The sequence below is a fragment of the Apteryx mantelli genome, chromosome 2, assembly GCF_036417845.1.
Source record: "Apteryx mantelli isolate bAptMan1 chromosome 2, bAptMan1.hap1, whole genome shotgun sequence".
Lineage (NCBI taxonomy): Eukaryota > Metazoa > Chordata > Aves > Apterygiformes > Apterygidae > Apteryx > Apteryx mantelli.
This window is the reverse complement of record NC_089979.1, coordinates 112,592,164-112,734,249: the sequence shown is the minus strand read 5'-3', so window position 1 is coordinate 112,734,249 and position 142,086 is coordinate 112,592,164. Positions and strand designations below refer to the sequence as shown.

The 142,086-nt window shown below is 40.0% G+C and overlaps 3 protein-coding genes and 1 long non-coding RNA gene across 10 annotated transcripts; 3 read left to right on the top strand and 1 right to left on the bottom strand.

Moving 5' to 3' along the window:
• Window positions 1–58,732: 58,732 nt before the first annotated feature.
• On the top strand, window positions 58,733–64,351 carry YAE1 (YAE1 maturation factor of ABCE1). Of its 5 annotated transcripts, none has more exons than XM_067291237.1 (4): window positions 58,733–58,817; window positions 60,899–61,036; window positions 62,741–62,862; window positions 63,284–64,351. In XM_067291237.1, the coding sequence occupies exons 2-4, from the start codon at window positions 60,920–60,922 to the stop codon at window positions 63,708–63,710; spliced, it is 666 nt and encodes a 221-aa protein (XP_067147338.1). In that variant the 5' UTR covers window positions 58,733–58,817; window positions 60,899–60,919; the 3' UTR covers window positions 63,711–64,351. The 5 variants fall into 5 exon arrangements, with proteins under 5 accessions (XP_067147338.1, XP_013811189.1, XP_067147337.1 ...); XM_013955735.1 differs by having other exon boundaries at window positions 58,791–58,817; window positions 60,723–61,036; XM_067291236.1 differs by having other exon boundaries at window positions 58,798–58,807; window positions 60,723–61,036.
• Window positions 64,352–64,396: 45 nt separating this feature from the next.
• LOC106495283 (mediator of RNA polymerase II transcription subunit 1-like) lies at window positions 64,397–81,008 on the bottom strand. Its single transcript, XM_067291238.1, is given in 18 exon segments — window positions 64,397–65,901; window positions 67,072–67,180; window positions 67,619–67,714; window positions 68,059–68,254; window positions 70,039–70,151; window positions 70,534–70,658; window positions 71,428–71,536; window positions 72,132–72,155; window positions 72,158–72,196; window positions 73,039–73,109; window positions 74,309–74,383; window positions 74,483–74,554; window positions 76,929–76,957; window positions 78,054–78,186; window positions 78,626–78,680; window positions 79,039–79,123; window positions 80,240–80,343; window positions 80,915–81,008. Coding segments are annotated over 18 exon segments (1,863 nt in total). The 5' UTR covers window positions 80,976–81,008; the 3' UTR covers window positions 64,397–65,534.
• An 8,680-nt stretch (window positions 81,009–89,688) lies between these two features.
• Window positions 89,689–122,521, top strand: RALA (RAS like proto-oncogene A). 3 transcript variants are annotated; one of them, XM_067291235.1, is made up of 6 exons: window positions 89,713–89,786; window positions 91,102–91,124; window positions 112,659–112,813; window positions 113,702–113,910; window positions 117,628–117,802; window positions 120,567–122,521. In XM_067291235.1, the coding sequence occupies exons 3-6, from the start codon at window positions 112,700–112,702 to the stop codon at window positions 120,687–120,689; spliced, it is 621 nt and encodes a 206-aa protein (XP_067147336.1). In that variant the 5' UTR covers window positions 89,713–89,786; window positions 91,102–91,124; window positions 112,659–112,699; the 3' UTR covers window positions 120,690–122,521. The 3 variants fall into 3 exon arrangements, with proteins under 3 accessions (XP_067147335.1, XP_067147336.1, XP_013811175.1); XM_013955721.2 differs by lacking the exons at window positions 89,713–89,786; window positions 91,102–91,124 and adding exons at window positions 104,152–104,220; window positions 106,968–107,085; XM_067291234.1 differs by lacking the exon at window positions 91,102–91,124 and having other exon boundaries at window positions 89,689–89,786.
• A 3,767-nt stretch (window positions 122,522–126,288) lies between these two features.
• LOC136991398 (uncharacterized) lies at window positions 126,289–128,014 on the top strand. Its single transcript, XR_010883597.1, has 2 exons — window positions 126,289–127,284; window positions 127,378–128,014. It is a non-coding gene; the product is annotated as an uncharacterized lncRNA (long non-coding RNA).
• Window positions 128,015–142,086: the final 14,072 nt, after the last annotated feature.

Genomic DNA, 142,086 nt, shown 5'->3' with positions numbered 1-142,086 from the left:
GTACTCCAGGCTGGGCTCACATCCAGTGAATGCATTTTAGGCTTTAAATTTCAGCAGGATATGTATAAGGATATTTTCAGTATTGCTTTTATGAGGAGGAGAGTGAAAATTGTTATTGACTCTTTTCCGAGTGTTGACATATAAATATCTGCTGGGGAAAAAATCTCAGTAACCACAGGTAAATTTTGTGAGGGGAGAAAAAAGAAACGTTACCCAAGCTGTGCATGTGAAGTGAATGAAGTGAGGGAGAATCTCACAGCACAACATCTACCCCTCTGGGTTTTCTTTTTTACTCTCTGTCCATAGATACTATCTATGGATACATCTATGTCGCCTGTACCTAACAGAGCTAAATTTCTGGCCACAATTCAATTTATGTAACAATCGGGAGACCACCCAGAAGTTAGCAGGGAAGACAGACAGTATTTGGAAGTGGGCACTCCTGACATCCTACCCGTGTCTCCAGTACACTGCCACTTGTCCAGTCGTTAATGCCCATGACATGATTACCTGTTCAGCTGCCCTTGAAACCTCATGCCTCCCCCCATCATTGACAGCCTGGGAACATAGCAGTCAGCCACTCTTTGCCTAGAAACTAAATTTCCCATTCTCCGAGGAACTGCTCTAAATTTTGCAAAGAAAAATTCCCCAGGAAGAAAAGTTAACCAAACAGTATATGAAAGATGCTAAATGTTTAAAAATACACTAGCCACAGTTATATAAGCTCTTTCGAGAGTGTTCCAAAGTATATATCAGAAGGATATAACTAGGACAGTGAAAATGTAAAATAAATATAAATTGCCAGCTTGGAAGAAAAAATGATGTTCATCCCACAGTCTTAAAACCATTCATGTGCAGTGATTTTTTTTTTAACAGTTTTCTAATTTTGTATTATGGTTTGTAAATTATTTATAAAGTGTTGTAATGCTTCTTATATTAATTTTTTTATAAACAAATTTTTGCTATGAGGCATAAATGGTGCCTAAACAGATTCTTAGGAAGATAAATTATGTGTGAATCATACATCTTTTGGGGCCATAAATATTTTGTTTTATTTTGCTACTGGCAACATTTCTGGTTTCCATTTGTAAACAGATTTCATGTATTGATTTCATTTGAATACCTTTTAATTTTGCATGTGACTAAAAGATAGATTGCTACCAGCAAATGAAACAAAAGTCTCTTCAATCATATGTGAAGGTATAATGGTTTTCCAATTTATTGATCACTGAATTTTTTTAAATATATATATATATATATATATAAAAAATATTATTTGACTAATGAACCAAGGGTTCACTTACTATTCTGATTTTGTCTTTTTATGTTTTTCACTAAAAAGCTATTTTGGACAGTTGAAGAAATCAAATGCATTCAAATGGTTCCAGTTTCTTCACATTACTACCACAAAAAAAATTAAAAAAAAAAAAGAACAAGAAAGCAAAAAGGAGCTAGGAAGGAACAAGTAGAGGCGTATCAAAGAACTCAAGCTATAACCAAAAAGAAATATGTAAAATGCCTTTGCTCGTCTTCTCAATGCTGGACCAAAGCTCAATGTATGTAGGTATATGCACATTGTATAGATATGGCTAAATGTTGCTGACAATCTTGCAATACTAAACTGTTACTATTTAAAAAAAAAAGAAATACAAAAATAAAACTGTTCATCAGTGTTTTACCTCAGCACTCTACTTGTACCCAGTTATTGACCAACATTCAAATAAGAAGATAAGAGAGGAAATTGATTTCCATGTCAATGTTTGACTGTAAAATCTGTTTGGATAACATTTTGTAATGAGCTTTTTGTCATGTGGTTTGCTTGTTTCCAACTTGAGATTATGTGGGGCACATTTGTTTATTTATTGTTAAAAAGTGATATTATTATTATTATTATTACTATTATTATTATTTTTGTCCTATGTGCTATAATCTACAGAATGGTCACCAGGGTCACTTATGAAGCACTGCAAAGAGATCTGTTTTTCCATGCATGGAGCATGCAGCGGGAAAGATGGCAGTACAAAATGGACTGTATTGTGTTGTTAAAAAAATGCTAATAATTACAAAGGGAGTTGGTGTGGTGGACTTGTGACCAAGAAACAAACTGGATATTTAAAAGCTCCTTACTACTCTGACTTTGAAACCAAAGCTGATTTATCTGCACAGGTTGCTTAACATGAAAAAAATAAAAAATATAAAAAAACTGACAAAAACTGTACTTAATCTAGAGCAATATCTGTATGGTCAGTAAAGCTGCACTTTGTGTATTTCTTAACAGCTTCAGATCTGTCACTTTTAATTTGTACCATAAAAAATAAAGAATTGTTTGACATGAAAAATAAGCTCCTTTCATGTGTTTGTCTTAAATCTCATGCATTATTCACATGATCAGAGCTCATGTAATTTCACATCAGTTCAATACAAAAATAGTTAAATGCTAGAAAGAAAGAAAGAAAGAGAAAGAAAGAAAAGAAAGAAAGAATCTGTGTGCACCACTGAACATCACTTTATCTGCAAAACTAAGCACTGTCTCTGTATCCAAAGTGGGCATGTCCATTGGTGATACCTTATTTTCTCTACAGATATGCAGAGTAGAGGAACTGCCTAAGGATTATCGAGGAGTCACTCAGGTGAGCGTGTATTATTCTCTAGGTGAAGGGAAGCGAAACACATATGGACGTTAAGGCCAGAACCAATGAATTCCCCATTGCTTCCACAGCTCCCACAGCAAAGCCAGGTAAGTGAAGGAGAAAGAGTGTGATAGTGAACTTGGTTCACCATTTCTATCTCAGAAGATTTCTTTTGTACTTTTGCATAGATCAAAAGGTTCATTCCTCATTTTTTGCTGGGATTATGATATGATTAGGTAGCAGAAATGCCTTTTGTTCAGGCCGTTTGAGTTGAGTCACGTTGCAGTCTGTCTAAATAGGTGATTCTGAAAAATTGACATGTTTTGAGAAATTAATTCAGTTTTCTCATGAACTTGTTTTGGAAAAAACATCTAGAAAAAAAGCTCTGATAATAGAACATTTTGCATGAGACTTGGGAACAAAACTTTTGCAAAGTCTTTTTCCTTTGATTTTGTTAAATATTGTTTTATATTTCCAATACAACATTTTGAATAATCAAAAAAATCCACAAATTATTTCATTTGCCCAGAAAATATGAGGAGAAGCTGGGATTTTCCTTTACCTGGAATTTTAATTTTTTTTGCTTTCCCTTTGGTCTTGGAAATTTTTCCAGAGTGGACTTCCCCTTTTGCATGCATTTCTACTGCATCTTATGAGATTTATTAGAAAGACAACAGAGAAAATTAACTTCTTGTAGCCACAATGGTCCAGGCACCATAAGCAGGGCAAGGTTGGTAGAGGTAAAGCCTTTTGTTAGACCAGCTAGTATACTTCAAAAAAGTAGATAAGCTTTCAAGTACAGATACCCTTCCTTGGTCTGAACCAAAAGCAGCTGAACTAAAAGCTACACAGGAGAGAAGGAGGAGTGAGAAGACACTGGGGTATCCTGGTGATTTGAAGTCATATCTTAATATTATCTAACGTGCCATTTGTGCGTATCATAGGCTAAACCATAACACAGCCGCTTCACCCAGGGAGTAGGTGGCTGGGGAGTGCGAAAACCACTAGGAGGCACATCTTGGGCTCGGGCACTCTTCACAGCTGCCCGCTGGAAGATACCCGCTCCGTCGCATCCCTGCTCTCCTGCCCTGCAGGATAGCCTGTCATACTAGAAACCTGTGGGGGTCTCAAAATTACACTGGCTCCTCCAGGTGTGCTGTCTCCATGCCATGTTCACCCGTGCAGCGCTGCCTCCTGTCACGTTTCAGGCCCACATAATTGATCTGCTTCCATGTTAGGAGGAGGTAGAGAATGGCCCTTCATGCTTTCATAGCAGCTACTCAAGTCTGGACACATATACTTTCATTTGACAATGATAAAGCAGCAGCCAAACATAGGTTAGAGGCTTATTTTCTCCCACCCAGTTTAAAAATGCTGAACTTTCTCACTGGATATATTATAGGTACTTTAGCTGCCTCATACGCATGTAACCCTACCTCGCCATTATTTAAATAACCTGGATCTATTTTGTCACAAGAAATGGCAAGTTTGCAAATTGAATTGAATATGTTTCAATTGATCACTGAAAGTTCAAAATAAATCATACCTTAAAGCCAATGAAAGTTGACTACAAGACCTCACATCCCCAATATGACTACTTAAAAAACAAATTTCTAGAGTCTGGCTATGATGGTTCTTCAAAGCTCTCTAAGGGCAACATTAAGGACAAAGAGCTTTAGAAGCACAATTCCTTCCATGGCTTCTCCTTTGCACTTCTTGCAAAAAAAAAAAAAAAAAAAGTGGTATTTTTGATAAACTGTAAGCTCTGCTTGTGCCCCCTCCCTTAAGACATGTAATGGAAGGAAAGCTGGAATGAAGCTCAGAGAATTACACCAGCAAGACGTGCTCTTGCATGGCCTGTTCCCCTCTGCAGTCACTTTAGGACCAGTCACAGTATTAGCAGGGCTTTGGTAAGCAAAGATTTCCTTCTGCTGACTTAAACTTCAATTAAATAAGCACTCCACAAGCAAAACAAACTTATCAAGAGTGAAGATTCTCTTGGGGTTTGCTTGTGTTTTTTAATCAGGGAATTCATTTTTTCTATAAACAAGATTGTTATGCCAGTAGTCTCAGTATGAATCACTGCCATATCAGATCATAACGTTCTTGAAAATAATTGAGGATTAAGGAGTTTGGAGTTTTTCTGTTCTCTCTCCCTTTGCTCTACAGACTTACAGCTCTCTTTTTTTCTCGTTCACAGTCCTTTACTGTTGCATTGTGCCATGTTATGCACAAGAGTGGTCAGGAGTGAGCAGAGAGTCACTGGGGAGCTCACCAGCAGTGACCATGTATTTTAATTCAGACACCAGTTGCCCCAATTTCTTCTGAAATGCCAGCGGCAACCTTGTGTAATTCACCAAAGCAGTTGCAAGGTAGGCATGCAGAGACCTAACAGCTCATGTAATACCAAGTCTTTCATTTTTGTGTGTTTGTGAGGACACTGAACTCATTATTATCACCCCATGAGTGCTGGTGTCAAGGCAGAATGCCAGCTGACTTCTCCCGTTTCAGCCACAGCCCAAGAGCACGGAGTGGGTGGCTTTTGGCTCAGGCCACAAACACATACCAAAGCACAAGGGGCAGCAATAAATGGCTTTGGCAGTACTAAAACTACGTTAGGGACTATATGAGCGGGCCAGGCCTAAAAGAACATGGGAGTTTTCCCCTGTGGAGCAGCAGCTTTAGACTGTGGCATGCCCTCCACTGGAGCAACATCAGCAAACAACTTGTCAGGTCAGGACTTGCTTTCTTCCGTTCAGATGCCATAGACTGCTGATGTTCAGCTAATCACCTCCTGGCTTTCAACTAACAAAAAGCCATGCCTCATCCAGCCTGGCCATCAATACAATCAACAAAAAGACTTTCAAGCTTGTATGTTTGCTCTCAGTTATGGTCCCATGATGGTCCCTCAAATGGTTCCAGGATGCTGAAGGTCTTAGAAGATAGTGAACAAAACACAGACCTTGCGCACCTCTGAATCGTGTGACAATTTGCCATTGATTCTGGGGGAGCCGGGATTTCCACAGCAGCAGTGGAGCTCCCTTGCTACAGTGTGTAACCTCTGCACTCCCTCCACTTTTTCTTTTTATAATTATTTAAAGAATTTGCACTGACATTTAGTCATTCCTCCTAGTTTTTAATGCTATTAACTTCAAACATCTCATGTTCTCTTGCACTGTTGACACATTTTTCTCTGAAATTTATAAATAGAAACTCATCTGTTACCTATCAACTGTAATGAAAAAAAGACAAAGCTATGAAGATCCTTTAATTTCTTTTCATGAAGAAGGCACTCTTGTGGTTTTTATCATTTTGTCTCCGTCTTTTTGACAATTTCAGTTCAATTGTGTCTTCTTGAAGAGAGGAGCATAAAACTATCCCTGAAATTGTCCCTAAAATTCATCCATGTTAAGTTATCTGAAGAGGTTATTTCTTGAATACTGACCACTATTTTCAGTTACTAGTTGTGGAAACTAAAGAGACTGATCTTGCAAGTGCATAAAGTAATAACTTTATTCGCCCAACTAGTGTTATTGATGTTTTGGTGCTACCTTCATAGATACATTTAGTGACACGTGCAAGTCTTCACAGGATTGGACCTACCCTCAGCATTTGTGGATCAAAACTCACATTTGTCATTTTTTTCTAGCTCATCCATCAGTAAATCTTGATGTGTGCTTTATTGTTTTTGAAACACAAACAACTCAGAGAGGGCTGTATCTCAACAAGAAAGTATGTGCATATTCCTTCTAAGGTCAATACAGCTACTGTTTCTGGCACAGCAGACAGCTGCCCAAAACACATGCTGCTGAAGGTAATTCGAGGGGGGTGCATTGGTGAAACCAAGAAACATGCAAAAGCAGGAGCTGGTGAATATTTAAAAGATGCTCACTAACGTTCCACTGCATTTTTAATTGCACATTCCTCATTCTGAAGGTACCCTAGCAAATACATATATTGACTACTAGTAAGGAGAAATTAGAGTAGCACCATTATGGGCCTGCTGTAGACTTAATCCCAAGCCTTTGCACCAGCACCCAGCTCTGAGCATTATCAGCCAATCTGGGGACCAAAACACATCGAGTGGTCTGTACAGCCAAAGAAGCTCAAAGAGCATGGGCCAAAAATCCACACAAGCATATGCGCTTTATATGTCGTGATATCTTCAGAGAAATTACTCAAAAGGTAATACTTATTAAAGCCACAATTGGCAGTCATTTGTTAGGAAAAGAAAAGGCAAAACTGACAGAAGATGTCTCTTCCTAAGATGTGTTACAACAGCTGTACACTGTAATAAAAGCCTATCAATCGCTTGGTATCAGCTGAGCATACACTCACAGTACATAAAGCTTGTGAGGAGTCTTTATTACTTATAACATACTCTCTTCTGCTGTGGTTAAAGGTGTGATATCAAAAGCAGGTCCTACGGCCCCAGACATTCACTGAAAATGAGAATATGACAAGTTACATTTATGTCTGGAAATGGCTTTAATTTCATGCCTGCCCTTCCTACACAAGTTAACGTTTTCTTAAAAAGTTAAATGCTGAGACTAAGACAATTTTACTGGAGTAATAGAAATAATTTTCCTAAAACAAATTTAAATACTCTTCAATATTCAATCATTCACTCTTTTTACATGGTAGGAAGATAATGTACATTTTCAAAGACTTGCATAGCATAGAGGGGGGTTTTTTGATCGTGCACAGCTTGATTTTTGCTATTCTGATTATATCAATACATACAATAATTCTGTGATAGTTATGATCTTTTTAAAGTGAATGTGCCTATATACAAAGCCATCATCCCCAGCCTAATTCATTCATCTACAATCATGCCTCAGGTACATCATCAGTTCTGCATGTATTTAAATGTTTACATAGCCATGTTAGCTTGCTATCATGAAAAAAAACAACAACATTGTGTGCCTGTTCTCATCATCTACCTAGGTTTCATACAATCTTACCCTCAATACTTTAAAACATTGGCCAATTTCAAACTAATCTAATAGAGGAGTAGAAACCTCAAATATAAGTTCCTACATGTTTAGTGAAAATAGACTAGAGAAGAAAGAAGCAGATTAGAATCCCAGGTGAGAGAAAGGCTGCAGTAAGCTCAACCCTTATTCAACACCAGAAAATCCACATGGGACTGGGAGAAAAAAAGTCCTTCTAAAATCCCCAACTGTGGGAAAAAATTCACACTGAGCTATCAGCCGCCAGGAGATGCACATGCTAGGAAACCAGATTTCATTAGTTCTGGCGCTCACAGTTCTGCATATTTGTCACGTGAATTATAAGCACAGCCACAAATGCCTCAGAGCTGGTGTACCAGCGAGGACCAGTGGGCCGTCTGGTCTCACATCCTTCCTTTCACAAAGCCTGCTGCTAACTGCTTCAGAGGAATAAATCTTGCAGGGGTAAATTTAAATTACAGTAAGTGGGCACAAATCTTTTCCCAGCACAACATGTAGGCCTTTGTTTTCCTTAAAACTGTTCCTTATTGTGCAACGGTACTGTGTTCAAAAGGGATCAGTCTGTCACTTCCACCAACTTTCCATTTGTCGGTGAGACCTAATTCAGTAGTTATAATCATAATTTGGGGAGAAATTTCTCTAGCTGAAAAAAACTATTCCATTGCTATTGCACTGGGAAGGTGATTAAAAGGGTGACCAGTAGCCTCCCAGCAGAAACTGTTTATGAGGTATTGTATTAGAAAGTGTGTTTTTCTGGCATGGGTTTAAATCAGAAAAAATAGGTTACTAGTGAACACGGGAGTGAAATCAACAAAACAACTTTTCATTCATTAATTTTACGAAATCTGCAATAGGTTTGAGGCCATTTCTGGTCACTACTGTCAGCAAGAAGCTGGAAGCACTGGAAGCACTGGAAGCAATCTATTTTAGTTGGGTTAAATGTTCAAAAGTATGAAGTTATAGGGTTACTTTAATTTGCTTGGTTGCTTAGCTGCTTGAGTGTTGATTCCAAAACTGAACAGGATTTGGACATTTAATTTCAATACTTTCCTTGTCTTCTAATGCTGATGTGTTTCCAAAGAAGCTCTGAAGCTCACTGCCTGCAGCACATGCGCTGTAAAATGAGTTAGAGGAGGCCAACAAAGTCCACATCCAGTTCAATTTATAAGGATAAAGGTTGATCATGCTTGGCAGTAAGGCTTATTGCTCTCTCCAGAAGCCACCCATCCAAACAGGAAAATACAAGCCCTACCACAGGGCACTGCGCTAGCGAAACGTACTGCAAGGGTAGTTGAAATCCCCACCAGCTTTCCAGGCAGCTCTCTGCTCTGGGGGTGCATCTTCATGAGCTGTCTAGTAATAAACCCTGTGGTTGGGCTGTGAACACCTGCAATGCAGCTCTTGAAGTGGAAGGATATTCCAACATTATAACAGCAGTTCATATGCCACTATAGGAGATACAAATAAGGAAGCAAACTCATTTCTCAGCCACAAACACTGAGGAGCTTGGAAGCACTGGGGAACTGATCTTCCAGGCTCCAAAATGGAAAAAATCTAATATACATTGATGAACTAACAGGTTTAGCTAGGGAACAGTGCTGATTAGGCTAAAACACAGTTCTGGAGATCTTTTCTTTCGTGAGTGGATGAGGTTATTTTAAGTGTCACCCAGATTATTGTATTCAATGTACTTTTTTTCCCCTATGCTTTGTTGATCCTAGTGATTTTTCTTCAGGATCTTCAGCGTCTCAGCCACTACTTTCCTTTGCCTTTGATGTTAACGGTGCAACCTAACTGGAGTCAAAGACTGTGAATATATCTGGCAGATGCAATTTACAGTCTTCCCCAACACCCTGGTCCCCAGATCAACTAAGCAACAAGTTTCAGAAGATGATGATCCATATATTTGTCTTGGTGTAGGCAAACCTGTGCTCTGCTATTCCCATTTCTCATTACTATCCCAAAGTGCCAAAGACTGCTACCTTTTCAAATCTTCCAGCAGATATACACTCCTGTTTTCATTCACTAACTCATTTCAGTTGCAGTGACTTCAGCAAACACTTAGTATTCTGAATTTTTAAGCTAACCCACCTCACTATCACTGAAACAGGTTGGAGAGCAATCTCACAAGCCACTCTACAGGCACTTTAGAGGAAAAGGAGCAAAAAGAACAGAATGAAGAAAAAGCTGGCGACAGAAATATCATCAATGAGCACAGCTGGATCCAAACTCTCTCCCCATCCCACCTTCCCCCCTCAAAAAAGAAACTCAACCTTTTCGCCACCTCAGAGTTTCAGCATGTCTTTTAGGGAGAATCACAACATCTACAACTGTGCTTTGAATTTCCTGCTCTCTTATATCCTCCCAGTAATATCTTTTTTTTGGCAACATGAAGAGCATGCCGTATCTGTTCTGAAGAAGGAGAATCATTTGTTTGACAACTGACTTGCCAGAAATACCTGTACTTCTGTTAATGAACCTCAAAGACTGTTTCCTTTGAATAAAGAATTCTATGAGAAAAAAGAACTGAAATGTCCTATTGTTTCATATCAATATTGTAGCAGTTTGCCCTTTTTCTTCATTAATCTTTATCATTATGACATGACCAAATCCCATCTTTGCCTCTCAATTGCACAAGTTCTAACTTAAGCTGCCATTCTGGTGAAGAAGAAAAACTAAAATCCATTCATTCTACCTCATAAGGCAAGGTGGCTCTAGACATGAGTGTGTCTGAGTAGAAATCCAATTGTTGACCATCTGGTACCCATCCTGGGAGGACATTTATTGCATATGTAAGGTATCAGATTGGTAGAAAATTAAGATCTATCTTTCTCCATAAGGTGGTGCAGTACATAGAGCAAGTGAGAAAAACAGATCAGGCTACATACCTCAACATAGTCCTTGTCCTTCCTCTTGAGACTCATGACAAAGTTCAAGTTACTATCAAATGTAAAAAGGGTTTTCCTGTTATGGATATCACTCTGCTTTGAACCTGATTTGTCATCAACAGTTCACCTCACATAGGACACCAAATGGTGTCCCTTATGTGAAAACAACATGTAAACTAATATTTAATAATTGATAATGAAATGGAGGAAAACCAGTGACCTTGGCAGGAACCATTCTTCATCTTATTAGCAATCGCCAGAGCCAGCCAGCCAGCCTCCTTAAATCATTTCCTGAATGTGCTGCATTTCTTGATTTTATGCTCCTGTGGCATCTAACCATGAACATCACATTTCTGATGTTCACTGTCTTGCAGTCTAAATCCAGCAGACTTAGCTCCTCCTACCAGCAAAGGCCTCTTTGTCTATTTTTCCTACTTACAGATACACACTTCTCTAAACTTTTCCACAAAATCTAACTGTAGAAATATTTGTGGGTTCAATAATTTTATTGATCTTGGTAGCCTCAGGTTGCATAGTGCCTGAGCACAACTGGAGTTTATGGACTGCTGGCATGAGGTATATATTTCAGAGTTCTCTTTAGGAGCTAGAGGAAAAATGAAGGCCATATTTTTCCTTTTGCAGGTTTTATGGTGGATAGAAGTACATTGTAGACAATGATTACCCAGTATGTTGTGCAAAAATCATTGCCAGGGACCAAAAATCGCCTCCTATACAGTATTCTTGGCAGTGCAACAAACATTCTACACCAGTCTTTTTATAAGTAGTATTAATCTTCCCTGCTGGAGTTGGCCACTGTTAATGCACTGTCGTGGTAAGACTATATGTTTCAGCCATTCAGAAGTCCTCCCATTTTAAAAAAACTTTTTTCAAATATCTTCCACTTGAATCAGTTACATCTACACTTCCTTTCTGTCTCTTCTAGAAACTTAACAGGACAGTTCAGCCTTTTAGAAGGGATGCTAGATTAACCACATTTACCATGTATGTATGTGTATATATTCACACAAACACAGATGATCATATATGATAACCAGTATAACCCAGAAAGTGAAATGCACATATAAAATAACTATATAGAAGTCTTACAACTTTTTTTCAAAATGTTTTCTTATACATGCTCCTGGAAGAAAATTCACTGACTTTCATTGGTTTGGGGTGGGGAGGGAGGGGAATCTGCAGGGAGGAAGGGGGTTAAATGTATATCTATATTTTATATACATACAAATATATACATACAAATATGCCATAGATGCAGCTACAGACACATAAAACTTTTCAGATGTGGCCATTGTAGCTAAATCTGAATCCATTGCTGAACTAATGATTGACCCACTTAATCTTTTTTAAAAGACATGCCTTGCTATGTTATTTTTGGCTTTGGTTGCATTTTAAAGCACTCGCCCCTAAATCATAACTCAGGAGGTTCCAGGCTGCAGCAGAAGTCAGTATTCACCAGCCTCCCGAACAAGAGCTGCCTGTTCCTTGAAATAAACCTTCCCAACAATTTTTCTTAATGTGTTTGTGTATTTTAAGGGCTCAGCAGCAACAGCAGCAGTAGGGGAACAGGTCAAGTATTTTTGATGATTTCATTCCTTACACCACACAACTAATTATTTTAGACGGTTTTTTTTTTTTTCATCTTTTCATTCTGCACAAATATGGATTGATTTTTTTTTTCTTCTGCCATTGCCTGCAGCAAAGTGAAATGCACACATAAAATAACCATATAAAAGTCTTACAACTTTTTTCAAAGTGTTTTCTTATACATCCTCCTGGAAGAAATTTCACAGGCATTTGTTATTGAGGGGGGGATTTGCAGGGAGGAAGGGGGTTAGAATATTTATACATCTGCCTAGCTTTGGAACAGATTTAAAATAATAAAATCTCTTATGAGGAGCTGCAAGGAAGGGAGCAAGCAGGAGAAGGGAGTGAGGAGAGAATTTGGATTCTGTAAGATTAGACTATAAGCAGTGTCAATGGCAGTAAACAATAAACAAGACTTGAATGAAAACTGGAAAAAAATATCTTAGTATGTGTGTTGAAGTTCATTCATGAATTTTGATTAGTGACCTTTCTCTGTTTGTTTTCTGAAGACATTTGTGGGTTTGAGCTGTAGTGCCATCTTTATTGTCCAAGTCTAAAACTCAAATAACCGCTGACGCTAAGTTTCTAGTGGCACTGTCTCCACTGCTTACTTTAAAGGATGTTACGTAAAGCACACGTGAGGTAAAAAGAAGAATTGCCTTGCTGGGGTGTAAAGGAAACTAGCTCCGTATTCAGACTGCAGACTCAGAAGGGTTCTGATTTCCTCTCAGATGCAATGGAAGAGTCTGGCTCGCTGGTGGATAGCAAGTTTTATGTTGTGAAATGGAGGAAATTCAAACATAAATTATCCTGTCAAGATAGCCTGTCACTACTGGAAATTACTGGAAGCAATCTGTACTAATGTTGAATGATATAGGCTGTTGGTTATTTTCCACTGCCCAATACAATCTAAAGCAATAGAGCTATTTACATGAAAGTATGTAAATTACTTAATTTAACTCTAGGAGCACTGACACTTTCCACCTGAACAACCACCTGGCAGGTTGTAAGAATATATCCCCAGCCTCCAAAGCATTAAAACTTTCTTTGTGTTTACTTTCTAACCAGCCACCCACCCAGAAGAGCCCTGAGGGATCTGCTCCCCTATTGCTTTCCCAAAGGGCCGAATACCCTACTGTTTTTCTCTGAAAACCTTTACAGCAACTTCCTTGGCACCTCTCAGCAGGGGCAAGTGAAGGGTACCCTGCTGCAGCACTCACATAGCTACCACCACCCATAACTCCAGCGAATGCAGCCCCTTCAGATCTTGTTGGGGCATTTACTGCTTCCTCCCTCTCTTTCCCAAAGGCAAGAGTCATTATAATCTCGGGCCAAGCCGCTCTGCCTGACACCATGAATGAAAGGTTCGGGTGAACGCAAAGTGAGCTGGAACAGGTCTTCAGGGGCTGAATGCCTGACAGACTAAAACATGCGTCTCCTGATTGTCTTTGTCAGCTCTTAGTAGACAATGTTTTAACATTTACAGGTAACTGAATGCTGCCATTTCCAATACATTTACAGTAAGAATCTCTCATCATTAATTTTTGAGACTTCTATAGATGTTAAAATGGTGTTGACATTTAAAGCATGCCAACTCTAATACTCACAACTAACATAGATGTCTGAATATTTGAAAATAAAGTTTCAATTATTCTGGTTTCCAGCATCCAGCATTTGTCCTGGAAGGTAATGTGCGCCTATATGTGTTTATGTGCATATTAGCAAATATATGGAAAGCTGAAGAGGCGATTTTAAAGGCACTCCCATGCAATTTCTGAGTAGCAAAACAGGGAGTCATGAGAAACAGTAGCTGTCTCAGCAAACATAGCTCTAGCAGAGATGGATCATCCTAGATAAAATCTATAGGACTAGCAAGATCACAGACGGACTCCAGGCATCTCCTTTCTGTCTTCCAGTGGTAAACATTCTGCCTGCGTTTTTAGGCTTTGTAGGTTTGATTTAGGGTTTGTCTTCTCAAGGGTGGGAATCCGGGCAAAGACATGTTAGTTTTGCGTTGGGAGAAAGGCTTCTCTGAAGAGGAGCAGTTTGCAAATATTTCATCTGGATCTCCTTGGAGACTGGAGTCACCTGAGCTCCTTGAGATGCTTGTTCTACAGTAAGACCAAGGCTCCTTTGCTCCCCCAGCTGTCCTGATTGTCTTCATCAGAAATAAGAAATCAAAGTGTATCTTCAGACCCAGAGACACGGCTGAGCAAGGAAGTTTAATAAGGTACTGGAAAAACAGTAACCTTCTGTGTGCCTGTCCCTAGTCTATTGTCAAACCCATCAGCACAGTCCTCTGTTGCTGAGGTTGTGGGCCCAGACCCACCACAGCTACAGCAGTTTAAAAACTTGTTTGCACAAGAGCTGACTGTTACCACCTTTGCTCTTTCTTTTACTTCCCCTCTCCTCCTCACAAAAAGAGTCCCAGCAGTTTGGTTTCTAATAGCCCATGACAGTGGTTTTAAGGTACAGCTGGGTAATACAGCTGAGCCACTCTGAGAGTTTGCAGGCCCTAAAAGGGACAGGCTCAGTCCTGCCCCCAGCTCTACTATCTCCAGTATATTTGCTGGCTGTTTAGTCCTGCATGTGCCCTTCCACCAGCTTGAGTGCTCATCTAACTGTGTGGTAAGATCATTCAACTCAATAATTCAGGAGAAAAATGGTTGGTTTGAGGGCTTCTGAAGTTAGTTTTCTGCTAAATTAGTGAACTAAATTTGCTTACTTGCTGTCAGAGAAGCATCATGTCCAAGGCAAAGGACAGAGGGAGTGGGACTACTCCCTTTTGGTAGCAGCAAGCTTCTAGATAAGCTTCTGTAGGCTGCCTAACTACACTCAAAGGTGCCAGACTTTGCACTGACATAGCTGAGGTATAAGTTCACTTTATATACTTCTAGTAGTCTCTAATATAAGAGGAGGAGACCAGGCAGCTTGGGGCAATCAAATGCATTGAAATGCCCCAATTAGCTACACCAGAGTTTGGTGAACTCTGACCTTCTGACTATGCCAGGTTGAAGGTAGTGCAATTTTATTGCATCTTTGCTGCCTACTAAATGCTAGCCCCAAGTCAGGAGCACTGTTAATATACTGGGACTTGATACTTACATTTCTGAGCCCACAGCTGTGGTGTATTGAGTCATCAGACACAGTTCTCATCCTGCAGAAAGGAGTTCTCAGAACAAAGGGATGAGAATAGACTGGGTAAATAAAAGAATGAAATGTGAAGTAGGAAGAGAAAAGCAGAGAAAATAGGGAAGGGAGAGTAAACAGAGTGTAACCTTTAGGAAAATATTTACAGCTATTTGGCAGCCTTTTCTTGAAGCCTCTTTCTTTGTTTACAATTTGAGGAATTAATTTACTGGTTAGTAATGATAACTATTAATAAGAAACCTTGAACTGCTAGCATTTGTATAGGTTAGGATAGACTAGAAGGCAATAGTGGACACTTGCCAGACCACATTGTTGCCTGACTGGCTACAGCCACTTCACTCATCCACACATATTTAATTATCCCATTGACTTTATTTCCTTGTAGGTATGTCTTGCCCACATGCTCTTATTCAGCAATGCTAGAATGCAACAGGGTAGTTCAGACTGCCTTCTAGTTGCAAGCAGCTAGGCCTGATCTAACATGATTAAACAGACTTTCCTCTACTGAAACAACTCATCTTTGGAGTGATACAAAGCAATAAAAAAGTTGAAAAGGTATGTATATAAAAAAAAAAAGTACCTGGCCTTTTTGATATTTTCTCTTTTCTGACAGTATACTATATGGGATATGCCACATGCTATGTCATATGCTTTGTGCATAGGGGTAGATGTGTAGGGGTGATTGATAATAACTGATATATTTTCTCAAAGAGTATATCTGAAGTTAAGCTCCAAAGTCAAAATACAGATCTCTAACTGTGGTTTATATCTATAAGTGGAAAATACTGCTCCTGTTCACTTCAAAAGGGGCTGTTGGGAACTTAAATTTAGGGGGTCCTAAATGTGATGGTTGTGTGTGTGTGTGGGGGGGGGGTTGGTTGGCTTTTGTTTGGTTGGTTTTTGTTTAAACCCCAACTTGCTCCCCTTATCATAAAGATTGGTACTAGTTGAACATTGTAGGTGCTGTGTGCAATACCTCAGATAAACACATGCCCAGTTGAAGTCATAGGAAGTTTCACTACTGACTCCTGGGTGTCAGAACCTTATCCAGAATGTCTATACCCTGCACAGGTACATTTCTACTTTTAGATATAAGTGTGTAAGAAGAATTCATATAATACCTCCTCCTGCCCAAACTACAAAATGCAGCAGCAGGAAGCTAAGGAATTTAGAGCTAGTGATTTTGTTGAAAGAGAGATTTATGCTGTTAAGCTTGACTTTAAAGGGTAAATGAAAATTTTTGTTATGACTTTAAGCTATCGATGGTATGGAGGACTAGGAATTGTTATCAGTGTACCTCTGAGAATCAGGAGACTTCAGTTCTGATATCAGCTCTGCCTCTAGTTGTGGCATCCCTTCTCTTTCAGGAGCTGATAGCCTTGCATGGGAGCTTTTAGAGACTGGTGAAGTTCCTAAGTGAGGGAGACTTCCTCCACACGGAAGTATGTTACGCTGTTAAGGCTGTAGGCACAAACTTGGTACAGAAGGTATATCAGGAGCTCATGTACAACATGCTATCCCGGGGATAGTCCAAGCACTATTGCCACCCCCTTGTCAGGCAGAGAAAGACAGTAACTTGTGCACATTGGTGCTGTGTGGTTGGAGTCCTGACATAAGCCTAGCAGCAAATGGTAACACAAATAATAGTGGACAGGTGGCTTCTGAAAAAGAAGGCTCACCATTTTTAGGGACATGAAGCCTGTAGAAATCAGGAGGTCAAGTCCTTTTATGAATATTTAAAACCATATTAGTATGTTAACCATTGGGTTTTGTTTTGGGGTTTTTTGCTTTTGTTTGTCCCCTTTCTGTTAGCTTTTTAATCAAAATGAGATGTAATCACTAGCCAGTTACTACAGCACTGTTGGCAGATGCTAACCTGTGAAGCCATGGTTGTGTGGCTGTGTTCATCATTTGCCCATACTGTGTGCCTGAGCTAGTAGCCCTCAAATGCTTTATTAATGTAACTTCATTTGGCTCAGAAATCACTCCAGCCACTTCTTTACTCCCACTGTGAGGCATTTTTGCTTCAAGTTAAGATTGCCCTATCTCAGCATAAGTTAATAAGTGACCAGCTAAATCTAAGACACCTCTGAAGACATTGAAGTTTTTCATTGAAGGCTGGAAGACAAATGAGTTCAGAGGTAGTTTTGTTACACTGAAACTAAGTAAGTCACTACACTTTTCTGTGTAGATAAAGCTTAAGTATACTCAAACAAATGTCAAGCTGCAGTGGTTCAAAATCGTGTTGTCCTTAAGTCACAGCAGCTGACTCAGACCATGCTTTTGGCTTGCTCCAGTTGTGAGGTAAAACACATCAGCCTAAATCTCCCTTTGCTGTTTAAGCTCCAGATTAAGCTGTTTCATTGAAATGTTAGCAAGTGTGCTTTGCCTTGAAGTCAGACTGACCTAAGACAGTGTCTGTGGTTAGTTAGGACAGCTCTGCTCACGGGGGTAATCGGTTAAACCACTCACTGTTTTGAATGTGGCTTCATGTGTTAAGTGCATTAACTATTTCTGTGTTTTAGCCACTTGAAGGCTGAAAGGCATTTTCATTTGAAAATTTCTCATGGCTCTAAAGCTCAATTCTTCTGCAGTCTGACTAAAAGCAGTGGAATTCACCTTTTGGAAAAGATGCACAAATGGATGTGTCTTTGATGTGTTTAGAGTTACAAAAGTTTGATGTTTTCAATTAAAACAAGTGCTATTTACTTCTACACTTACGGGTAATAGAGCACTTTTGACTTTTACAAAGTGCGTGTTATTAAAGCACTTTGCTAATGTACAAAGGCACTTTCATAAAACAAGGAAGAAAAGAAGCAGTCCTCTTTCAAACTGTCTCTGGAAAATGAGATGAAAGTAGAGGGAAAAAAACTTATGAGAAAAGAGTTCTTTAACAATAAGAGAGCTGCCTTCAACTGTTCCAATGTATGATTTCAGTCATCATCTTTATGCCTAGAAGCACTTTTATAAACATTTGTAACAATTTAAACATATTCTATCACTCAAAACTTTTCACGCAAGGGCCCTTCACCCTAACCTTTTCGATGAGGCCAGAAAACACTTATCTTGTGGTTTCCAAGGTATTCCTAAAATAGTACAATGGAAAGATAATATGGCATTGTTAGTGTTCTGGAGTAACTAGTACTGATTTATTATTTAACATCATTATTGAAACTGTATGTGGAACTCTAACTTCTGTGTATCCTCTCTCTGTGTATTTATCTTCATCAAATATTTCCTGTATTACGCTCTGGAGTTGCAATTTTCAGGAATTTAGATCCTAATTCAGCCAGGCATAGTATTAACTTTAAGTCTTTTCTGAAGCCATTTTCCTCTTCTGCCCTTCTTGTCCTCTCTTGAATTCAGCAGAGACAATGGCACAGGCCCATGGCTCAGAAATTTGCACAGTCAAGTCTACAACTCACAACTATCCTGTATGCTATGCCTAAAAACATAACTATCATGTTACGCTGGTGGTGGCTGAGCTGAAGGAAGGGACTGGTGTGCTTTTCTCCAAACCTCTTACCATTAGGCTAAGGAAGACTTTTGTATTTTATTCCCTGTAAAGCTGAAAGGCTGTTTTATGGGGGCGGAAATGATTTCCAACAAAATAAGTCTCAAATTGTGAGTGTCTCCAAAGTGGCAGAGGAAAAGAAAGTATTATTCTTCAGGTCATATAGCAATGTTTCCAGTAATGTGGCGTTTCTAATGGAGAAATCATCAGCAGAGATGTTATTTTTCTGCAAAGACCTGTGTGCAAGATGCTTAAAACCTCTTCCATTTCAGTTTCAGAATAAGGCAAAAGGATTGGCACCTTGCCCACTCTCTCTTAAATATATGTATTGCTTCTCATCTACAAGAAAGGAGCTTTAACCTGGGAATGATGATTACACTGCATTATTTTGCTTTTGCAGTGGTACCTTCAAAAACAGAAATGCCCTACCTTAGCTTTCTATTAAAAAACAGATTCTGATGGCTTCTTCTTCACATCTTGTCCTATCAATCTTCCTGTCTCTAAACAATTTCTAGCTTTTTATTCTATTCTTTTTTAATTTTCACAATGGCTAGATTTTTTTCATCTCTTCTCATTGGTGTAAGTAGTCAAATAAATAGAACAAACAGCTAGAGCAGATGTATAATACAGAGCAAGTGTAGAAGCAGGTGCAAAGGATTTTGTCCTGTAGGAGAATCCAAAAGCGAAGTCTTGGTAGCTAGACTTCTGAGACCAGAGCCCAAACTCACCCTTTTGGGAAAAGTTGCATTTTTATGTTTTTAGGTGTGCAAGCACTTATTTAGTTATTGTAGAATAAAATGTCCTCACAAAAAGGATCAGCTGCAACATGAGCTGCTATTACAGGTTTTATATTATTAGCATCCAAGACGGCTGGAGGTCATGAAAGTTGCAGGAGCAGTGGGGGTCTGTTGCCCTAAACAGGATTTTGGCGTCATGGGTTCTTTCAGAGACATCTCCCTCCTTATGTTACTTTTAAAGTTAGCATTATTTCTCCATTCCAAATAATCAGAAATAAAACATCAGACAGTAAACACTCCCCTACTGAATGACTGTGTTGTTTGGGTCTTTTCCTCCCTCCCCCCCCCCTCCCCTACTTTGCAGAAAGAAAAGACACTAAAAGTTCCTTCTGTGAGTTGCCAAGGTGCTCCCAGTCCATTGTGCAGAATCATTGTCAGGTTAAATTAGGGAGTACAGACTCCATGAGTGTAAAAAAAATCAATACTTGATGGAAGATTGCTCCCCGGAAAATCTGTTTTGATTCCAGGATTAATTCGCGACCAAAGGCTTCTGCAAAATGACATGCCATTAGTCAGAAAATGAACACATTCTACCCTTGAAATTGGATGGAAATATGTCAGGTGATTGACCTATTCATTCTGTTCGCTCTCTGGGCAGAGAGAGTAGGTGTGGTAGCTGTGAATTAGGCCTGCGAACCAGGTCCATTTTCCAAGTAGGGGGAAAAAAAAAAAAGTCCAATGTGAATTGCAAGTATTCTCTAGGCCATTGTTGTAAAGCTATTGCAAATGCATTCCGTCAAGGTAAATGCATTTGTCTGGAAGGCCTGAATCTCCTGTGTTTTCTAAATCTCAGAATAAACCATACTAAAAATCTTAAAATAAAGCAGGGATTTTTTTTTTTTTTTTTTTACCGCAAAAAAGGCTTGCAATATTAATGACAGTGTAATTTGTTTGCCATATATAAAGTAATGCTCCATCCCCCCCCGCCTTTGCTCACCAGTTTATTCCACAAAAACTTTTCCGAGACAAATCCAGCTCTTGAGCCTCACTGTCTATTCTGTTAGGCTTCTCTGAACAGTTCCAGTAATTCACAGTCACAAGCCATGAGCTCTGCAAGCGGCCTCTGTGCTGACTTCCTAGTGTCATGCAGCCGGTGCACTTCCCTACCTTGCAGGGTGCCAAACTCTAGGACAAAAGGGCATTCTTTGCGTTTATATATGCTGGGCCTAAACTACGTCTGCTTACACTGTTGAGATATGCTGAATATGTGGAATGGAAAGGTCGTGACATTAGATATTTGTATTTATTTATCTGGTATGGAATTGCCAAGGTGAACCTAACCTCTTGGTAGATAGACTTTTCCAGTAGACAAAGAGAGAAGTTACGGTAGCTAATGCTTGGGCAGCAGCTTTAGACCTTGTCAGGAGAGTGGAGAGGCTCTAACTGTGCTGCTCTCAGTGACCTGATTAGAGTGCATTGAAATGGGAGGGACTGGTCCTGAATATATTAATGAAAGTAAAATTGCAGTGCAGGCTTGGGTCTTTCCAAAAGAAGGAAGTGACTACCAGAGAGTTTTCTTTTTAAAACTTCTCTGAAGAATGTTGCTGGCTGGTACACCATGCTGGATCTCTGAAAATAATTGGAGACCACTAATCTAATGAAAATATTGTATGCGCAAGTGGAAGGAAGCAATGAACAAAATCACCAAAAGGTACCTTGGTACTAACTGAACACTCAATAGCAGCCTAATCCACCGAACTACTAAGCACTACTATATCAGAGGGCCGGTTCTCTTAAAAATTAGATCCTTTTCAGTTGTAATCCCTCTTCAAAAATAGTTCCAAAGTCACTTTTTAAAATTTTGGAACTCATACTTGAAATTCTGCAGTTATCTTCCATTTTAATTATGCTACAGTTACTGTTAGCTTTCTCATAAAGATCTCTCAGTAAGGGCTGAACTTAGGAAAAATATTAATTTTTATCTCCAGGTCTGGTGATTCTTTTATTTAAATCTTGAAGGCAACATATTTTATTACCAGTAAGTCAGTGAAGATGATGGTCACATGTGATTAGCCAAGTTTGAATGTTAGTTTGTTGGTGGACTTAGTTCTCGTCTTCTACATGGGGTCAAGCTAGGCTTTTCAACGTGGTCATCAACATCCATGGAGGAAGAAAGCTACTTCCAAGCTACCACAGGAGTAGCTTGTGATGACAGTACTGGAATGCCCGACTAACCTTTCTCAGATTTTTATAGACTAAATGTCTTCCAAGAAAACCATTCAGAATAACAACACTGGACTTAAAATCAGCAGGAGAAATTTCTCTCTCCGGATTGCAGTGAACCTCATTGACAACTCACTGCAGCATTTCTATTATAAATAAACACCAGAGTAATATTGTAGCCTTCTGGTCAAGCAGGGAGGATCTTACCAGGCATGCTACACAGATTAGTCTTTATTTTTAGTTGATGGGAATGTTGGAGATGTGTTTAAAAAAAAAAAATCTAAGCAGGAAAATAACGTAATCTTTTATGTTAATATCATGGAGTAGGATGAGTTTTCTAGAGCCCATAACCCAACCTCACTAGAAGAGTCCAGTAGTTAAAACAACTCATTGGCTGTAAGGATCTTTAGTCCACTACTCGGTGCAGCTGCAGTTTCACTTAAAGAAATAATCACTGTGAATAGACTTCATCTCATCTGCCCTTTTCTTATCTAAAAGTAGGATGTCAAGTTTCATGTTCTTGGAGGGATAGTAACCTCACCGAGAGGGAGTCACCCCACGCTAAGATAGGAAGGGTGAATTGTCCACTGAAGTTCCCTTCCTCTTGCTATCAACTTTAAGAGGGAGTTTATGCGATTAGCTTAGACCGGATGCCAAATCACTAACATGAGGTGAAATTAGTCCCATTCTTCATGTCCATGTCTGCATATCTGTAACATAAATATAAAAATGAGCATCCCTCAGAAGCACTGAGATGATTGCCTAATTAAATCTGTGCTGTTCTCAATGGCAAAACTCTCACTGACTTCAAGGGAAACAGGAGCAATCCATGAAGTGTTTTGAGCTCAGTGGATGCTAAATATGATGCAGGTTAAAAATGCCTTGGAGGCAATTCATTTGAGATAGAAAGAGAAGCAACAGGCTTAACCTGCAGCAAAACAGGTTAGATCAGATGTTAAGAGAAAATCTTTCTCAGGGTAAAGTAGGTGGATAGATATGCTTAACAGACTATCCAAACAGTCAGGAATGATTTAAATGTATCTGATTCTGTCTTCAAACAGAAATTTAATTTTTTTCATTCTGTAGCATTTTTTATAATCTTTCTCGTTCATTTTGGGGGTTTATCTAGAAACTTATCATTGCAGAGGATGTACACGTGCAGTGGGTGTGAGGGAGGTTTACAAATTCCAGTAGCACAAGCTGCCAGATGTTGTATAGGTACATCAACTTTTGGGCTGCAACTATATTGTAGGTGCACATTTCCAGACAGCTGCTTGTTGCTGAATTTATACGCCATGCTCTTAATTACCCCAGTTTCTTTTTCTCTAAAGCCATTTTTTCTTTCTCACCCACTTCCATCTATGATTTCTTTCATCTACCTTGCTTGAGATTCTCTCTCATTTGATATTTTGGCTCCTCAGATGTCTAGTCTTAACTCTAAGGACCACTGCTACAGGCTGACAATTGGACTACTCTTAATGAGTTAAAATGTGAATAAAAAGCATTAGAAGAAATGCTAGCAAGTTGCAGGAAGGAAGGACTTTGTCTAAACATCATCAGTTTCTATTGAAACATTTCTTGCTTTTAAAAAAAAAAGAACTTGAGACAGGTTTTGTGATGTACAAATTCAAAGAAACACTACAGTACCCCTGTGAGTATCTTTTCTTCCTGTTCTCATCCGGATGTCTCACCCTTTCTGTAACACAGGAGTACGCCATTCCCAGGACAGTTCCCAGCCCTCTCACAAAATATGGTAAAAACCTACATACGGTGAGAAAACCTCACTCATCTCCACCAGGCACTATGAGCAGTCCTTTCCTCTCCTTTCACCCATAACCGGGGCTATGTGTCTGATCATGAACTCGCCCTTGAGCTCTCTGGACAAGTATATTTGCATATGTGACACTTGCAATGCTCTGCTGGACATTTGAAAATTGGAAAAAATAAACTTTCCTGATGAAGATGCCTAAAGAAGGCAGTAAAATTGGAGTGAGTCTGAAATCTAGGTACCGTGTTATTAAAATGCTATTAAAGCTGCAGACCTCTCTTTAAAATGGCTGAAAACAGACCTTGAAGCCAACGACTAGCAGAAGAGCAGAAACTCTGTAAACACCAGAAAATTCTGTACAGTACAATCAAGTTTCTTTGTGAAGTTCTTCTAAATGCTTTCTCAGAATGACTAATTTATAAGGATTTTTCTACAACAAAATATAAAGGAAGGTGAACTTTTGGCATAGCATCCAATCAGTTTGCACATATAGATCATAACAGTTAGTGACATTTTTTTTTTTTCCTCTTCAATTTCACAGAAAAAGAAAAACTACAAGAATTTGTCTGTAGCATGATGACTCTGGTCAATATCTTGCTATTTGCTCTGTCAATGCCATCAAAATATTGTTTAATAATTTAGAAGCAACTATGTAATTTTCTTCCCCAGTAGTAGCAAATTAGGCACTTACTAAATAATTGACAAAAATACTTAATTCTAGGGATGTCTCGAGGAAGGTACCATTAGTTGACAGTTTTTAAAACTTGTATTAGTGATTATATATATTTTTAATAATTTTCATGCCACTGATTACTGGCATAGAAAACCACATAGCTTTAGACTTCAGCCTCCTCATTTTCAATAACTAACTACCACCTTTCACAAAAATAAAGAGAGAATCATGCAGAGGATTCATTAAAAAACAGATATATGGGGGGAAGAATTCTCATAGGCAGGGAAATACACTTTTAGGCTCCATATGATGATGTATTAAGTTTGCATACCTATTGCTACGAAGACATTGCAAATAGTAGAATTTCAAGCATGCAGACTTGATGACTTGGATGTTTTAAGACATTATCTTAAGAAATCACACATGAAATGTCAAAAAATTAAAAGAAATATGAGGACAGTTTTACAGCCAGTTTGAAGAAGACAGTTTTAAATAATGCAGCAAACTATACTCTTTAGAGAAATTTTTATGAGAAAAGCATGGCCATAGTTTCAGGCAATTGTCATCAGAAAAAGAAGCTGAAATATTGACATCAAAATGCATTAAAACCACGTGTAATGTGGAACTGTACATGCCTGATCCTTTGCCCACAAAACCAGGGGGAGGAATTCATTTGCGAAGGGACGTCTGGTGGCGAAGTGGCAGTGGTACGCTTGGGATTCTTCTTTCAGGAGGGAGAAGAAAGTAGTGTTTAGCTGAATTCAGCTGTGTGCCACCCCCACTTTTGGGGGGGGGTTAACCACCTCCTTGTTTGTGTTTCTTGTGGGTGACTGTGCATTCCTAGCAAGTGGAGCCATGGGAGTTGTATGCCCTTGCACCAAAGGTGTTCCTATACATCTCAGTGAAAAGACTTGTGTAGATGCGCTAGGTAGATTTGCCTCTCCCAGAGACTAGCTCAGCAGTTATCTTGGCAGAATGCTTGACAATTTGTCCTTGCTTATTTTTGCAGATCCTCTAGAAATAAGAACTGAGGTAGATCCTATAAGTACTTCAACCAAGATCTCTATAATTTCATTGATGAGTTCCAGTAAGTCTACATCTTGTTTCTCCAGGCCAACATGTTGCTGAAGTACTTACTATATGGGTTCCTAGAACAAATCATTTTGAAATATAACAGAACCTTGGAGACTTTTCATTCAGCATTCATATTCAACACTTGGAGATTACTCATTCTCTTTTCCATCTTTTCATATCTTCTGTTTCATTTTGTTTTGCACGTGCTGAAGCATTTTTTCCTAGTCATTAGGTTCTGTACTGGGAAGAGTCTGTTGTATCAGTAGCTGGTAAGTAGACGACAGTAGGTCACTCTTATAGCTAAAGACTCTTTCCTTTCAAGCTCAAACACTGAAAGGTTTTCTGAGGCACCCTGCTCCCTAAAATTTGGCAACAAAGAACCTTTGAGGATCTTGCTGATGAGCACTAATTATTTTGTCCAGGTGGTTATTTCTAAGAAATCACTGGAAACAGCTGGTCTTTTACTCTGCAGCAACTCTAACAGAGAATGCAGAGAACTAATACTTGCTTAGAGGGTGGGAGAGAACCCAGCCCCCCCCCCTCGCAGTTTCACCAATGACTTCCCCCCTCAACTGTGTAGTGCAGTTGATTTTAATTCCACAGTAATGGAATTACCTTTCTACCCGTGCCACAGAGCTCAGAGTCCTGCCCTATGTACTGTAGGAACCATATAACCTAAGAGGCTCTGCTGTTGAAAGCTTCATTTTGTATTTCTTGTATGCATGGTTTTAGCTGTTCTGACCAACAGTCACAAATGTGAAGGTGTGTGTTAGTTGTTACTTTGTTTTTTAAAAAAAAGATATTCCCTATGCTTAAAAACATTAGTATCTAAGTGGTACAAATTACAAGCCTTGCCATTCACACCTTACTGAGGTAGTGAAGCAGATCGGGGTAAGCTGCCATCTGGTGCTCTTTGGCTGTAGATAGTTTTCTGCAAGACTAAGTTAACTGGTCAGCAGCACATCTGTTTTTCTTGTGATCTGTGATGCCTGTAATTGCCCACTACAAAAATATAAAAGCATTATTTTAAGATGAAAATTGAGAATTTGTAGCAGATTGTAGGAGGCAGCCAAAACTGGCAGGGCATCTCTGAGGCTGCAGTTTGAACAGCTTTCTCCTGTTCCACCTCTGGCTGGTGTCTTGGAGGAACCTAATGTCCCTGTTTCAGTAAGGCAGGGCTGGCTCTGCCCTGTAGGCTGCAGAAAGCAAATGGGTAGCGCTTCTACAGGTTTACAGAGATGGGACAGGGTTAATAAAACCCTGCATTTGTTTTTTCAAATTGGCCAATTAAAATACTAAAACTGTCACAACAGAGAGTTTTTCATCTGCTTGTAGCTTTTTTAAAGAAGGCTCTAACTTATTAGTAAGGCATGTTTTAATGTAATGGTTCAAAAGTCAACTTTTCTGTAGATCTGTCAAAACTCCTGTGGTTATAAAAGGGGATCCAGTTTGTTTGGAGTTTTTCCGGATTTGGGTTTTGATTTGTGTTTCCAATAGGCTCCCCAAAAAACATTGACATAAAAATGAGAATTTTAAAACAGTAAATTTGCAGGGTGTTTTGAGATCCTCCTGGAGGAGAGAGATTACCTTCTATATTTACAGAGTTTTTGTTCCAAAGCTTTCTTTTTAAAAGACAAAATACATTTCTAAGAATCTCAGGCAATGGCCTGATTTGAGCAGCTAATGCTGAATCCATGGAAAAATTCATAGGCATTAACAACACAATTCTGCTTTTGTTGTTTATATATGTTATTCCTCCACCTTTAGCAACAGAAAGCTGGACAAAAGCTGAGAACGAATGATTCCAGTATGACTGTGTTCTTATAGAAAGCATCATAGGAAAAATAAAATATTAGATCTTAGTCATTGCAAAATGTATCTGCTATATTATACAGCTGTCTATGACTAACTTACCTATCTCAGACAAAGATACAGGCAATATTTGTCTCACTCACTATAACAACTGAGGACCAAATAAAAACAGAAATAATAATAACCATTCCCTTAGATGTTCTTCCTGTAGGAAAGAAACATGGGTAGCATATAGATTTGGCTTTTACGTGTATGCATGAAACTTGCTAAGGGAAGTTAAACTGAAGAGATTAAACCCACAGTCATTTTTATGTCTGCTTTAGAGCAATTTTCACAGGACAGATCCAGCTGTGGGTGAAAATCCCATCTCTCATACTCATAGCTGGTGGAAAACACAAGTGACAGATCATTGTCAGTAGGGAAAGCAATGGATCTGTGAGAAGCATACCTTGCTCTGGATGCTGTATTGAATGAAGAGGAAAAGCAAACGCTGAATAAAATTGTCTCAGTAAAGAAATCATTTAAATAGTCAGTAAAACCTCTTTAAAAGGCTTTTACATGAAAAAGCTAGTGAAAAGTTGATTTAAAAAATTAGGTTTCTTTTGGCTTTTTAAAATGATAGCATAAACTTCTTTGGAAGAAGGTCATCTGCTTCAGTCCCCCTGCACACATTCAAAGCAGGGCCAGCTTCAAACTTTAAGATGCAAAGTATTCAGCTGATTGGTGACATTTAAAAAGAATACATACATTTGGGGGATTCCTTCTTGTCTTATTGATTACTGCAGTGTCTTGCTCTCCTTTTGGCTTGGTCTTCCTGGCCTCCCCTAATATTTCAGAAGCAGAAATAGAATAAAGTGGGAAAGAACTAAAGAGAGGAATTACAAAGAAAAAAAGGGTAAGGCTAAAAACTGAATAAAACAGAGAGAGTCTGGATAGGATGCCTTACTGTTGCTGCAAAATCTGAAAAGTTCAACATTCTTAATTAAATATTGTGGACATTTTAAAAATAATTACTATGAAATGTCATAACATTTTTCATACCATTTTTTCAGCAAGCAATAATAATCTTACAGAAATCTATGCCTATTCTCATTATAATAACTGTGAAATACTACTTTTTTGAGTCTAATACATTTTCTATGTCGTAATGCTGCAATTGGTTTTCTGTCTTTTTTTTGTCTTGTTTTGTTTTGCTCTGAATTTCTCTATCCCTAGGTTTCCTGTATAAGTGAACTAGTGATGGTTTCAACTGTTAGTGTCATGAGCTGTGTGTCCAGTTAAGTTGATAGTATTGTCACTCCTTGTTTCCCTCCCTACATTCATTTTCTCATCCCTCACAAATGAAAATAAACAAGTTAGAAAAATGAATCTCTAACCTTTTGAAAATATAAGTACACAATCTGATAACTGCAATGACGTTACTTCAGAACTGGAAGCCTTCACAAGTTCTTCCTGTGAATAGATCCAGGAAGAGATGAGACCAGTGGTTAAGCCTACAGGGACACACATAGGTAAAAGAGAGATGTAGCAGATGGTGACTGAGACACTATAAGCACAGTGGAAACAGCTATAGGAAAACCAAGAGAGGCCAGAAAGCAAATGGTTTATGAGAGAGAAGAGACCAGTAAGATCGAAAGTGGCCAAAAGATGATAAAACCAGACAAGAAGCTCTGGGATTTGCTCAGGAGGAAGACTTTAGTGACCTTTAGCAAGAGCAGATTCCTATTGAGTGGTGGGGTCAGAATTAAACAGATGTAGATTAGATGGAAGCAGGAAAGGTATCAAGGATTCAGTGACTCTCTGAAGAGGAAGGATTGTCTGAAAAAGGCTTGCAAAAGCATTGTATGTACTTAGCAGGGTAAAATTATGCATTTGGGAGATAGTTGCTAGCCCATAGCTGCTAATTGTCTTGTCTTCCAGCTCTTCCTTCTATACCTCTATGAAAGTGTAGCTAGCAGGACAGGAATTGAACAGAAACCTCTAGTTAAGGCAAACGCTAAATGACGAGGGAACAATATACACTATATACAATATACACTGTATTATATATTTTGCAAATGAGCTTGCATGAATACCACAGCTGAATTTGTTTGTATTTGGCCATGAAAAGGAGAAAAATAACACACCTAATTGCTGAGCAGATATTGTTAGCAATAGCAACCAGACAGAGTACATCATCCTGTTCCAATATAAATCTTTGTCCCCCTCCCACACATGCTCCTTGTTCCAGCAATCATTTGTAGTGAAATTCCATGGAGAACAGCTAATAGAGTCATAGCAGCATAGCAGCATATAACAGGAGAGGACAATGATTACCAGAGGAGAAGTTAAACAACTCAAGATTAAGTGATGCCTTAGCTGTCTAGTCCACACAAAGACCTCAGTGGACTTAGGCATTTCTGGCTACAAAATCACCCACTGCCCATGCAATTTTTGTAGTTTTCTGTGTAGAATAATGCTTTATTGGCTCCTGAAAAAGCAAAGTGACTGGTACAGTCCCAATTAGAGGGGTTCACTGTCAGTTTTGCAATCCACTGATATCCAGTATAGCAGAAGAATAAACACGACCTTAATTGAACTATCATATAGTGTATCTGGGCAGGTTAAGCAGCAATAATCAACACAGTAGATAGCATCAGGTAGTGTTTTTCTGCCTGTGCTTTGGAGTATTGGAAAGTGGCATTTCCTTTTCGATCAGTATTTTTCTTTGTGGAAGCTGTTGATGGTGGTCTCAATGCACTGCTATCTATAGTTAAACTCGAACTGCCATCAGTGTGTATACGTGATTGTTTCCACCTCTTCTCTTGAATGCAAATACAGACTTAGCTCATTAAGCTGCAAGTAAAAACTTCTCTCTTTACCTCACCCCAAAGAAAACAAAAAAGACTTCAGTAAAATATAAGATCAATAGACAAATATATTCACCAGAGATGAATCTAGCCATTAATAAGGAACATTCTTAGTATATTTCCCACAAGATGTGTTGAACTTTTTGTGAAAAACAGAAAAATAAAACTATATTGTAGATGTCTCTTTGAACTAAAACACTATCACTTGCTGATATAAGCTAAAATTGTCATATCTGTACTCTTGTCTGACTCTATGCTTCAAATTTATCCTAGAGTTCTTAAGTTTTAGTGTATATTCATGGAAAGATCATGACCTCATGCTAATCAATATACATAACAATTGATTCATGTCTAATACAACTCTAGTGCAGGTGATAGGCTACTTTCATTTGTGGTGTAACTACAACGACATCAGTACAGATATTTTCAGGATAATTCTAGCCTCATTTCACTGCCAAGTCTGGTACAATGTAGAAAAGTGTTATTACAAGAATTCATCACTTATCAATGTTTCCTGGCCATCTCACAGAAATGATCACTTTCACTTTTTAATTTTCTTCATACAGTCAGCAAGTTCAACTACAATGTAAATGTTCTGAAATCCAAAGCTGAAGGGCAAAGAAGTTTCTTCTAGGAGCAGCATGCAGAAGTCTAAATTTGTCCTAGATAGAGCGGAGTTGTTTGAAAATGCAGTAAGAAAACAATGTGGGCAGAACTACAGCAATCAGAGGTAGATTTCAGAACTGTAGGACAGTACAAGGATTGTGTTCCTTTTAAATTTGATATTGAAATGAATCTACAGCATAATGTGTAAATTCTTGTCATGTCTAACAAGACATACAGCTAGGGCATGCAGATTTTCCTACTAAATTCTTATCATGAGTAGGGCAGAGTTGGATTTCTGATTACTTGTTTGGTAGTAACGAGAGGCCTTGACAGATTCCAGTTCCTTCCACTGCAGTTTTCTGCCAGTACAAGGAAAACAAAAGCCTGCTATTCCATGGCTGTTCCTGATAATTTCCCCCTATATGCAAAACTTTCCAATTCAATGGCTTTACAGTTCCCACCGTGTCAAGATAAAAGACTGTCTATATTATGGCAGTTTTTGCCTCCCTGGCAGCCTATTGAGAGCTATTGAAAGATCCTGAAGCATTTCTGTATTGACCTAGGAATGAAACATCCTCTGGCTTTCCAAAGATTAGGTGCCTTCCAGATCACTGAGACCTCCAGCAGAGCACATAAACACCAAGAAATGTATTTGCATATAGGTACAGCCTACCTCAGACATTCAAAAATAATTTGAGTTCCCATTTCGGAGATCACTTAAAAGCATAATCTCTAGTTCAGGTAATGCCTGGAAGAACAGCGTTGGAAGGTGCCCATTCGTTGAAGGTAATTGTTCAAAAGAAGGTGATAGTTCTTAGGAAATTCTAAAGAAAATTGTTGCTAGGGAGACATGAAGCCTTCTTGCAATCTTTCATAGTCAAACACGGCCACTGGCAGCCGATATTTTCAAAATCTCTAGGGGTCTTGAGTACAAAGCAACCCCTTACAGGATGTCTGAAGTAGAGGTGCCCTAGCTTTCCAGATTCTCCAGCCTTTCTATCAGGCCACCAGATGAAAAGGGATTTTGAAAGCATGTCCATTGAAACCCTTTTCAAAAAATATTTACCATTATTATTGAACTCTGAGATTTCTTGCCATTCCTACAATTGAACATTGCAGTTCCTTAAGTCATACATTCATCAGCACAGTTTTGGACCTAAAGACAATCAGACACCAAAATAATACCAATGGTTTTGCCAGACACCCTCCTTCCAGCTGATCAAAAGAAATTACTCAGTAGTAAAGACAGCAGACAAGTGAAGCCACCATCCAAGCAGAGACTATTTAATCCAAATTGAACTATATGTTTCTGGTTGCAAATACAGGTTGACAAAAACATTCCTAGACATCTTTCTACTCTTTGTTCTCTACCGTTTCTGTTTATAAAGTTACATGATAGCAATACACATCTTAAATGTGCTTTATCCTGCCTCCAACATGATGACAACTGTTGAAACCATGTCAGAGCTGTATTAGAGAGCCCAGCTATTCATTGAAGGTGTTCACACACGTAGACTGAAAGCTCTGCTCTGAATTAGCAAGCTGAGTCAGGAGTGCACTCATCTGGCTGCTCTGTGCTGAAAGCCATAATCTCATCTTGCAGGAACTCATTTTGAGCTCTTGCTGACTTGTTTTTCCAACCCATTTTTAAGGCTATACGTGTATCTTGCAGATCAGAGGCAACTCTCTCTCCATAATTCAGCATTTCAAGCACTTTTTACCTCCTTATTTATCCATCAGAGTGATGTTAGTGATATCTTCCACTTCATTGTGATCTACAGGTTCATCTCTTCCAGGTATGTTATTTCCACTATACAGAATGTAAGTTTTCTTCAGTATAGTTCTGGTTGCCTCCACAGTTGTTCTGTGCCTCCAGCCATGCTCAGCTACTGTTTTTCCCCAGATCAAAACATCATTCCATTAAACCTTCATGTCTTCCATCCCATCAAAATATTGATGAATTTCCTCATAAAACAACCTGGGAGCTGAATACATGTCAGTTCCACTTGTTGTTTTTGCTGGACTGAAACTTTGAGCTCTGCATGCCTTTCTGCCTCAGGTGGCCCATATTGGCTTGGATTTTCTATGATGTCTTCAAGTTCAGAGCACTGACCATAGCATTATTATGGACTTGTTGATTTTCTTTGCCTGGCAAACTCAACATGTTTCATTAAGGGTTAATTCTGATTTTTCTGTAGTACTCCCCAGAATTTTTTGATTCTACTCACAGACTTGTCTCCTAATGGGAACATATCTAGCCCTTAAAAATTGCTCTTCAGCCTTAATTCTGTCAAAGACTGTTTCCTGGTTTCACCTTCAGTTTGTATTTTTCATTCTTTGTGGTTTTGTGGTGCCATACTCTTCAGATTTCCATATAACATTTTTAGAATTACTTTCCTTTTGTCTGAGTTGCATGGCAATTATTAAGCACATAAAGCACTTTAAAGACAGCTATTCTAGAAATAGGGCAACTTTCTAACTGATTTCCACTTTTGCTGGCATCCTAATACAGACGCTTGCAGGCTTAGAGTGACATGCTATTTAAAACTTCCTGTGAATTTTCCAAATCTCCAGAGAGTTTTGGCTCCAATGGAGCTTTTAGTTGCTCCATTCTTTCACTCTGGCTCTTTTCTTGTTCCATTTTACAAAGACCAGGAGGTGATCAGTAATCGTTCAGAGCTTACCATTCCCACTGGAGTTCAGCATTATTTGATGGTTTTTGCCAGCTGCTTTGTGCACAGTAAGAGGGAGCAGAGCAGTGAGGACTCTTGCCGTATGCCAGGAAGGAAACGCAATTCCTGGCATGAAGGAAGAAGTGAAAAAATCACTGGGAGCTCTGAAATGAAGGAAGCAGGGAATGGCAGCTCTAGGTGGCCAATGGACAGCGTAGGTGAGAAGCCCCTGGCTGTGGCAGAGGCCCCACAAGGCAGTAAAGCATGTGCCCCTTGGTGCCTGCTGTTTCATGTAGGTCAGCTCATTTCTCATTTGAAGAGCACGTGCTTCACAGTTCATGCTCTTGGCAATCACAAACAGGCCAGGGATTCAACTGCTGCTGTCAGGGCCCTGAGAGCATTAATAGGCCTTATGGCCCTGACCAGACTCACCTGGGACCCTCACCCACACCCCTGCCTATGGGCCCAGGAGCACCATTTCAGCTCAGGCCTTGGCACCCAGTCCTTGCCTGAGCTAAGTCATAGCAGTGTCTGTCTCCAGCCCTGCCTCCTGGAGGGACCTGGGACCCACACTGCAGCCCTGCCTCCTGCTGCTCCTGGCCAGACACTGGTCCTGGCTCATCCCCTTGCTGTATTGGGGGCTGTCACTGGAGCCTGTCCCCAGCCCCTGGCTCTGCCCACCCAGCTCAGACCCTGCAGGATGGTGCCCTGTCAGCAAGGGCACCGCCAGCACTGGGATCACCCTTGGCTCCTAGCTTGGCCCGTCTCGTGGTGCAGCTCCGCGCATGCTGCATCCCTGACACCTACAACCTCTTGCCTCCCTGCAGAGATCAGCAACCTTACACTGTGTCAGTCTTGTTAAAGGACATGGCTAAACCACATAGGTAAGCCAATGCAAGGAGTTTGAGCTGCTGTTCTGTGTCCTTTACTTACTCTGGATCATGCAGGGGCCATAAAACCCAAATTCTCACCTGTTCTTTTGCAACAGTGAGATCTATACATACCACATTAGATGACCTTGAGTCAGGTTGGCTCCTCTGTACCTTCCTACCATTATATCAGAGTGGAATATGGCCTAAATGTGTTCAGCTCAAGCACTTCCCAGCTGACATGTGTTGAGTTGAGATACAACAAGATTAAAACTAGCACAGGATAGCCAAGGGAATTGGGGAGGCAGGAGAAGTTCCATGACAATTTTCTCAAATGCAAAACTTCAGTCTGAAGTCCCTAGGGAAGACTGTTAAATCTCACTCTGCAAGCATGGAAAGGAAGGGAAGAAAAGAAGTCACTGTCCTTAATGTAACAGCATCCAGAGAAGCTATACAAATCATTAAAAAGAGCAGATGTAAGAGGGAAGTCAACAGGTTTTTCTAAATGTAGTTAGGAATGATGTTACAGTATATGGACCTCACATATAATAGAGTCCTAAATGAGGCTCCTGCTGGGATGGTTGTTTGTCCAGCAGGGAGAAGTCACAAGCAGTTAAACAGCTATCCAAGAAAGAAAGAAAATCATACTTTTCGTTTCAAATATAACATCTGAACATTCAGTTGCAGAGCTACCAGAAATAACAGCACACATAATAGCTGTGGAATTCTACATTTAAGCACATAATTTTCTGCTAATAAGCATTTACAAGTAAGTTTCCCCTGACATATAATTAAAGGCATTCAGCCAGATAGGCTGCTATTTTAGATATTTTGTATGAGGCTTACACTAAAATCATATAAAACATTTCACTGAATGCCGAAGGAATTCATAAAGATAGTAGAGTTTGTCTCTAATGTAGGAATGTGTTTGACTAGTTATCTATAAAGTTGTTGCATCAACAGGGATACAGGAATTTCCATTTCGTGATAAAAACCTGTTACTGTTTCTCTATGGCATTTGTTGATTCAGCCTTTCATTATAAGCCATAAAATTTGTGAGGGAAGAGTGATATCTGTGGGTTTTTTGTAGTATTTCCCTGTGTGTTTTTTCTCACATTTAAAAACATGTAAAATTCAAACTTTTCTATGTTTCCCTCTTTGAATTATTTCTTATTTGGAAGAAATTTTTAAATCTCAGCTTCTAAAATAGACATTTAAATTTTTGTAAGTGATTATGTTTTAAAAACAGAATCATGAACAGTTCTGCCCTTGAGCAAAACCAGTGAAAATGTCACTGTATTTTTATCTGTGCCAAAAAAGTAAAAAAAAAAAAGAAAAAGTAAATTATGTTTCCTGAAGTTTACAAATATTAAAAATAACTGTCATGCATTAACAGTGGATCTGTGTTCTATTCTTCTGAGCTTATAGGAAGATAAAATGGAAGATTAAGTATTATTTTGGACAACTGTTGTACTAACTGATAGCAAGTTTTCAGCCCTTTTCCTGTCACTTCCTATGCTAAGTTTGCTATAGGATCTATTGGATACTGATATCCCAAACAGGATGTCTAAGTTCACTTGAGTCATTTTGTTTTCCACTCTTGTAACTTGCTATAAAATGGCATTAGCAGATTAACGGAGGGGAGGTTTCTCCACCTCCCCCCCCCCCGCCTTTTTAAGCTTTTTAAACACGCTTGTCCACATGTTTTAAATGTAGGTACAATACAACAATTTTGATACATAAAGCTATTATGTATGCATGTCTATATGCAGTTAGATCTTTAATAGCAGTTATTCAAATCTGCACCTCTTCTTGCTTCTTTCTACATTTTAGTCCACAGAAACAAAATCTGTGCAAAATGCATAAGCCTCTTTAAACGTAACAAAAATGACATTATCCTGTCCTGCCTCAAGGCTGAAGGCCAGCTTCATGCCGGGGAACTTGGTGAGACACTTGACATAGGCTACTCTGAGGGCCTGGTCAGAGCTTGATTTTAACGCATTGGCACTAATTAACAATCAAACTCCTTGTTTTGTGCAACTGAGTGAAGTGTAAAACTCTCCTTTGTATTACACTGGGGACCAGGTGCCTGAAGAGGCAACAAATAAGCACTGTGCTAATAGCGGGGAAACTGTGACAATTGTTTGATTATGGATTTGTTATTCTCCTGTCTATCATGGCTATAAGAGAAAGGAAAAGTAAGAGATGGCAGGAATAAAAAATCAAAAGTCCCATTTCTTTTGCCCTGGATTTCTATGCAAGAATCCTCTGCCTCTCATCCACTTGAAAGACCTTCTCTTCATCTGTCCACCTCCTAAGTAGAGGTCAGTGATTTTTGGCAGGCAAAAACTCAGCCTGATACTGAGGTTCCTACCAGCCCTAAAACATCTCCCAGCTGAAGTTTTAACAGAAGCCAAAAGCAGGGGAACAAAGGGTCTTCCACGCATTGAGCTGAATATTACTCCGTCACCCTGATTTCCCAGGATATTAAATAGCCGTGTAAGTTACTGGTATAAAAGGGATTAATATTTTTCTCAATTCCAAGTGCAATTGTATTAGTCATAATATGTGCTTATTCTCTAATTATAGACTTCTTCTGCACCCATGAGAGGAAGAGCTCAGTACGTTTTCCTCATTCTTCAATGACAGTTGTAGAAAGAGCTGGAGTCGGGCAAGTGCTTAAACCCAAGTCTTTTAGCTCCACCTGGTGTTCACTGCTGTGGTTTTCTTTCATTTTTAAATATATATTTTAAATATAATTGAACAGGTTTTTAGAATTTTTTAGACTTTTACTATTAAATTAGGAAGAAGTACCTGTTTGGGCAGCAGCCTGCATTATCAGGTGACTGGAGTGCAGAATGTATTACATTCGGGACAACCCAGGGTTTTGTTTTCTAGGCCAACCTTCCAGCCATGGCTTTGGTGACAATAAAGCATTGTGTAAATGGCAGTTCTTCTCCCCATGAGCTGAAGGAACCATAGCATCTGCTGAGGTCTCTGCATCCCCCATCACGTGTATGTGAGGTAAGTTCAGTCTCAGTTCTTTCTGTTGAGAAAGAAGACTGATTCAACGGGCACAGCACTGGCCTAGTATGCAAAAACCTTGAACTGGGTTCTACATGCTGTGGCTGATTTTCCTCATGACCTAGACAAAAATCTTTGTTTCTCTGTGGCTTAATCTCCTTCCTCTGTAACATCTAAACTGGATGGTGCCCAGTGGATGTAGCACTGAGCTAGGACTCAGGAGATCTGCAATTAATTCACCAGCCAGATAATCTGGGGCATTGGCTGGTTCCCCAGTCTCCCTACCTGGAAGACATGACCGATGATGCCTTTTTTGACCACAGCAACAAAGCTATACATTGGTACTTTGCTAACTCTTTGGAAGATACAGGAATATATGTCAAAAGGCTGTGAGATGCTCAGAGAGCCAGGTCCTGGAGAAATCTAGCTGCATATGATAGAAGAATCATACGGCTTGACATATTTTGACTCTGCCACTGCACAGGGGCCTCAGAAAGTTGGAAGATCTCAGACCCCATTTTGTCCAGTGGCAGGCAAGGAAGACAAACCCGCTAGATGGGTTGAGAAAGATCTGACCTAATCAATATTGTTGTATGCCATTGTAGAGACACTGCACAAAATAATGTTAAATACAAAGATTTATATAATAGAATGAATTCATGTATTTAGATCAGCATATTGACATTTTTTTAAAAGATAAAAATCAGAACAAATTTAGTCAAATATGAAATGTTTGTTTTCTGCTTACAAATGCTTTCTTCGCACCATGTTATAGCAATAATTCTATTTCCTTAGCATCCACTTTTCATGGCACATTATCAGTGAGATCTTCCCTTTAGTGTCAGCTACTCAGTGTTTTACATAAGGGAAAATAAGAGTCTTTGCGTTTTCTGCTGCTGTTATGCCACTAACTAATCACTAAACTACAAAGTATAGTATCCTTTCTGAATCCCACCAGTCAGTCAATGTAAAAAAATCTTAATTCTTTCCTGGTCCAGTAGTGCTACCTGACGTTGGTATTCTACAGTCAATGCCTTTAAACACTAAATATTTTAGATAGAATCAAAGAGATGATGTGATCCATTTCCTTATAATTTCAGCATTCTTGCTTTTAACTGCAGTAAAAGCTGCTGGAAGGATCTCTATGCAAGAAAGAAACTGAAAGGTCACCATCAATTTACTGCATACTCGCATTCTACAGTCATGATGAAGGTCAGGTAAATGGTGGCAGAGCAATGTGCTGCATTACCCATTTGAGGAGATGGGACCAAGATACAGTTGACTTAAACAATTAATCAAACGTTGGGCCTCAGTGGGTTTTTACTAGAAAAAAAGAGAAACTGATGATGGAATCAAGCAGCTTAGTTATCCTGGCAATCCTGTGTTTTTCTAAAGCAGTGTTCTGCTTCCCTAAACACTGAAGGAATCAAACAAGATCATTTCTTTAGCTATAGCTTCTTTAGTCAAAGGGTATTCACCTGAAAAGCCTTCTCACATTGTTTTTTCTCAGGACTAGCTTACTAGCTCCTACCCTTGCATTCTTCTTGCCTCATTCCTTAGCGATTCTCACCTTAATACTGCTGCAGTCACAACCACTGAAATACAGATACGCCAATCTGTTCTTGAGCATCTTGAATCTACATTTTGTGCAGTACATTTGTATTGTCAAGTGGTGTAGTTCTCTGTCATTGTCCTGAGTCCTGGTTCCTTGCTTATATTTAGTGTATGTACATTACTTTGTACAACACTGCTCTCATTACTTCAGGTATTTTGAAGGGATGGAGAAATGAAAACCCTTTCTTTTTGTAATTATCTTCTCATGGCTACCACACAAGGCTCAGGACAAACACTCTGTATTGCGGATGTGGCTATTCTGCTGCAGAGAGGGACTAGCCGCTGGAGCAATGTGGATTCACGCCACTCTTTGCTGCACAGCCAGGCGATGGGGCAGGGATAGCCCCTGAGGCCAGTGAGCAATACAAAGCTGCATCAGCTTGGAGGCGCCTCTAGGCTACACAGATGAGCCCTACTTAGATCCTGTGTGGTGGTGGAAGGCCTGCATTTTAGTGACTGCAACCAGAGGGTAGCAATAGCCTCTTCATATTAATCCAAGCTCATTTCAGTGGGACTAAACCTAAACCATAAAAATACATTTAACTTCTTTTCCCAGCTTCATAGGCACCTCAGCACATGTGCCTATTACTATTTTGTAGGTAATTAAGATGATCTTTGTTTCCTAAATGACAGCACAAGACTTTTGATTCTCTCCCTCCATCCCTGCACATAAGACGACACAAAGAGGCATGATTCTCCTTCTCCGCTGAAAATTATCCTCTACTGAGAATCACTCTTTAGTCATTTCCCCACTCTTAATACAGCACTTGTCTTTATAAAATTCGGCACCTGATCCCCAACAGCACAGGATGCAATTTCCCATTCCACACAGTTCTTTTCCACTCAGCAAGCACATATATGGTACGCACACAGCTCACCGATCTTTTCAAAGGAGAAGTCTTTTCTCCCTTTTGTAGTAATGGGAGATCCAAATAGCACAACAAGCTATTCCTTTTCTCTTTATAAATTTCAGCTAGTGCATTGTTCCTTTGAACTTCAGTAAACCAGTAGAAAACCAGAGCCCTACAGCACCATACTAAAAACAGGCATGTCCTTTTGTACCTAAAGGAACAGAACTTTATTAGGAAGCCGTCAGATATACAGAGACAGATTCAGGAGATTACAGCCACATAGGTCAGCGGGAGAGAGCATCAGTAATAAAGAAGACAGATGATCTGTGCTACTCCTGATAGTTGCTGCTATTCCAACTGAGGTGCAAGCGCCTCTGCCCCTTCTGCAGGAGCTAATACCTTTGTCTCGGAGGCATTGCCTGGACAGGGAGTTACACTGCCCTAGAGAATGCGCTGTGGGGCAGAGTGGCAAATGTGCCCCCTGAAGTGCCTCTAACGCACAGTGCTTCCTCATCCTTCGCAGCACAGCAGGGCTCCCTTTGCTGCTATAACGCTACATGTAAAAGAGTATGATAGCAAACATTATGCAGTCATTTACAGTTAAGATTGACCTCTTTTATGCTCTGTTAGAATATACTTGCTACCCAAAGAGTTCTTACAGACACATCGTAATCAAAGACTATTGCAGGAAACTTCTCCTTTAATAATGATCTCTCTTCCTTTTTTCTGCCCTCTTAACATGAGGGAACAGTGACACTTTTTCTTAATAACAAGGATTGGAAGGGCTGAAGCAAACCAGTCCGCAGCACACATAGCTTGCTGCTGCTGCTGTTTCAGTGGGAGCTTTGTCTCATTGACAGTTGCTGTCACTAGCATCAATAATTTAAAGCCACAGACACTGTCAAGTTGTAAATAATTTAAAAAATATAATTCATGTCCATCCTTATTGCTCCAGCTCAGTTGGGATCCAAACTTTTTATACACATATTTTTACTAAGGAGCATACACAATAGCCAGCAAACAGCAGTTCCTTCAGTTCTTATTATTTTTTATTTTTATTTAGTTAACATTTCCACATTATGTTCTTCAGAGCAGAGGCCCTAGCAGACTGTCTGCAGACTGTCGCATTTTTTCATCTCACCAACCCTCATGATTGTTCAGTGCTAGTAAACTGCTGCACATTGCAACAGCAGGTTCTGAAATTCTGTCCCTTAAAATGTTCCCTAGAAAAATGGGAGCATCATTAAGTCATAGAAAAACCTTAAATAATAATTTGACAAAAAAACAGAGTTCTCACTGCTTGCCAGAATGTTATACCAAAATATATCAAGTGAAAGTACAATTGAGATGTGTTGCATCTAACAATCCTTCCTCCAAAAAGTGCTAGAAAACAAGAACTAACAAACCAACCAACCTCATTCTAAAGTTACCCGTGTCTTAAAAGAGCTCTACAGGATATTTTTCCCTGTTCATACAGTGAGAAATTACGCTGTTTGCAAAGAAACCTTGTAAAGTTTTCCTTAAGGACAACTTTCTGACAAGGACACTTGCCAATATGCTTCAGGTTTCTTCCTTGATATGAAACATTCATAAATCAGACGCTAATTAGTTAGCTGAGTTTAAAAGCCAGGGGGCCAGGAAAGTGTCCCATGTGACAGCTGCCTTTGAACCACAGACCTTCCAGTATTATTGAGATATATTGAGGGATTAATTTTTGTTTTGTAAAGTTTTTGTTTTGTTTTGTAAAAGGAAACATCAGGAAACATTGGGAATCAGTGCATTTTTTTGCTCATGAGAGTATTTTTTCTGGCACCAATGTAACTACGTGCATGAGTAATATTTGCCTATATGAGTAAGGCTGCTGAACTGAATAAGGCTGCTGAAGTGAGTTTCTGACATGCTGGGGTTTTTTCTGCTGAAGATCATGGAAGTCTTCTGCTATGTGCCTTCTGTAGGGTTTGAGGAAATGTTTTTCTTGTTTGCCTCTTGTTGTTGTTGTTTTGTTTTTCTTTTATAAAAGGAAGAAAAAGTTGTGAATTTTTCTCAACATTGATGCTGTTGCTTAATAAACTGTCCTGGAGAAAGAAAGTTGTCTCTGGTAAGAAGTCTCTGTTGCATCTCTTTTCAGGCGCCACAATAAGTTTCAGAGCCTTCAAACGAAAAAATGGGTTGTGTGCTGACTAGCTAGCTAAAAGAAAGTAAGCTAAAATATTTTCAAGGGCAAAAGAAATCCCTAGATATGGGGGGGGGGGAGAAAGGAAGAAAAAAAAATCCAAGGATTCTGAAGAAGATTCAGTCTTTATTTTCTATAATTTTTTCCAAACTCATTTCATTCCAATTGCTTCCCCGGCAACCTATCTAGAAAGCTGTCTTTTTTTTACCAGTAACATTTTAATCCTAAAAAAGGGTGGCCCTAGATCTATCTAGTGAGATCAGACTAGATGATGGTGGCTGTATTTATTTATCTTGATATAATCGATTGGTTTTGCTCATTTTTTAAAACAACCCATGTTCTTTGTTGCTCTTACTGAGATTTAATCCATTAGCCTAGTTAGAGTAGATTAGACATTGTAACCCATTCAGAATTCAGCTATCTTTTGAGATACAGGGAAGTCCAACCAGATTCACATCATCCAGCATTCCAGCTTATTTTATTACATATTCAGCATTCCCTGAAGTAACTGGAAATCTTCCATTTATTTCAGCGGATGACAGTGTTTCAGGCAGTGTTGTTTGGATTTATCTGACCAAATGCATGTTTACCTCTGAGCTAATGGTCTTAATCACCTATAGAGTCAATGGGAAAAAAACAAGATGCTTCTAGGCAACAATTAGTTGTGTTAAAAATCATGTTTTCAAGTGTCTATTTCTCTCCATTAATGATAAAGGGAGCTAAGGATGACTCTTCAGATGTGCAGGCATCTACACAGCAGAAGCATAAAGTTATATGAAGTAAATCATATGCCTGTGTCATTCTGAAAGACATGGAGATCTTCTTAGGAACAGACCAAAACCCATACTTCAGACGCAGTCTTTGAACCTGTACAGAGCACAGTGTGATTTCCAGTGTGTCTCTCACACTTGTAGCTCAAACAGAGTGAAACTTTGCACAACAAAGCCAAATGCCCTTCTACAATGGATGGACAGCAGGACCTCTTCATTCAGCTACTACTGGTTTGAGGAGTATGGAAAATAAAGCTCTCTCCAAATCTCAGATCTCTGTATATCAAAATGATTAGAAAACTTTGCTGTTGCACCCAGAACTGACCCCAGCTTTTTAACACTTAAAGCAGTTTGGGCTCCCTTGGAAGTTTTAGATAGTGTCCTTGTGTCCCGCCCTTTTAGAATTAAGAGCAGAGTCTGAGCACCTTTTACTCCCTTTGCCTTCAAGAGCGATTCAATGCATGGTGCCAGCTGCAAGATACACAACAAGATGCAGGCACCACTTTTTTACCAGACTATTCACAAAATGATTGAAATAAGAGACCACAAGATTAACTTTCTGCAGTTTCTCCTTACAGAGCACATAATGTCTGTCAGACATACACTAGTATCTGAGAGGGGGGGGTCTTAGGGTATGGACAAAGCTATCATCGTCTCCTAGCATGATGCTGTGTGTTACAGGTGACTAAAGGTTAACAGTGTGGAGCAAATGTATGGTGAAGTGTTTCATTACCTAACCTGATTAGCAATAAGACTATTACAGAGCATGAACTTCAAAGCTCCACTTAGACTTCTTAAACACCAAGGTTTTTAAATATTTGAATCTGAACAGAAATATCCAGCTATTGAAACTGGATTTTAAAATCCACTGTAAACATTCATTACTGCTATCAAGGGTAGCCCTTAGCTGCTTTAGCTAGGGAAATGCTAAATCCTTTATTCCAGATAGTTAGGGGTAAATAATACTATTGAACTAAAGAAGCCATACAGCTCCAAAAATTTCTAAGTGTTCTGATTATATCTTGAAATTCTTGCACAAGAGGATATCATTATCTGAAAATACATGAGCAAATTCATATATAGATCCACATGCCACAGAAATGTCAAGGCCTAGGGTCCTAGGTAAAGATTTGGTGGTTCTTTAGCATCCAGAAGTAGTGATGCCTGGTTTCACACTGCAATAATTAGTATTGCCTTAAATTAGATCTTCCTAGAAATTGATGTCTATAGCAATAAGCATGAAAATCTTTTACTGAGTTATCTACTTTGGCACAGTGCTTCTTATGTGTCAGTAGGCCATAACAGAGGTTCACAATTCCTGTTTTTATCACCTTGGGTCCAACATCACAAGTCAGATATTTTTCAAATGACATTAAAAGGTGGGTTACCATTTCTCCCTGCATTTGAGGAAAAAAGAAGATACAATGCTAATTAATCACATGGCTAAATCTTCTCCTTCTTTGCACTGTACCTTTAAGCACAGGATAAAGAGTTTTCTCTTTCTAGTCCCATTTTCCAGATGGTTATTAAAGGGAAAGCTTTAAACTGACATTCCCAGAACTGTTCCTAAGTGCTCACCCTTTTACATATTTCACAAATGTCCAAGTGCTCCAACACCTCTGTTACTGATGACATAGATTTCCCACTGAAACTTCCACAGAAGAAATTATGCTTCACATCTCTTTCTATAAATCACAGAAGCCGAGCGCTGGCCAAGCAGCACAGCTGTTGTACTGTGCTTACAGAGCTGTTTGTTATAGCAATGGTAGATTAAATAATGTTTATGTAAGCAGCCTATTGAGTGTTATCAGATCCTACTATATCTTATCGTTAATGTGAAACAGGCCTAGATTCACTCCATGTAATCTTGGATATTTACTTTAGATGTCACAGTACAAGTTCAGTCATCATCAGCTTCCTCTGCAGCTGGAGAGAACCCAACATCCCAGGTAGACCAATGCTCTCCTGGAGATGCTTGAACATTACACTTATTATACAGTATAACTAGCTTTTTAATTTAGCTATTTTAGGAAAGTGCATGAAGTTAGCCTGGGTAAATCTGAGCCTCTGTGTGCTTAATTACTTACTAGGCAACAGTATAAGAATTGTTAATTGATGCTACCTAGGTTCCTTAGATGTTTCTCTAGTATTAATTCCAGCTTCATCCTGTGGCCATATTACATCTGCAGCCCACTACACTACTCCCTCAAGGGGAGGAGGAACATGCTTTTCTTTTGATCTTTTCAGGCACTTCTCTGAATTTTTTTTGAGACAGGGAGATATTAAGGGGAAGCAAGGATGAGAGGGAGAATGGAGGAAGAATGGGATCAAAACAGGCAAGTTCAAACCTGGAGGCCTCAGGATAAACAAAAATGTTTTTTAGCCAAGAACCCTGAGATGCCTCACCTTTGGAGGTAGAGAATATATAATTAAATCCTTTTTATTATATGCTTCTCTATACACTATGGCAGTTTCTCCACTTCCAAGCTTCAATAAATAATAGTACTTATTTATCAGGAGCATTGTTTTTCAGAAATAGTTATTCCACGTAAGTATACCAATGTTTATCATCTATTTCATCCATATTCTGACTATGACACCTACAGGCCAGAGCAGAGCTGTGCAAAACAGTGAAGATTATTTTTAGGGGAAAAAAAAAAAATCCTTTCTTTCCCACTCCATGGCAAGAAGAGATATTTACAATGAGGCATATAATGATTGCATTAATGAGCAAATAGCAGTATCTTTTAATTTAAAGCAGGAGCAGACAACTGGTTTCCTAAATCTCTCCAATGATAACTCTAAAGTCATAGCTGTATCTAGTGAGAAAGAGGTTTACAAAAGGCTTGTGTAATTTCTGAAAAGTCTATCCAGTCTGAATAGCTACATTATTCCATATAAGAACGCACAGATATTAAAATACAGTGCTTTGCACCAATGGCTATTGAAAAATTACTGCCTACAGAAAATTGTGACAGCTTTTATCTTCCTCAAATTGAAAGAGGTGAGGAAAAAGGAGTGTTTGCAACAGGGCAAGGGATGTTGTAATTTCTGTTTGCCACCGGGTCCCATGAAAACAATGAATTTGAGTCGCCTTGGGCTGGCGAGACATGGTGCCCAGTCCAGCTGTGATTATAGCTTCAGTAGTGACTCTATGAAATGAAAACTTGTTCAGGAGGAACCTGAACACATGGGGAGGGGAAAAAGGTTGTCAGTACAGAATCAAGGAATATAAAAGGCATGGTAAAATCTTATCTCTTTAAGGCCAGATATATCCATTCAGAAATGCCATCAGTTCTTTTTTCCTGTATGCCTCTTAAACATATATCAGGCTGCTGAGGTCACTACTTGGACAATACAGTTCATGTAAAAGCTTGAATAGAAAAGATCAACTTTAATTAGCAACAACCACTACCTGCTTTTCAGCTTTCAATAATGTACAGTATAGACATACCACAGTCATAATCAGTTATCAGAGCTATTGTCCATATTTCAGAACCACCACACTTCTGCTCTTTTTGTTGTGTGTGGCAAAATATTTGGCATCTGTTCTGGAGTTTTCAAATCTTTCAAGCTTTGTTTGCCCCCCCTTCTCCCTCTAATAAAATTGTTTGTGATTCGTTTTCCTAAGTACCTCTGAGTAGTTCCCAATAGGAAGAGCCACATCCTGGGTGAGGAACCAGGAAGTTTATTTTAACCTAATTTTTGAAGGAAGTGGGGACTCCAACCACAGTTTAATTTATTTTAGTAAAAGACTTCTAACCATGATTGCCATTAATATTGCCTTTAGCAAGTGCCTTAAGAAGCCATATTTAGCTGTCACTCTGGTCACTCAAGATTTAATTCAGTTTAACAGAAATCAATTTTCCTCCCAAAACCTATACCAAGCAGTCAGTATTGCTGCCTCCTATTCTTCCTAATTTAACTTTAACCAAGTTCTGTGATTTAATTAATTCTAGTTTGTGTTGTCTCTTTTCATGAGGGGTATAGCCCCAGCTCTTGTTTTATTTTAATTTTCATTCAGTTTCACATCTCAAGACTTAATAACTCACAGCTGAAGGAAAATAATTGAGCTAGATTAATGACAGAAACAGAAGGACTCCTGAATTAGCAGTTCTGCCTCATAGGTTTATCTAAGGCTGGTTTTTTTTGTTGTTGTTTTTATTCTCCCTATTTATTTTTATGGAGCTATATTAGTTATATTTTCATTTTGCTTTGCATGAAGGATGTCTCTGATTATTAGCTGAATCTTGCAAGATTAACAGACCTAAGAGTTTATAATGCTAATTTCTACATCTGTACATTGAAGTATTATCAGGGTTACTTATAGCAGGATGTTTGCTTGAAGTCTGTCAAAAGTTTTTCCTGAATCTGCTGTGGGAGCATTCTTCCTTAAGGGTGTATGACCTAACTCCTGTTCATAAGGTTGCAGCAGTTACAAACTGAAAAGACTCTTCCATTACTTGAAACACTGAAAGGTTCTTCATGGGTTCCAAAACCTCTGCCTTTCTTATCCCACATCTTTTGAAGTCAAGCACGAAAAAGATAAAATAAGCAAGATCATTATCTCCCAAACAACCAGTATCATGGTTGTCAGTGACCCTTCCCGGAAACCAGAGGCCAAGATTTGTTTCTTATACAAGAGGCCAATTTGTAGCACTGGGCTCTGCAACACTCAACAGTGATGACTGAACGTGAGTCTCCAGGTCTAACACTTGAGCCTCTGCAGTCTAGAAGGCAGTTTCCTATCACAGACCAATCTACCACTCTATACAACCCAGGTGACATTGAAGGGAGAGACGCACAGACTAAAAGGATCATATATGTCACCCAGAGCATCTGTTGCCTCTTATATTGCTCCTATGTTTTTGCTTCTTATAATACAATGTTAGGCACTTTGGACTTCTATTTGTAAATGTTTCAAGCAATAAGATTTCTAACAGGGTCTTTAGAAGAAAAGAAGTCTTGCTACTAAAAAGTTTTCTTAGCAAATGGCCTAATTTTTTTCTAACTTTAAATCCCCAAATTTAAGAAGGTTTGGGAACACAGCAAGATACAAGTTTTGGTTGAAGATCGTATCCTTAGAACCAAAATCCAGATCAGTTCAGGCTTATCTCTTAAACTATTATTTGTAATCATACTCTACTTTCTTTACCATTAGCAATCACTTGTCTTCTTTGATGTTTTGTATTGCTCTGTTTATTCTTTCACTCACACAGCATCTTCATCATGTACACACTCAAATCTCAGAGATCAAAAAAAACATCCTAAGAAATAGCATGACAAACAAAGACCATCTGGTAGGCATAAACATAAATGAGATGTGAGCCAAAAACTCTCAATAAACACTGAATCACCATCAATCTAGTATATACGCAAACCCCCAAAACAACAGAATTATTTTGCAGTGAGTAATGTCTTGCCAGTGGGGTACTATGCACAGTGTGATTAATTTTCCCAGTCTAATGAGTTCCCCCACCAAAAAAGCCACTCCAAATTTATTTTGCAGTGTCAGTCTTAAATTTCATTCATTCATTTACTCTAAAGTACATTTGTTACAATTTTTATCTATTGCACTGTACTGGGAAATGGGTATCATACACATACATGAATTCTTGTTATTTTAGCTTGAGAATCTGTAAAGTTCCTAGCTTTCTGTTACAGAGGGGAGCAGGAAGACAGCAACGCTGTTAAGGTCAGGCCACTGCTTCTGATCCAGCAAAGAAGGAGTAAGACGTCAGTAACCCACAAAGATTTGATTGAAGGTTCCTTTTGTCACAGAGGCCAAATGCTACTAAGCGAACCGCACCTTATAATTAAACATCGAGGGCTAGCACTTGACTGGTGCATGTGGGTTGATATTCTGCCTAGTAAGTTAATGAGTTCACGCCCTGCTGTCGTAAAACGGTACAAAAGCTAGTGAAGGGAAGAGCTGGACTCCTTACAAACCTGCTGGCAGAGAACTAGCTGAAGGGAAAGACAAACATAGCACTCTGCTACCTCCTGCACACCCTCCTCTCTCCTAGAAGATCTAGGAGCCGATGGCTAATCTGCCCAAGAAGGGGTTCATTCTCACCTCAAGGCATCTCTTTTTTTCTACTTCTGATAAAATCATCTCAAATAAATAATGATTCATCCACTGTTCTTCCATTTCCTCTTAATGTTAATGACCGCAGAGAAGAATTCCAAAGCGAAGAGTTTAAGCTAAAGCAAGCTCACAAAATCCTCCTTACTGGTGTAGGCAGAACAAAGGGGGGAAGGGATGTAATTTCAGGAGCATTTTAAATTACAAATCCTTTTGAATTATTTATTGATATTTAATGAATGATACACACCGTTACATTATTTAGTAATTTATTGTAAAGCATATTACAGTGTGCCTTTAGCAGAGAGCTCTTCTGAAGGGCTTTAGGTCCTGTAGATATTTTTACACAGTACCTCTACTTCTTTTAAAAGGACTGTAAATACTTAGGAAATGTCCATTGAATGGAATATAAATAGAGTATCTTTCATCTACCTCACTTTTTGATTGGGTTCAACTACTTTGAAGCTACTGGCTCCTAACCAGGTACGTACAGAGAATATAAGGCTGCAGCACAAGTTGAGACTGTCCCTCTACTTAGCTAGATGTGTTGTAAAGTGTTAGGACCTTTTCTAATTTCTCAGCCAGAGGGCTCACAATAAACTTGCTCCATCTTACAAACGGCTCTGCTCTCACCAGAAGCAAGTCCTCTTGCTGGTAGGCTGCATAGCATTGATGTGGTATCTGCTGTGAAATCCCATTGGCAGATCCTGCTAACTTTCATCAAGTTTTTTGGCAGGTTTTAAAAATGTGGTGAGTTGTTACTGCAGAACAAGTTTACAATTTCATAGTGATTATCCTAGCGTTTGTAATCCTCTTATCCCAAAATACCACCCGTAATGCAGCCGAGCTCCAAAGCTATTGGTCGCCACAAGGAACAACTACTGTCATAAAAACATCAGAGGTAGCTCCCGAAGAGGATTTGTTCCATGAACAGGACAGTATTACCAGGAAGTCAGGTTTTGGGGGGGGTTTCATGCACAGTCCACACTATGCTAAAAATAAATTAGGGTTGTTAAGTGTTCAGTATTAGGATTTATGTCCTGTATCATGTTACCACAACCTTCCCCCCACAATCCTCTTCCACCAAGAAATTGCTTGGACATGGAGGTTACACTCCTTTTATGTGGAGGGTGTGCTCCTTGTGGCCCCCTGCCACAAAAATCATTCTTCATATTTTCTCTAGGTAATCCTTCTTTTTATTTTTCTCCTTGCAAGGCAAGGTTTTACCAAGACTGTTCCCTTGGTCTCTTCATTTTACCTCACCCCATGTCCTCAGCCCTAATTTCAAACAAATGCCTTTTGGGTCCTATTCCTGCAGAAAGACTAGTGGACACCGGTGCCCCTTCACCATTCCGAGCAGCCAATTTTTTCCCTTCTGGTTGTTGTCTGCGTACCCGCATGCTACTTGTGCACACGTTTCCCAGTCTTTGATTAGAGCTGGTTGGATCATTCCTACAAATTATGCATGACATGAGTGTTCATTCCTTTAGTATTAAAATAAATTATTCATATTCTTTACAAAATGATCAGTTTTATTGCTGTTGATTAAATAATATACATAAAATATATTGTTTGCAATATATTTTGCCCATCAATCATGTCATAAAGTATTCAGAAATCTTTTTTGTTATTGTGCTACCTCTGGCACAGGTTATTTGGAGTCAGGGAGATAGATAAATATCCTTTTATCATATTTCCCCTCAACAGACACTTGGACAGGGAGATGGGGGAGGGAAGGGAAATATCTAAAAGTTAAAAAAATAAGAAAATGTAGATAAAAGAATTGGATGGAAAAACGCTAAGATTAGATACTTATGATTCAAACCACAACGTGATTCTTTTCCTTCCCCTTCCTTTCAGTGGGGGACGGTGCTGCAGTTCAGTAATGAATTTGCTGTATACTGAATCCAGATTGAATTTCCAGGAGAGGGAGACAATGAATAGGCCAGCTGGAAGGATTGAATGCTGATGTCAATTAAACTGAATCCATGAAATAAATGAGGGGTTTCAGTGGTTGTTCTTCATAGCCACTTCAGTTTGGTATGCAAGGGAATGCTCCCATTTTATTGCAATAGTAAATTTCAGAGCACAGAGAGCGAGCGAATATTGGCATTTCAATCAGGGCAGCTTCACACACACACGCGCAGCCCACTCAACTCCATGTTGAAAGCTTTATGAAAGAAAGCCTGTAGGATATCCAAGAGATTACTTACAAGATTCTAAGGGATGGAGTTTTACAAAATCCTTATAACACAGCCCGGTGCCCTTGTTGAAGTGAATCTGAAATATGCCTCTGAGCTCCTCGGAGTCTGCAGACAATGCACACAGGTATCAGGGTATACATGCATACCTACATTTATTACAACAAGCAGACATACACTCGTTGTTTCACATACCAAGATAAGGTGTCAATCTTGGAGATTTTAAAAAAATCAATAGTGTTTGTAGGGGCTACTATTAATTTTCATTATCCCATCAGTCATTCAGTAAACTACAAGGTTTGTCTATGTTGCTTTCGCTTCTAAAAAGAGAAAACAACCATCATCACAGGACTGAAGGTAGGAATGAGAGACAATAGAAGGTTTTAAATTTTCAAGTAACTGCAGACTATGCTGTATTATACCTTAATGTATTCTGAGAATTTTCTTGAGGAGCTAATATTGCATGAGGATAAAATGTAGTCTTCAGCACACTAGTAAAATATTTATAAACGCCTTCCTTTCTTGATAGAAAAAGGGACCTATTCCACTTGTGTTATGTAGATTCTCAGAGGATCTGTAGATTTTCCTTGGCCAACTTATTAAAACACAGTCTTTTTAATAAACTGGAAATGCCTCTGCCAAAAATCGTGATAAAGGATGCTCCTGAATAGAATGTGATAGTTCAGATAGACATAAAATTTAATTAGTTAGGTTATTCAGAAAAAGACCCTAAAACCTGTAATTTTGATAAAGTTCTGGGAACAGAACTGACAGTTATTTGTAGCCTCTAGCATATTTATAAATAATAGGCATAGACCCTGACACTAATATTCCACAGACAGGCAATATTCTAAAACCTTAAACTATATAATATGATCATTTTGTAATTGTTACATAATTAAAATTATACCACAGTTCCCATTTTAGGACTTACTTTTCACCTCACTTGAACTATGCAAATAAAGCTCTTGCAGTGGGACAGGTTTCTTAGAGTAATTGAGAAATGACATCTGTATGGGAGTTAGAAAGAAAAGTGACTGGAATCTGGGCTTAAGAAGATATAAAATAAAGTAGCCCATTTCTATAGAGAGCTTTTTGCAGTCTCTGTGCACAAATTGCCTCAAATCCACTTCCCTTATCCTTCATCTCCTGTACCTTAGAGCACCTGTCGCATTGCAATGAAATTTGATTCCCAGCCATCAGGTGGTGCTGAATTCATTTTGATTTTTCTATGTAATTGCTGCATTACTCATAAACCTGTTTAGTCACGATTAGTCAGGTAATGCACTGAGTCAGTAACAAAACACAGTATCCAGTCTGTCAAAGGTGTGGACCTCATTTATTTCCCAAAACTAAAGGATAGTTTGTAGTTCTTTTTGTCTAGTTCTTTGAAGAACTTTGAAGTTCTTTATTGCTATTTAAAACATGAGGCCAAGCCTGCCTTCCTTACGTATCCCACTGAGCCATTCTCTTCAGTGGAGGTTTTGGATGAGCAAAGAAAAGCAGCTTTGGACTTTGAATGTATAATATGATCATCCTAAGGTCAGGGCCTGAACTCTAACATGACCACTGCTGTTTCCATTTCCTTAAAGAGCTAGCAACTGTTCTGCTGCTGAAAATTTGATGAGAAAGCTCACCTTCTCTGTGATCCTGTGCACTGAGAACAGCCTTACCCTGAGCGAAAACCCATGGAAATCAATAACTGCCTGAATAGCAACGTGCTTCTCAGCATAAGTTATGGTGATATATAGTGGACCATAATAATTTACTGAGAAAGGTACATAATGTTATTTGTTTAGATGGTTGTATTTTTTGATGAACTGTTTTTTGGTTCCTAGAAGAATGCAATCACAAAGTACTGTCAGGTGGCTCAATGTCAATGTACCTAGCTAACTCCTGTGAAATAAATCTGGAGTAACTATGCTCAGTCTTTTCCAGACTAGTAAGTAATATTCAAGAAATGCCACATGCAATGACTGGTCTTGTTTAAATACCAAAGTTCCACTTCTGTTAACTGCATGGCACCTGCAATTGCTATTGAAGATGACACCTTCCATTGACACCAATGAAAATTGTGAAAGATTGGTACTTACATGCCTGAGAAAATAACCCCAAAAGTGGTGAGATCATGTTCAACAGAAGGTGGGAGAATAAATTCCTGAGCTTTTAGCTACACACCATCACCTCTAGGTGGTTGGACATAACTCAGAGCCAGAGCTGTAAGCAAAGCTGTATTTCCTCTTCCAACATTGATTAAAAGGATAGGATCAAGAAATGGAGAAAGGATGAAGCTAGGAGAAGGGAAAGTCGCTCTCCGACTGCCCTGGCAGGGGTGGGAAACTCCATGAAGCAGTATTGTATGCCTCACCAGGCAGCAGTAGCTGGTTGTAAGGAAAGAATGGGCAAAAGGGGGCAAAAGGGGTCATAAACATTTTGCTGTGCCCAACAATATGATGTCCTGGGCAACTGCCTGCTTTGGGCTAGCAGGGCCCTCCTCACAGAGCTGAGGAGAGGTGCTCCAGGAGCAGTTTGCAGATGCTGATGGCTCTGTGGGGGGCTGCGCCCCACTGTGGGCTGGAGCTAGCCTGAATGCAGAGCTGAGTCGCAGGGAGGCCTGGTGATGCCAGCTCACTTTCTTCCACGGCAGAGGATATGAATTGCCCAGCAGCCTTTGTGCTAGTACAGCCAAACAACCAATTATAAGCTGCAGATATGGCATACATGCTGTACTGGAATTGTTCACAAACCACATGCAATTCAAAAGCCACCATTTAACCACCCCTGTCATAACCTTAACCTTTCAGAAACTGTCATTGTCACTGAAACAATTGTTTTCTTATGGTTTCAGGTGCCAAAGAAATCATTGCACTCCACAAGTTTTATGCCTTCTAGCAGTTTCATTCACTTCTGACAATTGGATCAGCATTGTACAGCTGCTATTCCTGCAGTTTTTCAACATTTGCCTGAGTTTATACAAGGGATAAAACAGAGAGGGCAATTCATCTCTTAGCCAAAGGAAAAGAACTATCATTTCTCTCCTGTTGAAGCAAAGCAAGCATGAGGTAAAGTCAGTGTGATTTGAATAGAGATGCAATTCACAGGGGAAAATCATAGGTGGAATCCAGCATTTTCCTTGGATCAAATACATTTACAGTAATTATTTGCACATTAAGATCAATTATTATATAAACAAGCAAGGCAGCTCTGCATCAAAAAAAATAACCAGTAAGACAGAAAAACCTAATTGAAGGATATCTCTAAGTCACAAAGCTGCGGCAGGTCCTTATTTATTAATGATGTGAGAAACAGTCAGACTCATTGCCAATATTATAACTTCTGTAAACACATGATACAAGTACACAACTAAAATGCGTTTAATGTAAAACCTGTTATATTTACTTTGTCATTACTGAGATAATATTTTTCTGTTCTTGTGGTAGAATTTCACACTGAACCAAAACTCACTGTCAGCAGACTGAAGTTCTCACCCTTGCAGATGGTTAGGGATATTCCTTCCTTCCATCTCTGTTGCATAGTCTAATGAGCACAGGGCAGTCCCATTTGATATTCTGTTCCATTGACATTAATCTTGAGCTGGGATATATAGCTAGTTTCGATCTCAGCCATATCATCTTTTTTCAATGTTGGAGTTGTTATTAAAGTTTCAGGATGAAAATATGGATTTTATCTGGGGACAGCAAACCTCACTCATTTGAGGAGCAAACCAAGGGAACTGACAGACGGAGGGGAACTGTGTCTGTGTTAATAAACTGTACCTGCTGCTCTGTTTAGTACGCAAGAGTTCAGAGTACAGTTTTTCAGACTGCAAGCCTGGCTTCCCTAGGGATGCTCAAAGCAAGCCTGGGGAAAGTAGGAAAAAAAGAATTTTTTATTCTCTTGCTTAACCATTTCCACTTAGAACTCAGCACAAGCCAAGCTGCCAGCAGCCCATGGACTATTCAGTAAAGGTTTCTGCTTTTGCCAGGTCCTGAAGTGGTAATGATTCTGCAAGAAGGAAAACTGTCCTGTTATAGCATTTAACTAGCCAGTTTCTATTCTTTGGTAATACAGGAGAAGGAAGAAGCAGAAAACTGTCCTCTCACTTGCAAATACTTCTGTGAGAAGTAATGACAATATGATCATTAAAATTTCTGTGGTCCTTTGAAGCAAATGTTAGACATCTACCCTGATACAGTCATAAAGTTCTAGCTCTCTTCCATATTTTTTCTATTTTCTTCTGACCTTAAATAAGACATTTTGATGCCAAATGTTGTTTAATGTTATTGTCTGTTATTAAAGAAGAGGGAAGTGATTTCACAAAAACAGGGAAGTGATTCCTATGTATTCTTTACCTTCATCACAAGAGGGTGATGGGACTTTATTAGTAAATTGCCTCGATATTCTGAATAAGAGATGTTACAGGAAAACATAGAAATACATTTTTGTTACCATGCCCTGGCAATAACCACTGATCCTAGTGGTTTATTTTAACCCTCTTTTTTAATTTAGCATCGTTGTAGTCTCTTGTGCTGTGAGCTGCAATATTTAAAACCTCATTAAGTCTATGACCTTGCAGTTAACCTGTTAGCTCACTGTTGTGTTGCATTCTTTCTCTGTGGTGGGTCTGGAACAGGAGGATTTAAGCACTGGAGGTCACTATATTACCACCTTCAACATCCAGCCAACAGCAAACTCCACCACCTTTAGCGTGGGGGGGGGGGGGATAAATAATGCAGAGAAGAACAAAGCTCAGGACAGAGGCACAGGCTGCATGAGAGCATGAATATGGAACAATGTTTGGTGACAATGTATTTACTGGCTTTATTAAACCTCAGTAGTCTTCATTCTCCTCACATTTCAACAGCTTATTCTTTACTCATCATGTTTTAGTCTTGTTTACTACAGAGAACAAGTGAACAGTGATCTGACAGTGTTCCTGAAATTCATCCAAATGCCATTTAAGAGCTTTGATTTCTTAAAAGAATTATACAACTGCCAAAATTAAGAGCCAGTGAGACATGGCTCTGTCTGTTGGTCCATGACAATAAACATTGTTACAACAGAATATAGAAATCAGTGGAGAATAATTTACTTACAATGTAACGCCAGTGCAAATAGTCTTCTATCCTGGGCCCTTCACATGCCTCAGCTTGAGTGTGCCAGAGACAGTAGTACACTGCAATAGAAATTGCCCTAGTGAGATTTTCGTCATCCTGAAGGACAGAGTGTCCCATACACAGCACAACAAGCCCTGGCTACACTAATTAACCACCTTTCAAAAAAGCCTGAAATCCTGAGGGGTCCTTGTGCATTATGAAGGAATACATTGATTGTTTTGGTCAGTTCAAGTTTGAGGCACTGATGGCTGAAAGACAAGGGTGCGTAGTACTGACCTGAACAGGAGCAATGCTGTAGCTGAAGTATTATGTACAGTAGTAATCATGTGAAAAAGCAGTCTGCTTCAATCAACTATTTCTTTATTTTTCACAAATTTGGGGGGGGGGCGGGGTTCAACGCTTCTCATATATTCATTCTGCAAAAATGTTAAAGCCATTTTGTAGCCTGTGAAATACTCTCCTCACGTTCTGATCCTTTGGCACGCGGCACTACGAAATGTCACCGTAATAGGCAGGCACTGTTTTATTTAGAATGAACACAGGTGTGGAAAGCATACACATCCCAAGGCACTACACCTCACGCTCAAGCCCTGCCAGCAGCCCTGTCAAGGCCATCAGCACACAATCAACTTGGCTGCAGCAAGTGTACTTCATAGCCCAACAGTTCTGCTCTGTGTACACAGTATGATTCACCAAATTATCCACCCACAACCACTAACTGAAAGGGGTGGGAATATGAGCCTTCTTCATAGTTTTTCATGGTCATAACAAGGATTTATCTTCAACAGACATCTGTGTGGAATGCAATGACAAACCATGGTAAATGTAAGGGGTCCTGCGACAGTTTGAATTGGGGAAACTCAGTGACCCTGAAGCATGGCCTGTGTGTCTTTTCTAGAAGAGCAAGAGGCTGAGGGTAAGGTGACATCAGGTGATGAGCAAGGGTAGGGCTGATCCGGCTACACAGGCAGGGAGCTCCCAGGTTTAGCAGCACTATTTTTTGGCTGGTCATGAGGGGTTACCTACAGCAACAGAGTTCCCGTTGCTATAAGGGTTTTCTGTGAGTGTGTGTTTGTGCAGCCCAGCTGTATTCAGCACTTTTTTCTGTTAAAAAAAATGGCAGTGCTAGTCAAGTTAACCTCTACCAGAGAGGAGGTAGAAGTGGCAGAATTGGGCTAGGAAATCAGCAGTCACGGCCATGTATAGTAGCTGCTGAGAAAAGGATGAACACAGGTCTGGCCATCCAGAGGCACCCATATTGTTTCATCCCCTGCCATACTGGTTCCTTGACAGAGTTGGGTTACTTGGCTACTTGTACCTCAGCATGCAAGCAGCAGTGAGTGTCTGAGAAGGGCCACGGGAAGGAGGATATGCTGTCTTGGCCAAACAGAAGGGGCAAGGTGAATGAGTTTGTTGTGGCTGTGTGAGTCACAGCATGGCATCATTCTTCTCTCATTACTTGTGCTGCTAGGACAGGCGCTGCTTTCATTCATGGCTGTGCACCTAACCCTGCTGTAATGGCAGTTTCAGCCGTCTTCTGATCTGGCATGCACTCGGGTGCTAGCGTGGCAGCATGGCCAGCACAGTAAAGGAGAAATTAGCATCGCCTGCCTATGCCACTGAGGCACATTGTGCCTTGGGCACGTGGCTCCTGGGGCTCAGCATCAAAGCATGCAGATGTGGGCTCCAGCACATAGTCCTGCGGGATGAATTTTGGCAGTCGCAGCCCCTTCTGGGACAGTGTGCTCGGTGTGGGGAGCCCTGCCAATGGAGGCATGCGCTGGAGGGCCTCCTGCCACCCCCTTTCTCAGCGTTCCTGTGGTGGCCTTCAGATGCCCTCACTAACCAAAGTGAGAAGAGTCTAGAAATAGTATTTTGAGAGCACCATTGGGATGGCCGTAATGGGACAGCACAGCTGTGAGCTCTGTGTGGACCTGAGAAGCAGCTGCTATGAAAAACTCCAGGAATGGGACATGGCAGCAGGCACCCTCGTGCGCTTTATTTTATGTTTTTCCTTAATCTCCTGTTTCTACCATACGTATGCTCCCTCTCATGGACCAGAATAAGCATCAGGGCATTTACTTTAATAGGATTTGGCAATGGGAAGAAACATGCAGCTTGAACCCACAACTGATGTATAGTACATTTACGAAGATTAGTTGGTGCCATTGAGCACCTTTAAATGAAGTATGCTCATATGCCAAATATAGCATGTACCAGGAAAAACACTAAATAATTTTGTTATATTTATGTCAAGAAGATGTACTATTTGGTCTAATAAGAGGCAAACAATGAAACACTTGACTCCCACTGGCACCCTTGTTATTAAAAAGGATGTATTTGTGTGATGTCTAAACCTTGTGGTTGTAGTGGACAGCGTATAGCCACAGCTGACACCCAAGGGCTTTGAGGATTCAAAAGTCAACAAGGAAGTTTTTTTTTTTACAATTCCACAATTTATGACTGAAAAGAAAGCTAAATCCTCTTACTGGAGGAAACGTGCTCCCGCTGGGGTTGGCATTAGAGGGAAGGCCAGGGCGCAGGGGGAGCAGAGAGGCATCACCTGCTGCCATGGCCCGCTGCGGAGCAGCCGCCCTGCCTGTCGCCCTGAAGAGGCTGGACAGGCAGTTACAGTAACGGCTTTTTTCCCAGCCCCCCTCCAACGGCTGGCGCCCCCTCGGCGGGACAGCGCCCGAGTCACCCCCGTCCCTCCTCCTTGAGGAGGCCGTAAAGCTGCGCCCTTCCTCAAGATGGCCGCCAGCCTCCAGTGTCTCAAACGGGTCTTGAAGCCACTGAGCTGCGGTCTAAGATGGCGGCTCTTTACCTGCAGCCCCTGCGCTGCTTGCCCTCAACCAACATGGCTGCAGTTCCCCCATTGCTTCCAACGGCGGTGAAGCCAGCTTGCCCTTAACCGGGATGGCTGCGCCCTGTAAGCACCGGTAGGCTGCCGCTCGGCGGGGGCGGAGAGGGGTCAGGGAGCGGGGTCGGGATGGCGCCGGGGGTCCGAGCGAGGAGCCGGGGAAGGGAAGGGAAGGGGAAGGGGAAGGGAAGGGAAGGGAAGGGAAGGGAAGGCTGCGCTTGTCTTCAGGCGGCAGAGAGGGAAGGCGGGCAGCGCAGCTGGGGCTAAACGGTTGGCTGCGAAATGGCGAGCTGCGGCGCCGGGGCCGGGGCCGCGCCTTCTCCTCCTTCAGGGCCGCCCGGTTCCCACTGGTCTGTAGCCCAGCCTGCTTGGGGTTTTCCTAGCAAGCGCTCGCCTGGGACATGCTGCTGCAGGGGAATTTGGGCCTTTTGTTTTTCTGGATTTTTTTTTTAATTACTATTATTATTTTCACATATTGCGTACAAGAGAGACACGCGAGGGGATGGGGACAGTGCATGAAAGGGCCCTCATGGCACAGCCTTGGCTGCAGCGCGTGGCCGCGTGCCTCGGAGGCTGCTGGTCACCTGCTGCAGCTGACGCCACGTTGTTGTGGGTGGGAAAACCGTGCAGCGCAGTTTTGCAGACCATCAGCTGGAAAGGTTTGGGGGCTTTCAAGATGCCTCTCTCACCTGGTACCATGAGGGAGCTTGAAGGTTGTGGAAATCCAACCGGTTGTGTCCCAGAAAACACAATGTGGCCACATGCGGGTCTTTATTTGTGTCCTTGAGTTCCTTAGGGCTGTTGACATCCTCTGCAGTTAGGCCATAGTCAGTGGCACTCTCTCAGAACGTACCAGGAATAATTTGGTGTACAGCTCTCTCAAGTCACTTTTTCTCCAACTTATTGAACTTATTTCTTCCCATCCTTTCCTCCCACACTGACTTACACGATTGCCTTTTTTGTCCTTCCTTCTCTCCTCTCTTCCTCATTTTAGGGACTTTTTTTGACAGTTTTATGGATTCACCCTGGGGCTAACAAAACCAGGTGATAATGATGTTAATAGAGGTATCTTAATAAATACAACATCTGGTAGCTAATGTTGAAATTTCTATTCCATCATGACAGAATATTTTGAAGCATAACAATTTTTAAGCCTGAAATACTTGTAAGTACAACTTGTAAGTTGTAATAATAGGGATGTTTTCACTGCTTTATATTTGGACGTGGAAAAAAGATAAACGGGAGAAAGAATTTGCATTAGTGATCTGTGTGAACTTGAATAAAAGCTGTGATTCTTGGACCAGCCATTTAATTACTTGATCCCTTCCCAAAGATTGAATACAACAGTATTGGGAATTTTGGAAGCTTTGATTAAGATTAAAAAAAAAATTGTATATGGCAAGTCTGAAAATGAAATTTAACTTCAGTGTCCTGTATCCATTTTAATAAATTATTGAAAAAGACAGTATTTTGTGGGTTATAAGAATTCCCAGCAATTTATTTAATTAATTGCAAATGGCCTCTTCAGGTTTTCTTCAGTGTAGAAGATGAAACAATCCAATTCTGTCTTTTTCCATTTAGATTAGAACTAGCTGATTTTTTATTCAAAGTATAAATGAGTATTTCTATTCAAGATGAACAAGATTGTGTTAAACATTTGGCATAACCATGAAATTGAAAATCAAAGGTGAATGTCCATGTCAGTTATTAAGGTCAGAACTCTGCAGGCAATTACATGTGTATAACTTAATTTACTGCATGGAAGCTGTATGAGGCTATATGTCACCTGCTACCAAAATCAAGTCATAAAGTTGTGTCTGCCTGCTGTTCAGGTACTAGCAACATTTAGACATACTAATTTGGTGTGCATAGGTGTGTCACTGCTATTGGAAGTAAAGAAATGAAGAAAATACTGTCTGAAACTGCAATTGCAAATTAAAACAGTTGTTTTACCATTGATAATCTGACTGTCTTCTCTTGACAGATGCAACTGTAAACAGCATCTGGTTTCCTTGTGGAAACAAACATACAGTTTGATTAATAACCTCCTGAAGTGACTTTTCTTCAGAACTCACGTTTTCTGCCTGTGCTTCTAACGCAATGCTTTGTCTGAAGGACTTTTGAGAGTTTCTCAGTATTTGCTTTACCGCATAAACAAAGGTCACAGCCGTCGCTGCTGTAATGTCCTGGGTACAAGTTGCCATCAGCCGATCCAGTGAAGACATATTTGATGAAGATGCAGATGAGATATATATAGCACAGAAAGAATGGAATAGCGCCATGAAGAAAAGATTGAAGGTATTTCTATAACCGTGATTTTTTTTAGTCTTTTAACCATTTTTTATTTGCTGATTGACATGGCTGACTTAAGGGGAAAATTAAAAATGGCTGCTAAAAGTTGTTGTGACTTAGTTTCTTCTGAACATCAGGAGAATGTAGCAGAGAGTGGCAGAAACTATCCAAGTAGCCTGTCAGAGCATGTAGTAGTTTAGCAAAAGACCTTGGCTCCCTCTGTACAAGTATGTGCATGCGTGGAATGCAATGCTAAATCTGGATTCAAGCTATTTGCTTCATAGCTATAGGTTTACTGCTAGTAAATGTGGGGCAATATAATTAAACAGTGCTAATAAAGAAACATGAGGGTTTTTTTTTTCCCCCTTCTCCTAGTAATATTCATCATTCAGATGTGTGGCTCCTGGTAGACACAATTGGTCATTGCAATCTGTATAGTTCTTTGGCTTATTTATTTTCCTACTGAAAATATATTTTATGAAAGCCATTTTCCACAACCCTTTCCTCTCTGAAATTCTACACCGAACAAAAACAAGTATAAAAAATCTAGGTGACTTTAATGGATATGGATCCTTGGGATCCAATTTTTTCACCAAATATAATGAATGCAGCCCTGCTGTCCTCAGATATGTTATCATTCAGAGTGGGGCCAGCAGGGCTCATGTGTTTGTGGATGAGCAACATTTGGCTGAAGAACATGAATGGAGGCTGTTGTATAGGCCATTGATGAGGAAGGATTTTACCAAGGAATTGTTGCATTATTCTCCAAGAAAGAGTTTGCAGAATTGAGTCCCTTGAAAAAATATGTGATTTTCTTAAGGGGCTGTTTAATGTTCTTACATAAACCCATGTGGTATCTTCTCAGTGGATACTGCGGAACCTTAAAATTTTCTTGAGGTCAAACTATACATTGAGTAAAATAGAGAAACATTCTTGTTCCTGCCTGTTTCTCTAGAAAGGCCACCAGGCTTTTTTCTCCTGTGATCAAATAAAAGTTCTTACTCTTACAACTTGGAATTTTGGTATGAAAGAAGAATTATTCTATATTACATGATAGCATTATTAGAGGATAAGGAAATTAATTTGCGTTATAATCATTAGCAGTTTCTTACAGAAAGAAATTTTGCACACACAGTGTTATGTGTATTTATATGTCACTCACTCCATCACCATCTTTCTTCCAAGCAACTCTTGAATTATTTGAGCGATATCCAGCAAATAGAGAAGTATGTCTCAATAATTAGTTCTGTGAAAATACATAGATGGATTATGGATAGGAGATAAAGTCCCTTAATACCTCTGCTAATGGGGAGGTTTTGCAGCTTACGTACTATTAGATACCAAGAAATCTATATGAAGTACTCTTCAAGGAATTGTTCATGGGGGAGTTGGCCGTCAACTTTGAAAGCAAGCCTGCTTTCCTGCAGATTTGTCTTATTTTTGATGTTTACAAAAGTACTGTCCTTATTTTCTGACCTTGATGGAGATCCTTTTGAAAAAGGACTGGATGTTAAGGATCTGTAAATTGTAAGGCACCGCAGGAAGAGCTGGGGGTGAAGGGTTGGCCTTTTTTTTTTCTCTCTCTCAAATCAGAAAGCCGAATTTTAAGAGACTGAATGCTTGTTTAGGCTTTTGTATCATTGAAAGGATGCTTGTAGCTCTAATTTTGCACATCGTGAAAAGCTGCTTGCACCACTTTTTCTATTACAGGAAGGCTATAGGGATGGCATTGAGGCTGGGAAAGAGCTTGCGCTCCAGGAAGGCTTCAATCAGGGTTACAGACAAGGTGCTGAGCTGATGGTGACATGTGGCCAGTTCAGAGGAACCCTGAAGTAAGTTTTGAATCTTTAAGGCTGAGTGGAGGGTCAGGTTTTCTTGGTTTTTTTTGTTTTGTTTTGTTTTTTTGGGGGGGGGTTATTTGTTGTTTAGTAGCTGTGTTTTAATACCAACAAATCTGTCCAAAGCTGTTAACCTAACTGAGAATTCTCAGCTCAGGTTTTAAATACAGGGAGTTACCTACATGGACATAGAGTGGTTATTCTTAAAAATCCTCCCCAAGTTACTCTTGGAAAGTTATCTAAATCTACATCTTTAATATTCAACTGTACTGCTTGAATTTCCCAGAAACTGTAAATGAAATGTATGTACATTTATATAGATATCTTGTCACATTGCTGTTGTCCTACAAGCAACTGGAAGTTTGTGTAGGTACATGTAATCACTTTTTTCATTTACTTTTTTTCCCCTTTTCAGTGCTCTCTTATCGTGGTGTCACCTTAATGGACATGATTCTGCTTTGAGTAAGATAAATCATCTTCTAGATGTGGTTGGAAAGCGTGAAGATGATGTGCTTAAGTACCTGAATTCTACCCAGGAACAGTCACATCTTGGAGACATTTTAGATTTTGTTCAAGACATGGACCTTAGTGATACAGCTCCAGCTGGGACAGAGTGTGATGCAGTTAAAGCTGGAAAATATGAACATATTGGCAGCTCTGGCAAAACTTCTTGTAGAAATAATGGTAAGGATGATTCCTTGCAGTCTGAGTGTAGCAAGGCAATCTGCACAGATCCTGAAAAGCCAACCCTTGCTTGGGTTAAGGAGCAGACTGTTTGGTTAGTAGAGCAACTGGGCTTATCACTGGACATGCTACATCATGTCCAGCAACTAGGATATTAGTTTTAAATAACACGAGACAGAAAAACTATCTGAACTGGACTGGATTGGAGTATTTGTGGATCAGGTACAGGCTCATTGTTCACTTAATTTCTGGGAAACCTGGTTCTGATACTTCCCCATAGAGGTCATTCCCATAAACCTTTACCATGCTTTGGCTCCTGTACAAAAAAAACCCAAAAAACTTTGCTTTCAATTTTAAACAATTACTTTCATTGAAAGGTGAGATGATTTTAAAAGCTCTACAGTGATTTACTAAACTTGTTTGTGTTCTGTGTGAGAATCTGATATTTTACCCTCCCTTCCTCTGTTCTCCTTTTGGAAGTAGAGCAGGTCCCTTAAATGGTTTCTTCTAATGTATTAAAAATATATATATATATCAAAATTGATTATATGCGTAGAATGCCCACTGCTATGGATGAGCTATACTTGCAGAATAAGTTGCTCTTGATGATATGCTAACTTCATTCAAAACAGAACAGGATCTCCTGACACAGAGTGCTATGACTCTCCCTAGTAACTACATAAAAACTGCAGGAATTTTTCGCTTTATGTCAAATTCCTTCTCCTGTCCTTTGCAACCACTATGCAAGGAACTTTCATAGCCTTTAGTTTAAAAGAAAAAAATAAATTTTTTCCCCCTCCTTCTACAGTTCTATTTACACACCACTCTTTGCAATTGCAGAATTACTGACAATTTCATTGTTTTACTGTTATACTCTCTGCTCTGAACCTGTTGGACCACACCAAATGCTTTTCTAGTCTAATGAATGTTATTTTTGTATTTGTTCTGCCAGTCCTAGTCTGAGCTCTCTCCCCCCTCATTCTGATAGTGTTCCCCCCGCCCAACTTTTTAAGGAAGCAGGGCTTCCTGCCTTTACGTTCTCTTAAAGGCATGCTGTCAGCCATGCAGCCATATTTCTGACAACTTCATATTTCTGTGCCAGCATCCTGTATTTGACTTACTTTTCTGTTGCTTGCCTTAACTTTGACTGCAAATTCCTCTGGTCAGAAAAACCTTTTCTTTATAAATGCCCATCTCTATTTTGCAGTATTTAAACTGTTTTACAGTAAGTGTGGGGTTTAAGTTGCTCGTATTAATCCTCCATGTCTGAGACAAGGTGGGTCTAGGCTGAGACAAACGTTTAACAGTTTGCTTACAAATAATTTTAAAATTGTTTAGTGTAGGTTTGTTTTTTTTTTTAAACTTTGAAGCTAAAAAAGCCAACATAAGAATTATTTGATTTTTTCCAGAGAATGAGCCTATAACTTTCTCACTAAAGACTGTTATTCTGCTATTAAGGGGCTAGAGTGCAAGTTGGCTGCCATTCAGTACTGCTTTTTGCATTAGGGAAAAACAGAACTAGCAACTAGAATGTCTCATACTACTTGTTTTAGATACAATGGAATTGAATCAGACTGCACTAATTACATATGTACAAAGTTGTTCAGACAGCTTTCTTTTCCTCCATTTATTTAATATAATGCTGATATTGATAAAGATTACTTTTCTGCTGTGTACATGTTACGTTACAGTCTATACATACATACCACAGCTTTTTTCCATAATAAGATGGAAAATAATGCAGACAAAAATAAAGAGTTCCTAGAGCATTGTTAGACTTTCCAAATTTGGAAACTTAAAACGAAAATTTGAGAATATTACCTCTGTATATAATAACATGCAAAGAGGAAACACCACTGAAAGGAAACTAAGTAGACAGTAAGCTTGCCGAGTTCTCTTCAACTTCTTTTGCAGAAGCAATCTGCTCTTGAGAAAGTATTCCTTTCTTGTTTGATTATCAGACAGTAGGTTGAGTTTGTGTTTCACTTAGTATCTGTCATAACAGCTTCTGTATGAGCTGTGCAACTACTTTCTTCTACTGTATTGCATGAAGTTTGTGCGTTCACGTTGGAGGTGCTCTTGTCTGTGCTATCACCCAGAGTTTTCAGTTTGGCTGTGGAAAGACTTTCTTCTGTGCTGTCTTGAGCACTTTGCTCATCTCTCACTACTAGATCTTGCTGACCTGCCACAGAAAGACTCTCTTCAAGATTATTAGAATCTGCAGTTGGCTCAAATGGCAATGCAGGTTTCTGTTCTGTGTCTACTTCCATGTCTTTTGTTTCACTACTAGCTTCCACCTTGACAGTGTTCCTGAAGATAGCTCTCATGACAACTGGGACTGACATACAACTAGAGAAGAAAAAAATGAAACATTAGTCACTACTACAGACATCACCCGTTGTTCAAATTAATACTTTTTTTTAAATCGTGGCTGACACCTGACTTGTTTGTGGCAAACAGCACCCCCTTTTTCCCTGCATCTTTTTGTCTCATGTGACCCTATAGGCACTACATTGTAACTACAATACAACTGTGTGTGTTATACTGGAAACTGTGTTGACATAATGCATGCAGGTGCTGGATTTTCAAGCTGACAAGCACAAACAAATTTTGATACAAAGAGGTGGGAAGTCAAAAACAAGGCCACAAGGATGCTTTTAATGAAAACTTAAATTAATAATACTGAACACAATTATAAAAGAGCGTAATTTTTGCATTTTGTATGAAACAGGTACAGAACATCTCCTCTCTAAAGCATTATCTGCACTAGGGTTTCCCCCTTACCCTCCCAACACTAGAGATATCTAGTTCCAGGAATAGTTTCTAGTATTCTGTGAGTTAAAACGGAGCAGGCTAATTGAACAGGTTAGAGGAGGGGGAAAAAAATATATATATATATCAAGCCTATATCAACCTTGCTGTAATCAAATTGTTGTTTATTATGCCAAAAGAATTAGTGCTGTCAGTCCTTTCTCTAGTGTATGTTCATATGCCACAGCAACTTGACTCTCTTGGAATTTTAAGTTTCCAGCAGCAAGCCAGAAACAGTGTCATGGACATACCATATAGACTTCCCTTTTTTGAAAGAAGCTATGACTGATATTAGGTAGATGTAGAAAAAGTCCTTTTCATGCTGTCATATATCTAAGCTATACCAGTCATGAGACTGTCATTAGCCAGAGCCTTCAGAAAAGCATCTTGATTTAAAAAAAAAGAAAAAGCATCTATATAAAAGAAAAGGTAAAAGTTTCTTCATTCACAAGCTTCTCCCCCCACCACCACATTTTTGTACAAGAAAGAAGTATTGCTTATCGATAGCAATGTTTAAGTGTCCCTTTTTGAAAGAGATACTTAACACACAGTAAAGAAGTGACTCATTCTGACTATCATATAACCTTTTACTAAAGTGAAGTTGTTTCATCAGCTGAATTAATGGCACTGTGAATGCACGTGATATTTCCATTAAATGGACATCAAAGGTTTATTCCAAATGTTATGAAATAAAACAAAACAACTTACTGCTTCACAGCTCTTGATATAAAGTCATCACTAGAATTTAGAGTTGGATCTTGAGGTTTTAAATGAAGACTACATTGGATTTCTCTGGAGGTTATGACATCAATTATCACTAAGCAAGAACAGAGTACAAGTATTTCAAAACAGACGCTTTTGTAAACATTGTATACCTTCCTTTGATTCTGATACTTCAAGGGAATAAAACTGAAGCCAGCAGGAAGGGGCCTTGCAGCAATGCTTTTGCACAGGGCTTGCTTTTTCCTAATATACTGATGATCAATAAGATTAGAAGCTACAATTTATTAATTAACTGGAGGCCAAGATGGAATTAGGACTTAAGGTTTTTGCATTACTTTCTGATTTATGCCAAATACAGAGCACTTCAGTAAGTGATTTATACACAAAAGTGCTACTCTGTTTTTCACAGTTGTGCATCACTAACAACAGCCATTAGAATGTATTTGTAACAGAAAAGCACAGTGCAGCAACCTAGACAAAACGAAGATCTTTGTCAACCCAATAAGGACAGCATCAAATATTCCACACGTACCACAGGCTAAATTGTCTTTCACAGGATGAAGAAACGAAACAGAAAAGCTGGTGTTCTTTTGTGGTGCCACTTCAAAGTAAAGCAGTTCTGAGTCATCTAGAAATAAAATTGCTATTTAGTGATATTTCCCCACACACATTAAACATGGGCACTTTTTGGCTGAATCACATGCCAGTAGTTACGAGATTGATAGAGTAGAATCTAATTGTTCATTGCTTTGGCAACTGAGTTTATGCTCCTAGAGGTTTCAGAACTAGGAGGTTCTTGGGTTTTTTTTTTGTTTTGAATATTCAACTGAGTATAATACTAGAATTAAGGATTTTTGGTCATTTAAAACACTCTGCAGGCTTTGGCAAGGAAGAGTAAAGTCTGTTAAAACCCAGACTGGAAACTAATTTTTCCTTTAATATTCTGTCATTACTTCCAACCAAACGATTTACCTTCATTTATGTGCTTCTCAGAGACACAGCTGCTAATAAGAGTGTTATATGCCATCTGATGTCGAAGAACCTCTATTATGCCAGGCACACACTTTGGGTGGGTAAATGGGATTCTACTGACCAAGGCTCCTGCTAAATCTGATTTTTCTGAGCCCTTGTTTATGAAGTAACAGTGCTTTGGGCAATCTGGAAGAGACTGGAGAGAAAGAAAAAAAGAAACAAACAAATATGTTGATTTTTCAAACACTGAAAACAAGAAAGTAAGACCTGATATTATGAGGCAATCACACAATCTGACAGCAAAACTAATTTTGAAAGGCACACTTCTAGCAAGTCCATCATGTCAGTCTGTGTTTCAGTAGAAATATAATCCAGAAAAGGAAGCTCACTGAGACCTTCCCCCCCCCACCACATACATTTCAATTTGGGGAATACCCCCCTAAAGCCACGTGGTCAGGTGTTTTAGTCCCACCAGCTCTTCTGACTACTCATAAGAGTCCTAGAGCAAGCTATAGAAATATTAACCAAGATCTTTTTCCTCAGGAGAATATCTTAGTAATACTACTTGACTCCTGTACAACAAGGATAACAGTTTTGCCTGAAATCTCTCCTCTTAGGCCCATCATGTGTTGCTTCTGCACCATCACTGCTCTCTTTGGAGAGGTATGTTTGGCTAGATTATCTCCTGGTGATTCATTTCAAGAGGAGGAGATGGTAATAAAATATTGCCACCTCTCCATGTGACAGTGATGCTATATCACAAAATTGGAAGTGAAATATAGTGTTATCCACTTCTGTATACATGCATTGATCAAAGTGGGAGTTGTCACCTTAAGAACAGGGCAGGGCAGCTAATTAACACAGTTGATATTAAGAAAAGATGGAAAGCAGAATGAAGGATCTTGTCCCTGGGTGTCTGTGGAGCAGAAGAGCTTCTCTACATTTGATTCAAGGTCAGAATTCAATTTAGTAATTTATTTCTAGAAATGAAAGCTTTAGACTCCAAAGCTAAACAATCTCACTAAGTACTAATGTTTTAGAGAATTGCTGAAGAGTTAGAGCCTCTCGTGTATCAAATCCAGTGGAAATTAAAAGTTCTTCCCAGTTTATGGTCTTTATAAAACAGAACTTTGCTAAACCTTCTGCCAGAGCAGCATAAATTCACTACAGCCTTTTGCACCACTACCTCCAAAGTCCAAGAACTATGTAGGCAATGGGCTCTGATAATACAAAAAGAAATACCCTCTCCTTTTGTTGCCATGATTTTCAATATGAGAGTTTCTTAGCAAAAAAACAAACCACACACACTTTGATGTTTGTCTTGTAGTTGCCCTGTACATAACTTAAAAGCAAAACATCTTAGCCACCATTTTACTTGCTAAAATTTCTCACCTGTGTCTAACACAGCATAAATTAAATATTTTTCTAATAAAACATTTTTTAAAAGGGAAGCTATCCACAATTAAACAATGATGGCTCTAAATGGTAATTGTCAACACCCTTTATACTTTTCTTCCAGCTAGCTTCCCCCCCCCCAAAAAAAAAAAACATCAGTATTCTCAATGTTACCTGATTGAGAGTTTTGTTTTTATTAAAACAGTGATAGAAGTGCTCCATGATAAAGATCTTCAGAAACCTAGATAAGTACCATCTTGGGTCTTTCTCCTCAGACCAGCCAATAAGTTTCCTTCTTTTTAAGGCATTAATGATGAAGTTGTGAACAATATTTAGCAGAATAAATATTGGGGGGGATGGGGGAGGACACAGTTAAACACACAGACAAATTAATATGACTTCAGTAACCATATACAGAAGGTGTTTCTTTAATGAGGATGAGAAGTTGTCTTGATTTAAAGGGTCTAATATTGTTTCCTCGGTAACTTGAACTATTCCCTAAAGAGCATTTAAGTACTGTTGGAATTCTGGGACATTTTCATTGCTTTTGCTGATAGGAAAAAGATATTTTAGCATGTACCTCACCACAAAGAAACAGGAATTGTGTGTAGACAAATCTTCACTGCATTTTTCTTTAAGAGTAGACTGAACAATCAGCTCATGTAGAGGAACTAGTTTCAAGTCAGCAATCTGAATCCCTAAAACAAGTTGATTTTTTTAATTAGTATTTAGAGTATGGCTATAAATGCTAAAAAAAAAAAAAATATTAAAACAAAACCAATGTTTTGAAAATGCACAGACATAAACATTAACCTTCCTTCATATCTCCTTTTTCACTGATGGGAAACCGAGTAGAGTGTGTAATAGCTTTGTCCATAAGCCTATCTATCTTTTCTTATTGTCACATCTTTTTTAGATTTTTTTTTTTTTTTACATTGTTTGCTAAAATGTGTTACACCTGGGCTTACAGAACAGATTTTCTGCCCCACAACCCATTTTTCCCTCTTACAACTTTAACACAGGGAAATAAAAAGCAAACAAGTCATGTATAGTCACCAAAATAATCTTAAAAAAACATGCCTGTGAGCCTCTGTATCTGCTCAATACTGGATGAGGACATAGGAATAGGCTGGTGAGACTTCAACAAAAAACAAGCTGACAAATCCATGCTGAGTTCATCAGTCAGTGGCAAAAAAGCAGGGCTGCTGGAAAAAAGGTGGTAAGAAAGCTTGTTAAAACTAATACAAAAAGAACTCTTGTGTAAGGGCATAATCAGGTCCCTAGTAATTTCCCATTTTTCATACTTCTGCTTTGAGAAAAGTTTTGCTATAGAAGTGCAAGTATAGCTCTTTCTTACATTTTAAAACAAGGTTAGTGTGAAAACTAGCAGAAAGGAAAAGCGAGCCACAGGAAACTGAAGAGCAGTGTATAAGGATGTTTGCTATAAAACAGTCTGTAATAGTTCATTTTGGAGAATAGCTTCAAATAGCTTCAAACTTTTCCTCCAATCCAGTACTAAAGGAGAGAAAGAGAGCACGCATGAAAGAGATGGTGATAGTGTCCATGGTGGGATGGCAAACTATTTTCTATAGTTTAGGTGTAATATCCCTCAATGCATGCTTTATTTATTCTGAAACTATGTAGGAGTTGCTGATTGAATGCTAGGAGGTTAAGTAACATTATTGCAGAGGCTCCTTCTGGCCTCAAATCTATGATTAAATCCATAATCCTGTGCAATTTATGGAGTTAAATATGGGCACAATGACTTTAAAGTCCATTTGGGAAAACTGTAAAAGCCACAGATTATGCAAGGTATAGCTATGGGGGATAAGGCCATCAATAAAACAGAGTTTCCTGGGTTTAATAGTGAACTGTGTATCCTTTCTATTAGCACAGAATCACTGCAAGTTATGGTGGGTTAGTGTCAGTGATTTGCAAGTTCATCGGTGTATTGAGAAGTGTCCAGAATCTCACCCATCTTCTCCAGCTTGAGAATCTGCAATTAATGGAGAAATAGGAAGTCTGTGGAGTATATCTGTGCCTTCAATGGTTACAACTACTTTTGCTCCAGATACCTGGGAATCTGAGAGAGAAAGAAAATTTCATTATTTTCCCCTTGTCAGTGTAGATTAATCCTGTGCATCTGAAATACGCAGTGGTAAAATCCTGGGAAGATCAGACCAAACTGACAGCTACAATGACTGGGCAGTAAGGAAAAATTTGCAGAGACAACATCTAAATGGCCAAAGTTGCCAAATAGCAATAGCAGCAATAGTTGTTTTTTGAGCATGCCACGAAACATATCAAACAACTACCAGTCCTTTTCATGCTGTCTAGATGGTTATTTTTGTTTGATACCACACTTGTTTAAGTTTCAATTAACAGCCAAGAAATGGGAAAGCAGTTTGCTGAGACACCTTATCCCTGTGATAAAGTGCATCACATAAGTCTTTCTGCTAAACTAGAGTTTGAAATCTAACTTGTTTCACTTCACTGGAAGCAACAGCAAAACAAACAACATTCTAGTTATCCTGTAAGGAAGTTTCCAACATGAAGTATGACTGTAGTAAAATTTCAGGCATATTTCTGAGTCTTGTTAATGACCTTTTGGTTAATGAAACATGTAGTGTTGAAAGAGTTATTGCAATATTTAATTATTTCTGCACTTCTAGCTTTACCAGGGTTTAGTTCTGCTTCCAATCTTGATAGGGAGAAATGTAAAATTCAATGTTCATAGGAGTTCCTGAGGAATTAAAAAAAAATTACTACACAAGTCAATAAAGGAAGTCTATTATGTATCTTAATGCTAAAGGGAAAAAAAGGAAGAAAAGTGTAGGGTGGGCAGAAAGAGATTCCTAAATGGATGCATCTCTAATCACAGCATGTGTTCAAATCACAGCATTTACTTAGTATTTAACAGCTAAAGCCTCAGTGTATAGAGTCATCAGATGTATCTTTCAGAAGATCAGGTTGTTTCAATATCTTGCACAATAACCTCTTGTTCAGCCTTAAAAATATTAGCTGAACTCCTAGCATTCAGTGACTAGTCTGAAATAGGAGAGAAACTCATAATAGGTGCATAGGGGACTTCACACGGAGCTCTGCAACAACACAGCAGAAGCATACATTAGAAGCATGGGTTTTTTTTGTTTTGTTTTGTTTTTTTTAAAAAAAACAGGGTATAACACACCAAAGGTTAAAGCTCAATTTTGACAGTGTAGGTGAGCCAGGAAACTTATCAGCTAAATGTACTTGCCTTTCAGGCAACATCAGTATTATCTCAGCTATTACTGCTGTCATTTCATGGTTACTCCCAAAACGTGGTTTCCCACATAACCTCAAAATATTGCTAGCTTTGCTTTTAGGCTGCTGTGAAGTCAGTGTTGCTGTAGCTGATAAGCCACCTGGCCCTTTGTATTTTTTCTGAACGTGTATACAATGTCTAAGAAAAGAGATCCAGCAAGTCCCTACACAACATGTTTTATACATAAGAGGATCTTTGCTGTGAACAAAGATCAACTCAGTGTTGTGCCTGAAGAAGGAAAAAAGAAAAAAAAGAAATAAAGGGGGAAAAAAAAAAATCACCTCCAGTTCTTGGCACCAGGTGTCCTACTTTTCCATGAAGTACTTCAGTAACTCTGTTTACATCCTCTGTTCTAGTTCAAAACACATATTGATTAGTGTTTCCTGAGATGCAGTGCTAGCTAGATCAATGTAAAGGATTATTTGTACCCCTAACCAAAGGGAAAGGATGCTTTCTTGAAAGTGGAATGTGTCTCTGTTTGTTATGACAACTTTCAGAAACTCCATCATGCAACTCATGTGCAACTCATAGGACTTGGGCTTCCAGCTTCAGCCCTGTATCTCTGCTACTTCATGTTGAAACTTGATATGCTATTTACCAGAAATGAAAGGGTGAGGAAAACATTGAAGTGACAGATAGGGCAAAGAGTGAGGAGTTAACCTGGATAAACTAACTCAAACAGAACCAATCTCTAACCTCAAATATTTTGAGCTGAATACATATAGCCATACAATTATATAGCTGTGTACTATAACTCTGCAGTGCATTAACTTGTATCAATAGAAGGGGAAAATGATTTATTTAACTGATGAATAACATTTACTGAGAAATCTGTGATTAGCAAGGACGTAGTACCTTTGTTCATGGACCTGACATGCTTCATAAGGGAACACCATACAAAAAATAGGCCAAGGGTGTGTCTCAAGTTACAGAAGACCATGCTTGCTGAGAATACTTAATAGGCAAAATATCAGAAAAGACACTTCAGAATCAAGAAGGAAAGCAATGCCCTCAGCTCTGCTGTTCTGGAGAGAATGAAAGCCATTGAACAATTGCTAGAGGATTTAGGGAAGTCTGTCCCCCATTTATCTGTAATCCTACTCCTTGACAGGAGAAGTGAGAAAAAGAAGGATGGAGAGAAGGCTAGTACTCCCTACTCCTGATCTAAAGCTTGAGCAGAAAGTGAGATCCCCAGAAAGCAGAATCCCAGAAGGTATGTTTACTTCTGCCAAAGGGAGAGCCAAAAATGACTGCTAAATTTAAGATGTACTGTCTGCTCTTAGTGGGTGGTCACATACACACGCACCCTAAGCCCTGCAACCAACCAGTTTCACAGCAAGTCCCTTAGATAAAGCACAGCAGTTCAGTAGATCATCTTGTTTGGCATGCCTGGGGTTGGCAAACTTCAGAAAGACTTCAAGCTTTCCAGTGGGAAAAAACTCATTAGCCTTCTACATCTGCTCTGTAATTATATCAACCGACTCGTGTTTTTTAAGTGAAATGAAGGAGTGGGGTAGAGGGGAAGGGAGAAAGAGGTAGTCTTCAAGTTACCTGTCTAAAAGAGACATTGAATAAAGGTCTTTCTCAAGGGACTGCAAAGCAAGGTATCCCTTAGCTTTCATTTCGCTAGGAGAGAAAAAACAAACAAACAAACAAATGAATTTTAAGTATAGAAAAGCTAGACTATGGATTTTAAAGATTTTGCAAGTAAAAACTAGTTGCAACCTGTTTCCTGGAATCTGATATAGATTTGACAGGTCTTCTAGAATCTTTCCAAAGGCATCATAGTTCTTCATCCTACCAATAAGAAACAGTTATTACCACACTACTAAATGAAATGGATAATAAGTCTTTATCTCTAACTTGCTAGAAAAAGCACTATTTCAAGCAGAATGACATAGGTCCCCTCCTTATCAGATCTGGCATGTAGTAGTACTGCTTATACATTTCTGAGAAGATACCAGGAAATGTGAATCCTTGGCTCTCTTGCAAAAAGCAATGTAATTATAGCTAACACTGGTTAAATATGCATTACTGAAAGCAATAAATGTGCACGATACACAAATCTGACAGCTCGAGATGTAGCTCATCAGCTACAAAGAGCTCTCTTGATGTTCCAATAAAGTTAGTCATATAATAACACTCGCCTAATACAATGCACTCATACATTGTTCTGTTCATCAAAATATCAAGCTCCGTATTAATATTGCACGTCATAGCACCCTGAGAGAGGCCGATCTCAAATACAACTGACAGATACATCAATAAAAAATAAATTAAAAAAAAAACTACACACACAGACAACACCCCCCCATACACACAGACACGCCCCCCCCCCCCCCCAAGGGACAGGTGGCTTGCATAAGGTTGTAAAGAAATGGTTCATACTGCTCACAAAACAAGATTCTTGCAGATTCTAACTAGCTATTTAGATAGTGGTGTGACAGCCTGGAGCTCTGCACAGGCTAAGCCATCAAATACTTACCCATCTGCTGAAATGGATTTTACAAACCCTTGCTAAACTCTCTTCTGCAGCAGATAGCTGTACTTGAGTTTAAAAGCCATACCAGCAACGTGGATTAAAAAAGGGACCAAATAAGTCTGCCTGGACTTTTGCACAGGGGCAAACCCTCTCTCCAAAGAGAAACCTAACCAAGACACTCACTTTCTTCCATGACTCTCTTCCCAACCAGAAGAGTGGGGAAGCCAAGGAAGAGGGATGAAGCAAGCACACGTACACACAGGCAAAAACACAGTGCCAGCCTATGAATTGGGCCTAATTCAGCATTAGTTTGTAGTTACTTTGACACGCACAAAAACACACAGGCAGATAAACTGCCTTAGGACCAAATGAAATACTGCACCACTACACCAGGAGGTGCAGAGGTGATTCTTGTATTTAGTGGCACATCCTAACAAAAACAGGAAGGCAGGCAAGTAGTATCCATAGTGCCAATGCTAACCCTGGGAGCCAAACAGCTGATAATTAAAATCACTGGAAGTCAAAAAATTATGAAAGTGCAAGTTAAAGCTTTAATATATATCTGTTTACACCTATAAAGCTAAATATAATTCCATTTCTGAGGAAAGAGAGGGCAGGAAAATAAAGAAAAGACAAAATGTGTTATAGGCCCACATAGATATGAAACATGTGTGATCAATAATTATTCTTTCTCTCTTTATCTTCCCTTTCACTTGTTCTGGCAAGGCATTTAAATAAGCATCTGGCTTCTTATGTATACTCATTACTAGTAAACCTGGAACTGTGGTCAGATTGCTCAGGGTACTTCTAACCGGACTTTTAAGGAAGAGGCCTGATTTGGAACAGTAACTCTTCAGACCAAACAAAACATGGTAATAAGAAAAAAAAATACAGCACCCTATTACTGCATGAGAAAATTAAAGCAAGTCTCCTACACATCTGGAAAGAAAAACAGGCCCTGTGACACCACCTTGCTTCACTGCTGTGACAGAAGCCTGAAGAGCCCCTACTGAAGACATTTGCACAAGGACAATAGAGGCTATTTGAATCATCCTATTTGATGCAAGGGGAGCCAGAAAAGGTAATATCTGTTCTGGATCTGTAAATCTGCCAGTTCTGAGCTTTCATCATCAGCCCATTTACACAATATGGAATCTAGGCCTTGCAATCAATACAAATGCCTGTAGTCCAAGACTGTGTTCAACTGGCAGCTAGAGCTAACGTATGGGGGTTACATTTATTTATTTATTCATAGAAGCAGATGCAATTTAGCTGTTTTTGATGGGATGACTTCAGAAGTATGACAAACTGTCTGGAGTATCTTTTCCAAGTTACATTTGTTGCATTTTTATGCTTCTATGTACAGATTGGAAATAAGCCAGTTAAGACAAACAACAACAAATGATCTTCCAATATGGAGCACTGAAACTAACTTCCCACATAAAATGAAATCCCAGAGAAGTGTCAGTTCTTCTGTTGTTTCTGGCTTCATACTATTATTGCCTGCCTCTGACTTTTTTTTTTTGGGGGGGGGGGGGGAAGGGAGGGAGGGAGTAAAGGAAATGGTTGTATTATTACTCTAGAGTCATTCTATCCTTGACTCCCTAAAACATTCAGAGAAACACAAGATTGTCAGGAATTCCCTTCTATTCAAGAAGAAACACTGCACATGATTACATGATTCTTTACCTTAGATGCTGAACCAAATTGTCACAAATCTAGAGGAGTAAGAGAAAAAAAAAAAAAAAAAAAAAAAAGAGAGTCATGTTTCCTATCATCCTTTATGAAATGCCTCCTAAAAGGAGGTAATTTGGTAATAGTGGAGTGGTATTCATTGGTAATAGTAAGATTATTCTCCATTACTTAACTGAATAGTTTATATAAAAACAGACAAACAACCCCCAAAGGAAAAAAAACCAAACACATATAACAGTTGAAACAGAATGTTAATATAATAATTAGGAGAAGGAAGGCTCTGTGAAGAGGATATAATTAGCAAAAATATAGTTTGTTGATACATTCGTTCCAGAAAAATTGCATTTTTGCCAGTTTTTCTTTTGTTGGCAGCTAGTGTGCTACAGTTTTCTGGATATGCATTTCCATCTTAATAATATTTTCCAGCACTGATGGATTCTCATCAGTAAGCATCCAAATTGTTACATTCATTTGGAGTTAATTTAGGCCCTTTTTTCATTTGCAGTCATACCAGGAATTTCAAGTCATTCAAGTCATGTTTAACCAGCTTTGTTGATCAGAGTATACGTTTCCCCCACCACAGCCAGCTAGTTGTTTTAACTTTGATCTGAATGATCACTTATAACACTGAACAACTGCAGAATTTGGTAAAATACCACTCTGATTTGCATGACAATATTTTAGTGAGAGATTTTGCAAGAAAAAAAATAAAATAAAAAGAACACCATTGGCAGGAATGAACCTACTCATAAAGAAGGCAGATGAAAACAACTAGAGTCTCTGGTAACACTAAAAGACACCTCCATGGAGAACATATATTACATGATATTGATCACAAAGTACAAGAATACAAATATTTATCCAGGATACTACAAAATGCTTGGAAGGTGGGGATATCCTTAGAGCAACAGTACTTAGTATCTTTACTAAGTTTAGGTGAGAGATCCAGATCCTAAACAAGTTTCTAGTGTCATTTTAGATGCCCTAAAGGAGCCAAGAAATCTGCACAGGCTGGCAGATGTGATAAGACCAAAAGGTGGCCTGAGACCTTCTGGCATGGCAGCTGGAGGCCACACAGGAGACCACAGGGAGGTGAGGGGCAAAGAAGATTAACTTTACCACAGGATCCTCTCCAAGGTGAGCCAGCTTTACATCCATCACCTTCTCATCCTTCTCCAGATGAACTTCTATATAAAACATATCTGATGTTATGTAGCAGGCAGTTCCACTGGGGCTAACATGAGAGTTAAGCCTAGGGAGAGCAAAAAAAAAAAAAAAGGCTTGCATATCTAAAAGTTCTGTCACATGAAGAAAGGAAATCAGCATAGTTTACTTGATCATGGGAAGAGACTCCAGGGACACTTCAAAAATAACTCTTCTTTGGCTCAGCTCTTGATAATAACCAACCAGGCAACACATCCTTGCTCTGCTCTTCACATTATTGTGTCAGTTTGCTGAAAGTTATTTACCTCAGTCTGCAATTTTGGGACCTAGGCATGAATCCCCTCTCTTCACCCAACAAGCCCTTCCACAAAGGGCTAATCCAAAGTGGCAGTTATGTTCATTCCAAGTAATACGCTCCATTACAACGCCAAGCTAAATAAATATTGTTGATGAGCCATCCAGATGGTAATTCCCCCTGGACTTGGGGCCATGCTTGCTCGTTTGCATTTATTCATAAACAAACTTACCTTTTTTGTTTGGATAAAGATTCCAATCTGTTCATCACAGAAAACAAAGATTTAGCTGTAAAAAAGGGAAATACTATTTAATCACGTTGCAATGATCGAGAAGCAGAGTCAATATTTTCCTGCTTTAAAGGATATAATTTAGGTAATGAAAAAAAAATCATTATCTCTGGTATGACTTCTGGTTATTAATGATAACTATTACCCTGTGATTAATGAGTGCTGTGTTGGATACAGCTTTTTCCTCAGGCTTTGAGAATAACTATAGCCCAAAGGTTTAACCCAAAGATGAGTCACAAGTCTCATATCCACCTCTGTACATTTGCCTCCACTGCACTGAACATCAACAACAGAGGCACAGGCAGTTTCCATGGAATACTAAAAAATACACTTTGAGTTATCTGACAACTTCTTACCATTTAGTGTCCTCTGTATCTTCTCCATGCAAGAGAGCAATGGACCATCTGGAGGATTACTGACAGGCTGTCGAAGTGGCTTATCCTAGCCCATTTGTGAACAGAGGAGACAGAGAAAGACCCCTTAAATTGCTAGCCAAAGAGGAATATCACTGCATGCCAGATGTGGAACACTGATACCCAATCCAACAAAATCGTACTTATTTCTCTTTGTAAAACACAGAGATGAGCAATTATGATAACTATCTCTGAAGTGGCAGCACTGAACTGAATGGATTCATGAAGACCCTGTTGTGCAGTAATTATGTATCAGAGGCCTTTGGTGCAGAAAGCAGCCTTCCATTCCCTTTTCTTCTGGGATAAGCACAGGATCCATCTCCTAATATGAGCCAATTTCACCATGTAACTGGGAGCCAACAAAGAAAACGTTTAGATTTTGATTTTAGGGAGAATCTGTCTTAGTGAAAATGAGATACGAGTCAGCACTATGGTTGTACTTGATTAGAGTCAGGGCACAAGTCCTAGTTGAAGCTATTACTTTAAATAGGAATTAAACTCTCCGAGCTTCTTCTCAGTAGTTCTTGTCTGAAAGCTCTTCACACTTCAATTAATAAAGAGCATTCACTGCTGAAAAATTTTCAGTGCTGCTAAAGTTAGGACCTCTTTTTCAGAGGCATCTTAGTTGAGCATTAATAAAAAGAAGCATGAAAATAAATGTGACTGTTTTTACACTAAACTCTCAACAGTTGTGCTAAACTGCTGTTCACAAAAAAAAAAAAGATGCTTAGATGTAATTAGTTACCAGGAGAGCAGGAAGTATGGAGTGACCTAAGGTAAATCACAGCAGAAGAGATTCTGAGCAGCATCTTAAACATATCAGGCCAGGTTCTGTAGAACTGACTTTTTTCCTGGTTCTATGGGCAAGAAGTTGTCTTTACACACTACAAACGTGCTGATGTTAATGAATGGAAATAGTCCAAAATATCAGACTACATCAGCACTAACCCTTGAAGAGTTAAAATAATGCAAGAAACTGTTATTCATCAACTGTTGTAAGAAAAATCAGAAGTCAGCCTTTAATAGGCACCATGAGGCTTTTTTTTTTAGTTTTTTTTTTTTTAAGTTAAGCAATTTTTGAAATATCTCAATATCTCTGCTCTTATATCAGATATTCTTCTCCAACCTAATCTGCAATTCTTACCATGCAAAAATGGACAAGTTTCAGAGTTTCTGTCCATGGCTTTTGTTGGTATTTTAGATACAACTGTTCCATTAAAGCATTTGTAGAAATAACTTTCACAGCACCTGAAAAATATGTCAGAGCATTCTAAATATGATGCCACATATTTACATTGGCAGCTAGAAAAGTTAGAGGAGGAAAAAAAGGAAAACTTGCTAAGATTATAGGTGCTATGCTTCAAGAAAGGTGACAGGAAAAAATGTTTTAGTTGAGTTTTGCATACAAATATCTAATTTTTTGCAAGTTTTTTGACAGAAAACAGGGAAGAAAACCAAAAAGACTCTTTGTGTAGGCAAACAGTCTCAATTTTAAATACAGAGATATGGCCACATCTTCAGCTTGTTAAACCACTCAGCTTTCTTTACCTATGTGCAATCTTAGGTGTGCATTTTTAACAATTACTAAGGCCTTGATCTTGCTACAGGCTTCAGGCAGCCCAATTTCTACACCCACCTAGAGCAGGAACAGGGGAAGAACAGAACCCACAATCCCCTGGAAGCCCAACCATCTCCACCTCAACCAGCTGGAGGAAGGGGCAGCAGTGGCCCCAGCCCCAGCCCCAGCCCCAGCCCCAGCCCCAGCCCACTCTCACAAGCACCCTACTAGGAGAAGGTGCTCCCCATGGGTGCCACTCACCCATGTCCTGATGCCTGCAGGGAGGCAGCAGCTGTTGCCTCTCCTGTACCCCCATCTCCATCCATGCCACAGCACACCAGGGCTCCTACTTGTAGCACCTGCACCGGGGCACCCACAGGTGCCGGCAGGCCAGCAGGTTTGCTCCCAGCTCACAAAACTGGGCTCTGGGTTAGTGCTTGAATATGGGAACCTCTCCACTCTGCTAATTTTTAGCAGCAGTGAGGCATCCTGTCAGCCGGACTCTTCTTCCATATTTCAGTCCCCAAGAGAAGGCACAATGTCTATCCCATCTTTTCAGAAAGTGCAGCATCTTCAGGAAGATAATGCCCCTGAGGGAAAAGCAGGATATGGCAATAGCATTCACTCAGCAAGGCAGGGAAGCACTCCACAAGGGAGCTTTTAACTGAGCTCAGAGTGGGAAGAAAAAAAAAAAAAAATGCTTCTACAGCCTTTTATAGTGCTTGCGTTGAGTCTGTGCATCCCTTTATGGCTACCTCCTGTCCCCTCTCCCCATAAGCAGGGGTCAGTGCGCAATGGCAGCAGTGGGGCAAGGTTTAATCCTGGCCTCGCACATAGGCACTAGCTTGAAACTTACTGGGGGAAGGCCAGGCCTATAGCTGTCCCCTATGTAAACCCTGTGTGGCAGTGTTTTGACTTCTCTTACAACATAGCTTTTCTTTGTTTTCACCTTTGTCATCAGTCATACTGTGATGCCTGAAATAGTCTCATAACATGTCAAGAAGGTCAACTTGGGCTTGCACGGAAATACCTGAGTAGGAAGTGAATAGTCTGGTGGCCTCACTAAGATTACAGAAGTTATGCATGAACCTAGGAGTCCCAGAAGAGCAAGGTAGGTGCAAAAGAACAGGTATTTGTCTCCAAACAGACAGGTGTCAAGCATATAACTTAGGGAAAGTCAGTGCAGCTGATGTCTTACTTAACTTCTGCACTTCAGCTTTTACAAAGGAGGTAAAAGATGATCAAGTAAATTGATGATGTAATTGAACATTTGTGTTAAATCTCACCCCCCTAACCTGATTGGCTTGGTTTATACTCTTAAACGTTCAATTATTTTTAAAATTGAAAATAGAATTGACTTCAGGTATAATGACCATCTCTACCTGTGACTTGGTGCATCCATTTCAAAATTTTTGTGTTCATCATTTCTAGAAAAGCATTTTAGCTCAGGTTTGCTTGAACAATGTATTGAAAAGCTTTCTGCTAGGCAAGAACATGTATTATGGCCCATGTAAAATAAGTAGGTTACCTCAGTCCATATTATGTGAATAGGTATGTGCATATACAATGTATCACAGCTCATCAGTATTCACTATTTTAGTGGTAATTTTCATAAATATTCACCCTGATCCAGAGCTTATTGGAGTCACTGTGAACTTGACACTCACTCCAGTGGCTTGATCAAGTCCTGAATAGTAAAAGTGAATTATTTCCTTACCCTCTTGAAGAGAATGTTTCCAAAATAATGTGAAGAAAGATACTACTGCTTACCTTGTCTGCACAGTAGCTGTGCAAATAAGCAAAGGACTTAATGGTTAAAGACTCTCCCTCCAGCATGGCTCATAAGCCTAAAATTCTCTTTTCTTTTTCAATACAAAATAATCTTTTCCACTGTGTTTGAATGTATATTACTTTATTTAGGTAGATGAATTTAAACAATATTTGCCTGAACAGGAATAGTGCCAGTTTTTCATAAGAAAACAAATATTCCAAGACAAAGAGTAACCTTCATACCTGCATAAAATGATAATATTGACTAAGATTATACATGAGAAACAACAGCTTAAGTATTGGCAGAAAGCTCCTTGAATCAAGGTGTTGTTCTAGTGTTCAGAACTGTCTTATCAAATTACCACACTGAAGAGAAAAGTTAAGAATGTTGAATAATTAAAAATGTTCTTATTATAGCATCTCATGCATATTAGATACACAAATGATTTAACTGGGTCAACTCATTAAAAGGAAAAAAAAGCAACTGGTCAAGCATTATTATCAGTATATAAGATAATAGGAATTACCCTTATGAATCCTGCATGTCCACCTGCTTTAGATAGCTCTCTTACTGCATTCAGCAAAAACTGCCTCTGAAAGAAACTCTGAAGTGTGCAATTACAGAGTAAGTTATCCCCAGAAAAAATCTTCTCATTCTCTTAAATAATTTGAGGTTATCTTATCCCTTTAAAACTGGTTTGTCTTTCTAAGGCCCTTTTAAGAAGTTGATTATTATTATCACTCTGTTTATTTTTGTGATCATTTGTGATCATTTGTGATCATTTGTGATCATTTTTTTTGTGATCATTTTTGTGATCATTTTTATGATATTTTTGTGTTATTTTCATGGCAGAAAAATGAAAGGCCTTAAAGTCTATTTTGAGCTATTTTGAACGAGTATTGGTTTGGAGATGACTGTTAGGCTTAAGTGTTCTGACTGAATATATACCAGGATCTGAATTATATTATATGCTGACTAAAAGGGCAACAACACTTGGTGGCAAATACTGGTTTAAGTAAAATAGTATGTGGGAAGGACACATTATTCAGGAAAAACAATACCATGCAGGAGTTCAGTCCCAATAAATGCCAGGTAAAGACATTACACGAACACCATGAGGATATGTAGTCCACAGAAGCTACATATTTTACATAATTCTATTATGTTAAAGATATTGATACAGCTTTTCATATCTTACATTGTAAAACCAACCTAATGAAACTGTGAAGTCTTGTTATAAATGTGCAATAAACACCGAGTTATACATTTTAATGCCTATATATTTTTAGACACTCAATAATTTCTTAATTATGTTTCTAATAATGTTTCTGTCTATTCTGATTTCTCATAAACCAACAGTTCTGTAACCCTTGAATCTCAGATTGCCAGATTGCTAGATATCTACTAGAATGATGTTATTTCTCCTAGCCCTGATGAATGACAAGATGAATGACTGCAAACTCATCATTAGTCTTGGATTCATTATTATCCAAGTCACTTCTCTGAACATTTTCTATAAGCACAGACCATTTCAGGGCTGGATTATCTTTTCAAAATGACCATTTGAGACTGGTAAGGAAGCTGGGAATGCCAAAAGCCATGACCAGCTGAGAAGGACTACTGAGAATCATGTCATTTGGACAGCTAGCAAATGCTAAGCAAATGCAAATATTTCGTTACCCAGCAGGTTATTATAATAATCACACTACCTTATTTTTTAGGGAGCATGTACCTGTTTGCAAGCATATGAGTATATGTATAACAGTGTTGGAGGCAGTCACAGATGATGGGAAGCTCCTCTGTCAGGTGACATTAAGACACTCTTGCATCAAGCAGGATTAGTAGAAGCAGCTCCCCAATCTCCTTGTGTGTCTATGTGTTGATCTGCAGAGTTCAGAATCTGTTCTGATTGCTTTATCTTGAGAATAGTGGATGTTAATCTGTGCATATCGCAAAAATATTCTCTGGGCTGTATGTACCGCAAAAACATAGAAAAAGGCTATCCCTACCTCAAAGAGCTTAAGCTGTAAATATAAAAGGCAGATGAAAGTTGGGATGGGAAATGGAAGGACAGTGGTTGGCTAAGATCAGAGTAGGTTAGTGACAATGTCAGAGCAGAATTCAGATCTCTGAATCCCAACCAAGTAGGGTCTCCAGTAAGGCCTGGAGTTGTTCTGCCTAACAGCAAGCACCAAAAATAAGCTTTGTCAGATCAAATTTCCTCTGTAGCTGTTGGAGAGAAATGGGCCCATTCAGAGGGAGACTCAACCTGCCTGACATCTGCATGCTCTCGAGGCAGCCATCGCTCTCCATTGCGTAAAGAGGGGGCTAAGTACCAAGTCTGCACTTGGGCATGTCAGTGATGTACCTCCAGTATGTCACTAAAAACTGACCACCCCTTATACACACATACACAGTTGCATAGTTGGGATATAGGAATACACTTAAAATTAGCCAGGCAATAGTCTACCATATTCTTTACTCATTATTACTTATTATTTTTCATACCTAGTAGGAGATGAAGGCAGGTGAAAGTTTCCTTTCATTTGCCGGTGGGTAATACTCTCCAGAATACATGGTGAATTTGAGCCTGGTAGTTTCTTTCCTTCAGTCCTGCTGCTTAGAAACTCCATCAAATCACAAATACATTTCATGCATCCCTATGCATTGGCAACATAATGGCGTCTACTAAATTCTAATACAGTTGTGCACCCAGCATAAAAGAGAAAAACATTATCCATAATACCAGGAAATCCTGCCTCCCCTGTATTGATTTCGGTTCAGCAATACTTCAGAACACAAAGGCCTGCCCACCCACGGACACATCAGGTGCCAGGGTTATCAATTCTGCGCTGAAACAGGAGGGTGCCCTCAAAAACCAGCAAGTGGTTTTGTTGCCTTTCTATTTTGTCCCTTAGAAAAATGAAGTCTCTCTCACCCTTGAAGATTTATTGAGATCTTGAAGGAAGAATAGGTGTTTCATGTATGATTAGGTGGTAAAGATGGCATTTTCCAAAGAACATGGTTCATTCATTCATGTCAACAGCAAGCTAAGAGAAAATTACAGTGTTAAATTCTTCATGCTTTGGATATATACTGTGTGCTATAAAGTGTGTGCTAAAGTAAAGGGAATAAGTATTTTTTGCTTTTAATTTCGTTCACTGGATAGGGAAGCCAGACAGCAATGTCTTTCCCAAACACTAGGACATGTTTTGTGTACTCCACATATCTCTAATTTTTTAAAATAACTGAAATTCTTGTCAGTATCTCAGTTGTTTCCTTAGTTGTTTTATGGTACATAATGCAAATACTCATAGCACACAATTAATTACATCTCTGCTTAATGACTCCTTGTAATTCTTCTCTGTGAGTATTTTATGTACAGAGTTGTACTGGTACATATGGTAACACATAAAAAAGGACAATTATCAAATACATCCCTAGGGCCACACTGCAAATGTCTACTACTCCGTCTCTATGGTTTTAGGTTCCTGCTGTAGCATCTAAATACCAGAGAGCAGTGAGCAACTCCAACCCACTGTTACCTTGGGCTACCCAACCCTAAGTTCCTATGTGGTCAGTGGAATAGTTGCAAAACCTACTCTCCTTTGGCACTCCAACTGCCCTCTTAAACTGAAGAAATGTCCTAAACTGTCATGGGTGCTATAGAGATGCTCTCAGTATGGTTGCTTACTAGCAAGTGAATAGGAAATATTCATGGAATGCATTTTCATGGAAATATTTCTATTAGTCTTGGGTTAAAGAGCTCATTTTTTCCATCTGGTTTAGACAAGGTGCTGGGGGGGTTCAGAAATGGAGGACAAGGGGTATGGTATAAATTGTTTTTTATTGAGTTATAATATGCAGGACACAGGACAAAAATTCAAAATAAAATGACAGAGGCAGATCAAAAGGACAAAGGCTATGTCCACATTAGCAAGCAGCATGGTGCAAAAGGAGCAGATCTACAGAGCGAAACAGTTGCTACCAAGGCCCTGACAGCCGCACTGTGTATTATAGGGGGATGGTTATTTTGGACTAGCTCTAGTGTGGCCCTGTGGACAGAACGCCCATTGGCAGCAGAAGTGCATGAGGTGCATTCCTGCAGTGCACCTTTGCCTCTCACCCTAACCAAATCCAGTTTGCATTTTACAGGCCCATTCCACAATGCAAATCAAAGCAGAGTAAGTCACACCAAGCAAGAGATCAAAGGCACACGCCTGATATGAACCAAAATACACATGACCAAAAGAGTGTCTTTGATACCTTTTAGGCATGATCCAAACTCATATTAAAATCAATACAAAGACTTGATCACCTTCAGAAGCAGAGTCTCCATCGCCTTCTACACAGTATGGAGTGAAGGGGTGTGATTACTGGGCAAGAAAAGAGGAAGGGAACAAGAAAGGGAGAATAAGAGTGACTGCATGTGTTTGTTGTTTTTTTTTCAACCACTAGTGATGCCTTTTCAGCAACTAAGGACCTTTAAACTGCGTGATTTCAGGGCATGTGGCTGATTGAATGCAGATGTTGAAGACAGGGAATAATCAGTGGAATCAAAACTAACATCCCAGTCTTGGCTTCCCTCCACATGAGGAGGTACTGAATAGCTGCAGATCACAGTATTATTGGCACCTTAACTATGACTCAGCCACTCTTTCAACCGAAGGGTTCTGGAATATGTATTAAAAAGTAATACACTACACAGACAGCCAAAGAGCTGCAGAATTTGGGCCAGGATTCCTTGAAGACCCCCGATCTGTATGTATGCAGGGTCATGTTCCCACCCTCCCCACATTTTTATGGTTTTATTAAAAGACTAAACGTAGCTAGTATGTCAATTTTCCCATGTGTGGAAATATCCAAAATGGTTTGTGTTTCTTTTTGGCTCTTCTGTTGACTTGGTGTTGTCAAATTTCTTTTTTTCCTCCCATTTTATAAGATCCAAGCATCACACTTTGTGTGAATAAACATATTTGGAAATTTAATTGGAAAGAGCTGCATTTGGATTGTTCCTTTATTGAGATGAGTTTCCCAAACTCTGTGGAGTATGCAAAAATTAGCTCATACTGAAATGTGAGGCCAAAGAAACTAAATCCTAGAGGAGATGGACTAAAGACTGACTAAATTTCTAAGATGTCATAAACAGCAGAAAACTGAGCATGGAGAACAACAGAGAAGATTTTAAGGTGCACCTGCTTTGCGATCAGAATACAATGGCTGCATTAGGCTAATGTAGCACTACAAGATTTCCAGCTGAGATTTGAAAAACTGGAAATTCCAAACATGGAAAATGTTCAACTAAATCACTGGGTGAGGGGAGGAAGAGGAGCAGTCCAAACAATTTGTGTAGTCCCTACTCAACATTCTCCCCTCGTTCTTACTGACTCTTTGAAAAAATACTCAGCTAGCTAAGCACTGATTGCCAAAGGTATCTTGAGTGAGGCAAATGTCTGACCGGTTACAGCTTGATAAAACAGAAGTACATACTGAGTAGCCAATTTCTACATTATATTATGAGTTTAAATCATGCTGTGTTTACACAAAGCTCCCATTTAACTCCATAGTTTAATAGTGAAAGATACAGTTATTAAGGAGTTGTTTTGGTTATTATTATTTGAATTATTGCTATTAAAGTGGAAACTCTCCTCTCTTATCTCCCTGTTTTGTTTGGCATCTATAAAACCCTGTACGCATGGATTGGTCCATGTTATAGGTAAACGTGACAAATTGACAACCACTGGGGCCAGGTTGCATAAATTCCAATTTATAAAATAATTGAGCAAGTCACAAGTAAGCAAAACAGCGCTGGGCGGCCGGGGGGAGTCTCCTGCTCCACCAACGGCGCGCGCAACCCCCCCTCACAGTCTCCTTATATGCGATTCCAGTTCCGGGTATACGGGGCACCTCCTGTAACTTCTGCGGTTGCGCCGGCTGTTGCTAGGGGGTCTTCTTCAGCCCTCTGGTGGTCGTGGGGATGAAGGCTGGAGTCTTCCTCTGCATTGTGTGCCATATTAGGCTACCTAAACTAACATTGCCGCTTCGCTAGCTCAGCTCAATTTTCTCAGGCGGGGTACATGCCCCCCACTACAGGCTGTAGGATGTTCCCACAGATGTTCCCAAGGCTGTTTCTCGCTGATGTAACAAATTAGTACATACCACAATACAAGATGTTCCCAAGGCTGTTTCTCACTTTGATGCAACAAATTAGCACATATCACAGTCCATGACCATAAAATATGTAACAATCTCAGTGCTTCATGTTCCCTTCTGCCAATGATAATTCTTCTTAAACTCAGTATATTAAATGTTTCCTCAGCTTGTACTTGTCCCTTGAGGAAAGCTCATGTTCTGCTTTCCCCACTAATTGTTTATAAATCTCGCAACAGATGTCAGCAACTTATCTCCTTACCATTGGAACACATGCCTCATCTATTTGCTAGATCAGGGATTAGCTAGGGGAATGAGTAGTGGACATGAAGCTATGATGTGTGTCTCACTGTCTCAGAATACTCAAAGACAAGGCTGAAACAACGGAGAGGAAACAGGCACTCCGACACCATTAGGCTCCACAGTGAACAAGCCACCGAGGGGAGTGGGACACACTAGCCAGGGACCCTCTATCCAGCTTTGGAAAGAAGCTGATGCCAGGAGAAGGCTTCAAGCTGGTTTTATCAGCCTGTAGCGAGGCTCGCTTTGCGGGATGTGCGCAGCGCGAAGGCGGTAACACGAGGAAAAACGACAACTTTTTGCCCGCGGCCGTTAGCCAACCCCGCCATCGTCGCCCCACCCCTAACGGCCACCAACAACCCCGCCCCCGCCCCTTCCTCAGGCCCCGCCCCCTGTCCTCTGCCCCGCCCCTCCTGCCTCGCGTGGGCAGGACCCCCAGGCGCCACCCGACCCGGCGGCGGTGCCGTCGCCCCGCGCGCCGGCTGCCGGAAGCAGCTGCCTTCCGCCTGCCCCGCCTCTTTCCGGAAGCGGGTTCCGCCCGTGCGCCCCGGCGGCCTTGCCCCTGACCCGCTGCCCGCGCGCGTGACCGAGCGAGCATCACCGCTTCTAACCGCCTTCCCCGCGCGCGCGTTCCAGCCGCCCTTCGCTCGCGCGCGCTCCCTCGGCGGGGCGGGGCGGGAGGGAGGGGGCGGGGGCAGAGCCGGGCGGACGTTTCCTGCCTCTGCGGCTGCCACCGGCTTCGCCCGCTCCCCCTCCCCCCCCCCGCCCATCGTTACCTCCCTCCGGCGCGGGCCGCGCGCGCCGCCGGCTCTGTGCGCGGGGGTGGCGCCAGGGCTCGCCCCGCCCTGCCCTCCCCACTCGCTCCTCCGGCGGGCAGCGGAGCTTGCCCCGCTGCCGCCGCTGCCGCCGCAGGTGAGTCCGGGGCGGCGCGGGGAGCGGGGGGGTCGCCCGCCGCCTGGCTGGGGAGGGCGCTGGGGCCGGGAGCGCCCCGCACGCCCCCGCTTCCCGCAGGGGCGCGGAGGGAGCGGTTTAGGGTGGGGGAGGGGGCGGTCTGCGCCGGGCCCCCGCGGCGTGTGGGGAGAGGCGGGCGCGGCCTGGCGCCTCCCGCTCCCTGAAGGTTACGGCCGCCCAGGGCGCCGGGGCCGGGGCCGCCTCCTGTTGCCGCGGGAGCGGCGCGGCCCCGCCGTGCGCCCGGGCGTGGCGGGCGGCGGCGAGCAGCGGCGCTACCTGAGGAGCAGAGCGGCGGAGCCCCCTCGGCCCCGACAAAGGGCCGCGCCGGGGCGGGGGGGGGCGGGGAAGAGCCGCGCTGCTGCTGCTGCCCCCGGGCCGCGGCGCCCTGCGGGGCCGCTCCCGCCTTGGGAGCGTGTCGGCAGCCGGGCTGTGTGTGTGTTTGTGCGTGTGTATGTGCCTGAGGCTGAGCAAGAGCAGCCTTTCTGCAGCGTCCACTTGCTGCTGGCTTCCGTGCGCTGTAGCGGCGCCCGCTGAAGATGTGGCGTGACTAGCTACTGCTCGCGTTTGCCTGCCGCAAGGGGAGAGCTGCGAAGCGTGGCCCTGAAGTGCCCTAAGCAGGGGCACCTCTGAAGGCGTTTCGTTAGCCGAATCGTTGCGTGTTTACTTTCGGCTTTTTTAATGGAAGCTGATAGCTTCAGCCCCCCCCCCCCACTTGAGTCCCTTCAAAAATAAAGAGTTAAATGGGCCGTGCACATCCCAAAAGTTGCTTGGGGAGAGAGATTTTTCTGTATGATCTTATGTGTCTGCTTGAGTCCCTGGTGACCGCTTATTATTTTTGTTGAAATTAGTGCAAGTGCCTTGTTCATTTAAAAATAAAACAAAAAGGAGAAAAATTAAGTGTAGTGTCACTGAACTGTCCTGGTAGAAAGACTGTCGAAATGTTTATTTTCAGACTGAAAATGACTAACATTTTGTTTCAAGTTTTACAGTTACTCTCATTGAAAAGAGACTTTGCCTTCTGCAATACAAACCATTACACTTTCCCAAGCAGGAGGGATATGCACCTCTGCTGGCATCTTAATACTTAGATCATGGAGAGGTCTGCAAAGAAATCTAGCAGTGATTCTATGTTTTGTTCAATGAAAGTTAAGCTGAAAAGAGAGGGGAAAGGAGCTGCATAGACTGGGAGAAGATGCTTGCATTCTCTCAGTTATCAGTATAATTAATAGTGATCATAACTGGATTCTTAATTAAAAATCCTGTTTCTTCTTTTCAGCCTACTTGTTCATCTGATAGCAGGTGCCTCAACATTTAAATCCTGGAGAATTGTGAGCATTCTTAAAAGAATGAAGACAAATTACGTGATATGTAAATCCTTAATGCATATTAAACCCTTTAGTCTATGCTTGTGAGACAGTTTGTCAAACATATTTTCTGCAGTAACCTCCAAATTGTAGAAGTTACTTACCCTCACCTGTTTTCTTCTCTGGATGAATGAAAGTGAAGTACTGTTGCTCAAAGCAATCCATCCCTGTGCATGAGATGTCAGCTGTGGGGTTATATAAGCTGTAATACTAAAATAGTGAACATATTCCTTTACTATTACAAATTCCCTGATCTCAGTCTTCCCTTTGTCATCTTCTTCTGAATTTGAGGAAGGGGAAAGATTATCATTTTCGGGTGAATAAGTCAGTATTTTAAGAATTGCATGTACTTCGGCAATGTTCAAATACTGTCTTTTTAGTTCAAAAACTTTAAGGAGAGGAGTTTTAACCATCAAAGAGAAAGCTCAATGTCTGCTAGCTGTACGTGTATTGTAATCTGTCATCTGTGGACATAAACTCTTTATATAATTAATCCATAGAAGTAGTAGCCTGCATTTAAGGGGAAAAAAAAGTCTCTGCTTTGTATTCAGTTTTGCTTCCACAAGAACAGTTTTGTTTTTAACCTCAGTTAAGTCATACTGATGTATGGCAGTGTCCTATATCAAAGAATAATATAGGTACAGCATCTCATTACATAAAAAGTTGTTTAGGCAACTGCATTTCAGCTAATTGCCAACAGCATTATTTCTGCTGCAGCTTCACTGTTGAGGAAGAAATAATTATATGAGAAAAATCTTGTAATTTTGATTAATTAGTTTGTTTCGCCAACCTAGCAAGCACAATAGGATAGAGGAATAAGTCACTGATAACACGTCTGGAGCATTCTAGATGGGGAACTCCCCACCCCTCTTGAGAGCTTTTACAGCCAACTTCCAGTAGACTTCCAATGGCTCCAAGCTATTGAAATTACTTTGCATCTCAAGGTAGTTTGGTACGCTAGTGACAGCATTCTGGTGAATGTATTAATTCTTGTGAATGTCTTATAGCCTGCCCGCATCACACGCACAGTTATGGGGTGACTGTTGTAGGTCCCTTTCCTACCTTACCAAGAATTCCTGTGAAGAGCCAAGAAAATAGAACAGCTGGTATATCTAGCACAAATCCACTGAAGGGTCTGCAGAATGTCATATGCTTTCTGGAATTACTGAGTAGGAAGTTGGAAGGAAATATAGTACAAGCTAACTAATGTTGTCTTAGAACATCCAGATGAGAGAGAATTGATTGTCTTTGCGTAGGGGGTGGCTTAATCTTTATTACTAATGTTTTGTTTAGAGTTAGTTTTGTGTCTATCAAAATTGCTAACATCTTCAGGGCAATAGATTGGTAACAGTGAAGTATCCAAGCTGGTGGCATGCTGGGAGATGTTAGACAGCATACAGAAGGTATAACGAAAAAGACTGATACTGAAGAGAACTCAAAATAAGCAATGTCTTAATCTGTTTATAATGGTTATGTGGAAAGAAGCCAAGAATGCAAAGAGGGTAGCACAAACAAGTGATATAAAGAAGGCTGGTTGCATAGTAACTCTGCAATCATCACTTCAGAGGAATTGATGATGCTTATTTTGTGATATTGGCTCCTTAGTTCAAGCAATTACCACGTGCATTGAGTTCCTACTCATGCAGTTCATTTAATGTATTTTTTTCTCTCAAACAGTAAGCTTACTAGGTGATTTGATGCAGCACTGTGGGGGTGTCTGGTGCAGTGGCCCACAAGGTTGCATTTAAAAATGACATGTAAATACAATATATGACCAAGCAAGTATTTCTGTGAATTACAGAAAATGTGATTTTTGCAGAAGAACTGGTACCTGTGCATACTAGGGATCAGCTTGGTACCCATTTCATTTTGTTCTCTGAAATTCTAACTTATCCCCTTCTGTGTCACTGTTAGACTTGATCTTTAACTCTGGTCCTTGTCTCCAGCAGTCTGAGGATACTTACGTATAGCACCCACATACAGATGGGCAGAAATGTTTCAGTCGACATTAAACAAAGTACAGTAAACATGGAAATCTTCCAAACATGAAACTTTTATTAAGAACACTGAAAGGCAACTATGTGTTGTAGAGTCCTTTATTTTGCTAGTAGTCCCACTGAAGCCCATCAGATAGTGTAGGGTAAGGCTAATCTTTCATTTCAAGGCTGTTACAGTATAGTTCTGTTGGAAAGCTGTACTGTTTCCTGAAAGGGCTTTTAGTATGGAAGTAGTTCATTTCAGCAAAATTTTCCCCAGTGGAATTTATTTCAGACCTCCGAATGAAATAAATTATACGGACAGGATAACAGCGTTAATGTGACAGACTTCTGCAGGCATGCTGTGTCAGTCACAAATCACACCCTTGACAGGTGAGGTCATAACATGGAAGCTGTTTAAGTAGACTGACCCGAAAGTCCTACTCAAAGCAAGGCTGGTAGAAGCTCATCCTTACCCACGGAGAACAAAGAGCAAAATCGGATACTGCATGAAAGCAATTATTGTATGGAAGACTATTTTGGTATGACACTACTAAAATACAAAGTTTTTACACACTTAACCATGTAAACTAATTCCACCTTGGTAGTACAATGTGCAAATGAAATTTCAATCAAATCTTCAGAATTTTTATTTAAAGAAATAAAATTTTAAATTGCGTACTTTAACGCCTGGTTTCTGTAAGGTCAAAATTTTTATTTAACAAGATCCCAGTTAAGAGTTTATTATAATTCTTCAGTGAGTGGCCAAGCAGGGTCATGATTGATAGCACAGTAGACGTTAATACAGCGTAAGTCCTCTGACTGTTGTTCATGGTTATACATTTACACACTCAAAATTATCAATGATCTTTAAGACTATAGTTCGATATTTGTTTTATGGTGGCACTGTTCACATTGTGAATTCAGTGATACAGGACTGGTCTGTACAACTACCTGATTTGTTAAATCATCTTTCCGTGATGCTTCAAGTTTTGGGGGGTTTTGCCTGTTGTTGAACTGCTCAGGCATGATGCCTTTGAGATTCCAGCTCATTAATATGAACTAGAAGTAAGGTATGTAATAAAACAGCAAAACTTAACCCCGAAAGAGAACATTAGAGTCCAGACTCCTCCTTTATACAGTCCGGAATTGTCATTCAGAATTTAAAGAGCAGATCCATTCGGCTAAATGTCATAACCTGCTGTCTGGTAAGCAGGTTCACCCCCTAAAAGGTTATTAACAGCTAGTGCTATAAGGAAGAAAAGATGGCTACTTGTGACTTTCATCGTGGAATTACTCAGTGCAACAGCGCACAGCATAAGAATAGGAAAATACACACTGTAACTTGCTGAGTTGCATAAAATGCTATTACTTGATTGTTTTCCTCTCTTAAATAGAGACTGCAATAAGAACAGTAATAGCTGGGTTTAAGGAAACTGCTAGTATAAATTATTGCTTTGACTTGCCTTAGTACTAATTTTGTTTCAACTATAGTGCAACATAGGGACATGGACACATGGGGAACCATTTTCTGAGTAATTCATTTTTTTACAAGAATACAGATGTACTCATTTCAGAACTATTAAAAAGGGCGAGATACCAAATGACTTCTAAGTGCAGCCTTCCTTCTGGAAAGAATTTGTGTGTCTGCTGTGATTACATAGCAAGAGTTGAGCAGAAGCTGTTGCTGCCTTTTGCCCTTAGAGGAGTTGATTAAGTTCTAAATCTTCATCTAGGTAATGTTTCAGTGCTTTTGCTTAAATGTTGTTTTGATAATAACTTGGATCCTAAGACATGATCTCTGCTTTTTACCCTTCTGCTACTGCTGTGAGGGAAAAATTAACTTTTAACCAGTATATGTTGTACCTTGAATGTCTCTATGCGTTGTTAAGGAATTCCATTGCAGCTATTGCTAGCTGGTATTTCTTGTGTTCAGACAAAGGGGGTTATAATCTGTAGATGTTCTTCAGGAGGCCAGAAGCTGATCCACAAAGTATCTTACGAAAGCCTCTATGTGTATTTCCATGCAACTGACTCCCTCACAGCCAGTAAGTCTGAGCAGGCATGTAGTTACATTAGTTTTACTGATGAATTTACAATTAAAAACATGGTTTTGTAGAGCAGCTGCTCACCAAAATGCTTGTGTTTCTCGACTTCTCTGCTCCCAGCTGCCATAGAGTAGGCTATGAAATGTTTTGTGGAATTATTCAAAAATCTTAGCAGGTCCTTTTTTTTTGGGGGGGGGGGAGGAGATTGTTTTTCTTTGGTTTTGTTTTTTGAGAAATCTCTTTACTCTGCTGTTTCTTTAAAGATTTTCTTTTGGAACCTATTGGCAAAAGTAATCTCTTTGGAAAACTGTTGATTTGGCACATGTTGAACTTTTCTAGCAGAAGAGCATCTATTTTCCTTAAGATTAAATAAAGGTTAGCCTATATCTGTGGTATTCTGTCTCTTGCAAAGCTTGAGCTTAATGGCTCTTGCTTTCCAAAGGGGTAGAGGAATTAAATAATCCAACAAATCTAACAAAGAACTGAGATCATGTGAATAACACACACAATGTAATTGAGTTTCTTCAGACTGAGGTATTTCAAAGAGCATTGCAAAAACAACTTAGTATTAATGATCTTACCTATAGTTTGGAAAAATTGAAGAAAACTACCCATTGCTTGAGGAGCAAAGTTTTGTATTGTAATATTTCTAATGGGTTTTACCACAACCTTAGATAAGACTTTTTTTTTTTTTTTGATTTGAGGAAAAAAACTAATTCTTGGAGGAGAAACTGAAGTAGAAAGAAATTTGCAGCCAAATATAGGATTTTTTGTGTTAAATATAAAGAGTGAAATACAATACAACACAACATTGAAATGGTCATAACTAAACCAGTCAGGCTGGCATAGTTATTTTTGGATTTGTCAGCAGTTTGACAGAGATTTTCATGATTTCTGTTTCTCAACAGACTGAGGTCTTTCCTGCTGACCATTATCAGTGAACAATATTGTGTTCAATATTGTTGTGTTGTGGGTGTTTACTACAGGCCACCTGATCAGGAAGAGGAAGTCGATGAGGCCTTCTACAGACAGCTGGAAGTAGCCTCACGATCCCAGGCCCTGGTTCTCATGGGGGACTTCAACCACCCCGATATCTGCTGGAAAGACAACACAGCTAGGCACAAACAGTCCTGGAGGTTCCTGCAGAGCATTGGTGACAACTTCTTGACACAGGTGGTGGAGGAGCCAACAAGGAGAGGTGTGCTGCTGGACCTCGTACTAACAAACAAAGAAGGACTGGTGGAAGATGTGAAGGTCGGGGGCAGCCTTGGCTGCAGTGACCATGAGATGGTGGAGTTCAGGATCCTGTGAGGAGGAGGCAGGGCACTGAGTAGGATTGCAGCCCTGGACTTCAGGAGAGCAAACTTTGGCCTCTTCAGGGACCTACTCGGAGGAATCCCATGGGTGAGGGCCCTAGAAGGAAGGGGTGTTCAAGAGAGCTGGTTAATATTCAAGCATCACTTCCTCCAGGCTCAAGAGCAGTGCATCCCTGTGAGTAGGAAGTCAAGCAAAGGAGGCAGGAGACCTGCATGGATGAGCAAGGAGCTCCTGGCAAAACTCAACCAGAAGAAGGAAGTATACAGAAAGTGGAAAGGGGGAGAGGCCACTTGGGAGGAATATAGGAACGTTGTCAGAGTATGCAGGGATGCAACGAGGAAGGCTAAGGCCTGTTTGGAATTAAATCTGACTAGAGATGTCAAGGACAGCAAGAAGGGCTTCTTCAAATACATCAGCAGCAAGAGGAAGACTAGGGAAAATGTGGGCCCTTTGCTGAATGGGGTGGGTGCCCTGGTGACGAAGGATGCAGAGAAGGCAGAGTTACTGAATGCCTTCTTTGCTTCAGTTTTTACTGCTCAGGCCAGCCCTCAGGAACCCCAGACCCTGGAGGCAAGAGAGAAAGTCTGGAGAAAGGAAGACTTCCCCTTGGTGGAGGAGGAGTGGGTTAGAGATCATTTAAGCAAACTTGACACCCACAAATCCATGGGCCCTGATGGGATGCACCCACGAGTGCTGAGGGAGCTGGCGGAAGTTACTGCTAAGCCACTCTCCATCATCTTTGAAAGGTCATGGAGAACAGGAGAGGTGCCTGAAGACTGGAAGAAAGCCAATGTCACCTCAGTCTTCAAAAAGGGCAAGAAGGAGGACCCAGGGAACTACAGGCCAGTCAGCCTCACCTGCATCCCTGGAAAGGTGATGGAGCAGCTCATCCTGGAGGCCATCTCCAAGCATGTGGAGGACAAGAAGGTGATCAGGAGTAGTCAGCATGGCTTCACCAAGGGGAAATCATGCCTAACCAATCTGATAGCCTTCTCTGATGGAATGACTGCCTGGGTAGATGAGGGGAGAGCAGTGGATGTTGTCTACCTAGACTTCAGCAAGGCTTCCAACACTGTCTCCCATAACATCCTCATAGACAAGCTCAGGAAGTGTGGTTTAGATGAGTGGACAGTGAGGTGGCTTGAGAACTGGCTGAATGGCAGAGTTCAGAGGGTTGTGGTCAGTGGTGCAGAGTCTAGTTGGAGGCCTGTAGCTAGCGGTGTCCCCCAGGGGTCAGTACTGGGTCCAGTCTTGTTCAACTTCTTCATCAATGACCTGGATGAAGGGACAGAGTGCACCCTCAGCAAGTTTGTCAACGATACAAAACCGGGAGGAGTGGCCGATACACCAGAGGGCTGTGCTGCCATTCAGAGAGACCTGGACAGGCTGGAGAGGTGGGCAGAGAGGAACCTCGTGAAGTTCAACAAAGGCAAGTGCAGGGTCCTGCACCTAGGGAGGAATAACCCCATGCACCAGGACAGGTTGGGGGTTGACCTGCTGGAAAGCAGCTCTGCCGAGAAGGACCTGGGAGTGCTGGTGGACACCAAGTTAACCATGAGGCAGCAATGTGCCCTTGTGGCCAAGAAGGCCAACGGTATCCTGGGGTGCATCAGGAAGAATGTTGCCAGCAGGTCGAGGGAAGTGATCCTCCCCCTCTACTCAGCCCTGGTGAGGCCACATCTGGAGTACTGTGTCCAGTTCTGGGCTCCCCAGTACAAGAGGGATGTGGCACTACTGGAGCAAGTCCAGCGAAGGGCTACAAAGATGATTAGGGGACTGGAGCATCTCTCTTATGAGGGAAGGCTGAGAGAGCTGGGCCTGTTTAGCCTAGAGAAGAGGAGGCTGAGAGGGGATCTTATTAACGTGTACAAGTATCTTAAGGGAGGGTGTCAAGAGGATGGGACCAGACTCTTTTCAGTGGTGCCCAGCGACAGGACGCGAGGCAACGGGCACAAACTGAAACACAGGCAGTTCCATCTGAACATGAGGAAAAACTTTTTCACTGTGAGGGTGGCAGAGCACTGGAACAGGTTGCCCAAAGAGGTTGTGGAGTCTCCTTCTCTGGAGATATTCAAAACCTGCCTGGACGCGATCCTGTGCAACGTGCTCTAGGTGACCCTGCTTGAGCAGGGGGGGTTGGACTAGATGATCTCCAGAGGTCCCTTCCAACCTCAACCATTCTGTGATTCTGTAATATAAATGTGTTTTAACAAAACTAACTTTTCCAGATTTTATGCAGGCACTCAGCCTATATATTTATTTTTATATATATATATATTTATTAAGGAAAGAAAAAAAAATAAAACTAAAGAAAAAAATCCCTCTGGAGGGGAGGGGAAGCTGTAGAATTACATTCTGGCTCTGTGCAGAACTGGCGATATTAGAAATACTGCTGCTGAATTGAAAACATGGAAGTGATAGGCTGGAGATAAAGTATTTTTGTAAGTCCAGCAGTAGTGAAGGTTTTGTAGACTGGAGGAAATCCCATATTACACCATACAACATCAAAAAGGGGTGAGGTCACACATACTTCTTACTGGAATTAAAAATTTCTTGTGTTCAGAAAGGAATACAGCTCACACTTACTAGTGTTTAGTGTTGCAACCTGTGTAGGATTAAATAAGTTTAAAATGTTGATAAAGATACCAGTTTTCACCAAAGACAGACTTCTATAACAGTTCTTCCCTGAAAGGGCTGACCTTTAAAAGAAACTGGATGTGGTCTGTGACCACTGTTGAAATACCTTTGTGGCTCTCATGTTGCATTATATGTGTATGCATAAAAGCATCTAAATTGGTAAGGCTTCAGGCCCATCTAGTGATGTGCAGTAGTGTACCGTCCTTACTGGTGCCTTATCTACAATTCCTTTCATTTGGAGTGTGATTAACAAACTAATTCTTCTGTTACTTATCTGGAGTTTTTGGTAGCTGTTTCTGTTGATTGCCCAGATGGTCTAAGATGAAAATTCTGCTTGCTTCTGGGTTCAGAAATTGATGCATGATTGCGTACATTGCTGTAATTGTGAAGAACGTTTTTAGATAGCTTGTTCTGTGAAACACTTAGAACTTGCACAGTTTTATTATTGAAGTCATTTAACGATTCTTCAATTTTCTGAATTATCAATAAGAATTCGAATAAGAACAAAAAGCAAACTTTTTAAATTATTTCTGTGTGTTCTGAGAATATTCAACTTGGAAATGTCTTCTGTGGCCCTGGAAGAAAAATCTAATCCTTATTCTTTTAAGTGGGGCAAGATCAAAAACACTTTGCCCTGACACTGAATATGGAAGTTGATAAATTGACTGGAATATTATAAATTTGGTACAAAGATCCTGGATCAAATGGTGTCAACTTCTAGCCACTGTATGTTTCATGCCCATAGTATGTAAGTAGCCATTAAACTCTATTGTTTACCATACATTGAACTAAAAGGCAATTAATTGTCTGACTGAGTCTTTCATGTCTACTAGATTGACTGTTCTGAATTTTCAGTTGATAGATTCAGTAATCTTAAAATGAACAACCTCTAAAAATCGGGAGAGATCAGACTGAGCACTGTTCCAATTTCACAAATGTTGTATTACCATCATTAACATCAGCTCTATAACCATTTGTGTCCTTGAATCACCTACTCAGAAGGTTAATTGCAAGTCCTGGTGTATTTGCAAACCAGGCTCATTCAGTGAGTCACCCATAATGAAATCTTCTTCCCATGAATAAAACAGAAAATAGGATTTTAGGAAGAGTGATTTGTACTGTGCAATGTGTAAACTGGAAGAGGGAATTCACCAGAACAAAATATGGCTGCAAAAGTAACACTTTTACAACGATACTACAAAAGAGCACTTACAATTTGTAATTGGATGGTAAAACAGATGGCTAAGGCATAAAATGGTTGAAATAACTTACTTCGCCAAGTCAGATCTTACTAATGAAGTTTATTTGCTGTAGCTTGATGATTCCCCAGGAGAAAAAAAGGAATTTTTTTGAAATGCAAAATCCAACATGCTCCTCTTTTATTAGGTTCCATTCAGCTGGTGTATTGATGCATTCTGCCTGTTGTGGGGAGAGAGAGCGTTTGCCTGTGTTTGTGAGGAGGAGACAGAGAATTTGGTGGTACCTGCTTCTCAGCGTCTGGTGCCTATGTCTGGGCCTGTGCGCTAGCACCATTTGTGCTGCAGCCTTTGATATAAATGTGTTTGCACCTGCTGGAGCGCTTGTTCCCTGCATCCTTCACTGCCAGAAGCCAATTGATAAAACGTGAAGGACAGTGTATTTGGTATTGCCACTCTGCTGCTGTTGAAACTTCATCCAAGAAGTCTCTGACCCCACAGAAGGCAGCAGTGCCTGGCTGAAAAACCCTTTATTTGAAAGCTTAAACTTTTTCTATGTCAAGAATTTCATAGGAGAGTTATTCAAACAAGGCTTCTGTGTACATTCTGTCTGTACTAATGCTTTGAAAGAATTCCAGGGTGTCCATGTGATTTTTCACTGTAATACTATATGACTGGCTAATGAGGCAAAATAAGGTGTTTTGAGCAGGATAAGTTCTTTAAGCTATCAACATCAGAATTAGTCTCACAGTGAAGTGAGATGTATACAGCAAAACCAGACTGCTTCTAACCACTAGAATATACCGATGGCTTCCCTACTGTAGACTACTTAACACTGCTTGGTGCAGCCTGTGAAGGCCCTAGTGGGAGCTTGTTTAGGTTTTGCAGATACTATTTGTTTCTGGTTCTCTCTGTAGTAGGTTACTGTCCTGTCTGTAGAGCAGCAAAACTATTCAGCTGGAGTTGCACAGTTAGAGAGTGTGGATCTTAATTCTCCTTTCTGGCCTTAAAATGAATATATGAATGCTTGTTTTTTTTCATAGAAAATGCACATCTGACATACCGAACTTTTAACTTAAGAGTACAGGGTTGTTGACAATAAATGAGGTATTTATGTTCAAGGAAAACCTGATTATGGACTTGTTTCTGGCAAACTTAGATTTTTCCAATATGTCTTTTGGAAGCCGCCTTCAGACTTTAAAGATTACTCTGTTAAGCCATGCTGACACACTTGCATTTAAATCTTCCTTAAGTTTGTTTAGTGAATGTTGAAGTAACTCTAGGTGTACTGGGGCAAAAAGGACACGCTGATGTGGCTGAGGTTTCTTTTGAAATACGGTTGGCAAAAAAAGCTGTTTTCAAGACACTGACTATGCTCTGAGCAAATTTTTGAGAGCAGAGCTCTTGAACTGCTTTTAAAGGTGAAATGTTAAGGCTCATGCTGCAAGTCCTGGAACAGTGCCTTCCAGGGAACTCCATTTTTGTTGCCTTCCAGAATAGCTGGAAGCAGCAGCTCTAGGCAAGTGTGAGTGATGCGTGACTTGTCACGATTAGAAATCTTAGCTTCCTAATGTGCTTTCATGCACTTGAAATGCAAGGTGAAAATGGCTGTGGCTAGTATGTCTTAGGTGACACAACTTTAACTGTGTCCTTAAGCGCTTCCCTCAGTTCTTACTCTAGTGGAATAGCACTAACCTATGGCTCTGAGTTGTTGATTTTGTTTAACTAAAATTCATCCTCATAGGCTATGCATTGTGACTTGCATTTTATGTTTTAAAAAAAAAAAGTCTTTGTCCTGTATCAAATGCTAAATATAATTCACTGTTAGTAGCGGCTTTACATAACATCTCCCGTGAATGTAACGACTTTTCTCAAGGGATTTGATAAAGGATATTTAGTATGGGAGCCTCTTTACAGAGGTCTCCCTCTTCTCTTTTAGCCTGTTCTTCTTCCTTAGTTCTGCTTATATTAGAAAATCCCCGGTAGTACCACAGTACCTGTTTGGCTTTCTCGTCTCTGAATCTTTCCTAGATGAACCTGTAAGTCTCTAGAGTGGTAACTTTGACAGACTAGGGGGATGGTTGGTCTTTCTTCTACCATGGCTGCTGTTACTCTTAATTCTCTTCTCATAATGTTATATCAGTACAAAATGAATACATTCTTTTAACAGTCTAGATGTGTATGTCTGTATTCTCGGAGAAGGCATGACATATACACTTGGCATTAAAGTGCCATTTTAACATTATCGGTGTCAAAAAGCTAAGTTTCCTGGTGGTTAACATACAAGTGACATAGGGTGCCGGTCATGTAATGAGCTTGAGGAAGCAGAAACAGTATTCTAGACTCTTCTGTAAATGTGTATATTACAAAAACTACTTCATGGCATAACTTCAGTCATTTGAACTATGAAAATAAACTTGGTCTTGGTGTTAACTTAGGTACTGTGCTTTAGTCTGCTTCCTTTCCTGCTTATATCTCTGGATCAGTGCAGATAAACCATTGCAGGTATCTAGATGTCTTCCAGATATTCCATAATAGCCATCACATAACTTATCAAAAGTGGGGAGTGTTCAGCAGTGCTAAATTATAGTTGAACAAAAGGAAAATAGTCTCATGTTTGCATTGTGTTTCCACAGCATTTATATGCTGGAGCTGCTGCAGTCCTGCTTTCCCCATGCTCAGCCATGTGTTTTTCTGGTCATCTTTTATGCCAGCAAGCTTGTTTAGGTAGCTGATCTGTCCAGAAACCAATACAGGTTGATTTTTGGCCAGAGCAGTTTCTGAACTGGTTTTCCACCTAGTTGTTGCAAATGCCTGTGCTGCCAGAAAGAAAGGTATGGGAGTATCAGTCAGACAGTGAAAGGCTCGGTTTATATCAGCCTTGTGAACACACAGGCTTGAGTGTCATGCATTTTGTCAGCTCTTTCTGTGGACAATGATGTAGCTTGTTCATTTTCTTTCCAGTACACTGCAAGATTTAAAATCTTAAGACCTTGATTTTGTTCAAGAATGTATCTGCTGTTCAGTTTGTCAAGTTTTTTGTGCCATTCCGTATGGGTTTAGAGGAATTTCTTTGAAGTGTCTTCCCAGAAGTCCTCTTGCTCCTGCAGTATGCAAAAGAGGCTTTTTAGTAACAAAATGCTGAAATGGTAACTTAAAACATATGGAATACATACCTATTTTCACTCAAGAAGCTGCTGTTTAATTCCTGGCTAAACCAAGAAACTGACAGTAAGGCTGTGTTGAACCTTGGGAAAACTGCAGGAAGTCTGCAAACTTGTCTACTGTTTGTTAAGGGTTTAGTGACTTGCTGGAGGGATCTTAATTCTTGTGATGGGGTTTTAAGAGTGATAGAGCTGCTGGAATGTGGTGACCGCTGTTCCTAATAGCAGCATGATACAACTTGTAGGAAGGATGTGACCTTAGTTACTTGAAGAGTTCGCTGGTTAACTCTTCCTGTTTCAGTGCCTAGGTACTTTGAACTGCAACCTTACCTATCTCAAGAAGCTGGGAAATACCACACTCTGCTGCATGAGGAGATTTGCTGCTGCTGAGAGATTGAACTCTGCCCTTTGCTTTGTTTTAGTAAGTGGGTGGTCACCCTAGTAAATTTATTTTGCCATATGGGAGATACACATGCCATTTAGGACACTTTGGAAAGAGTTCCTGTTAGACCTTAACTATGGTTTGATAACTGTTTGTTAGAGTCATGGGAAGCTATGAATCCGGGTTCCAGTTAAACAGGTTTACATCGAAGGTTTATTTTCAGGAGAAAGGAAAGGCCGTATTGTGAAAGTGTTTCTAACTTCTTCTGAGTTTGAGGTTCAGAAGGCCTGTTTCGTTGTCTAAAGAGATTGGTAAGTTCTAAGATAATTTGCCTAAAAATTTCGGTTTGATTTCCTCTTTCTTTAGGCTACTACTTAGAATTTGTAGTGATTATTTAATTTAATTTTTGAAATATTTGTTTTACCTTAATACAATACTGATATTATGACATTTAATGCTTTTTTTATTCCAATAAAAACACAAGTCAAATTTGAGACATGGAATGTCACTTATTAAAATAATGCTGATCTAACCTAAAAAGCTTCCTTACTCTCCAGTTCTTGAAACAGCTAGCATCATGTATCCCATCCTATGTCCTCATGTATCCTGTCTATTTCAGGGTCGTGGGTGTTTCTGCTGATGTGGTTTGAATATTGTAATTGGAACCAGCTATTGGGAGGGATGACTAGCTAGGCTCTGCTTGCCTGGAGTTGCCTCCCTCCATTTCCAGGAACATTTTTGTTGTAGGAAGATGAGTCATTGCTGAGGTATCTTCCCGATATTCTCTGGGGATGTAAAATGTATTGACCCACTTTTTTTCTTTTTTTCTTTTTTACTCTTATTCCTGCACTTTTCCTGAGAGTGCTGAACTTGAAGTTCATCGGCCAAGAGACACAACAGAATTGTGAATTGCTTTGCAGGAGCTAAGAAACTTTGGAGACTGTTGAAACTCACTTTAGAAAATAGAGTTACTGTCAAGTAATTACTATAATTTTTCACATCAGAATAAGATTAAAAAATTGTAGCTAATGTTTCTGGAGTTGGGAGATTATGCTAAATATAAGGTGCAGAATAGTGCAGTTGCTAGTTTCCATAATAAAAATGATTGTTTAAGCTTCCTTTTTTTTTTTTTTTTTTTTTTTGAAGCTATTACTAAATTTTCTTTAATTATCATACGGTGATTGATACAACATTTTGCCTTTTTGGAAATATTTTGGTCAAACCGTACTATGTGCCATTCCTAATTTTGTGCAGTTAGCTCATATATTTCAATTAAATCACTTGTATTCCTCCAGATTTATCAAATTTATTCTCACTGATTTAAAGAACAGAGTAAAAGCAGGTGCTGTGAAGCGTGATCTACCAGTTCTAATTGATGCTCTTTATATGAAACAGTCCTCAGGGAAGAAAGTTGTTCTTCATAGAAGTGAGTGGGTAATGAGGTTAATATGACAGTCGTACAAATCTTTATGTAATCTTCTGTTAAAGGGAAGGAAACAAAACAACCGGATTCAATTTTGATATCATAGTTTTATGACGGCTGTAAAAATGCCAATGTAAGAAACTGTTTTGTAATTGAAGAAAGGCGCTGCTATCTCTACTTATTAACTAGAAGCTATTATACTAACTGTACCATCTGTCTTTAAACATAAAGCCATGTTTAACTAGTCCCCTTCGATCAAACCTCTGCAACAAGTCAAAGTTGTCCCGTTAAGGACACCTGCGTTTTCACAAAGCCTGCATTCAGCTTTATGTACAGCGCTGCAGAAGATGCCAGCTGAATTTGTGCCTGTAATGATGTGGTTTCACAATGTAACGCTTCTCCTTCCCTGGGCTGCTCTCATTGACGTTTCCTTCACGAGACTCCAGAGGATCAAAATGGACAGAGTAGCTTCTTGGCCTCTTTTGGCCAGATTCCTTAAGAAAATGAGTCTGTCTGGTCACCTGCTCTGTTCTCCCTTAATTTTTGCTGTTGGCTGGTTTCAGGTAAATTTTGAGGTACAGAGGGTTAGGTGTCTTGGATTTGATTGTTCCCATAAGTTTCCTGAAAATCATCCCCTCTCTAAAGAGGGACAAATCTGTATTAGTGCTGCCTCCGAAGGAAAGGAAGCAATGTGAGCTCAACATTTCTCAGCCCTGTTTGGGTTAATATACAGATACTTTGTGCTGGTCATGTTGTTGCTCCCTTTTAATGCAAGTGTAAATGTGTATTAGCGTATTGCAAAGGGAGGTGAAGGACAATTGGCACAAATCTGTAAAAAAGCAGGCTTCGATTAATTGTTTTAGAAGAGGTTATTGTGTAAGAACAAGTCATTTCCAAATAATGTCTGAGAAATGGGACATGTTAAGAGGCTTTATTAAGAGAATTCTTCTGAATTTGACTAGATGAGCAAGATGAGTGAGGGGCAAAAAAAGCATATAAGGTTTTCTCACCCATAAACATATTTTTTTAGGTCTCAATTTAGTAGGCTGAAGAAGTAGATGGGAGGACAAAATAAAGACTAACGTGGTAGGGAGATCAAAGATTCCTACTTCAATTTCTTCTTCCCTGCCATATGTTTGCAAAGATATCCCAAAGATGTCCCTAGAGATGAAAACCTCTTTTCATGTGCCGGTACGTGATCAGCTGACGTGCTCCTGTGGATCTGGATAGCCATTCAAAGTTCCAGGAGTTTATGCAAGAAGTTAACGTGATGCTTACGTAGCTTTCTTGCCCCAGTTCCTTTGCTACAGGCACCCTGCCCACCTCACCCCTCTGGTTCTCGGAACTGAATGTTGTGTTTGAATCCGTTGGGGAGAGGACATAACATTGTGTTTCTTGCACACAGGGCCTGCTGTGTAATGTGTGAAACTCTGGAAAAGTTACTATTGCTACAGGTAGAAGCCAGTCACTTGATAGGCAACAATTTTACAACTCCAGCTGCAAATTCCTAGTGCTACCCAAAATGATCTTAAAAGTTATTTTCCTACCTACTCCTCTTTCTGGACCAGATTACTACACTGTTGAACAAGGTGCTGTTGCTGATACTAACATGAATTATAATTGCTTTTCCTGCAGTTCTTCTGATTTAATCTAATCACTCCCTAACCTGACTCTACAAAAATGATCCTGGTTCCAACTGGAAGCCTGCCATTAAATGGAGCACAGAATTGTGGGGGTGGTTATCTGCAAGCAGGTAATGAGCAGCTGTAGGAGCTTTGGTGAGAGCTGCTTACTTTGACTCAGCAGCCACCGAGATTTGTTTGTTTGTGTCCTTATTTGCTCTAACATGTTGGAAAAGGGCAGTTTCTTTGGAGTTTATCTGCAGCAGAAGTGAGGAGAGATCCATAGCATGGTGGTTAGACAATGCGCTTGCTCTTCTGAGTGAAGGTATGGTGTATATTGTTGAGCCAGTTAGGCTTTCACATCCTTCCTGACTTGTTGGACTACACAGAGTTGTTTAAAAATAAACTTTTGTGTATGTCCTCAGCTTTATTGTTGGGGTGGGGATTTCTGATGAGTGTGGTACAAAGCTGACCTGCATAAATGGATAATACAGCTATTGACAACACCCTGCTGGCTGTATGTGAATGTTTCTCTGCAGTAGGGTGACACAGAACTCTATTGTAGGATGAGCCTGTGTTTATCTTCCAACCCCAAAACAATTTTACACTGTAAAGATTTTTTTTTTTAAACATCACGGTACACATAATATGAAAGTATTCTTTGTTTGAGCTGCATACAACAGGGTTCTTGCCTGTCAATTTTGTCATAATTATAAGAGGACAAGTAAAGAAACTGTGGCTATGACCAAAATTAATGCTTTTTATGGACACTTACGGAAGTAAGTCAAGCTACATCAATTTTAAGGGTAGAAAAAGTTACTCTGTATGAAATGTCATATCAGGTGCCTTACTGTTAAAATTTGAATCTATGTTCCACTTCACTTTTAAAAGCAGACTTAAACAGGCAGAAGAGTGTAGCAGCAGTTTAAACCTTCTTTTTCAAGGTCTCTTCTCTCTGGTGGGATACTTGCTTCGAAGCAGTTTCTCTGGGAGGAGTGTTGTTTGCACAGTATCAGACTGTACTTGTTTAGTCTGTAACTTACTTCTCTCTCTCTTTTCACATAGTCTGCCTTGCAGCAGCCCTGAATTTTACCAGCATTATACCTCTTTCCTGGATTGTGAAGCACTTAAGAGCAAACTCACCTCACTGAGCCTCTTCGCACTACAAAATGACAGAGTATTTATCACAGAATCACAGAATGGTTGAGGTTGGAAGGGACCTCTGGAGATCATCTAGTCCAACCCCCCCTGCTCAAGCAGGGTCACCTAGAGCACGTTGCACAGGATCGCGTCCAGGCAGGTTTTGAATATCTCCAGAGAAGGAGACTCCACAACCTCTTTGGGCAACCTGTTCCAGTGCTCTGCCACCCTCACAGTGAAAAAGTTTTTCCTCATGTTCAGATGGAACTGCCTGTGTTTCAGTTTGTGCCCGTTGCCTCGCGTCCTGTCGCTGGGCACCACTGAAAAGAGTCTGGTCCCATCCTCTTGACACCCTCCCTTAAGATACTTGTACACGTTAATAAGATCCCCTCTCAGCCTCCTCTTCTCTAGGCTAAACAGGCCCAGCTCTCTCAGCCTTCCCTCATAAGAGAGATGCTCCAGTCCCCTAATCATCTTTGTAGCCCTTCGCTGGACTTGCTCCAGTAGTGCCACATCCCTCTTGTACTGGGGAGCCCAGAACTGGACACAGTACTCCAGATGTGGCCTCACCAGGGCTGAGTAGAGGGGGAGGATCACTTCCCTCGACCTGCTGGCAACATTCTTCCTGATGCACCCCAGGATACCGTTGGCCTTCTTGGCCACAAGGGCACATTGCTGCCTCATGGTTAACTTGGTGTCCACCAGCACTCCCAGGTCCTTCTCGGCAGAGCTGCTTTCCAGCAGGTCAACCCCCAACCTGTCCTGGTGCATGGGGTTATTCCTCCCTAGGTGCAGGACCCTGCACTTGCCTTTGTTGAACTTCACGAGGTTCCTCTCTGCCCACCTCTCCAGCCTGTCCAGGTCTCTCTGAATGGCAGCACAGCCCTCTGGTGTATCGGCCACTCCTCCCGGTTTTGTATCGTTGACAAACTTGCTGAGGGTGCACTCTGTCCCTTCATCCAGGTCATTGATGAAGAAGTTGAACAAGACTGGACCCAGTACTGACCCCTGGGGGACACCGCTAGCTACAGGCCTCCAACTAGACTCTGCACCACTGACCACAACCCTCTGAACTCTGCCATTCAGCCAGTTCTCAAGCCACCTCACTGTCCACTCATCTAAACCACACTTCCTGAGCTTGTCTATGAGGATGTTATGGGAGACAGTGTTGGAAGCCTTGCTGAAGTCTAGGTAGACAACATCCACTGCTCTCCCCTCATCTACCCAGGCAGTCATTCCATCAGAGAAGGCTATCAGATTGGTTAGGCATGATTTCCCCTTGGTGAAGCCATGCTGACTACTCCTGATCACCTTCTTGTCCTCCACATGCTTGGAGATGGCCTCCAGGATGAGCTGCTCCATCACCTTTCCAGGGATGCAGGTGAGGCTGACTGGCCTGTAGTTCCCTGGGTCCTCCTTCTTGCCCTTTTTGAAGACTGAGGTGACATTGGCTTTCTTCCAGTCTTCAGGCACCTCTCCTGTTCTCCATGACCTTTCAAAGATGATGGAGAGTGGCTTAGCAGTAACTTCCGCCAGCTCCCTCAGCACTCGTGGGTGCATCCCATCAGGGCCCATGGATCTGTGGGTGTCAAGTTTGCTTAAATGATCTCTAACCCACTCCTCCTCCACCAAGGGGAAGTCTTCCTTTCTCCAGACTTTCTCTCTTGCCTCCAGGGTCTGGGGTTCCTGAGGGCTGGCCTGAGCAGTAAAAACTGAAGCAAAGGCAGCATCCAGTAACTCTGCCTTCTCTGCATCCTTCGTCACCAGGGCACCCACCCCATTCAGCAAAGGGCCCACATTTTCCCTAGTCTTCCTCTTGCTGCTGATGTATTTGAAGAAGCCCTTGACAAGCTTATCTTTAAGATTTGAAGTATGTGGTAGCGTGGAGTTTTGCTGTCTTCAATATCTTGCTGGAATGTTGTTCACTGACAGTTATTGATGAATGGATGACTCAGGGTACTGCTTGAACTGGTTGGGTCAGGTTTTTTTAATTCTGAGTTTTTCTTTGACTCAATCTCTTATGCTGCTTTGAAAAGACATTATCAAGGCTTCTGAAAATGCTTGGCTGCCAGAAAATCTTTCTGGTTAGAGAATATACAGTGAAAAGGAGCACCTTCACTAACTTGTGTGTTTATAAGGATCTTTATGCTTGGATGTCATTGTTATGGTTTTTCACAAGTGTAAGTGTTGACTGTTGCAGAAGGTACAAAAAGTGGCAGCTTCTCAAACTTCTTTGTTGCACTGGGATCCTCCTAGTTGAATTGGAGCTTCTGATAAAATATGAATTTTCATGTTGGTTAATCTCAAAAGATTGTAGGTTAATACACAATTAATATTACAGTGAAGTGTGACTACTATGTGTTTGAAAATTTTCACAGATTGTAGTACTGATTTTGCCCAAACTCACCTGTTAGAGGTTCTGCTAAATTCATTTGGACGTACTTCAGTACTGAAGCGTTTGTAAAAGAGTATTCTGTTTCTCTGCTTAGCAACGTTAGTACAGGGCATATCCAAGTATGTTAGTGCTTCAGTTTCTGTGCTTCTGAGGGTCTGTATTGTAATCAAAACTTGTCAAACTGAGCTGTTGCCAGCTGAGAACTGGAATTCAGAGGAATGATTCCTTATATTACCTGCCTGAAATACATTTTAAAAAGCAGGTTAGGCTGACATTCGCAGTACATTTTTCCTTTTAAGAAAAAAGTGTGAAGGCAAAAACAATGCGGAGTAGTTCAAAATGCAGTGCAGTAGGTTGAAAATGTACATAGCTTGGAGCTATTTTCATGTTCTCGTACTCCCTCTTGAGTGAAAAGAAAGCAATGTTTGTTTAGGTCATGATGGCCAAAAGTGAAGTATTTCTTGTTCTTATGCTACTTATCCATCTCCTTTTTAAAGCTTTAAAAAGAATTTTTAGCTATAGTTAGCTATATTTCTCTGCTACGTGTCTATAATTAGTACACCAGCTTACTTGTGCTTGGTTCACTGAGATAGCCTTTCTGGGAGAACCAATTTAAGCCACTTAATTTTCAATTGCATTTTCAGAATGCTTTGACAGCATAATGAATAGTGTTTCTGACGTGACCCAGAGGAAGCTCTTCCCATAGGCTGCCGCTTCCTGCCCCTGCCCCCGCCCCCGGGAAAGACTGCCTTAATCGCTAATGGAGCCTCAGTTGGCATGCTCTTGCGCTTCCTTAAGTGTCTCTGCTGCTAACAAAACTCAGTGCGTGTCCTTGACTAGGGAGTTTGATACGAATTTTAAAAAAATTGTTGTGCTTCACATTCAAATTGTTTGAACTGCACATAGTGGATGATTTGTTATGCTAAAGGATGTAATTTTAGTATGAGATTGTCAAATAGTCACGTGCTGAGCAAAGGTACTGGCATCCTGTTACTGCACTGTATTGTCTGATACTTCTGTATATAACTGAGCCATGTTGTCATCTGAATGTGGTGTTGGTGAGCTTTCTAATTACCAAAATTTAAGTTATATTTGGTTTTCAGTTGCTAATATGAATGTCTCTTGTGTTTTACATCCTTTAATGTGGAAGTCATTGCACTTTTTGGACATCAGTGCTTATTTTAGCCTTAAATCTTAGGAAGATGGTATTTTCTTGTAAATCTGCACAGCGACTTTCCTGTGTTTTAAGAACTGTGCTAACTGTCTATAGGATAGTATGTTCTGACTTTAACACATACGGTAATATGACAGGTGGAGTGGGTAGGGAATGAAAGGAAGGAGTAGAAGGATAAATGTTGGAGCTCTGCTAAAACCGTAATGTGATTTTTTTGCACATGTGCACACACACATTAGATTGTATATGAATTAACTGTCATAAAGCCCTTGATATGTGAGGTGCAGAGATGTGCCTGAGGGCAAACAGTTGCAGGACTGAGACATCTGTTCCAAATGTACAGAATAATGATGTTTGTAGTCTGCAAAGGCAAGCTGAATCTTTCCACTCTGCCTGAACTAGATTATTCTTTCAGTTTTCTGATTGACTCACTGAAACCAGATTATTTTTAGGATTTAAATTACACAGTTGCCTGTTTTTATCTCTACTGAAAAAGTACACTAACCAGTCCTTGTTGCTGTTTTTGTTGTCTCTTCGTGCCTGCTACTTAAACTGGAAATTCCTTCAAATGTCTGTTTTCCTTCCCTTGCAGCTGTCATATCTCATGGTTTCTTGTGTGGTGTTGACTCACTGTGGTTTTCTTCTTCAAGTCTTGCTTAGTAAACTAACAAGAATTCTTGACAAACTCTGTGTCTCAAAAAGAAAACATTACGTACCAAAATGTAAATCTCTTTCCCTAATCACTGTCGGATGCTTCACACCCCCTTGTGCTCTTTCCAAATGGTGAAGGCTCTCCTTGCTCATGCCACAAAAAAGATAATGAGCTCAGTATAATTTGTGGAGTGGTTTCTAGCAAAAAAGAAGATAGCTTTCACTGAAAATAGCAGAACTGAAATATAAGTCCTTAGATATGTAAGAATTTAAACTGAATCCATTTTAAAGAGTGCATATGGGAGAGGGAAAAGAAAACTAATGGAGCAGTATTTTTCTTCTAGATTTTCTCATTTTACACCTGTGAAGCTTCTGCAATCCAAAGATGGCAGCAAATAAGCCTAAAGGACAGAATTCATTGGCTTTACACAAAGTCATCATGGTGGGAAGTGGTGGTGTAGGAAAATCTGCTTTAACACTGCAGTTTATGTATGATGAGGTAAGAATTTGTACTAGAAATTCTCTCATGAAATGTCTGTTGCATAGTGTTATTTAAGCATTCATTGGTACAGTTATTTTCTGAAAGAGTCCAAATGTATATGACACGGTATGAAAGTTAGCCATTAAATTGAACAAACGGTATTTTTTGAGATTTTTGGATTTGTACTCTGAAGACATCTGTGAAGGTGTAATTTGGCATTTTTCAGATTTCTAAGAAATTACCTGAGATTTTTAGAAATTGCTCAGTCATACTATCAGTATATTTTGTCATTGTTCACTGGAGCTGTTGGAACTTATTTAGGTACTGTAGCTCGAAGCCTTTTCTCTTAGGTGAGTTGCATATTCCTGAAATGATGCCAAATTTTTTTCACTTTTATGCTGTTGTGAAGAGAGGAAAGGAAATCGTTTTCTTGTTGTCCCAGGAAATCTTTTCACTTTTTGCCAGTGAAAGACATTCCTTTTGACTAAAATATACAAGTTATCGCTTCAGGGTCCTTTAAAAAATTGTTATTAAATATATTCAGTCAGGACTGTCTGATAGCATAATGGAACCCAGACAGATTTTGTGTTTGACCAGAAGCGGAGCCTTAGTTAGTGCACAGCCATTGATGATTTGCAGTTGCCCAAGTAACTTTCAAAGTTTCCTTATAGTGGCTGAAGAAAGCAAAAACCCATAAATAGTTTGGGCTGTGGAGAGCCTGCTCTGACTATGGAAGTGTCCATTTTGAATCACGCAGCCTAAATACATATGCTTACTTATTTTTTACTGTAATAATATAAAATGTTGTTATATCCTTATATGCAAATAATAGCATTTGCATCTGTATTTCTTTTCCTAATTTTGGTGCCCAGGCATACTTTTATACAGTAAAGGTTTTGTTTCTAGTTTGTAGAAGATTATGAGCCCACCAAAGCAGACAGCTACAGGAAAAAAGTAGTTCTGGATGGGGAAGAAGTACAAATTGATATATTGGACACAGCAGGGCAGGAGGACTATGCTGCAATTAGAGATAACTACTTCCGAAGTGGAGAAGGCTTTCTTTGTGTCTTCTCTATTACAGAGCTGGAGTCCTTTGCAGCTACTGCAGACTTCAGGTAAGTTACAAAGCAAGTTAGTTATTCGAATTTAATGGGATAAAAAGGTAATTTTGTTTTTCTTTGTTTTTTAACATCCTTATTATATCCAGATTAGACAACAAGAGCTCTTACTGTAGTCGCAGAAGGTTTTGAATAGGTGCCTCACCATGCTTTCCCTGTCTGTGTACCAGTTTGGGTATCTTTGCTGTGTTTCTAAATACCAAAAAGGCTATTGCCACAGAGCAGATACTTAGCAGCGTTTGGAAAGCTGCTGCCCTTTGTAAATCAGTGCTGCTTGGCACTTGTGCTACAGTGAAAGAAGCGGTATTTGTGAGTAGGCATAGTGCTATTCAAAGTAAAAGATGTATTAAAAATTGTGTATAGACTATGTGGTTACATGTAATGTAGACACAGTACTTCATTTCCTCCAGAGCTTTTTTTAGTCCTTGCTTCATATTAAGGATTGTGGTGTATTTCTTTAACCTGTGAAATAGCACCTGGAGCAAATAAGGCAATTTTAGCATGTCCAGCTGTTTTATGCTAGAATACTTAATAGCTATGAAGATGATGTAACCAGATTCCAAATAAAAACTGTGCAGAAGAACCACAGCTGGTGATGTCTGTCTGCAAAGTCTTTGGCTGAGATAAGTATGAGCACTGGATTCTGGAAGACTGAAATTTATAATATAAGCAACACAGGTCTTTCCACCTCTTAAAAATGATTTTATGGACAACAGAGATGAGTAGTATCTTTGAGGATTCTGCAGTAGCTAGGCATTTTATGTAAAGGCCTGCTGTAAATCTGTTCTTTCATGCTTTGCTTGGATATGAATTCTTTTTCTCTGCAAAAGATACTGATGTAAATTTGGGGATTTACAAGAAAAAAGTGGATTCTGTACAGTGTTAACTCTTCCCATCAAAGTCTGAGAGGATTTCACTTAATAGGAAGGAACATGGTAAAAACAAAGTTTGAGACTGGATTTTTTTTAGTATAATGAAGACTTAACAAGGTAGCTTTTTTTTTAAACATGCTTTGCAGGCTTGCGGCAAATTAAGACTCTTACAGCGTTAGGAGGCGATATAAAACAGGCACGAGTAAATTAGAGGTGTTTAATTTTGATCAAAAGAGAAAACCTATTTAAAACACTTCCTGCTATAAAAAAAACCACCATGGACTAAAGAGACCAAAAAGAAGTTTGTCCTTTCAAAGTGTGGCAAAGGAGGGGAGGAGATGGCCTTCAAAATACAAGAAAGGAGGCAAATACAAAAAGAAATGAGCTGTGTCCCACTGAAACAGAAGGCTTCTTAGAGATGCTTTCATAGCTCAAGTTAATTAGCACCACGTATCAGCGTATTTTTAATACAGCCCTGAAGGGAGGAGGTCTGGAGAGCAGAGGAAGTGAATTTTTCCCCTTGTGTTTTTTATTTGTCTCTCTGCATGCACATAAATCTGTATACATACATACGTGTGTGTGTGTGTGTGTATTTAGAGAGAGGGCTTGAGTGGTCTGCAGGCTTATCCTAAATATTTGAGTCTTCTCTGTCCTGGAGCACTATTTAATATAATGGCTCTAGAGTGCAAAATGACCTATTCAGGTGTGTTTAAAATCCTGTTCATGCTTCAAAGGATATGATCTTCTAAAGATTAAAAAACAAAACAAACAAAAAAAACCCCCTACTTTTTAAGGAAAGGTGAGCCTTGACAGTATGCATGTTGAAACAGCAAAGGTGGAAGGAAAAAATCCATTCACTGAAGAGGTTAAAACTCTCCACAGTCCACATCTGAAAATTTCAAGTTGCCTTTGAAACAGTGGAAGCTTAAATGCTACAATGTAACTTAGAAAAGTGACACTATTCTTTTTGCTCTGTATAAAAGCAATCTGCATCTCTTTAAGGTACAGTTAAAATACCACTGCTGCTGTTGAGTAACCTGAGGGAGTAGTATTTAAGATACAGTTCTGATAGCAAATGACAAGAAAAATTTGGACATTTGATTGTTTCCATGGAATTTTGCTCTGCTGGAATGGCAGAACTCCAACAGGAGACTTGCTTACTATTTTTCAAAGTCTTCTATGGCTTTCCTAGTGTGCTCTGAGATGCCAGTGGTCTTTAAGTAATTTTGTTAATAGAAAGCAGACCTGCAACAACTATACTTTTAAATATTTGAAAGGCAGTTTGATAAAGCGTGCTCTTGCTTTGAGTAGAAATGGCCTGGCTCTAATGCATTTTTTTTTAACATTTAGATTTCAAACTAGCATGTCTTTAATTAGATATTTAGCCTATCAGTCTTCCGAGAGGGATCAGAGTAGAGTTTTGTAACCTGGATTGCTTTTATCTCCTTAAATAGCTCAATTGTTTGGCATCACCTGAGCAATAATGATGAAAGCTACTAATTTTTAGCAGAAGTCTTATTTGCACAGATACTGTGGTGGTGCACTGAATTCTCATCTGGTCACCGTTCCTCATCTACTGACTTTTTAAACTACTTCTGGATAGCTGAAGACAATATTAAAACATTTGCCCTGATTTTGGGCGATGTCACTCTGATTACACCTGAGAGATGACTGTAGTGTTAAAAGCTGCTTCAAATACATATTTGTTGGTTTAAAAAATAATAATAATTTATGGGTTAACTGCAGTTTCTCTGCACTGTGAGTGGAGTTTCTCAAAATAATGGTTTGCTGTTCAAAGATTTTTATAATGGCAGGAGGATCGTGCTGCCCGCTACATCAAAGCCGGTTAGAAAGATATTAATTAACTCTTTTCAGTTTCTCTCTGTTTTACTTAAAACCTGGCAATAGATTTCACCTCAGCCAGTGAAGGGAGTATGGTTTTCTGTGCTTTTGTTGAACTTTTAGAAATTTCTCCACCAGGAAGGGCTAAATTTCACTACTGACTTCGCACTGTTTTCTGGGACAAAATAGAGAATACCCCTCTTACTTCTGGGAAAAAGGTTCTTCCTATTGCTTTGAATATATTTCTAATTAGATGAAAACTTTTTTTTTTTAATCTTAGACTTTTTCTACTAAGGCATTTGTAGTACTCGGTTTTATTTACAACTTTAAACCCTTCATCCTAGCAGTTCAGTAATCAGTGGAAGGATCTGTACTTCAAAAGTTGGTGTGTGCAACTTGCATCCCTACATGGGCTTATAACTGAACCAAGATCTCTGCAGAGACTGAATATAGTTGACTTTTGAAAGATTCCTGAAAGGGAGAGATTTTTCTCTTGGTGTGCTGTATTAGATTGCTACTTAAGTAGATAATTTTTGTCAGCTTTAAGAAATGGCTTGTGTGTTTTATTAGGAAAAAAAAAACATTGAGTTTAAAATTCACTGTAAACACTTCTACACTCAGTGTAAAAAGCTTGCTGGCTAGGTCAACAATTACAATTATAAATAGTAATATAAAAACAATGGGAAATAATGTCAAATTACACCTTTAGTAAAAAGATGACTTTAAACTGTCACCGAAAACAATCCTGTTCTACTGTTTTAATCTCTTACTGATTCATCCCTTCCTTCCTGGAAGACTCGTTGTCTGTCTTGGTCTTCATTCTATACAGTATCATGATGAGGTTTGAGATTTCACTTAATGTAAGCTTCATAAAAGGAATAAGTGGGTTTTCACTGTAAGATGGAAGAGTGTTTATTCTGATAAGTTCTTCTCTTTGTGTTCTAAGAATAGTACTCCATGCAATGCATACTTCTTTTTTTCCCTTTCTTTTTCTCTCCAGGGAGCAGATTTTAAGAGTGAAAGAAGATGAGAATGTCCCTTTTTTGCTAGTTGGTAACAAATCAGATCTGGAAGATAAAAGGCAAGTTTCTGTAGAAGAAGCAAAAAACAGAGCTGATCAGTGGAATGTTAACTATGTGGAAACTTCTGCAAAAACACGAGCTAATGTTGACAAGGTAATAACTGTCCTCTTAATACAAAGAATCTATCCATCAGCTTTTACTTCATACCCCTCCTCCATGGAGTCATACTTTATATGTTCTAGTTATTTTAGCATTGTTTGTGAAATTCAAATTGAGTACTTTTCTCCTTTAGCTTGTGATGAGCATATGGCTAGGTCATTTCATGTAGAACAGTGAAAATGTTAGGTATAACAAGTTTATCCCACCCTGAATTGCAGGGAGTAGGTTATTAGGCAAGGCCTTATACTTCATTAAAAATTTCTTGAGGCAGCTATTTTTACCTAGACTTCTTGTCGTGTTTTCTATAACTAGAAGGCAAGCTGCTTCTGAACACCAAAGAATACTAGCTGGTCCTCAGCCAAAATAAAACGACAAAAGTATGCGGGGGTGGGATTGGAACCCTCTCTACCACAGATGCCTGGTTGTATGTTAATCCAATGAGGAAGGGGGATGAACCTTGTTAAGCTTTCAACAGTCTAGAAGAGTGTCATGAATTTTAAGGGATAGAGAGAACCTGGTTCAGAAGGTTGTGAGATATAGCAGATGGAGCGTCTTTGTCTCCAAGAAGATAAACTATTGATTAGCTGTAAGAATTTCAGTTACAGCTCTAAAAGACAGGACTTCTTGGAATACACAATTCAGAACTATCTCTCAGCCTTGTAGATTACAAAAGTGATAGCTGGATGGCCAAAGAAATAAGCAGTTTAACGTGCTAACCTTTCCTTTCAGACCTCTTGACAGGTTTGATCATGCATTGAAAAATTTTCTAATGTGAATCCTTGCATATGAGCTGTCAATTGCAACATGAGAGCTATAATGGGAGTCTGGCTGTTTTGGAATATCTAAAATCTGACTCTTGTATGGTGTCAGTTGCCTTCCTGAAGAAATGGATTGTTCAGTTGAACAATAAGAACTTCATGCTGCTCTGGATGGAATATTAGGTCAGCTAAATACAGCAGAACTCGGTCTCATTGTTGAATTCAGCTCTGATTTTTATTATTATTATTATTATTACTATTTTTAAAAATAATGTAACTTAAAGTTTGAGTACATGAATTGCAGTTAGCATCCATCTATTACAGCCATTTAGAAACTCCCAGCTCTTCAAAATCTACTTCACCATCCTTTACCACCTGGGAAAACAATATACATTTTTAATAGCACTATAGTTTCAACAACTTTTGTGCACATGTAGCAGGCTATTGCAGCACTCTATTCAAATTAACTTGCAATTTGATCTGGTTCCAAGTTTCTTTTTGTTGCTGGTGGTAGTATGGATCCAGATCACAAGGTGATTAGCATGTATCATATAGAGTCAAAGTTTGACAGGCCATAAATGAGGTATTGTTGGCAATAGTAATTAACATGCAACTAAGAACACCTGGTTTCTTGGAGCATCTGAAATTATGGGGCTTATTACATAAATTGAAGTTACTATTCTCTAAGAAATCTGACTTCTCTGAATTTCAAAATAGTGGCTTGCTCACTTGGGGGAAACATGGTCGACCTCCATTCAGTTTGATAAAGGTGAGAGAAACTGAGCACCTTCTCAGTAAGTTAAGTATTCCAGGTAGCTTAGTACTGTAGTACTGTATCAGTGCTTAAGCAAGCTGAAAGTTGCATCACACCATCATCACAGATTTAAATACAATTAAGTAACTTAATCCACATTTAGAAATCTAAACGCAATCTTATTTCTCGATGGAAATGTTTAGTTACATTGATTTTCTTCAGCCACTGTAATGAAGGGTGATGCTTGTGCTGCAATCAATATGAGATCAGAGTCATTGCAAATAAAAAAAAAAAATCTGCTGTACTATGTAGAAAAGGAGTTTTCAGCCCCTCTGCATTGTCCGTGTTTCACAGGAATGGATCAAGTCCCCCAAAATACAAATCTAGAGAACATCTTGCTGAGAGAGAGGTCTCAGAGTTGCTCAACTGATTTGCTCAACTGATCTGCTACAATAAGATTATAAAGATGAAATGCTTATTTGCTTTGGCCCCCTACAAGTCAAACAAGTCATGATCTGCTTCTCTGATGAATGAAGTAACTGGATGCGGTCCAATCCTAAAGCCTTAATTGACAATAGGATCTCTCTTAGACAAGTCATTGATATGTCTCAAACTTTGTCACTTTTGTTTCCTACTGAACCACTTGACGATGGAAACGAAGTTCATACCTACTTTGAGACTGTAATGTGGCAGTTGACATTACGTAGTCTAAAAACTAGTTAATGTAATCATATGATCACTAACTTTGGTACAAAGGAAATGCTGATATCTTCTAGTCACATTGTGTTTAGACTTGCATCATGGAGCATACTGACTATGAAACAGTACCTACCACTGCTCTGTTAATATGCTCCTAGAACACTGAAACACTGAAAATACTTGAAATATAAACTTATTTCCTTGAGTGCCCTCAGTAATAAGTAGGTAATACATTTTAGAAAAACTGGACAGTAATACAACTCCTCTGCTTGAAGCTGTGTGCAAAATTGTGTCTGACAGGATTCATAAGCAAATATCAGAAGACTGGGGAACTTTATGGTACCATAAAATAAGCAGTTCTGCACCATATAGACTTGGTCTTCAAAACCAGTGAAAGATTTGTTGGATTAATATTCCTTTGTTCAACTTTGCTGTGTGTAAGTGACTTTATTTTAACCAGCTGAAATGGGTATCATCAGTGATAGCTTAAATTAACTTAAGTGCCTGTGAGTGTTTTGGCATTTACAGTCTTGCATCTTTTTTTTAGGTCTTTTTCGATTTAATGAGAGAAATTAGAGCCAGAAAAATGGAAGACAGCAAAGAGAAGAATGGGAAGAAGAAAAGAAAAAGCCTAGCTAAGAGAATCAGAGAAAGATGTTGCATTTTATAATCAAAACCCTGAATTCCTTTCCTACCCTGACCATACTAATAAAAAATATAATTTATAAGCCTGCCATTTAAGGCTCAAGTGACTGAAATTACTCTAACATGTTGGAAATTGTAATGTACCACTAAAAGCATGAATTGGATCTGCACTGAAAGTCAAATTCACTGAAAAAAATTGATGTGGCTTCAAGAGAAGCGAAGTTCAGTCCATTTCATAATTGCCTACCTTATCACATTTCTTCTGAATGTAGTGTTTCACAGGCAGTCTTTTCTTTAATAGAGGGGGGAAGTATTTCTTTGTGGATCCTGTAAAGCATACATTTTTTATCATTGATAATTGTCAATTCATCTTGTCTTCTGCTGCCTTGAAAATTACAATTGTGAACATGATACCTAACAAAGCAGTATGCAGTTGTTTTGCCATGGAGTTATGCAAATTAGAAAAGAATAATGTATATGCAAAAAGTTATGTTGGGAGAAATTATATGTGGTTCTGCATTATCTGATTAACCTAGAAGAGTGAAGTAATCTTTTACATTGAAACATTTGAATATGCCTTAATTTTAAAACCTAAACATAGCAGGTTGCTTAGTCAAGGGTGTATTTTCAACTCTTTGCATGGAGACTGTCCCTGTACATCAGTATGAGGACTGCCCTCTTGGTAGAGTGCAGTTATGTGAATGATTTTGCTAACTAGCTGTCCGCTAGCAGTGTCTGTTCTTTAAATGTGTGCCATACTCTGGTTTTGTGAATAATACAGAGCATAATCTGTCATCTGTATCGTAGTAAACAACACGGTATCTTAAAACTAAAAGGTCAGATTACATATAAGATTGAAGTCATAAGCATATGGCACAGTTAAGCCTGGAATGGATGTTTAAATCTTAATGTGCTGATACCTTGAAACTTCCTTTTTGCAAGTAGTTTTTGTCTAGGTGTTCTTTGGGTTTTAACTCCCTGGATTTGGGTGAAGTGGAGCTGATTCAGTAGCGCTAATGTGTTTTGAGTTAAGATGTTGTCTGGGAAATTCTGGTGTCATCGGTTAATTTCTTTTGCATTCCTAATACTCAGCTATGGGAACCACGGTGTGTTATGCTGAAGCTCTTTGCAGTTTTTGTACTGTTTAGTCTAGTTTATGTTGATTTAAAATGAGGAACATTGTAGCTACTTTTTCTAGTTAATGTTGATATTAAACAATCAAATATGCTTTGCAATACAGAAACATTTACCACGTGCATCCAGAATCCCCAAACAAAATGGTACTGCCTCAGTTGCTTCAGAACAGCAAGAATACTAGCACATGGTTAGTATGCTGCATCTTAACTAAAAATATACCAGAATGTTTGAGGGTTTCGGACTTCTCTGGGGTAAGACAGGCTAGATCAATTCCACAAACTGTTATACTTTTTATACATGTGTAAGCCTATAACTGACAGTTTGAAATGTGCTCAAGCAAACTAGGTAACAAATATTTAACTTTCAAGCTAACAGACATTTTAGGGACTCAACTCTTAGAAGTTATATTTGTCATGTTAAATATTTATCAATAGGAATTTTGTATGTGCATTTAGTAGACTGCCAAGTGCAGAATTGAAGTTACTCATGCAACTATGGCAAATAAGCCAGTTTTCATCTTACTGTGTACTCATTTTGCTCTATTTAGCCAGGGAGTCTAACCACTAACATTGTGACTTTGCTTTGGAACCTGTATACTGGGAACTGAGGTGTTATGAAGCCACCAGACACACGTAACTGGTCTTGGCTGATGCCTAACCTGTCCTTTTATTTGCTATTTGAGCCATTGAAAGACAAATAAACTTCCATTTTTTTTAAAAACTCGTGCAGTGTTAATTGATAACTATATTACTGATACTATGCTATAGCTGACACCATTTGTCATGGAGTTAAAAAAAAAAAAAAAATCCAAACATTCCAGAAGTTTTTTAGTGTATATGAACAGAACTGTAGATTTAACTTAGACCAAGTAAAACACACTTTGTAAAAGCTGAGATTATGCAGGTGTTACACTTTGTCTTGTACTAATTCATCCCTACTTACTGTAACAAGAAGTATCAAAAAACAGGCAAATGAATTGCAGTAAGCTTGTTCCAGAAGTACACTTTTCCATAAGAATGGAAAGTGAGCTCTTTTTAAAAGAGAACCTTTATAAGTTAAAAAAAATTGCATCCACGTTGTATCTTCTTTTAGCACACTTGGGGAAAACTTAAGTGTTCTTCCTCAGCCTGCAGAGGAAATAGCTTGAACTGCTTATGTAGGATTTTGATGCGTCTTGAGGGAGAGTCATCCAAATGGAGTGATCCAAATTCGCATCATAAGAAAGTCCACAGTTTAGTGTGCTTCTGTGTCTGAAACTCCTAGGTCAATCTGCCTAAAGTGCTTCTGTGCCTGCAAACACCTTTCCTCTCCTGTTTCTCCTCCAATAAGTCAAGGATATTTCCTTGTATTGGCAGGATCAAAGCGCTCCATGGGATTTCACTCCAAGTTAGGCTAACGTGCTGGTAGTGTTCTTGCCATCATTTGTGAAACACACTGTATTGTAAGACTTCGGACCCAAGAAAGACGCCCTAATTTGTAACAAGCTATAAAGTTCAGTCTTCCATTATGTATGAAACTAATACTGAATTCCTACGTTTTTTTTTTTTTCTCCGCTGAAGCTTGTTATCCATAGTTTTAAAAACTCAAATCAACTTTTTGAAAAATCCAGCTCAAGAATCTGTGGTCTAGCTGGTAGTTTCTGTAGCCTCCTGATGAGCATAACTTAAAAAGAGTAGTGTTCAACAGTTTTCTTTGACTATGCTGAAGCAGCCTCCTGGTGTGCAGGAAGTGCTTTCCCGTTCATACAGACATTGTTAACGTCAGAGTAGCATGCAGAACTAACTCTCTGGCAATTCCAATGGCAATCATGCAATAAAATGCACTCCATATTTAAGCCTTATGCTCATTATATTCATCTTCAGAAGACAAATATTTTATCCGTTAGCATGTGAAATAAGCTGGCTGAAAACCTTGGGTTCCTTTTTGGAACAGGAAGCTTTTCAATGAGCTTTGCTTCCAGAGTCTGAGAGGGTGGATGGTCTCTACATGGTAACAGTCTAATGCAAAAGGCAGAGCAGGAGATACACAGCTGGTGTTACATGACTGCATGTAATACTTAGCTGTACCCAAAACTGCATCAGAAGACAAGATTGAGCCTATAACAACTGTGAATTGAATAGGGGAGACTTTTTGCCATTGCTAATGTCGGACACCACGGTTGCCAAATACATGTAAAGGACTCTAATGATGGAGAAAAGCTCTCTTCCAACTGCTGATTTCATAAATCCACCTATGTGACTGAAATGCCAGGAACCAGATTTTTGACTGGATATAAAATCCCTCTATCTGCCTAAAAGAAGCAATGCAGTTGAATTTTGTTCATCCTATCAGTTTAGTACTAATGAAACCTAAGCTACTGTCACTGGGGCATTCTGAAGTGTGATTTTTATTTTGGGAGTGGCAGCAGGGGGGGCCTGGGAATGCAGTTTGTCTTAAGGAATTTAGATGGTTGTTAAAACTCAGGTAAGAATTCTGGTGCAAATAAAGTGGCTTTTCAATCTTAGGAATACTTAAACAGATGACTGGGTATGTTTTTAAATGATGACTCACGGAAGAAACTTTAACCTCGCATGTTTTTGTGGGAGCCTCAGTTTGTTACTAATATTGAATGGAGAAGAGGTGCCAGTGTTGCTAGTCCTGGAGTGCAAGCTAATCTTTGATCTGAATACATTGACCAGACTGGAATATTTTGGGCTGAAGCTTCTTCTGCAAAATGCTAAAATGCATATCACTTGAGAGCCTGGGCAGACTCTCATTTTCAAGGAGATCCTGCGTGGATCCAACCACTGGTACAATCCTATTTTGGGGAAATATTCAGAAGATATAGTTTTGGTCTGTGTGTGCTGAGGTCCTTCTCCCCACCCCCCACCCCCTTATTTCTTCCATGTAGTATGGAAAAATATCAAAGCATAAGTTTTTGAAAAATTTGTCTCCTCCATCCTCTTGATTAATACTGCACTCACCAATATTTAACACTACCAGGGCATTTAATACACAGTGTCAGTTGTTTATGGATCTCAGTGGGACAGTTTTAGAGAAGCAGATGAATATTCTGTGTCTTAGAGATGCAAACAACAGAGGCAGAATTTAGGAAACTGGTCCCCTGGCCAGTAAGTGTTAGGCTGAGCAGTCCTGTTTTACTCTGATGATGCATTGGTCTGGTAAGACTGTGTACTAAATGTGCCAAAAAGTAATTGAGGTGGGAGTATCTTAAAACCTGAGTCATTAGATTACAAACCACGGCAATCAATTAAGCTTTTCAGATTTTGCAAGGACATTCCCAGCTGACAGACTTTCTGGTTGAAAGGTTAAAAATTGAGGATCTGTCGGCATCCCAACAGAATGGAAACACTGGAGTCTCTTTGAAAATGGGTACCTGTGTTATGCTGCTCCCAACAGGACTTCTGTTCTCCTTCCCCTTGCACTTTCCACAGTTGCTCCAGGTGGTTGGCTATCGCTCTGCTATTCAAACCAGGGATGGCTTTTTTGCCAAGATCACAGATTTTTTGTGCTGAAAGTTGCCCCTTTTGTAGTTCCTATCAAGCCACTGTGTACCCACACTTTTGCTGTGGGCTCCTGTATACACAGGCATAACTTATGCATGTAAAGCAAAGATCATTGCTGGAATGACATACATTTGTGAGGGATTATGGAAGCTCTGGGGTTGAATAATGTAATACAAATGTGAGAAGAGAAGACTGAAAGAAGTGATGTTGGCGGCATCTCAGGCCCTTACTGTGAACTCCTGTTTTGCAGTACTAAAGCTTGTTTGAGTCCGTGTTCCACTGTGTGTAAAACTGTTGTACGATATTTAGGAGGTCACTTGGTTTTATGCCCCTTTTCTGCTTTATTAATACAACATGGTATTGCAAAATAAGGAATGGAGGGAAGGATAGCTTACAACCTGAAACTACATGCTAATGGTAAGCAGGCTCCAGAGGGCTCTTAAAATGTCCAAATACTGGAAAATACTTCTTCACTCCACTGTTTCCTTTGCACTTAGCTAAACAGAGGCAAGGAGGAAGATACATGTTTAATAATGTTCTACAGAAGTTATTCCTACAGGGAACCACTTTGGAAATTTTCTTGTGAAAAACAAGCCTGTAGCAGATAGTCTGTTACAGTAATTGCTTCAGTCATTTTTGTATGTCTAATGCTGGAAACTGTAGCTTCAGAAATCTAACTTCCTAAGTGGTTTGGTATCAATTGCAGACTTCATTTTTCTTAATCCCTGATATTTTAAGAAAAATTTGGTCATTTCTCATAATAATCTGACAATACACTACTCATTTTAAGGAATACACTGAGGATACTCACCTGTCTTAACGTTTATGGATGGAGGTAACTGAGACAGGGGAAAGCCGAGGGGCCTGCCAGAGGTGGGAGCAAAATCTGTTGATTGCTATTAAAGCAAGGTGCTGATGCTGTCTCTGCCAGGTAAGGTGTGTCACAAATACAGCTGCAGCAGCATTGTGATACACTTAATTAATTAATCTACTACTGAGATAATTGTGGGTGACATGCCTATGCGTCCATGGATAGATGATTTGGAGCAGTTCAAATGTTATAGCACACATTTAGGATGCAACCTTATACCCGGTAACCTAATCTTGATTCCTTTCAGTACCACTGCTGAACACATGCATAAAAAACAGAGCTCTGAGAAGACAATTTCAAGACCTTGAATTTTTATGTTATGCCACATCTATTATCAGCACCATGGAAAATAATGGAACCAGCATAGGACACCTGAATTTTTCAAAGCACTGTTATTAATATTATACTCCCTGCTTTCTGTCTTTTTCCCTCTGCCCTTTTTTTGCCAGCATAGTTGTTCACATGAGAGTTTTGCATCACAGCATATTATTTATTGGCCGCGTTTGCAGGAAAAGAACATGCTGACTTTCCCGGTTGCAGGTACAGCTGCTCCCTAAAACTGCATGAGGATCCTGTCACACACAGCCACCTGCTGGCCATTAGCATCCCTGAGCTGCCTCTGTGAACTATCAAAACTGTAATACCAAAGTCACGTTGCCTTTAATTAACAAACCGAATATTGTAGCCAAGGGCCTCCATCTGGAGAGAATAGCAGTGATCATCTGAGGCTGTTAAAGCAATGGCAATGTGAAGCGCCTGGTAAGTTTAATGGCCATCAAGACGTTAGGTATATGTGACTAATGTGAAAATGAGAGATACACCAATGTATCTTAGAGGAGCATGGTGGTAAAGCAATTCATCAGGAGGGGCTTGCTAGGGAGGAAGCGTAGAGAGTAGTTTATCATTCAACAAGAGGATGTTGCTATGTCTTGACGTGCAGGAGACCTGCCAGCGGAGTGACTGCCTTTCTCCAACTGGAACGTGGTTGAAGCAAGGACATGGAAACAGCCAGAGTCACCCGCTTGCAAGGCTTGCCAGTTGGGCTAGCCGTGCCCAGCAGTGACCAACTCCAGACACTTCAGACCTGGAAAAGGTGCAGACAGCAGGTATATTGCCAGTCTGTACTCAATACCATCTCCTTCTTAATTCTCTTAGAGAGGAGTTTCAAATCCCCTTGTGATTTTTTTTTTTTTTTCCAGAGTGAACCGTAGCTGTAGATATTCTTGTCATCTCTGTGTGGGATAATGGTCTGTGATTATCTGTGATCCTCCCTGCCGTGGGGTAAACAGCGGATGAAACAGGGTGATTTGCGGTCTGATGCCCATGCTGGTGAGGGGTGAGGCAACGCCCAGGGCGAGGCGGAGGTCTCACCACTTGACATTGCTCTACCCAAAACGACACCTGGGGTGAGGCGGGAGTCTTGCAGCCTGGTGTTGTTGATAGGGGCAAAAGAAAAAAAAAAAGGCCAGCAGCCATTGACATCCTCTGCTGAGCTCGACAAGGACCAAACATCTCACAGTGTTTGACTCAGCCCCACCTCGCCAAGAGTATAAATTCAGTGCATAAACGATCCTCCATTTGGAGGACGAGAACACCAACCTACGGACGGGTCGACGGGCCTGGACCTCTCTCCTCCCCAAAACAGGGATGCCTTTTTGGTAAGGTTTGCGCCTCCGACAACATTGGACGTTACCCCGGGAAAAATACCATTGGTGAAAGCGCTTAATTATCAGTTTGAGCTCAGAAAAAGTAGAATTTGTTGCAGTAAGTGCATTTATCACCGGCAATCCTGAACCTGTTGATCTGTTGCTTTAATAAATTATTTATTTTGATCAACTTTGTGAACCTGACTCAATGAAAGTCCTTTTGAGGAGGGCTCTGGCAGGCAAACGTTGATTACCGCTTCCCTCCCTTTATGTGACAGTAACACTCTGTAACTCTAATCACTCTGGGAGAAGCCTAGATACCAATCTTCTTTCTTTGGTGGGGTGCCTGTCACTGTGTGGCCTTGGGAAAAATCCCTGGGCCTTCTGGTGTGAGTCACTTTCACCAGCATAGAAATCTTTACCTCTTTGGGGGTTTGAAACAAATTATATACACTTAACAGGCATTCATGTGCAGATCAATCATAACGGTGGTGCCTGCCCCCTTTATCACTGAAAACCAAAGCTGAATCACACAACAGCTGTAGAAAATAGTATTTGAAGAAGAAACATCCTTTCATCTTAAAGAGTGGTTTTCTCTTTTGCTTCCAGTGCAGGTTTCAGGAAGGCGAGAACCCTTTGGTAGCTCTTCTGCTCCCCCTTGTTTCCCTTTGCTGAACCTGTTCCAGTTTATCTGGACTGTGGGTGACTGGTACAAGCTACCATTTATTTTAGCTTCCCTGGGCTTTGTGCCACAGCACTAACATGTGCCTTATTTCTACTAAAAACACTTCTAGGTAAGGTGATCATAGCTACCTTAAGCCATAGCTGCTTCCAACAGCCAGCTTGTTCTTTCCATAAACATTAATGCTATTTTCTCCTCCTTATTTGTCTCTAACTGTATGTCAAGGATTCTATCAAACTTCTCATTCACACACTACTTGTCTGTAACCTTGCAGTATCTGAGCTAGATTGTAGGGTTAATCTAAGACCTGGCTTGATTCACCCCTTGGGAACAAAGGCAACTGCATTTATTTCAAAAGCTGCTTAGAAAGTACTTCTGGCTTTAGGTTGTGGGTGACCTGAATATACAGAAATGATCTGCAAAATGTGATATACAAAGCGGCTTTTTGGAAGAGTTCATCCTCAAGGAGATGTTTAACATCCCTCAGGAGCAATTAGTCATTGGTAATCCAGTAGCTAGCTCCTAGACCTTCCCTCATGCTAAATGCAAGCACTGAATAGAAAGAGAAGAAGGAGAAGCAAAGGAAGAATTTCCCCACTTCATATTAAAATTCCTTCCTAGCTGTTATCAGCCCTAAGCTCTGTTCTTTCTCTGTGCCCAGACTATTCTCTCCAATTTTAAATAAGGTTCCTCATCTGCTTCCCTCCTATTTGGAGGAAACCATTTGGGGTGGGGGTGGGAGGGAAGGTTATTTACAGATTCTTGAGGAACCAGTATGTTACATTGCAAATGGGGGAAAAGACACAAATTAGGATATGAATTTAAAAATATACCTTTTTTCACTTGCTGAGCTTAGTAGCAATCGCATTTTTTTTCTCCATATCCATTTTTATTTGGATTTTATCATATTTAGGGCAGGAGAGCAAGGAGGGGATGGGGGAACCATCTGCTTGGGAAGTTGTCAGCCATTGGCAGCTGTGGGAGCAGGGGGTGTTAGTGGTAGAGCTTGAGCTGCACTTGTTAAGGGATCTCAGCCAGGACTGATGGGCAACTGGGTCACGCCAGAAGTAGGTTTAGAATCAGAGACATCTCTATGTCAGGGTGAACAGAGACTTGGAGAAATCAAGGAGGGAACAGAGGCTGTATCAAGTTCAAGGTCTACCTGAGAAAAGCAGTTACAAAAATGAAGAAAGCGGGAAGCGCGCAGCACCTGGGCAAAAGATCAGGGAGTCTTTGCAATGAGTTAGGAACTAAGACAAGGAGTGGGAACCAAAGCTGTGTGCACCACTAAGGGGAACAAAACACTGGAATGTTCCTGCAGCCAAAAGCAAGGTGGGATCGTCTCCTTTGCTCGACAGATGGGAGAAATCCCTGAAGAGGCCCATAGGGCTGATGGCTCTGATCCAGCCCTGCAAGGCTCAAAGTGGGGCATTCGTCTACGAGTACAAGGCAGCACAAAGTAAGCATAGGATAAGGCTGCAAACCGCATATATGCCCTCTCTTTTCTACCTCTTCCTGGCAACATCAGTACTGATTTTCAGATGTTTCGTTGCTATAGGAGTAGCAGGCAAGGCAGTAGTAAACAAATGTGCAATCTATACTAGCACTTTCACTTACACCAGCTGTGGGGAAGCTGCAGTAGCACCTATGTTTTCTCCACTCCTCTGCTTTCCTCTTCACACAGATCTCTCGTTTCTCCCTGAAAGCAGGGCAGCGGATAAACAACTGCAGCCTGTGAGCCACTGATGTTGTTATTGCTGCCTGCTGTGCTTGTGCTGTGAGGCACAGAGTAAAGAGTGGGGGAAGGTTAGGAGGAGAAATCTCATCATCAGGCCACAGCTGCTGCGAAAGTGGTCATGTCCTCTCTTTCTGCTGAAGCTCTTCAGAAAGAGCTGGGATTGCAAACTAGTAAAGACTTGCTCTTTTTCCTGTGTTTCTCATGAAAAGGCTGGAAACCATCTGTTTTTCACCTTATTCTTGTTCTTGACTGACATTAGGACAGTCCACTTGTTGTCAATATCCCAGGTAGGAGGTGGGAAATCTCTGTGGGATGGGGCCAGAGCCTCTTGGATGTCCTGGCTGAGAGTGGAGGCACGGCGATGTCCGGGGGTTTAATAGTATTGTCTTCTGGACACTGACTACTGTCCTAAAGATAATGAATTGTTTGCTTCAACTGAGTTGAACTTGTCTAGTATGTTTCTGTTATAGCTATTTTTGCCTTTCTCCTGTTTTGTGAAGAAAAACCTGTGAGATAGGGTTGTTTTTTTTTTTTTTTTCCAAAGCAACAAGATAGGGGATCTGTTGGCTGAAATGCCGCCAGACTAATGTGTTAAATATTAGTCATCTCTAAAGAATGATCCTAAAACAGTAATCCTTCTGTTTTATCTGATAACTGCCAAAATGCCTACTGAAATAGCCTAGGGAAATGTCAAAAGAGCAGTTAAAAATAATCCACCATTTCTATGGATAGCAGTTGGCTGTAGGCTGTATAACTCCAGTGAGTGTCAGAACTGACTTGAGGAGGTAGCTGCTAGTTACCCTTAGCTGCTTGTGACAGACTTACGCTGCATCTAATAATATGAAGGAAACTTGGAGAATTTGCCTGCCCATGTGCTGTTAGGTGAGGAGCAATTTTTCACATAGGAGGAAACTAAAGGAGACAATGGAAAGTGCTAGTGCTTCTGTATTGCAGTTTTGTTTAAACCCGTAATGCAACAAGGATATTCTTCATTGACTTCCCAAAACTTTATAAATGACAAACATCCTTATCCCTTGGCTTAGTAGCATCTACAATGTGGGTGTTAATGACCAGCCCAGATGCTCCTGCACTGAGGACAGTGGTTCACAGACACCTAGCTGTTCTTCTAATGCCAGTTGCTTTTGTTGCATTAAAAACAGATCACTGCATATTGCTGCTTCCTCCTTCAGGAGCGACTGTGGTTGTCACCAGGGTAATACACACTCTAAATGGGACAATGCTGTGGGCCCTTGGGGTGATGCTGTTTGTTGAAATATCAGCAGATGGAAGAAACCGTGTTTAGAAGAAGCTACTTGCTACAAGCTTGTTTATCATTCACAAGCCTCTGGTCGTATGAGTAGTATTGTGACTATGGAGTGCAGCAGAAAAGGTTGGAATAGTTTTTAGTATACCTTACATATCATTTTTGATGTTAAGACCTTGATCCTTTTGGATGTAAAGGGAGATTAAAAAAAAACACAAGTATTTACCTCTTTCATATTACAACTCGACTATCCCTCTTCCACTCAGAAATGCTTATCACAGTTGGTTGTAGTTATTTTTTTAGCAAAATCAGGAAAAAAACAGCAAGAAAAAATCATGAAGGTAGTTGTCTCTGCCAGCTACTTTCATTCTTGCTTTCTCTGGATGCTTAAAGTAGCATCTCCTGCACTCGCCACATGGCTCAGGAAGGTGGATCGCACCAGACAGTGTTAACAGTAGTCTGGCTTGGATTTCAAGGCTGTTTATTTGAATGTAGATCTTAATGATGCTCCTTGGGTTGGCTGCTTCCCTTTTCCCAGCCTGTGTCTGGAGGAGCAATGCTGAGAACTGTGGAATGACTCTGGATTTATTCTGTGGAAATTATTTGCAACAGCAGAGAGCAGAGTTTACCTTGAAGCTTACTATGGTTATCAGCCTATGATATTTCAAGGTATAGCAGCCTGGATGCTGATTTGGGTTGCAGCAGGTAACTCCACAGACTCTGCTGAAGATTTCCGCTTTACCCCAGGTCACTCACATCAGAGCTCTGTGGCCACAGAGAGATGTTGTGGTAGCACCAGGTAGCAAATCCAGTGTCCTTGTTGCAATAAAAAACAGGCAGCCCTGAGAAATGGGAAGGAAAGTCAGATAACAGAGCTAAAGACTTTTGCATATGCATATAAAATAATGCATATACTTTGAAACATTTACAACTGTTACTTTCATAAAGTGACAGAAGGACCTAAGAAGGACCTGCATAAATTTTCCTGTGATCCTGGGATCTGACTAATGATTGGATTAGTCATATTATCGGTAATCAGAGTGGGTTTTAGCCTCTCCTCCCTTCACTGAGATACAATGATTGCTTTCTGGATCTTAGAAGTTCAGAGGCAGAGGCAGGCATTTAAATGCTAGCTGAATGGTTTTTAAACTCTGATCTGCAAACTACTTCTAAGAGCCCATGAAAAGTAGTAACTAAGGACAGTATACCTTCTGGAGGTTAAATCTTCTATGGAAAGGTCCAAAAACTGAAAAGAATTGGAAAAACCTTGCACCTGCCTCTGTGGGCGCAAGCTTGATTGATATGACTCTTCTGCAGAAATGAAATGTCTTGCACAGTTCCAGTTTTCCTGAAGAATTCTAATTTTGTATTTGAAACAAAACATTAGTTTGTATTGGTACGCACACAAATAAGCAGAATTAGTAGTCTTGGTTTAAAGTGGCTGTGTCCAAAGACCGTGTTTATTTGTGTAAAGGCGATTTATCATCCAGGCTCTTTGTAACTGCAGAAGTGGAATACATAGAAATGTGAAACAATAACAATGTGTAACTATAAAATAAAACATTTTCCAGCTAATGTTGAAAAGAGGCCAGCTGCAAGAACAGAGAAGCAAACATGCTACTGCTACATGTGGCCAGAGCTTTTCAGAGGAACAGATGAAAAATTGTTTTCAATTTGAGCAAGCAGGAAGAGTAGAAGTTTGAGGAAACTTTTTGTGTGATTCCCCTTTTTGAGCAGGAGGCTGACTTGGCTTTCCTATTGCACTACAGTTCAGGGTCATTTTATCATTTGTTATTTTCACTATTTGCCTCCTGTTTGTCCTTTTCTGGAATGAGACGGTTCAAGTTTGGTTAGTCGGTGTTTGAGAGTAGTCTGATGATATGCTTCACAGAGAGGAGAGGCCATTATCAAGGACCAGGTAGTATTAACTTACTCCAGGCTTGCAGAGAAAGGAAGCACTGTAACATTATGGATAAGGAAGAAATGTTGTAGCAGTGGCCTGAGATAAGGAAGTTTTCATGAGTAAACTATTTGTTTTTTTCACAGTATCTCAAGTATAGTGTCTGTAAAAACTCTCAGATAGAAGATCAGTTGTGACTGTATAACGCAGGTGGGTAAACTGAAGCAAGTGCCTTTTTGGAACAGAAGAAACTGATTTAAGTCAGGTCATTGATCCCTTAGGACCCTGGGAATAAGGCACAGACTCTGCAGGGTAGGTTTTATCCTGCAAGCATGAGACAGTATTCATTCTTTCAGTGCACATCTGAACAGAAATACAGCTGGAAATTAGGGTCTCTTCTCATTTGCATGGATACAAGTCCAAAGTAATGAAAGCCTTTTGAATTTACATGGCTGTATCTAAGTGGAAGCTAGGAATCCGGATGACTGGTAAATTGAACAGCAATGTAAAATGACTTCTGGAGAACTTGTTCACATAGGAAAGTTATACGTGGCTGACTGGAGTGTGTATTTAGAGCACATTACATTAACCCTCTGTGAGGATGTGTAGCATGGGGTTCATTTCCACTAGTTCACAAAATAGGCTACTCCTTCTGAGCTATCTCATAGTTTCTGTTTGTAGGCACTGCAGAATGACTCTTGGGACATGATAGGTGCAAAAGAGAAACTAAAAACACCTTTTATCTTAACGTCCCGCTTTTATTTTTTTGTTGCAACTTCTTGCACATCTTTACCCTCTTGATGAGTAAACTGTTATTATTTTAAGCATCCTGTGAGTGCTAAATAGGTGAGAGGGTCCTATAAGTGGCTCTGAATTCATTCATGACTAATGTGGTCAAAACTTTTCACTGGAGCTGCACTTCTGGCTGCAGGCTTGGATTCCAGGCTGCCTTTGAAATGCAACTTGGATAAATGGTGTCTGCAAAAATCCACATTTTTAATCCATAAGTATTTCATTCACCTATCTTCTGAGGGCTCCTGTAAGCTTGGACATTTAAAAAAAAAAAAAAAAAAAAAAAAAGGTTTTCATCATATGAAAATGTAGGCTGTTCTCCTCAATTACTGTTGGAAAACTGAGACAAATTAGCGAGATGACCTGTTGCACATCACATGGGAAGCTGTATGCAAAAGCTAGAAATAATTCTATGACTCTCTTCACCTTCATTTATAGATCTCTATATTCAGCACCTCTGAAAAGCTAACCCCCTTAGCTTCCGAGGCAGAATTTCATACTTTAATTGTAGGATCATTGTATCACCTTCCCAGGAAGTACCAAGTCGTTTTAAAAAAAAAAAAAAAAAGTTACATTTCACTCCTAAGTCCGGAGGGAGAATGGCATGAACGGTATTAGTTTACTTTCAGAACTGGGAGCTATTCCAAGAGCAGTAAATCAGAGGCCATCCCCACAGGAGTGCTTGGAGGATGAATAAAGATTTTGCAACAGAAGTGCTCGTATCGATGCAGTCTCTCACCTAGCTTCATGTTCTTTGCTGTGCTGACCTCTAGGGAAACTTTTCTGCAAATCCGTTTGCCAAAGCATTTGTATGGGAAACTATCTAGTAGCTTAAAACTCGTTGCTGCCCTTTTCACGACAGGGGCCAGGCTTTGGGTGGCAAATCGGAAGCAGGCCTTCATGTGAAGCTGCAAGCGGTTTGCTGCTCCCTCCACCGGTTCCAACATGCCTGAGTGACTCGAGGTCTGAGCGCATTTGGGCAGAGTTCAGGTGGCAGAGGAAATGCATGCTGCGCCAAGGAGCAACTTGTCTGTTCTCAGTATCTGTGGACTAGGGAGATTAAAAAAAATTGAAAGGGGCTCTGCAGTCTGAGGCTGAGTGGAAGCAGGGCAGCATATACCTTTTCACCCAAAGCTAAGACCACTTCAGCAACAGATGAAGTTCTAGCCTGGCAGCTTTAGGAAGAATAAATAGATTGTTTTCCCAAAGGAGCTTGGGCTAAGCAGTGACTGTGCAAGTTTCTCCCAACAGCAGGCAAGGAGTCTGTCTTAGCAGGAACTTTTCAGGGGCTGAAAAGCTAGAAAGCTCTATTCAGACTGGTGCCAGTTAGCAACAAAGCCCAAAGAAGGGAAACAGAAGACTAGAGGCATGGAAGATAATTTTTTTTTCATTTGTTTTGAAAGAACTATTTAAAAGAGAGGACGAGATGATAGGAGAGACATGCATATTCTGTAGGGAAAAAAAAAGTCTTAGGAGATCTTGTTTCTTCTTCTCCTAATATTCAAGCAGGGTAATTTGCTGGCAATTTCAGATTAAGAACACTTTTTCTTCTAGATGCTAAAGGATGAAGATAAGCCTTCCTGGCTAATAATGACCATTCTAGAGCAGTGAAGTTTCTCTCTCTCAAGTAGCATGATCCTACTTGAGTTATTCTCTCAAGCAGAAGACCTGAGCACCATCCTAATGTGTATGATTTGCCACACTTCCAGTGCAGAAAATTCACTACCATACAAAATTAGAAGAGGCAAAACCCTAGCAAAAATTTGTTAGTTATGATGGCATAGGATTGGAAAGGATCTTATTTTTCACAAAGCTCAGGCTTCTGCTGTCATAGGCAGCCACATCAATCTTTCATGAATGATGAAATCCCTTTGATAGACTGATCAAGCTTCATGTCTTGCTGGGTTTCACAATTTGGTTCCTTCTACTAGCAGATGACTCCAAAATCTCATTCTTTTAATGAGTAAGAAACATGCGTTTCCAGCCTATGTTTATGGATGGTTTGTTTATAGCTACTTGCACTATTGCAAATAGTTCTTCTTTCGAGATGTTTATCTCCTTTTCTACCCTGAAGTTAATTTTACAGAACAATGAGATTTCCTGCTAGTCTTTGCTATGCAAGACTAACCATGCTCTGCTCGCCTCCTCCTAAAAATATGATCTCCGTACCACTGATATCTTTGTAGCCTGTTCTGCACCTGTTGTGATTTGACTTAAACTTTCTCTGAGTAAGAATGACCAGAACTGATGCAGACTCAAAGATTTATCAGTGAGCTAAAGAGGGCATTAATTTTTCTCAGTTCTTTTCTAGAGTATAGGCTGTATTTGGCCATTTTCACTGTTAAATCCTGTTGTCTCATGATCAGCCAATGCACAAGTCTTTACCCTTCTCTGTCTTTTCCAACAGCTGAGTTCACAGAAACACTTATTTTGGTTGGAAAGAAAAATCACTGAAGTAATTAATCTAGCTAGCTTTTCCACAGTGCCTTGGGAAACTTGAATTATTGTACTTCAGTCACTAGACAATCTTAGGGCAAAACACAGATACAGCTGCAGTCAAGAAAAGGCAGAGGTATTAACAGAGAAAGACAGTGCATTTAGACTATTTTTGTAAAATGGTTACAAGAAATGTGAATGCATGGAGTACTTCAGAGAGTAAAAATAAGATGTCTTCTATGCTTAACCAAAAAAATCCAAGCTCTGTAGGACGATGGTCTGATTGAGTTCAGGTCAGATATTACAGACACCACAGAAATTTTAATTTCTAGCTCTGTGTGTGTGGGGGGGAACTATATTTATTTAAGAATTGAAGCAGGTTGACACTGGAAGACTGGAAACAAAACTGGAAAGAGCTCTGGATAATCCTTGCTGCTCTGGAGGAAAAAAAAACAAACAAACAAAAAATGCAACACAAATCTAGCAGGTCAGCAAATGAGCCCTGAGGAATTATGCTCAAAAATAAAGATTCTCAAACTGCTGAAAACTTTTCTTAACTGTCTTTCTCTCGAGGGATTGCCAGTCTGTCCTGCATGAGGATGCTGCTGTGAAGGACTTTACACATCATGGTGACAAAGACAGGATACGGAAACTTTAAAAAAGGAAGGAAGAAAACGCATTAAAAACCTTAACAAAAAAGAAGTGGCAACATTGCCCATGAAGTACATAGCAAAGCCTCCTTCTTTGTGCATGAACAGGTCAGTATCAGTTTGTATCAACAATATCATATTAAAGAAGGTGGACAGTCACTTGGAACAAAGACCTTGGGCAGCCTTACTGTGCTTTTCAACATCCAGCAAAGTACTTGGGTAAAAACAGAGCATGAGTTAAGGTGTTTGTTTAAAAATATGTATATATATTTTAAAAACTATGTCAGGTTTAGCCTAAGTTCCCTCCCCAGCTGCTAGGGAAGTTCTCTTCTAATGGCTCATTTTCCAGAGCTGGCATCCAAATACTTTTGGAGGTGATGCCATTTTGGGCCTCAGCCTTCCATGTGTGTTTTTCTGTTGTGTTTACCACTGTTTTCATCTGTTGTGCATAAGACAACACCTCTCAAAATAGCAGATATCTGCAAAGACATAGTTCCTAAGGCATAAGGTTTCAGCTTGTTTCAGACCAACCAACCCTGGACCTCCTCAGAACACTGATTCTCACAACATTGCAGGAGATGGACAAAATAGATCTTTTAACCTTATTTTTGTGCTCATTTCCTTCCTATGTACTCTTTCCCATGAAGTCCTGTGGAAACAAGTTGTCATGTATCCTACGTTTTCTGGCTCTTTGGGAAGCAAGCAATCGGCACGGTGCCATCAATGGCTTCAGCGCTTCTGAAGAATTCAGTTCTCTGAAAGGCATCTGTTTCAGATATGCTTTGTAATGCCAGGACCCTATGGATTTCTACAGCTTTTCCCCACTGAATCCAGAGCCTCTGCCACCACTAGCCTGAGAGCTGCCAACACTGAGATGACTGCTGTTGGCAAATCCCTCTACAATCTGGAATAACCAACTTGCAGGCAGAGAAAACTTGCTGTCATTAGAAGCCTGGCTTCTAGTGAAGGCGTTCCTCTTACAAGTCATGAGGCTCATTCCACATGCAAAAACTCCAGAGCTCTGCTGTTAATCACACGGCTCTTCCAAATAATATATTTTTGCTTCAGAAATGCTAGGGAATACCTGGGAGTAAACTGGAAATTGCAGCCTGTATTGACTTGGCCAAGCCCATCCTGTGTAACTATCCATGGTCTCTGGAACTGCTTCTGTTGTGAAGGGTTTTCCGTGTTTGGCTGGGTGTTGGTTGTTTGTGTGGTTGGGTTTTTTTGTTTGTTTGTTTTAATCCCAGAAGCCTGATGTGTATTTGTTTCAGTGAGGGTGCTTCTCCACGTGCCACACAACACACGCTGTTGCTTCATAGCTGTTGAATATTCACATATGCAATGAGCAGCAAAAGGTATCAGCAAAGCTGATGTTATGGAAAGGAAAGCTATTTGACGATTTACCACAGACTAAATCTGAGAAGCATTCCACTTTGGACAGTGAGGATGATATGAGGTATGCTGCTACTGACCCCTGTGCTACATCTAAGTTTTGTGATGCACAGCGTGTTCATGAGTAAATGCAGCTCAAAGAAAAATAAACACACCATGGGCTAGGTCACAGTAATCCTTCTTGGCTAGTAACCATCTCTCCTGAAATGGCTTCACCCATTGCCCTTAAATGCAGGCTGAGTTTTACAAATCTCGCGTCTGTTTGTGATTCAGCAGTGACTACCTTCCAAATTTCTAACATCACCCAGCAGGCAGGCCAGTATGTGAGGATTTCTCCTTCACCAGGCTATGGGAGATTATTAAAGAAGAGAAAAACGAATGAAGGCGTTCTCAACAAGGCATAGGTTTTAAGAGAAAACATGAAGGAAAGTGTGTGTGTGTGTGCGCGTGCATATGTGTATAATTAGAGAATCATGTAATGAATGCTTTGATTATAGTCTTTGTAAGAAATGTGAATCAGAACAGAGAGATAAAGGGTGAAGTAAAATAGCAGAGTTGTAAAAGAAGGCTTGCTGGAAGTGGATGATGTACTGAACTTTGAAAGGAGGGATACTGCTGCTTTGGTCTGGGAAAAGGGAGGAAGCCACTGGAGGGATTCAAGGAGTTGAAGTACAACAGTGGAAAAGAGGTTTGTTTTTTGTTTTTTTTTGTTTTTTTCTTTTTTAGTCGTGTATTTTACAGTACATAGTTGGCTAGCTAACAATTAGGCTGGAAGGTGACCAGAAGACTATTAAGTCTATAAGGAAAGACAGCAAATTCTTCTTAAAGCACTTAGGATGACATTCAGGGTGGTATGTTAGACACACCTAACAAAACAAAACTGGTTGAGAAGCAGTGCTAAGCAGAACAAGGGTTGCAGTATAGGCAGCAGAGAGGCAGCTCAAGCTGTGAAAGTCAATAAAATCGTGAGAAAGTGAAAGGTAAAGAGGGCAGAAAAAAGGGAAGAGAAAACTTGAGACTTTATTGGAGTCTGAAATCAGCACTCAAGCAGGTTGGAGGAAAAATAGAAATATGCAAAATTGAAACTAGTTTCAATAGGGTAAAACATCAGAAAAACATTTATTTTTCAGGAAGTAATGAAATCGCTTTAGTGTTCAGTTCAGCATGCCTTGCAGTAGGAGTGTTTTCATCTAAGGCTCTAACCCAGGTGGAGTTCATATACTTTCAAGTTAATAATAAGGACCCCCATAAACCCAGGAAAATTCACTTGGACCTAGACTTTTGTAAACTGCTTTTCAGAGCTCTCTTTTAGTTTGCCCAGTTACCCTGCCTTGATTTTATTGTGGTTTTTTTTTTCCTCCAGTGACTATGCTCACTTAAGCAAGTCAGAATAGTGGGTGAACTTACCCTTGCAAAACTCTCCTGAGTAATATTAAGTGTTACAAAATTTTTGCATGCATTCATTATTGCAGGAGACATAATTGGTTTGACTGAATCTATAATGCCTCGCATGGCCGTTCTCTACTCTTGAAGCCAATGCCAAGCACAAGGCGGGCAAAGTGCAGGATAGCCCTACCCTGAAGGCTGGGTTAGGCCAGAGCGCTGTTCTGCTTCACGGTGTAAAGCAAGAGCAACATGCCAGGATTTGAGTTAAGGCTGCTCTAGCCTAAGGATTTAAGTAGTTCTCCAGTGTCTCTGCTGGCCTCTGCACTGTTAAAGAAGGAGCCAAGCCTGATGCTGCTGATTGGAAAGGTTTACCTGTAGGCCGATAGTTGCATGGATTTGCTTGTGTTTTGGACTTCTCTGTATGTTTTCCAAAGTCAAGCAAGCACACAAAGCGAACCTCCAAGAGGCAGCTTGTGCTACAGTTTGAGGTGCTGGCTGAGCTGTAGGAGACTGAAGTGTGGTGAAACAGGTCAAAAATAGGCTCTAATGAACTGAGTTGCTGCAGACAGCTGCCTTGAAAATGTTGAGGTGGGGAGCAGAAAGGCTAAGTAAAATTGCTTTTATCTGCATGGGATTACTGTCTTTTTCCAGCAAAATATTGGACACATATATACCTTGTTGGGTTCTAAAATGAGGATCTTTTGTTTCCCTGTTAAGTGTGTGCTTCATCTCAACCCAAAGCTTTATTATTATGGAATTTCCCAAGTGCTTCAGCCAATAGTAGACAGTGAACTCCTGTTCTGTTCTGGGTTTCAGCTGTCACACTAGAAAAGATGATTGCCTATGTAGAAATAGGCTTTCACCTTATAAAAAAATCTGTCTTTAGTTCAGTATTCACTTGTGAAAACAGTTTAAATCATGATCATGATGAATTCACCAGATTTGCTTTGATGATTGGGTTCATAGGGAACTTGTATGATAGTATTTTTGTTTATTTGTAAATTGTATAATAGGGATCTTGGAAACAGTACGTAGTATATTGGCTAAAGCAGGAAGGGTGAAGGGCATCACTTTCCCCTAGTGTAACTAGGCCACTCTATATGAGTGCTGTAAATGAACAAAATGTATCAATCCCATGATCTTGCTAAAGAAAAAACAAAACTCTTTATTTTAGATGTGTAGGAGACTGGTTTTACCTGATTTACCTGCAAATCCTTAATTTTGATATGGAATTACTGGTGTCGCTTTGTGAAACAAATGACATGCAGAGAAAGGAAAACTGCTCGTATGAGATCCTCTGCAGTATATAGACTTTTAAAGTAAAACAAAGAACATAGAGATGATAACCTTAAATCTGCTTTATGCCTCTTGTTGTTAAAAGCAGTCAGACCCAGGAAACACCTACTCTGAATTGCTTTAGTTATACAATACACCAGCACTTAAATTCACTTAGACTTATGGCAGGTTTGCATAACAGTAGTGCACTGGTTTCTATGGGGAAAAATAATAATGGTTTATCACACACTTTGTCAGCAACTAGGTTTTGACGTTCTCCCACCCTGCTCACAACTTCAGAGAGATATTGCAGTGATCTTCTTCCCCCATCTTACGGGGGTAGGGCAATTCCTACCAAAGCAGGCTTTCATATAGACTAAGTGTGATGAAAAAGTTGCACACAGGACAACTTTAGCAAACTTGATATCTCACAAGTATTTTATTAGGTCGCCTCTTATTGCTGCTCTTAACTGAATTGCTGAGAGAACAAAATACTCCAACACAAACTCACTTTTAACAAGCCTTTAGCAACTTTGCTGGTCACAAACAGTGGCAATGACCAAGCAATTTGCTAACAGGAAAGAAAGCTTTCTTTGCAGTGTGTTTACATCTTCTTGCATGCATCACTAAACCTTGTCTCTAACCTGCTACCTTATCTAAGAGAAAAGATATTTAGTCTATCACCTGAAGGTTTTCTTTTGTTTGGTTGGGTTTTATTTTGTTTTCAGACTCTAAACATCTGAG

What these genes read in the sequence shown, in the direction of transcription:
- RALA (XM_067291234.1), top strand. Translation starts at nt 112,700, where the DNA reads ATGGCAGCAAATAAGCCTAAAGGACAGAATTCATTGGCTTTACACAAA. An exon ending in TGCAGTTTATGTATGATGAG is followed by an intron (nt 112,814 to 113,701) that starts GTAAGAATTTGT and finishes TTTTGTTTCTAG; the next exon opens with TTTGTAGAAGATTATGAGCC. An exon ending in GCAGCTACTGCAGACTTCAG is followed by an intron (nt 113,911 to 117,627) that starts GTAAGTTACAAA and finishes TTTTCTCTCCAG; the next exon opens with GGAGCAGATTTTAAGAGTGA.
- YAE1 (XM_067291237.1), top strand. Translation starts at nt 60,920, where the DNA reads ATGTCCTGGGTACAAGTTGCCATCAGCCGATCCAGTGAAGACATATTT. An exon ending in CCATGAAGAAAAGATTGAAG is followed by an intron (nt 61,037 to 62,740) that starts GTATTTCTATAA and finishes TTTCTATTACAG; the next exon opens with GAAGGCTATAGGGATGGCAT. An exon ending in CAGTTCAGAGGAACCCTGAA is followed by an intron (nt 62,863 to 63,283) that starts GTAAGTTTTGAA and finishes TCCCCTTTTCAG; the next exon opens with TGCTCTCTTATCGTGGTGTC.